This window comes from Paracoccidioides lutzii (assembly GCF_000150705.2).
Source record: "Paracoccidioides lutzii Pb01 unplaced genomic scaffold supercont2.11, whole genome shotgun sequence".
NCBI classification, from domain to species: Eukaryota; Fungi; Ascomycota; class Eurotiomycetes; order Onygenales; family Ajellomycetaceae; genus Paracoccidioides; species Paracoccidioides lutzii.
The window spans coordinates 351,228-483,159 of record NW_015440957.1 but is presented as its reverse complement, the minus strand read 5'-3'; the positions used below and the strand labels follow the sequence as shown (position 1 = coordinate 483,159).

Genomic DNA, 131,932 nt, shown 5'->3' with positions numbered 1-131,932 from the left:
CAACCACAAATCCAAGCCCCTCCTCCTCGTCCTCACACTCAATCATGGAACTCGCCATGGCAATGGTCTTCCAAACCACCCAGGCAACCCCCCTCTACTCTAACGACTGGACCCCCAGATCCGCAGGCACGTACGCAGGCACCTGTATCTTCCTCATCGTCCTCGCCGTTATGTTCCGCGCCTTACTCGCGACCAAATCCATGCTGGAACACCGGTGGGCCGCCGCCGCGATGTCCCGCCGCTACGTCGTGGTCGCTGGCCAGCTTCCGGCGGCGGAACGGATACAGATGGACCCCAATGCGTCGACGGGGACGTTGGTTTCGGCGAATGGGGTCGAGGAGAAGGTTAGGGTTGTGGCGAGTTTGAAGGGGCAGACTGCGCCGTGGAGGTTTAGTGTTGATTTACCCAGGGCGTTGTTGGTTATGGTTACTGCTGGAGTGGGGTATTTGCTGTGAGTTTCCCCTTTCTTCTTCTTCTTCTTCTTCTTTTTTTTTTTTTTTTTCCCTATATCGAAACCTCTCTTTGTTTTGTGTGTATGTTTCTGCGATGGTAGATGTTGGGGACTAACTACGATATTTACAGCATGCTGGCTGTCATGACGATGAATGTTGGCTACTTCATGTCTGTTCTTGCTGGCGTGTTCGTTGGAGATGTCGTGCTGGGTCGATATAACCATTTCAATGAGCATTAGATTAACAAGTAACTAGTTAGATTGCTGATTCATTTTTAATTTGTACTGCGTGAAAGCTCTTGTGATTTTATGCTCACACCATCATATTCTACCAATGATAGCTTTTAATTATTGGTTTAGCAGACTACATCATAGATTAAGTTACATGTTCTGTAGAGATAGTTATCTTATTTCCCCTTTCATTTATGAAAGTAGCGCATCGTTGTTGTACTGTTCCTTCGCCACCATATATATATATATATATATATATATATATATATATATATGACTATAAGTTATCAACGTCCTCACCGTTGCCCGACCAGCCAGCTTAGAGGTATTTTTGCGTTAATGGCCAATGCATCCAGGGATTATCTGTTGGTGTGAGAAAGTTATCTTGGTCTAGGGTTTCGGCGATCGACGATACGCGGAGTTACTGCGTGGTTTTGACGATTTGCACAATCATGGAAGGGATCCATGAAGCTACTAAGAATATTATATTTTGGGCCGCGGAGTCATGTTGTAGGGGAGTAATGTAAACGGGTTGTCCCTTTTATAGAACTAAATAACTCCGAAATGGGGCCTGGGGATACATCTCCTTGCTACCCCCCTTCCCCCACAATACAAGGACATGCCCAGATCTGCGGAGCGGGTTCGATTGGAGAGTTCACAAGTGCCATAATATTTTTCTTTTCTTTTTGCGCAGAATTGAGCAGATTGTTTTAGCGCTTTTAGATTTCGATTTCTCTCTTTCATTCTTTTCTATTCTTCCTTTTTTTTTTTTTTTTTTTTTTTTTTTCACTTCTCGTTTTCTTTATCTGTGGGGTTTATGTTTTTGCTTGATTAAGTTTTGCTTTTGAATGTTTTTCATCTTGACCTTGATGCTTAAGGGGGGAAAGTTTCTGGCCAAATTTCGGGAGAATTTCGACTTTTTATTCTCATCGTCATGCGTACGGAGTACGGATGCCTGCTATTTCTTAGTTCTCATTGCACTTAGGGGCATTTATAATTTGTAGAAGTATCACATCAATCTCCGGATGTTTGTGGATGCGATAATACTAGTGATGCGCGTATTAATTAGCACATAGGCAAACCAGGGGGGTTGGATAGGTTCTGCGCAAGCTAAGGTATAGCATCGACTGTGACTTCAGGAGATCAGCTCCGTCACTGTCAGTACCACCCATGTCGGCTTGCTTCATTAAGCCGGGAAGAGATAACAGCTCGTGTCGGTCCCCACTCGCCGCCCTGTTGAGAGCTGCCAGGGTAGAGTTGATGTTGCTTTCACTATAATATCAAGGAATCCCCCACGCATGTGCTGTGTACTTTGCAACATTACCTTGATCTTGAAATTGTAGTGGCGAATACCTGCATACTTCCTATCCTTTATATTTTTCCCGCTTTTGGGTTGAATATTGTTGTCCTGCGATTCGCTGCGCTTGGACCGTAGAAAGAAACTGTGCTCAGAGACCTATCCTCCCCCCCTGTCGACGCTGTATGTTCAGGATCGTTTGATTCCCGCGTTGGAGTCCGCTCTTAACTGAGACTCATATCTAACAGCTTCTCATATCCACATAGAGAAAACCCACGGCCTCAATTTGAACATACTCAAACGGGACCACCACTTCCGAACTCATTATCACGAAAGCTCGACATAACCACCGCCAACAGCAAACATGCGCTTCCAAACCACCCTTCTACCCCTAACCGGCCTTCTCACCCTCACTTCCGCGCATTTCGATCTCCTGCAACCCCCTTCCCGTGGCAGCAGCCATGATAAAAGCACCCAATACCCATGCTCCGGGCTGCCCCCCTCCAAAAACCGCACCCAAATCGCCCTCTCAGGCCCAGAGATCTCCATCGCCTTGAAAATGGGCCACGACCACAGCGCCGTCCAGGTCCTGCTGGCCCTTGGGTCGGATCCAGGCACGAACTTTAACATCACATTAGTTCCGACGTTCGGACAGATAGGCCTGGGCGATTTCTGTCTCCCCACTGTGAAAATTAGCGAGAAGACACTCGGCAGGAAATTTTCGGAGGGCCTGGAGGCGACGTTGCAGGTTGTGACGAATGGGGATCCATCTGGGGGTTTGTATAACGTGAGTTATTTCCGACCGCGTTATTTGTTTTTTCAACATACAGTTGACCATCGCTTTCCGATCACGAAGCATTCTGGACCGTGCTAATGAGCTTTGTTTTCTTCCCCCTGTCAATAGTGCGCAGACATCGTATTCACCTCAAAAGTCACTGCTTCCGCTCCTTCTAATTCCTGCAAGAACGGAACTGGCGTCAGCGCCACGGCCTTTTCTGGCTCCGCTCGCAGCCGCAACGCGAATGAGTCCACAGCAAATGGACAGCCGCAAAGGAGCGGATCCGGAGATGGCAACCATTCTGGTCAGAAGAAGCCCAAGGGTGCTGCTGCATCTTTGCAAGCTGCTACGTGGGGAGTTTTTGGTGCGGCGATTTTGGGAGCAGCTGCGCTTCTCTAGTTAATTAAATTTTCTCGTGCTAATTTTTCCATTTGTTCCTGTTCTCTTCTATACGTGTTACATTTAGGCGGCCTATGTTATTGCGTCTTTGGAGATCCTAGGTTTAAAGAAAATGCCACGTGTAATGACGTATGGAATCGACTGCATTGTATTTAGGGAGTGGAAAGCGTATTGAATTTCGTTCGATATTAGCGTTGATGTCGAATTGTTCGAATTATTCTTCAAACGTTGTCAAGTTTCAAGAGTCAATTTCATTCCGAGGTCCCTGCGAAGTTTATTATTCGACTCCGCGCGAAAGCGGTGGTGGTTGGCAAAATAACCAACCGACAGATTACAATTTATATCAACGGAACGAATCCAAGCTATATTTATTCAACTTCGGTTGTATCGAATTGATTCTTTCGTCACCCTGTTGCTATAAGGATTTTAACTCCGAAAACAATGGCTGCATCAGGGCCGATCATCGTGCCCGCCCTAACAAGGCACACTGCCACAGTTATTATGGCGCATGGATTGGGTGATAGGTTCGTCTTGGGCTAATGTATCTTTCTTTATCGTGTATAAAAAGTATTTGGTGCATTAGAATTTTATTGGCTAACTTCTTATTTTCTCTTATTTCGTCGATGTACAGCGGTGCTGGCTGGTATGCGATAATTCCCCCGCGGTCGTCCCGCTCTCCGTCCCCGCTATTCCCCTCCCAACTTCCCGTACAGGGTTCCTTTCTTCTTAATCCGTGCAACGCAAGGACATGAAATGTAAAGCTCACAAATTTCGAATGCTATGACCGCATTCATTTGGGAAACGTAAAGGCTCATGCTTGCACAAAATTGGCGCCGGCGGGGCTTGTTCGATGAAGTCTCGTTTATCTTCCCAAATGCGCCAGCGATTCCGATCACGATTGTAAGGAATTCCATGGGGATCGGTGATAATACGGGGAGAGCGGCAGTTGGTCAGGTACCATGGAGAAGCCTTTACTAATATGATGATGCTGCTGCTGTTGGATAGAATTTTGGCATGTCGATGCCAGGCTGGTACGATATCCAGAAACTTGGTCGAGATGTTTGTCTCTTATATGCCCCCCCCCCCCCCCCCCCCCCAAATCCAAATTTCCATTACTAAATAAAAGGGCTGCCGCCTGAAATTACAACCCCGCAGGTCTTCGTAGAAGATTTTGGCAAGAACCAAGACGAGCCGGGAATCCTCAGATCACGCGATTATTTCAATACGCTTATCAAGCAAGAAATCGACAAGGGCATCAAGCCGTCACGCATCGTGATGGGCGGCTTCTCCCAGGGTGGTGCGATGTCACTTTTCACCGGGCTCACGCAGAAGGAGAAGCTGGGCGGCATCTTTGGCCTTTCCTGCTATCTGCCGTTGAGAGATAAGGTCCCTTCGTACATCCCAGAGGGCTTCCCGAACAAAATGACTCCGGTTTTTATGGCACATGGCGATGAAGACCCTACGGTGCTCCTTGACTGGGCTGTAGGGTCTGCGGAGGAGCTGAGGAAGTTAGGGATGACGGTGGATTTTTATAAATATCCGTATGGTTACCCATTTTTCTATGTTCTATTTTGTTACCTTTCCTCCGTATTTCCGTTTTGACTACCCTTCTCTATCATCGCTTCTTTATTGCTGTGCCAATGACGGCTTCTAACTTCTATCCAAGAGGCATGACCCACTCAGCGGATCCCCTCGAGATTCAGGATTTGCAGAGATACCTGGAGAAGGTAATTCCAGCTGAGGGTGACAAGCAAGGTGCGCCTAAATCGTGACTAGGTGCAGTCTCGGATAGGAGCCCACGGGGCCTCCATACATCGTTCCTGGCTTTGGTTATCTTGTTTGTCATAGTCTTGTCTGCCAATCGATATACGAAATCAAGAAGAAAATAAATATAAAGACCATAGATCGTGAATTGGCCACGGTATCACTTTTTAATGCACGTTGACTGTGTGTATATGCACCCGGAGCGCCATCAAATGACCCGGCTGATAGAGCCGGGCTTATTCTTAATCGCTTTAGTTGTGTTTTCACATGGGCTATCTTTTGGAGTCAACACATCTGAAATATTACAGGCCATTTATCTAGTTATTTAGTAGTCTAGTCCACTTTTTTAGGGCTTCAGCACAGCGAATCTTTCTCAGATTTCTATACGTTGTCGTATGGTTAATTAATTCCTCTTTCTGTGATAATCATCGATGCGGGTCGATATTCGGGGTCCAGGGGAATCTCTCCTTCCATTAACTAGCCAATCAGCGCAGTCCTGGCGTGACGTAACTACAGTTGCTGTCTTCCATCAAATGGCCACCACTCAACCCACCAAGGAAACTGCACCAAATCCACAAATACCAATCCCAAGACTATAATAAAAACCATTCTGACAATGTTCCGCTTCGTACGTTTTCCAATCACCTCCCCACGTCGTCTTGGCCTTGCACTAACTAGTTCCGCTGTCAGCATAAAACCCTTGACGTAATAACCCTCTTCCACAAACCCTCCCTCCCTGCCTCCAGCCGCGTCCTCGCCCTTCTCAAACAAGCCAATGCCGCTGCCGCCGCAAACGCAACCATCGACCAAGCATCCGAAACCTCTCCCAGCCAACGCTCTGAGTTCGAGCTGGATGTCACTGAGGAGCCCCCTACTCCGGATCAGCTTAAAAATATCCTAGATTACGTGGGTGCGGATGTGGGAGGGGATGTGGGAAGGGCCAGAGGCGGGGCGGCGATGGCGAAACCGGGGGATCTTGTACAGGGGGCGCAGGATAGGTTGGATGCATTGAGGCGACTGAAAGAGGATGGAGGGAGGTTTGTTAGGCCGGTTGTGAGTTGATTTTTTTTCTTCTTCTTCTTCTTCTTCTTCTTCTTTCTCTCTTCCCCCTTTCTGGTTTCCCCAATATTTTTCAATTTTGTTTTCAGAGAAGGAGGTGATATTTCGCTGTTTGGCTAGGCTAAAATCTCTGAACTATCCTCCTTTCCTAAGATCGTCGATTGGAGTAATGGCACTGCCGTCATTGGGGAAAATAAATCGGAGATTCTAAAACTCGTCCGGGAAATCCCTCCGGATGTCTCACCGCAGTAGTGGCGAAACCTACCGCCACCACTGCAAAGATGGGTGATTTGTGTGGGTCCTGATGGGAGGAATATGAACAGATTGGTATGGCAGCCAAGCGGGAAGAAGGGATATCAGAAGGCTGTGAGTCCATACATATGTACCATATATACGTAGCTGGCTACGATTCTCTGTACTATATGGAGCCAGGAGAAGGGGGGTTGGTGATATTGTAAAAATATACTCATCAAAACAAATGCTTATAACACATGCTGTCTATGTGACTTTCTGTCTGAACACTCTACAACAATATGAAGAATGAACTAGGGGAAAAGCTGAAAACATGAGACAAAAGAATTCATAAAAGAGAGAGAGAAAGTGAGGAGGTTATTTTCTGTGAGTTTCTGAGATGTATGAAATATCTGATATCTTGGATCATCAAAACATGTAGTTTCACTATACACAGCTTTCTACTTAACACTAAAATATCAATTTCTACCCCTTTGTTTACCACTATATCATCTTCAGGAATTTCATACACACTGAAACATCAAAAAAATCACCCCTTCAATCACATTTAAATTCATATATCCCTTTCACTTGCAATGATGATGCCTAACCTTGATAAAATAGTGTGATTAAGCAAAAGTGTGGAACAACATGCATTTGCAATACTTAAGAGAAATCCTCAGCTAATTTTATTTCTTTGTTCCATTCTGATAATCACTATCAAGTTCTGCAACCTCCTAGTCATCTGAAAACTAATTATACCTTGAAAAAGTATACGTAATCGTCCTCTTTCTCTTTTCAACATGCTTAGGGTCTGATGTATTAGGACGGAGGAAGGCTGGCAGAAGGAGAGAGGGGAAGGCAGCAACAGTTAGGAAACGCAGGGGGGAAGAGGGAAGAAAAGGACATGATATAACTTTTGACGCAAACCCACTTAGTTAAAGGATAACTTAAGACCGGACCAAAAGGACGAACTTGAGTATAAAATACTTTCAAAAGCAAACACCGATGCAAGACAACAGAAAAACGCAGAACATGCAGAATGGCAAGAAAGGAAGTGACGATAACCGAAGGAAAGGAAAGGAAAGGAGAGATAGCAAGGCACCAGTGGGAGGAATTATACCCGATAATGGTTTGATATTCGAGAGAGGAAAAAGGAAAGAAATTGAAAGGTCAAAGCGTTCATGGACAGATTTAACACCATCGAAGCATTAAAATACAGGAACAATGGAATTGCGGTGATGTTGGCGGTAAGAGGACCCGTACGCGCGTGGGCGGTGTTAAGATAAAGGACAAGGAGAGAACCATGGAATGACGAGAGAGACAAGAGATGCGGACACATAACACACACACACACCCCAAAAAAAAGAAAGAGAGAGAGAGAGAGAGAGAGAGAGAGAGAGAGAGAGAGAGACTGGGAATATAAAATGGAAAACAAGGGTTAAACTTCTAGAAATAGACGATTTTGACAACGTGGAGGCTCCGGCGATAGATAAGCAAGGAATGAGGGAAATAATGGCTGGCTTGAATCGTCTCTCGCCTTGCTCTCGGCCCGAGGCATTTGCACGCTCACCATCTGTTCCCGCATGGGTTGGGTAATAGCTGGGAGTAACGAGATAAATCGAAACAAGACAAAAAGGAACAATTTATCGAAAAGCTGAGAGGGGATCGTTGACTTATTGCATTAGCTTAAAAAACGAAAACGCATCCATCGATTGAGGGGTTTGCGGGGCCGTGAAAAGGAGAGAAAAGAAAACAAATCAAACGAAGCTGGTGCAACTGTGTTGTCTTGCATTTCATCAGATAGGGGTTATGATGAAAAAGAGTTGGAGAAGGAAGTAAAAGAGCCAGCTCTGCATTGAAAAGAAACCGAGGGTAAAAAGTGGCGATGACAGAATTAGCCTTCTTTTGGGTATTGTGAAGAAACGCGTGGTGTGACGGATAGTGTTTAGATGATGGTTCCAAAGCTCCCATCAGTGGGGATGGGTTTTCTGGGACTGCTTCGCCCGTCATTATCGACAGTTGACTTGCGATGTCTGGTCGAAAATTGTTAACACGAAGTGATCTCAAGCAAAAAGATAGAAAATGGTATAAAACGAACCTGAAAGTGAAGCCAACAAACAATCCCTTCCCCATTTGTTCTTTTCTATCCGCCATTTCCTCAAGAGCCTTCTGTTTATCATAAACTTCCTTGTACTTGGCCATATCAGCCTCACTCCCAAAGTCATCAAAGTAGCCCGCGTCAGTTTCTGAGTCTAATTCGGGAACAAAGGGGGCTCTTTGCTGTCGCAATTGAGAGAAATCAACCTCAGCGAAATACTCGTGCTCCTGGATCTCCTTGATATTTTTGAACCGTTGTTCCTTGGCAGCTACCAGACGAACGATGAGGTCCCATGTGCGTCTTGACAGAAAATAGTTCGGGTCCTCGTACTGTGGTTTGCGCAGAACACTTTGCCATCGTTTGAGATTCTGCCAGGTTTCATCGACAGTTGCTCCAGCAAAAGGTGGATATCCAGCAAGAGCCTCAAAGAGCATGCAGCCCAAACTCCAATAGTCAACGGTGAAATCGTACTCCTCTCCCTTTAGAACTTCGGGTGCCATGTAATCCGGAGATCCAACAATTGATTTCGCGTAATTAACCTCGCGTTGTCGAAGTGAGCGGTAACCCTCCCGCCTCTCTGCCGCGCTGCGCTGCTCCATCGGTCTACCAAAGGGGACATTTGTATTACCAACTTCAGCCAACTTGATACGCATCGATTCGATCTTGCCGGGATTGAGAAAGCCAGCAGCCAATCCGAAATCCGTCAATTTAACATGTCCAGTTGAATCGATTAGGAAGTTCTCCGGCTTCAGGTCACGATGAATGTAGCCCAGGACATGAAGTGCATCGACACATGAGAACATCTCAGCAATATAAAAGCGGGCATGGCGATTATGGAGGACGCCCGTATTGTTTAGCAGTGTGCGGAAGTCGCCTCCAGGAACATACTCCATAGCAAGGTAGATCTGATCTTCGTCTTGGAAAGCGTAGAGAAGTTTCACTAGCCATTCACTCTTAGCCGCTGTGAGGATATCTCTTTCCGTCAAGATATGTCTGATCTCGTCTAATTTGAACAAGAGCTTCTTGCTCATGACCTTCAACGCGCACACTTCACGAGTATCCTTCTTCTGGGCAAGGTAAACTTGGCCATATCCTCCCTGCCCAACCTGTGTGAGGATTTGGAAATCGTTATCACGTAGACGGGTCCGACGTTTGCGCAGATTCGCACGTTCGCGACCAAGATACTTTTCTAAAGCTGCTTCGTATTCCTCAACAGGAGTGGCTGGGGGAGCAGGGTATGCAGCTTTAAACTGTGCGTGGCGTGTCTGTCGATTATGCACGTAACTGAGGATGTCAAAGTAATGGTCGAGAAAGTCTGTTGTGAAGAAAAGGGGGGGATAGTAACTTAGTATTTACATTAACAGTCACCAGAGTATGCAAAGTACGCAGTGGATTTCAACTTACAAAGTTGCGTGACATTCGCAAGCCTTTTCACATTGGGAAGTTGTAATTTTTCTAGTTCCTCGGGTGTCAGGCCGCGGAGGTGAGATTGGCTCTTCTTACTGGCTTCTCTGCTCTGATATGGTTCCTGACGCGACACGGCCGCCTGGTTTGTATTGAGAGCGGGGTCTCTCCCAAACCGCAGAGCGCCAGGGGGTGTATTTTCGTTATTTGACTTCCGGGCCTGGTTCGCATTGTCTCTGCTGTGAATCACACTCTCATTCAGGAGGCTTGAATCCTCGCTGCCGTGTAGTGCGTTTTTGCCAGGAGAAAAAGACGGCCCATTGAATGCTGACTTGGACGGCGACGGTGTGAGTTTCATCGCATGGTCGAATACGCCAGGAAGATCTGTTGCACCGGGAGGCATGCGACTCTTGCTTGGGCTCCCCTGAGGTGTGCTGAAGGGGCTAGTGAAACCGAATTGATTTGGAGTCTGCGGATGATCGCAGAGCTCGTTGCCAGATCGGGTGTGGAGGAGAGGGGTGATGCCCAAGTCATGCTTGCCAGCAGGAGATGGTGGGATATTAACCGCCATCTCAGCTGAAGGAGAGGGGAGTTTGGTTACTCACTGTCTGGGGGGAGGGATGGTATTGTGTGGTATCTGTGTCGCGGTCTTGCTGATAGTGGCGTTGTTGGATGTTTTAGTTATCGTGCGTTACCCCGCGCAGAGCTATCAACGCGAAACACCAGCAGTCGCTCGCAAGAATGCGGTGCAGAGAGAAGATAAAGAAAAGCGAGTTTTGAAATGGATAGCAGGAGAGTCGTGGGAAATAGTCGAATGGCAGCTAGTGAGAAGCTACTAATAAGAAACAGAACGGAGTTTGTGTTTAAAAGGTCCGGCATACGCGACGGTGGTAACTATTTAGTTGAAGGAACTAGTTGGTCATTCCAAGGGTTTGTCAACCGCAGTTAGTTATCTGGGATTGATGACGGACGTTGCTGCAGCAACCAATGGCAAGGCAAAACCGGGATTTCATGCAGCAACATTTAAATCTCCTGCTGGTAACTGGTAACCAATTGGTGGCCCATCGGGACTGTGTCTTGTGTGATCCAGACGCCAGAGTGCCCCATAACGTCTGTTCAGCCTCAGTAGATATCTCGTTCAGCTGTATCATGATTCATCGGTGTGGGGTTGGAATAACTAAATTATTTCATCTCAATTTCCAAGGAACGCGCCCGGGATCAAGCCACGGATCTAACAGCGGAATTCTATGGTAACTACCCGGGTTCAATTGTGACTGTCATGTTCTGGGAATAAATAAAAGATAGAAATTTTTGAGGAAACCCCTGACCCTTTTTATTTCTTTTTATTTCTTTTTTTTTTTTTTTTTTTTCTTTCCGGGTAATATTAGATCCAACTTGCTGCCCCTGAATCCAGACACCTTATCCACGACTCTAACTATCGACCGTCAGTTCCGCGGCTCACTGTGAAACATCTCCATCCGCCTATTTAAGCGCCCCCTTCTTCGCGCTGTCCAGGCTACCTATAAATCACCCTGAAGCCTCCGCAAGAATCAGAGGGAAGATAATATGACATGAGTTCACATAAAACGCCAGACCGTACGATGGGGTTTAAAACGTGATTGTGGAGCCCTTGGGGAAATAAAACACGTCCGCCGTGCATCTCGTCGGAGATGTTGAATTTCCCTTCCAGGATGATCTTCACTACATCATATGCATACGTGTATACGAGCCAAGCTCCCTTCCGAAGCCGGTAGAACCCGCACGTTACGGGATTCTCAGGATTGTTTGATTCACTTGCAATTTCATATATATCAGCGATCCGTGACACGTTTGGGCGGTTGGTGTTTGGTTCTGGTAGCGAAGGAGAGGAGCTAGGTTTGCGAAGATCCTATCTTGAAAATACATAGCGGAGGAAGGCAATGTTGTTTGCAATCAACGGCAGTTTCAGTAGTGCTTGAGTTGTGGATGCGACCGTGGCCAGTATGGAACCGATGCAACGAAATGTGGATGCTAGGCGCCTGATAAGGGTGAAGAAACTCTCAACCCACCGATCCGCATAAGGGATACTTAAAATACTCTACAAACAGTCGAGGAGAGTCAAGTGTTTGTTTTCCCATACGAGCAAAAATCTGCGACGGGACTACTGACTGGTTCAGAGGAGCAAACGGAACCAGAAAGCCTAGGAAGATGATTTAAATGTAAAATATACGCGTGGCATAGAGGCTTGATCAGACCCTATGCAGCCTTTCCTATCCCAGGTTAAACTCCCTGAGGGGTTCCTTGAATTCTTCTGCTGGTTAGCGATTGGAGGTGTGTTTTCTCCTATTCTACATATTCAACAATATCCGCCTAAACAAGCATAGATGCAACATATTGAAGAAGGGTAATGAGGAGATGCGGAGAGATCCCTGTTCCTACACTGGTTGTCGGTGGCTTGGCTCGATGGGACTCTTATGCCCATCATGCTATTCTGTCTGGTTGCTAGATAAGTTGATGTCCTCTGTCCTTGCAGGATTAATCTCGTTGCGGCCGCGTGCAAAGCTGTCGATAGGGCCTTATAGTTAATAGCTTATGAACTGCATTTTTGTTCTTTTCCCCCCACCCGTCCCTCTTATATACCTCTCCAGGAAAACTTTGGGAAGTTCACTTCGGATAATATCTCCACTACATATTGTTGCTTGGTTGTTATCCCGGATTGTTTACTTCTTGCGGTTTCGGGACGGTTTTTCCTGGTTTTGCAACCTATGCCGGCGAAATTATCTTAATAAGGCTTAGCGTCTCAGCCTATGATGAATCTTATCTTATCTTTTCGACCTGGACATGCGGATGACATCATAAGCACCTCCTAACGTAATCCACCATCGAACGGCGGATACCTCTAGAGAATTTGAAGACTTTTTATTGTGAATCGGTGGCATAAAGTTGCGCGTTGAAGTGGACGAGTTAGATAATTGGAATATTTCAAATTGGCTGTTCACTCGGTGGGGAATTACGTTGGTTGACAATCGTCGATAGTTGTAACTACGTGAGTGCGTAAAGCGATACCATTTTTTAAGATAAATGAGAGTTCCTCTGCCGCAGCGAAGATGTAGCCAACGTGGAATGAATGAGCGAGGCCTAAATGAAGGCTAGCATGACCCCCAAGTTGCAACATTTCTTTTCTCCACTCCCTTCCATGCTATAAAACAAAACCTTTTACTACATCAAGGACAGTGGTAGTCGGATATTCCTTACAATTCTCCTCCTTGTGAGATAATCACGAGAAGGGCGTTACAAGAATCGAACCCCGCAGGAGGTACTTGGGGTTTACTTAGACACCAGCCGTCCCTGATCCACACTCAGGGTTCCTCGCGTCGTTATTACCGGTCGGCGCCAACAAATCGGCACAATTTTGCAACCAGGCTGCGTTGTCGGTTAAAGGGACTGAGGATATTACGGGTTTGACCCAAAGCACTACTCTAAAAGCCATCGGCGCATGCTCCAGGAAAAGGTGATACGTGTATTCCAACAATAGATTGGGCATGGAGCCCTTTTTTGGCTGGTAGCAATTGGGAATGAGATTTTCACTCTCTTGACGTCTGAAATGGGGGATAATTCTTAACAAGCGCACAGGTAGCTACTGTGGAAATGAGGGTGATGCTACATGTTCATTCAGTCACTGAAATGAATCTGCTGGACCTTATATTAGCTTCTGGAGCGGCTGGTATCTGCCGCTCCTACGAAAATCTGGAAGAAGTCATCCTTGCCCCGTGGAATGCGCGGCATCTTGTTGATTATCGCTTTTCCTTCGGATGGTATTAACAGCTTGCCCTTCGAGGAGCCCCAATTGAGCTTGTTTTATACTTTCTGCATCAACGATTTGGATCACCCAGGGTATACACATGGACATCTACATCCGCCAGGTCGTGATGAGATTCTGTCAAGCAGTGGGAGCACTCTATGGATATTAAATATGTTAGGAAATTCCTTCAGATTAGCTCTTAGAATGCGTGTATGAGGTGTTCAGAAGTAAATAGTTAACATTTTACTTTGATGGGACAGATTCGGCTCTTAGATATGATGATGATTAAGAACAGCCCAATCACGACTTTCTAAGAATAAAATATTAATTAGATAATAAACCCAATATCATATGCATTCCAGAATACTGAGAAGTATTGGGGAACTAAAGGACGTGGCGAAACAACATGTGGAATGGCAATTTGTTCACATTTATAAAAACTAATATCAACCAACACCGTTAAGGGGTAAAAGTTGCACTAGCACGAAAAATGAAGAGTCAATGTTAAAGAGGAAAAATTAAGAAATCAGATCAATGAACAAACAATAGAAACAAAATCAGAATTCGCGCCAATTTGCCTGCTTTCCGAGCATATCTTGTAATGTATATTCCTTTACCGACCAACGCCTTGTACCCATCAGATGAATTATCCACGCAAGAGAGAGAAACAGAAGAAAAAGCCCTTTATGGCGCTAATTAAGGGACGTTGTAACCAGTGGCACTTGCGCGTCTCATCATAACATAGCAGATAAGTACAACATTCAAGTTGGGTTGGTAAGGAGCTGAAAACGTTAAATATATGCAAATATATAGATAGGATGTGGTCCTCTCCGAGTGTGGTCCAGCTTTAAACTCTGGCAAGCGTGCTTTCTTTTAACAATAAGTACAAGCATACGTGTGAAAATTCCAAAAGACCTCGTCACGTATTTGTAGGGTGACGTTGGGGCAATTACAGTGGTGACAAGAAAGGGTTGAAACAGGAATCAAAAGAGGAGGGGGGTGAAGAAATAGATGCAATATTAGTGATATGGGCCATGAACATTTCCTCTCTAGAGGATCCGTATCCCCGGATTAACATGCCAGATACTTCAGTCTGGTTGGTCAATATGCCGTGTAAACAATGTGTGATAATTATTGAGTCGTGAAATGGTGCGATATATTAAAACTTTGTAGGGTTACAAAAGCGATGATATTAATTACTTTTCGAAGTTTGGTAAAATAATCCGTCGAATAGGAGGTTTGGAGAGGTTTGAAAAGTCGGTGGATCATAGACAATGGCACACTTTTGTGACATTGGGTTTTGGGGTTTAACCAAGAAGAACTGTAGGATGAAATAGTTAGTTGCATGGTTTACAAAATGGAGGAAGTTGCGCATTGGCATGGGTTGGATTGGTATAGGAGATTAGCATCGAAGAATCACCTTCCCATCCCCAATCCTTCATCACTCCAACCCAGTGTAGTCTTCCCCGTACAGTATTTTCGATTCCCAGACTGTCCACCCCCGGAATAAATGACCCTCTTCTGATTGGACTAACCGGTGCTTGCCGTGGAGACGAGATCGAACGCGGCATTTTCACGTCTCCCGGAGATGTTAGAATCTGTCTCTTTGTTGGTCGTTGGTCCGAATGCTCGAATGTCGCAGAATCTTCACTCAGATCATCCTCGTCGTCCACCACAGACCCTATTCCAACTCCATAGATGCTCTTTCGTTTGGTAGTATCCACAAGTTGCACAAAAGCAGCCTCTGTTGACCTCATATTCTGTCGATCGTACTCATCCTTGCGATCCCACACTTCGCGAACAACCTCAAGACAGCGATCGACGTTTCCAATCATTAGTCTTGACTGCATCGCCTCCCAGCGCTCCTTAACCCAATTACGATCCTCCCCATTTTTCATTTCGCAGCTTGCGACAAGCAGAGGGTATATGTGTACAATTGTTGCTCGAGAACTTGGCGGGACGGTAGCTAAAAGTACAAGAACGCGCTTGGCAAGTTGAGCAGCAGACTCCGAGGGGATCTCGGGAACCGCTTGGTGAAGATATAGCAGAGTCGCCCAGCGATATGCTTGCGCGGTCTGGAAGCTATGTTGGACGTTTGAAGTTGGATCCACGGGTGGTTGAAAATACTTCGGAACTTCCCATTCCTCAATGAGCGTTTTAAGCTCCATAGCTTGCGATATAATAGGAATGGAGTTAGTTTTAGACTTGCGAACCTTCTGAACGAGATTCGCAACACGGCTAATTAGTGGAAACAATGTCGTCGCACACCCCATGAGAGGGTCAACTTCGTGGACAGGTGAGTATGGTAAGGAAGGGGTGAAATCGTGTGGTAAGGAAGTTTCCTCGAATTCTCCGTCCTCTAGAGAAATGAGTCTTGCGATGACATCGGTATAAAGCCAAGTATTGTACAAAAACCTCAGGCGCCCTAGGTCATCTGCTTGCATATCCGTACGCTGCTGTTGCTGTATCACAGCCTGGTTCAGTAAAATTCTCGCCCCTCGAAGATGTTGTACGCCAGTGGAAATATGACGATCCCAGGACTCTGCAAATACAAGTGCTAGTGTTGTAGCCAGTGCCTCATCTGTTTTCATAGTTCCAATACCTGTGGCCAGCATACTGATACTCTGTCGCATATGATCCATGCCGTGAACTCTCAAACGAGGGTTCTCTTTGACACAATGAAAAGCAGATAGGCAACAAATTGCGTGAAAGAGTGCAGGGCAGTCTACAGCTAGAGGCCATATCAAAGTTCTCCAGGGGTTTTCAGAAACCCCATCCTTCACTGACAGAATACCACATGTCTGGCGGTCGTATCGGGTAAGGAGCATTGCTGGTGACTCCGGATGTAAGGACGGTCCCTGAGAAATGGTCCTTTTAAATATGTTTTTGAAACAAGGAATTGATGTCGATAGAGTGCTCCAGCTCGAGGTCACGTTTTTCTCCGGGGCAGACTGTCGAACTATTTCCTCCACATCGTCATTCCTGAGGTCAATCAGAGCTGGGGTGAGGGGCACAGACGACGAAAGCCACTGAGGAGTATTCTCGACTCCGGCTACCATATTATTTACCAATATATTCTCAGATAATTTTGGAGATTGGGCTGAAGAAAAATATGATAAGTCGGGCATCATCTCATCGTACTCGTAGTCATCTAAATACTGATCCTGTAAGTCCAGAATCGATGGAAGGAGGTCACGCTGATAGCTATCATACGGAGGAAGAGGCTCTATGCTCTCCAGCGTAGAATATAAACTATGATATTGTGATGTGACATCTTCTTCGGGGTACTGAGAATTATACGGAGTTAAGGAGCTCAGAACTGAGCGAGCTGGTTTACATGTAGGCGTGGAAGGAGAGGGTGGTGGCGCACGTAGGGATACTATTAATATGGAAAGTTAGCACGAATATCCGGGGTGAATCTATCTTATCTCTGGCAGTTACAACCTTTTTTCACTTTGGCAGTGGATTTTGTGGTGAAGGTAGATTCTTCAAATGGCCTCCATTTAAAGTCCTTCTTGTAGCCTCCGCAGCTAACATTCCGTTTATGGCATTGCTGACATGTAGGCTTCGTCTCATCGCATTTGAGTCTCTTGGTTTTGCATGTCATGCACCCTGATCAATCAATCAAACAAGCGTCAGCTGGTTAGGTCGGTTCCTTTGACATTTTACCCTTATCTCCAGCGAAGGTTTTAACTTGAGAGAAATCCATTGAATCATAATGCATACCATTTCGACTTTTAGATTGTCTAGGTTTGCTAACTCCAGTCCTATTGACAGATACCTTCTCGGCTGATGATTTACTGGCTTGCAAATTAGGCACCAACTCGGGTAATACGGTGGGCGGGCTTAGCGATCCTGGTTTAATGGTACATTTTTTTGGTTGTACAGCTTCCGCAGATGTAGCGTCTGGAGTTTGGGCAATTTCCATGCCGAGATAGGAAAACAGTTTCTCCAGAGCACTCTTCTCATCCACATCGAGAGTGAAACAAGACGGTGGGAGCTGGTTGACGGGTATTAGTCAATAAAGCGGGAATCGCGGCGAACAACGAAAATGAAGTGTCAAAAGAAAGCTCGACACAGAGAGAGTATATGACTCCAAGAAACAGTATTCAGCAGGTGCCCTGAAGGACACAACTTTAAATAAAATATAAAAGTTAATAAATAGGGTAAAACACCATACATCAAAGAAGTGCTATTAAGCCCTTTGAAGATGAAGGTGATATTAATACTCAAAATCTGCCCCAACACTCGCACACAATAAAGCGAGGCAAAATGCGGGGACGGCAACCAAACTAGGACAGATCAAAATAAAACTGGGGTTTAAACCGAGACGTTTCTTCCCTCTCTAGTGCCAAATGTCTCCAGAAAAGAATAAAAGCGACAAAACGATACAAAGCAAGAAGACCAAAGCAGTAATAGATGCAGAAAGCGATGGCGACCTGGTTGACTGAGGAAAGATTGCAAAAACACGATGGAAGAGTCATTGAAAATGTTGAATGATCTTCCGAAAACCGATGTTACGGCGTTAACTAACCTACTAACACGCAATACCATACAGACCGATAGAACCGCGAACAAATCATATGAGCACAGGTATCAAGCGGGCTATCATGTGGTCCTAGCCTCTGGCCAACCGCGTTGTAGTGGCGGTAGATCTCCACAATCCGACTTGCTGGAGAACATGGCCACCCAGTCTCCAGCCAATGAGGGGAATATGGATATTTATTACCGTGCTGCACGCACGGTCGTGTCGGTTTGTTGTCCCTCAGAGTCTAGAGCTTCCTGGCATGCACAAAGAGCCCAGCAAAGTATTAGATCAATGGATGGCACAATTCCAGATCCTGGAGTAGTCTTGAACTTTGCTGTTTTGGCGAAGGAATCAACGCTAGATCAGTATTATTAGAATTCCGGTACCTGATCAATGATCGAGGCATGCAGGGTTTGCAATCCATGTCCTCGTGTCGGCTCTTCTCTGCCACCTTGAGCCGCTTATTATCGATCACTCAATGTGCTCTGTATCTCCTGTTCAAAATCCCGAAGTGCCGGTCATCGTTTTTTCATTGTCCCAGGAGTTCAACAGTGTTATTTCTGCGTGGTGGTTGGCCCATCAAGAGTTGAGTAACCGTGGAAGTAAGTGGCAATCTTTAGTTGCTGCTTGTGAAATGATGCGACAGAAATATCACCAACTGATAATATACCAGCCAAGTAGCTAGCTTTACACATATCAATGGTTTGAAATGAGCTCTGGCTTTGGGGAAATACCCTGCTATCCGCCTTGACGTGCTGGAGAAACAAATGTGGGAGAACTCGGAGGTTGCCCAAGTAGTTGGGTTCAGTTAGGTAGACTAGGCCGAGATGGTTTAGCGCGGTGGAGGCTGGGTTCTCCACTTCATCTTCAACATCACAACCATCTAAATATCAATCAATTGACACCCCCCGCCAGACCCTGCCAACCCTTGCCGACATCACATACGCAACACCTCTAATAGAGTCTGACTCCAGTAAACCGACCGCTGTGGATGTTGGCTTCGTGTCTTCTGTAAAGACCCTTTGCCCCCAAACTTCAAACGGCCTACCTCAGCAAGGGATCCATGACACCTGATGTCATGGAACCTGATGATATTATTGTCTACCATGACCTGAGCTTTATTTCCATGATGATTTCTTTACTTGGAAGAAACTAGGAAACTGAAGAGCCAACATCTCGATTTCTGAAGATTTTATCAATTCCATATTTTTTTTTTTTTTTTAAAAAAAAAAAAAAAAAAAAAAACCGATTATGCACACGAAATACTACTACCCATTTCTCATTAACATCAACAGGAGAAGAACACCGGAAAATCAAGGATCGAACAAATTAAACGTCATTCCATTGCTATTATTGTTGCTAATCTGTGTACCATACTTTCAAGATGACGAAGAGAACTGGAATTGGGACTAACAGACGCTTCTGTGGATGCCATCAGGGTGGTGCTTTCTCGTTCCCTTTGCACCCCTTTCCCCATTTGCAGCCATATGTCGCCTGGCGATTGAGGTAGATCCTGTGTGGAGTGCGGCAATATCTACTGGCTTTTCCATGAGCTTCTCAGTGATAGCTACGGTGTCCGCTACAAGCCGATCGATGAGATCTGCCGACATACTTTCACGGACAACTATTCGCAGGATTTCTGTCTTGTCCACTGCTGGAGGGAGTGGGTAATCTATACGTCGTCGCAACACTTGTCAGTGTATGCCCACTTCAATATATAACATAAGTTCATTGCGAAACGCTTGAACCAGAATGCACAAGACTTACTTGGAATGATATACTGCTTCGCACGAAGCAACAAACTGATGCTATCCTGCTTTACATCCGGATATTTTTTTTGAAACACGTCAGAGAGTCTAAACGCGACTACCGGCAGACCGGCGTTATAATCCGCTGATGTTTCACCCTCCACGTTTTTCAACAATTCTTTAAGCTCCTCAGCCGTCTGCCCAAGGTTGAAATTCCCCTTCTTTCGATGAATGTCGCTAACGCACACAAACCATCCTGTTTTCTCAAGAGCCTTGCTCAGCAACCTGGCATTTGCCAAACAATTCTCCATGATTTCACGGTACCCGTTAAAGCCAAGGCGAATGAAGTTGTAATACTGTCCTATCACCTGCATTCCGGGGCGGGAGAAATTCAAGGTAAACGTCTCTTCCGTTCCGCCAAGATAATGAAGCTCAAAAATAAGGTCTTTTGGCAGATACGATCTATCCCGCCAAATAATCCAACCAAGCCCAGCATAGACCAAGCCAAATTTATGGCCAGATGTATTGATCGATTTCACCCGGGGCAGCAAAAAGTCCCTGCTTGTTGTCAGCCTGTGTGTCTTATTTCGATTTTGGGAGAAGTCACCATTTGGAGCCTCCGGCCTGAGCGAAAGCGAATGGTGCAACAAATCCTCCGCTTGCTGCATCGACATGGATAGGCACGTCTTCACCAGTCTTCGCTTGATATTCATCAAGTATATTTGAAATCTCCTCCACGGGTTCGTAATGACCGGTATATGTACTACCTAAAATAACGAAGACTCCGAGAGTATTTTCGTCCACGTTCTTTTTAACCAGTTCAGGATCAAGCCTATACTGGCTTTTCTCAGAGACATCAAGGATTCGCGGCTCAACTTCGAAGTATCTCGCAAATTTAAGGAGTGCAACCTGTGCATTTGCGCCCATGATGATATTGGGTTTCGAGATGTCTTTTCCGGCAGCTCTTCGTTTCTCTTGCCAACGTCTTTTCATTGCCAATCCGCCCAGGTGAATGGCCTCGGAAGAGCCAGTCGTTGCAGAACCGATTGCATTACCCCCAGGCTGAGCATTCCAGAGGTTTGCTAGCATGGAAACGCAGTGTGCATGCATCTCCATCAGTGCCGGATATTCATCAGCATCTGCCAAATTCTTGTTGATATTTTCCGAGAGAAGCTCGTCAGCTTCGCGTTCCATATACGTGCCGACAAAGCTGTTGACATTAACCAGTGGTTTTAATTAGCATAATCTTAGTACGTGGATGAAAAATAAATAAATAAATAAACCTGCCTCTCCACACCGAAAACTGCGCAGGCGAAAAATATGTCACCAACCTAGCCATGTTTAAATTTGGAATCCCATCCAGATCCAAGTGATCCCTCAACATCCTACGCACTGCCTCCGCCGGCGCCCCTTCCTTCGGTATCTTGAATCTGGGTATTTCCTCACGGCTGGCATATCGCGTGGGATACGGGATCATGGATCCGGAGACACTCTCAGTCCAGAGGCGCTCGCTTTTCCTCCTTTCCGGGTCGCTGCGTAGTTCCTCAACCAACTTGTTGGCATCGACCTGCAGGCATAGTTGAAGCCGGTAATCGGTTAGCAGAAATGAAAAATGAAGACGTAAGGGGTATAATTGTAGAGCACCAATTACAGTTGGATAGTAGAAGAGCAAATAGCTATTTGAATGAATTCAGAATAGATTTTAGTAGGGATGTGCGCAACGGATGACGAGGTTAGTCAACTCATATCTGAAATACCACTTACATGACACGCAAGACTCATGTTTTCTGCGGACTGAATGTTTTTTTTTTTTTTTTTTTTTTGGGGTGATCAAACGATGCTATTTTCTCCCAATGGCAGATAACGGCGTGGCGTTTTTCGTGTACTGCAGGTAGTAAAAGGTATAGTTAAACAAATATCGAGCTCTGCTCCAGCCAAGGTGCAACAACGTTGATTACTTTTATCTCCTCGTTTACGTGTCATAAAACTAACCGGTTTCTTTTTCTGAACAAATTTTCAATCCTACAGGTTGTAGGAGCTTTCCGTCCGTTCCGCACTTACAATTCCTGTGATCACAAATTGGTGGTTTTGTTGAACGATGACGTAGGTGCCTCAATGATGGCCAGGGTTTAACAGGTTTTATTGATTGCTCCGTCCTGCTGCACGTGATCTGGATCGCGTTATACAAGTCTCATCATATGGAAACAAGAGAATACAGAACCGGAATCAAGAATCGAAATCAGCTTGATGAGGGCGTCACTCAGTACAAGATAATCAGAGAAAAACAGAGTTGCTTTACCTGTAAGGATAAAGCTTATGATATAGAGAGTCAAACCGTTGGCTCTATTTGGAGGAGACAAAAAAGGCCAGCACCGGAATTTAAGCAGACAACCCATCTTGTTAGTTACCAGGGGATACGAAGTACACCCGCTCGACACGGGTGGAGAAATACACTTGAACACGCTATTTCACCCTTAGATGTCAGCGACATGCCAGCGACCATGCTGAAATGCACATATAATCCTGGAAGCAAGGTACCACAACTCCCCGACTCTGAGATTTAACTCAAGATTGAAGCAATATGATCAGAGATCTAAGTCTGTATCCGTTTCCACCAAGTCAATGAAGCCCTTCCCGTGACACACAGGAGGCTCAAAACCTGATTTGCCGCCCGTGTGAAACGATAACAAAGGCTCAAAGCTAGCTCCCAGACGGGGGAATCTGGGCATCCTGGTACCAGTGTCCGTTCATTCCAGGATTTGTATCCTGTAGGCCGTTTAAAGGGTAGTTGACCACGTGATCTCATAGATCGAATCATGGCTGACTCAATAGTTCCCCTGATCTAGAGAGTCCGTATAAGCCTCCCGTCTCCCGGATGTTAAGAGAGGATCAACTGAACGAAGACACGTCCGCGATATTATTCGTCATCAGCATCCAGCCAGCATCATCAGAACTTCAACAACAGCCATCATCAACGCGATCTGAGTCGCGGTACATACACACAGTTCTACGCAGCATCGAGATTTTCATTCTGCTTTTCATCCCTTTTTCTGCCAACTATAATCTCCTTTTTACCAAAAACATGAAAGTTTCCTCTCTGGCGACGTGTCTTTCAAGGTTGGGTGGAATAGAGAGGAGTAAATTGCCAAATGATATAGATACCGTAGATAATAAGCACTCTCCCAAATGTTTCTTAACTATTATATTCCCAGCAACATTCCATTAATGTTTGCCGGTGCTTGCTCGTTAAAAGTCCTGTGGGAAAAGACTTGAAATGATGCGGGTCTTACCTCTGCTAGCCGTGGTCCAGGAAAGTGACCGCGCGTCTGTTCAACCTCTTTGGACGACATGATTCAGACGTCGTTGTTTGTTTTCTTACCGGAATACCCCCTCTGAGCTTCTTTTCTTCGCTATCTTAGAGATATTTGACCTCCGCGTTTAACTCTAGCAGCTGTAGTTATCAGTCAATCTGCTGCTGCTGCTCTGACTCTTGCGATTTCTCCTTACAACCCCTTACTTTTGCCAGGGGATAAATACGAATACCCCCCTTAAGCCACTTGTAGATCCTCCTTTACCTGGGCGGTAGTTACAGGAGGCAATACTTCGAACCTGGCAACAGTTCTCACTGCCGGAGATAAAATGTGTCTCTGTCACGCCAGGACGACCGCTCCAGCAATCTTAGCTGTAAGCATAAGATTCAGCTCTAGTCTTTTGCTTACGTTGACTAACATGCTCTGCAAGAACCGTGTAGTAATGGTGTATGCTGTGGCTGTAAGTCTTGCGACAACCTCCCTATCATAGGTACGGAATTGATGATTCTAGCTGATGGCTATTGCAGATATGGGCCCAAGTGCCGTGGCAACGGCTGCGTCAGCAATTGCGATGCCGGTGCAGAATGTGGAGAGTTGGTGAAGCCAGCAAACAAGACTTGCCCCCTGAATACAAGGTATATATCTATATACACGAGGTATATATGGAAATTGCATGTTGTCTTACTAACAATAAATTACAAAGGTTGCTCGCAATATGGTTTCTGTTGTAACTGTAGGCATTGCTCACCTACACACCATTTCGAAAATTATTCTGATTGCTTGCAAGGGTATCGCGAAAAGTCACTTTGCTGCACCCCTAACCTCGATGTCCTCGAGACGTTCATGTGGTGGCAGTGAAATAGAATATTTGAGATTATCGGGTCCCATGCTTACAGCTTCGGAACCGATATGAACTTCTAAGAATTAGGGATCTGACCACCCTAGATTTTATCGTAGAAGATACGGGTAATACTATCGTATATTTCGCCCGTAAACTATTCTTCACAACACCATCAGGCACAAATCGTAAAGGGCCTCCTCAATCCATTGCAATTGATTTAATCATACTGAAGAAAAACGGCAACCCCGTTGGGTAATTCCGTGGTCTCTCGTCCACTTGGTCACTCCTGAATACGGGCTCACAGCCTAGAATCACCCAAATATGTTCACATAACTTTAACCTCACCTCTGCAAGTTCACGATTCAAAAAGGGATTTACCCCTAGGCGAGTATCAGTATCTCCTAATTAAAGACCCCTTAAACCTCAACTACCTTCTGTAGAGAACAGTAGAGAATAGTAACCCAAAAATGCTGGCCGGCTCAAATAGAACTACTTCATATTTAACCATTGACTGAAGTAAACTAGAGGCTACATACCATTCATTTCATATCTTGCATGTAGCTGATATCCTTCGTCAGGCTTGCTCGAAGGCATACTCCATGTCAGCACTTGACGAACCCCTGTTTACGCCTACCTTGCTCTGGAAGGTTATCTATACCCTTTAGCCAGCAACCGTAGCAACCGCAACAAACAGGACCGACAACTGCGACAACTGCGAGAGCAAGAGAAACTAGAGCAAAGGGACAGCATATCGCCCAATCCACAAAATCCTTTCAATATTCACAAGTACCATCAGCACCATCAGTACCAACCGCCAGCATGAGCAGCGAAGGGGATACCGACTGCGAGCTCCTCTGGGATGATGAAACCAAACCCCTCGTGTCCATTGATCAGGCTCTCAAAGACGATAAGCTTAAGAGAGATAAAACTTGGGGGTTCGTCGTATACCGTTGCTCCTACAAAGATGAAGATGCCTGGAAGAACATGCTTGACCTAATCCGATGCCATATGGAAGATTACCTGACTGCGGCTGGCGGCGGAGATCTCTGGGCCCAGCACGAGTTGATTGCAATTGACAACAAAGCTCAATTCGATGGCGCCTCGTCGCACGTTGTTCGCGATCACTTCAACCATTGGGTGCAAGAGGAGATGGCTAAGCTCCCCAAGCTCCCAGAATCCGAGCGTGAGGAGGAAGATGTCCTGCGTAAAAATATCATCAGCGAAACTCGATATAATTTCTGTCTTTTCATCGACGATATCTGCCTGGAGTCTGTCGAGCATATGACCGAACCTGTCGTCAAGTTGCTTTGCAGGGGATGGGGTCCGCTGCCAGTCAACAAGAGGGCATATACTGTTCATCCAAATTTTGAAGATGGGAATACTGCAAATGAGAATGAGGATGTCGGCTGGAGGTATATAGAAGTCCTTTCTTGTTTTCAGTTCTATGACAAGCTTCATGAGCCTAGAAGATGGAGAGTGCATTACGCGAGGCCCCCTTATTGGCCTTATCAGAACGTCCATGGCGTCCCAGGCTTCTGGCGCAAAATGGAGGAAGAGGACACTGCCCGTACTACAGAGTAGTCTAAACGAAAGAGGACTGTGATTTCCGATTGCTTTGAGGACCTTTGAACGGCACAAACTGAGCACCATGCAGTTTCAAAATACTTCCGAATCACTCTGCAGGAGTTAATTGGAGATCTAGTTCGAAGGACAGATATTGCCAAGGAACGTTTTGCGATGCTTCTTACCATGAACAAGCGTTATCAATCCAGTTGTTTACCAACATCTCCATGTCGTTTTCCGCGATAAATCGCAAAGGGTTTGGCATTGCGGCGGTTGGATAGGGGTTATAAGATTCATTCTGATGATAGGGCTTCAATTTACGCATTGTCTGTTTATTAGTCTGTGTTATCTGAGTTGGCGTCATTGAAAATGGAGTTTATGCACCTAGGAGGAACGAAGTGATTTTCGAGTTGTCATCGTCGGCACGGATGGATGTTAAGTGTCTATTTTAGAACAAAACGGTAGCAAACCGGGAAATGACTTGAAAACACTTATGACATTCATGGAATAGGATGTTTACCCAATCCTACTGTCAATTGTTGAGTGCCTAGGTAATTCATAGATCCGTTTCTAGTGTGCTGTTGTAAGTATTTGTAAGTATCATAACAGCCACAGAAAGTGCCATATAAAAACGCTCAAGATACTCCAACATCAATCAATATCTTAGATTATTTGTAATTTTCTCATAACCTTCTCTTGTTGTTCTCATTTTGTCAGCGGCGCCCAAAAGGAGGATATTGAATGGCGCACAATGTACGTACTTACATAGCGATACAGGCGAACATATATGTGAAAAGCAGAATACACAAGAAGAATGCTGGAAAATAATCGTAGAGGAGATGAAGGAAATATGGAAATCAGAACGAACTTGCGTGAACAAACATAGCTAGCCAATAGCAGGGGGGAAAAGGTATTGTGAATGATGGCCAATGCGACCAGAGTATGAACAGAAATTAGGGTAACAAGTTGCTGCTTAAAAGGCGCATGACGAGAGACTAGGACTGCAAAAAGAGGGATATCAAACACCTTAAATATGATAGACAGAAGCTGAATTGCAAGCAAACAGACAATGTTATCCCTGCATGATAAAAGGGGAATGTCAATAAACTAACAGATGATGCACGAAAAACCGGGCTATGGGAAACAATATTCGATAAAAATGGGCCTAATGACACCTCAACTCTACCCTGTTTCCCATTGATACCCCTATAAAATTCCAAACAATAAAGAGGTATTTGTCGTTTTGTCTCCGAAAAGAATACAACAATAAAATGTGAACTCAAAATAAATAAAAAAAATAATAAATAATAAAAAATTAAGACCAAAAGGGGGCTAGATTGTAATTATGTGGAGGTTGAGAAAAACTGCTATAGAACATAAACCAAAAGCAACATGAATAAATCACGTATACACCGGATAAAACCCAATAAAAAACTGAAAGTGCAGGATTTCATGAATGCGATTTCAAATCCTGGTTTCCTTTGAAATTATGAGAACGAACATTGGTCTGGTTGCCTGCGCCTCCGTCCTTACGCGACATTACTGGGGAGGTGGCAGTCGTAGAACTGTTTTTATCGGACTGAGAGTCCTTGTCCTTGTCCTTTTCCTTTTCCTTGTCGCAGCCTTTAACAAGAATATGCCGCTACACAAATATTTTGATTAGTAAGGAACGTGATATATGGACGGAAAGTATTTTGGAGTTGATCATGGGGAAACTGCTCCAGGGAATTTATACCTTCAATGCATCCTTTCGCGAAAAACTCTTAGCACAGTGATCGCATGGGAACGGTTTAACCGCCAGATGAATGCGCTTATGCCTTTTCAAGTCGTGGTTGCGCCTAAAACTTTGAGAACACTGGTCACATCGGTAGGGCCTATCGTCGGGCTGGGGATGTTGCATAAGCCCATGCATATGATGGGGATGTCCATTGTACATGCCACTCATAGCAGCTGCATGGCCGCTGTTGAAGGCTGGCAACAGATTTGGCTGCATAGATCCCATAAGCGTCATTTGACTGCCAGGGTTGTGTACATTTGTCATAATTGGCCCGCTCATTGCAGGTAAAGAGTAGGATGGATATGGTCGGGTACTGTATTGGGCTAATTGGTGGGGTCCTTCACTTTGCAGCTGAACTTGGATCGGTGAGATCCTCGATACTGGCCCGTTCGCGCTAGAATGGTGCATAGCTGAACCGCCATTACTCTGATATGGATGGAAAGCGGATTGATGGTGGGTAGTATGTTGCGGTCCACTATAAAGCGGGGTTGATGGAAGTTTCTGTCCATAAGCATCGACATTGTTCTGCGCCGGTAGAGTCGGTGGTACCGTCGCCGCAGTCGCTTGCGCATTCATCAAGATATGCGCCATAGTCTGTTGAGGCTGCTGTGTTGCTGGCGAAGGGCCAGATGATGTCGGTGGGCCAGGAACGCCGGATTGAAAGTAAGTACGATGGTTTATATCGTAAGTAGGTGTTAAGCTTTCTGCTGTGGTCGGGGAGCTCGAAGTATTTCGACCTGCCAATGATGAGGGTGGTGAAAACTCGCTCCTTGAAGGAAAGGACTGGGGCCAGGGCTGGTTGACCATACCAGAACCAAAATTACTTGTGGTTGACCAATAACTTTGCGAATACGAAGGGGCAGCTTGCGCGGATGAGACAGAACTATGGCTCGCGAACGCAGGTAAAGATCCGGCGTCTGATGATGAGATCGATAGTGGGGTTAATAGGTTGCCAACTCTAGACGGTTGTTGTACGTTAGTATTTGAAGGGAGGGAAAATTTTTGTGACTGCGAAACTTGAGGATGGAGAAGCTCGAAACCTGGTAAGTTGTTTGAAGCTGGTCGTCGAGATGTCAGTGGCTGGTGTGAATTCAGAGCATCAAGCGCCGTTCCCATTCCGGGAGGCTGGACTGCGAGGGTCGCCACGTTGACGGAAAGGTTTCGTGACAGGCTTAGCCGCCCTGAGAGTTCGGAACCTGGGATGGGTGCTTGGGAAGCAGTAGTAAGGGGTTCTTGCCCCCGTTGGAGTATGGAATAGATAATTTCTGGCCAATTTCAACAACCACAAACACCAAAGGGTTGGGTAGAAATTCACGTGTTGGTATAGACGGTTGGGTTGATTGTAAAGAGGTGGATAGGATCAATCAGAGCTCGAAAATAGCAGATGGGGTGCTGGTTCGTAACAAGTGACTGAACAAACCGATATCGGTACAAGAAGCGAAGCCTCTGGCGAAAGATATGTGTCGGAAGCTAGTTGCAATGATAACCTTTCAGGACGAACACTCGAGATTGGGCCTGGGCGGGATACAGAAGTGTCGTCAACGCAAACGCATAAGAGATGGCATCAATGAAGGTTCGGAAGAGGGGCTTTAAGTTTCGAGTTGAGTTAATTGCATCCTGAAGTGAGGTTATGGTTAATACAGAACTCGATGCGAGCTAATAGCCAAAATCATTGGATGAAAACTCTCCATTGGATGTAGGTAGAGGTCAAACAAGAAAGCTGATATTATGAAATGTTTCGAAAACAGTAGCGCCGACAGCTCTTTTTGGACGTGAAAAATAATGTAGGAAATTCAGACAAGGAAAAGAAGGAACAAGGGCTATAAATAGGGTAAATTCGTACCAACTCAAAATTCAAATCACGGAAGAAGTTTCGAACCGCGATAGGTATAATCAGTCGTCGATAAATGGAGTAGTTTCGTGTGTGGGGTGTTAATTGCACGGTCAGGCAGGTGTGGTTGGTCTTTTCGCCACAGTAAGCTGAGTTCAACAAAAAAAAAAAAAAATAATACAGCGAGGTCAAGAGTTCTTACCCAAGAAATATCTCCTCCAGGTCGGCGTCGAAAAAATGTCGAGATGAACTTTTCGCTATATCTTGATAAAGGATGTGGAGCGGAGAGACGACGATCACTTGGGGTAGCTCGAGCAGCCCCTGGAACTCCAGGCAGGTTTTCCCTGTCGGGAGGCGCAGGAATAAACTCAGTGATCACTGATCACTGGCCAGAGAAATAATAATACGATTTGATCTGCTCTCGGGTCCTCCGTGAATAGACTGCTCCCGTCTGGAGGTCTCCGGTCGAATTGTTTATTTCCCTTTTCTTCCTGCTATACTCTCGCGTCGCATACGTTGTACAAGCCTGGCGCGTTTGTGGGTGAGGATTGCCAACTTATATTGTTAAGAGGCAGAAAAGGGACAAAAGGACAAAAGAAGGAAGCAAAGTGTCACAGTCAGTGTTCAGTGAAATTTGAAATGAAAGAGAGACACGAAAAAAAAGAGGCGAGAAAAGGGTGCAGAGGTGTTTTTCTACTTTCTCATAATTCTGGGTAAATGCACAGGCCGGAAACCCAGGAGGCAGCAAGCGACGGTACCTGCGGAAGATGGGTACGGTAATCAAACAAATAAAGGTTAAACGTGGAAATAATAATAATAACAAAAGGTAATTGTAAACCTAAGGACGGTATCGTATGGAGGTATGAATGATTGATTCTTGGGACTTCGACTGTGAAAATTGGGCGATCGTCCCTTTGTCAAGCTTGGGATCCAGGACTCTCAATGACCAGCGGTTTTCCAATCAGAAGTCGGATACTCCGGGGACAGAGAAAATGCAAGTGCTGTGCTGAGCTTTCCGGGATAGATCCAGAGCAATCCAGAGTCCAGTCATAGCAATATCCCCCTTCAAACTTCACATTCCTCCACTAATGACCCCTCTCCAAATGACCCGTCATTTAAGGATTTTGGGGTCACGGGAGAGGCTGGATGGGCCTCTCGCCAAACCGAAAGGCTCTGGGAAAAGCACCAACGAAAAGAGACTAACTGGCGACGAACCTTGACAAGCGTCCGGTCCCTTGACTAGTCTCTAAATGGTGGAATTAAGAACATTGGGGAGGCGAAGAAAATGCTCAAAGCAGCGGCGGGGTTAAAAAGAAAAGAAAATAAAATAAAAAAAATAAATAAAAAAAATAAAAAGAAGAAGCGACGATCAGGCTCGCTGGTGGTTGGTCCAAATTCTGACACGAGCCCAGTGGGAACAAAGGGAAAACTGTCCATTTTTCGTCGCTGGCGCACGGTGCGGCTGCAATCTGCAACTCGTCCAAAGTGGTACAAAACTTGGTCCATTTGATTCGAGGACGCTCGTATGGCGAGCAAGAGCAAGTTTCTGTTTGGTGGGAACTGGGGGCTCCGTCTGCAGCATGCGCCAGACAGGGTTGATTGTCAAACTAACGAGTCCGATATGGCTTATGCCAAGAGACCACCCTTGGTCCAGAGTTCAGAACCCTTGATGAATATGATTATTGTTTTTGCTCATCCTATACAATCTCATCAGTGACAGAAGCCCCAGCAATCTGGCAGGCTAAGGCAGGCTATGGCAGGAGAGTATCAAAAGCGGCCAGCAGATGATCCTCTTTTCAACCAGACAGAGACGACTTAGAACATAACGGGACAGAATTTATCAATAGCCTTGAGCCTAAGGTCCCAACTAGTTCTGGATATTGTCAGCGGGGTTTGGCAAAGATTTCAAGCAGTGGGTACGTGGGAGTAATAATACGAGAATGACAGGCGGACCATGAAGCAGGTCGAGCCACATCTGCTCTCTTCAACATTTAAGCTTTGGTAGTTCTTGTACTAATAATCGCTTCTGTCAATCATATTCATGGGCAGACAATTGGTCGCCACATCCCAGGATAATACCATCGCCTTTTACCGTTTAAAAAGCTTCTGTCTCCAAAAATCAGATGTCAAGATATCAATGGGTGAGGCTGAGCGTGCGATGTTTGGAAGTTTGATGCGGCTCGACCTAGGGCTAGGGTTTCCGATTAGGGCTTTGACAATGTCTCTCGCGCGCCAGTCTCTCCTTCAATGCTCGTCCAAGACACAACTATTAGATTTCGCTGTCTTATTTTATTTTTAAGAGTTGTATTTTTAGCTCTTCCTGCAACTGAAGATATTGCGATATGGGCCTAGTCGCCGAAGTTGGGACTTATGCTCACCTGACGTTTTCCTGAAGGCTCCAGCTTGAATATCCCACAATCCGGCCCTCTCAGCTCGTAAGAATCTGATGGATTACAGGCTAACTAAGTGGGCACTTTGTAGGTCAGGACTAAGTCTGCTGGTCCGCTCCCCTTTGGCTGCTTAGTCCTGGGACCACATTCCGAACGTCGAGGGACTAATAATAATCCCTGCTTGCCATGCGATATCTTGCCTCGCCTCCACCCTATCCACACATGTCCATCATGTTTAGTAGCAACGCTGGGTTTGGATAACAAACGTGCCATTCTGCGTCCCCACGACGAAATACAAATCCGCATATGTGCGCCAAACGTGCACGATTATTACTGATTTGGAATGTAGGGATTAACATCTGCGTGTACCGTGGTCACCGAGCAAAGTATGTCTGGAGAGAGCACGCAGAACCCCCCGGGCTTCTTCTGTACTACGTAAACCGGAAATAAGCAAAATTTCGCTCATCAAGTTTTGTATGTATATGTCCGGATCCCATTGAGAGAGGTTTCTCTCGGCTGAACTAGGCATAGTCAAAGTCAGCACAGGAATATATACATTTTATGTAACAGGTGAAAAACTGCCTAGCTAGGTATTTTCCAAGGTTGAGGGCGAGAAGCTTGGTGCATTCCACCCCTTACTAATAGTCTCTTGAGACAGGCTGACAACACTTCAGCTCAGTAATAAATGCCTAAGATTTCAAACCTTGCTCAGATGCCGGTAGCGAACATAATTTTTTCATGCAATAATAGTGACTTTTACGTCGATAAAGACTGATTGATATGCCCCTGATGCTATTGAATCTCGTTTATGATGTTTGCTAGGTTGCCCCACAAACTTCCATCTCTGCCTCATGAAGCAAATATGTCACTGGCTGTCCCCTATTAGTGCTTTGCACCGCTGGTGCTCTGGACGCCACACAGGTCATTTTTTACCAGCATTCTCTTTTTAACTCTGCACTTATTAGTCCCTGTTTTAGGAGTGTAATGTAATATATGATTCCTTTTGGCTGCCAACTCTTCGTTCCTATTGGAACAAAGAATCCCCCACTAGATCTAATCAGGGTGATTAAGTTCCCCACCCTCACAACTAATCATAAAAAAAAAAAAAAAAAAACCGGATGCGTACTCCGTGTGCATACACATCCATCCATTTTAAACTCTTTGAGTATGCAATTCGAAGCACACTGAATGGAAGTCAAAAGTAGCGTGAATAGGGGGTTTCTTTTCAAAAACGAGTTCACAATTGTTTTCCTTTTTCTCATGGGTGCTTTTTGAAACTGACCTTACAGGAGACCATCAATTTGGAGCTCAACTTAAAATGCCAACTTCACATATCGTTGGTAGGCTCCTCATCAATCTTTAACAAAGATCACAGAGATTGACTCGGACAATTATTAAATCGAGAGTGATTGCCAATATTCATTCGCTGTGATCACCGAAAGGCCTCTATCGCGGTTTTCCATCAAGCAGTATTGAAAGTGAGAAAAGTAGAACAAATAGTTACTGCGTATTTCTTTTCCTTCAATTTATGTGCCAAATAGCCCCTCGCCAAAAGGACGAGGCTATTCTTCTCGTTGTAACAATCACGTATCAATTGAGAACGTCGCTGTAATTCAAATGAGCTTGTTTTCTTTTCAAATCATGATTTATTGGTCGGCTCCACTCTCCCGACTTGCTGCAGCCCGTTGGATGACCGCCCGTGTTAACAGCCCAAGATGAACCGCGTAGGGGTTGATTCCATTGGTCATCTCCGCAGAGCCAAGTGATCATTGAGCTGGTGACTGCCAGAATCCAATTAATACTAATCATAATTTACCAAGTTTAGGTATTCAGTTGCTGTTGCTTTCCTCTTCTATGGACATGAAAGCAATCCCCTGTTTTGTCCAATGATGATAATGATAATGTAGAAGATTTCACAACAATCAACTTTCTTCTTGTTCCATTTTATGCCAAGTTGCAGCAATTTAACTATTGCGCAGAACATCAAACTACACTATCATCCTCCAGCCCTCTTTAAAATATCGTCCCCCCACTAAAACTATGATCGCTCCGGCTACTGCAGCAAAAGAAAGTGGCAGAAAAAATATGCAGAAAAGAAAAAGGATGGAAAGAAACATTGCCCATGTACAGTGTCAAGCCCTGTCCAGGCTTTGATTATTTTGATTCTTCTCATTATTATTTATCGCGGAAGCTATTGCCAATACCATAACAGAGTCCGTGCTCGTGGCGGTGTGGAAATCCGATGTCTGGAGAATAATTCAAGGATATCGAGCTTTGAAGTTTCTGGCTGATGAAGATGGCTTCTTCCCGCTCGCCACATGAACGGCAAAGGTTGCGGGTGTGGCCTCCCCCATGAGGCTCCATATTCAACCGCTTCCAAGTGCCAACCCGCCAGTGTGGCTAGTTTTCCTGCCAGATGCAGCTGACGGTCCCAGTGGTCTTGGATGCTTGGTTCAAAAAAGGATGTTCCATCTCATTGGTTTGATTGTGCAATCCCAGCCTAAGAACGCACCAGACCAGCCTGCTGGGTCCAAAAGAGCAAACTCTCACCAGCGATCTAGACTATATGATACCCGCTCATCTCTTCATTCGGTCAGCAAACATCCAGTCATGCTGGCTCTTGAAGCTTCGGTTTGTAAATTCAATGCTGAAGAGGGTTTGTTGTTTCTGCTGCTAGCAGAGCTGAATACACGTCAGTCACATCACACGCGCAGGGAAACGGAGTGGAGGGGTGATAGAAAGCAAGAGGAGAGAGCAAAAGCCAGCAAAGTGCAGATCGTTTCCTTAATGATGCTTGGCATCGAAGATTGAGCCTAAATCTGCATGAGGATACTGATTCAGACTTGCAGATTTACTCGACCTTGTCTCAGCATAATAGAGCCGTTTGGATTTCACTTCTGCTAACTGTGCCAATAATCGGGTTTAACCTATCAGAACAGTTTCATAATACCGTTTCCAGATATCTCCCACATTTCCCATGCAGGCGTTGGTAGTCAAACCTGTCAGCCCGGCCCCCTTTCCCGTGCACCGTGAGATTTAGAGCCTTCAGGCTCGAGCGAACATACAGTGTCGATTCCGACGAGATCAAAGGGGAGTTGACAGAACACACATCTCCTATCACACCTAATCATGGATAGGTTCATCTATCCCGTTGGAATCTTACTTTTGGATTAAGTCCTAAAAACGTATATACTCTCCCCTAGATACCAAGGTTCCCAGTACCCATGCACTGGATGGATATTTCTAAACACTCACCTGACTACCCAAAAGTCTTTTTCCTCCGCTCACATATTGATGATGTTCATCCTAATTCGCTATTCGCTATTCGCAGCTGCAGTAGCCGAAAGGATATGCAGGGGTTTACCGTCCATGCTCAATTTCAACATCAGCTTCTCTTGTGCGAGCCTGCGAGGGGTGTGTACGAAGCGAAGGAAAAATATAACAAGACAGAAGGAAAAGGAAAGGGGCAAAGAGTGAGCGGCAGTGAAGGTGGACCCGTTGACAGTCTGGTTGGTGTCTCGTGTTTTCCTTAGTTGTTATATTCTTCCCTCCTCGCCTCTCGACCTCGCTAAAACAGCCCTGCTATTCGCTCCTTTTCATGCAGAAAAACATCAACCGATCGTTCAAAGCTTAACAGCAAATAAGAGAATGAACCTGTATCACCCTTACGATGTGGGACATGTCCCCTCTCATTATTCGTAAAACTACCAACAGCTGAAATCTTTTCTTTGCTAGTTCTCTCTTCGCCAGCTTTGAAATAAAATAAAAAATAAAATAAAAAAAATAAAAAAAAGTTTGGACACTATCGTATCCCTCTGCTTATTCGAAACAAATCTTAAATTACAATGAGTTGTGAACATGACCCCTGAGACTGGATGATTTTAGCTGTCCTTGATTGTTCAAGTGCACGGATGGATGAAAGCCTTTCGACCCGTTTTGCAAAGATCTCCCTCCTGTTGACAACACTCCAACTACCAAGTTACAACGTACCAACCCGGTCAGATTTCTTGTCCAAGCCATCCCACGTGTTAGATTCCATCATCCTGATTTTAGCCCAGCATTAATTTCCCACCCTTTATTTCCGTTTCGTATGTTCATTGGATAGGGCGGTTTGGTGTAGGTTCCCAACACAACTCCAGCTCCACTCTTTTTCCGTCCTCCCCTGCAAAAAGGGGCTGCGGCTGGCGATGCAATAAGCTTTTCTAAGCCCCGTCGCCACTTTTACCATCCTCTTGTGCCCTTTGGAAGGTGGTGAGTTGCGCTTCTCTGTCAAGTAGTCAACATCCCGTTATCTATCGGTAGCTCAAGATATCATCCACCTCTCTACACCTGCTTTAGCCGTACGACGAAGTGAGATGCTGACGGCTTTTACTGTCTCTTGTTTTTGCTGTCGCTTATTATTCCTCTAACTTGTCGTGTTTCATCAACACCCCTGATGATCTGATCCATATCGCTGGTAAGGTTTAGTACATATTATTATTCTTCGAATCGATCAGGAGCTGACTAGTAGCTTGCGGGGATGTCAGCCACATCTGGATCAATCTCTGAATCGTTGATGCATCGTATGGGATGTACCATGCTATTTATAAATTTATATCGTGGGGGCTTGTTGCGCGCAGGGTTGTGGATTCCTCATTTCTTCTTCCTCCATACCACTTCTCCTTCCCTTCCCACCCTCCGGGAATTTTTTTCAAGGGGCATGTCCGCCTTCCCTCCCCTTCGTGCATGACGGACTGGGCCTGGTCAGGATCATAAATCTCCAGCGCACAGACTCAGCCGTCAACAGTCCAACCAGTCAATACCTTAGAAGTGCCGTTGTCTCACACTCTCTCCGGGTTTGTGATTTCGTCTTTAGCTATTGTAATTTTTCCCCCCTGCTTTTCTTTTCTTTTTTCATTTTTCATTTTTTTTTTTTTTTTTTTTTATTTTTTCCCGCGTGGTGTTTGCCATGTGCTGCAACCAGAGAAATGCCCACGGGCATTATGTCCTTTTCGATCTCGCCTCTCTTTTCCTCTTGTGGATCGAGGGACATGGGATTTCTATTTTGTGACTTCAGCTTTGGATGCCCAGCTTCCAGTGCAAACTGTTTTGAAAAAAAAAAAAAAAAAAAAAAAAAAAAAAATTGGAAGCGAGATGGCCTTCTGATATCTCCTCAAACTTTATATCCTCTGTTGGTGTTCATATTTCAGCTGTTGAATTCCTTGCTCACATCAACTCTGGAAATCATTCCCATTGTTATGATAATCCCGAACTGTAGCTGGTTCTCTCAGCATCTGTCCGATATGGATTTTTAGTTGGATGTTAATAGGGGTACAACTAGTTTCCAGTTCTATGAAAGTTATGAGTATTCAACGGTAATGGCAAACTGCGGCATGAAAAGATACGATTTCATTGCTTCTTACTTTTCTTTGCTAATGCTGCAAATGGTAGATTGATATTTCGTGTATCCAGATGTCTGTGTATGATTCCGGCCTGGATGCAAATCGTCAGCAGAGGTGTAGCTCATCCCTCTATGGAGTACCTGCCATTCTATCGATGATCCATCTCTCCCGCAATGATAATCAAACGGAAACACTCGCATTCAGTGTCATTTAGACGTGACGTAACTCACTTCATCAGTCAGGCAGGCCATGGCCATCATCATGGGAGCACCAGACAGGCACCAACCACGCTTTCTTCGATGGGATGTGCCATGACCCAAATCAAGAGCCTTGTGCCATACTCTATTCCACGTTCGAGGACCGGACGAACAAATGTAGTATTTATATCTGACAACGTAGAAAGCAAGTACAACACTTGTGTAAAAGAAGGTTGTCGTTCGATGTTACCGACCGAACTTCCAAGGACGAAGATGGTCATGGAAAGAGTACTGGGATATGGCTATAGCAGATCGAGATGGTATCGGAGAGGGAGTTATGATAGCAGCCATGCATGAGGTATAGGGATAAGTTGGAAATGGTAACGGATATATCTCACCTTTGGTTCTTGGATAGGGTAAAATAACGGGGTAATGATAGAAAAGTTTTCTGGATATTATGATATATGTACGTATAATTCCAAAAGACCCTTGCCCACCACCAACCATCCATGGATGTTAAATCATGCAATTGTTGCATACAAAACTACCACCAGGTTAGCATCGGCACGGAAAATAAACTGTATCCGAAGAAAGCTCAGGGATACCCACGCCGCAAAAGTCACTAGTAGTCAAGTCATAACAAGTCCATTTCTATCAATCGGCCCCGTTAATTCTATTGTCAAAAATATTAGACCATCAAGAACCTCGACATTTCACGAGGTACCATCCGATGGTACGCCTCTCTAACCAACTCGGTTTCGCAATCGGTTCCGCGAAGAATATGAGGCCATATGAAATAGAACGGCGGCAACAATCCCAGGGATGTAATCTGGAATACAATAAAGTAGTGGATTATTGGAATGCACGTCCTTTGAGATCGAGTAGGAGTATTTCATTAAAGTAACTGGGGGAATTGAGAAAGCAAATCACACCTGTATAAACTAATCGATACAAAAATGAACGTTCTCATATTTCTACTAGGGAAGGCTAATACTGCAATGAAAAAGCCAACCCCAATAAGCCTCAATATAACCAGTACCATGGCTCGCAAAATGGGCGGTTTCACCGTTCTGCAATTCCGGGGCGGGAGGGAAATGGCTCATCGATAATTCCAACTATGAATTCACGGCCACTTGTTGCATGGACCCTAGATGAGGAACCAGTTTTCAGATAATAAGTTCTTTACTCACAATTGTTGTTTAAGGGGGTATAAACCAGGCCATGGGCTGAGCTGCTGAAGTAACCATTCGAAGGACTTTCGCTTCTGAGTACCTTCAGGAAGGGAATTCATCCTTACCCTTTTCCTTCAAAGTCTTGGAGGGAAATTATACTCCACTTCATCCCGGGAATACTGCCAACAACCTCCTATCCAATCCACATTCCGCAAAGAGGGGCTTGAGGATCGATTGTCAAAATATCATCGGATTTATCTGACACTTCTGTAGGATTTGATTTTTCCGACTTCTTGAGCTATTTAGTTTGGACTGAATCAAGCCCCGAGAATCCAGAACTGCACAAAACTAGATGAAATCCTTAGCGTGCGGAACAAACCCCACAGCTCGTCCCAAATACGGGTCCCCAAGCAGGAAATGACACGGCCATCAACGTGAAATTTTAGAAGCTAGCAAGAATGCCTCTTAGGGCCCAAGTTGGTGGGATGAAAACTTCGGAAGCATGCAAGATACATGTCCCGTCGAGAATTATCGTGCTCAGGCAAATGTCCACATTTCAGGACAAAATAATAAAGCATCAACTGTGAGTCCTTCCAACATGAGTCAGCCGGAAAGTTCCGGGATAAGACGAGAGAAAGCAAACAAATCTTACCAAGTTGGGAGAGCTTTTTCACTCTGGGTTGTCAAGCTATTGGGAGGGTAGGGTAGTCCACAAGCGATACTGCGATCCAACCCGGTGCCAATCATGAAACTGTACAGTACATACAAAATCCCATCCACCGGCTATTAATAATATATCGAGAACAGTAGGTTTTGGTGGTGTTGGTGGTGCTGATTGAACGCCAATTGATCTGCTAGTGGTTGAAAGTCCATGAGGTTGAGGAGAAGAACACATATCCCAACAGCTTGGCTGGTGTTAACCCACATCCATCTCCCCCATCCTCTCAAGGAATACAGGGACAAAACCGCTTATAATTTCTTCTCTATTCGTTAACCATCGTTTCGTTTCATCTCCTTGTTCGAGCAGGCTATTTCCTACTTAATCTGTCCAACCCTCTCTCCAGATTCCATAAACGAAAGTATATTAGAACCTTCGGTCGTACACGGATTTTTTTTTTTTTTTTTTTTCTTCTCAAGCCTGACAACCAGCTTTTCATAACAAGCTAATTCTTGCTCTTAGGTATATAGCTTCAAGGAAAGCAGCTCCACTGCTACCAAACGGAATATCCTTCACCAATGCTCCCTGCTTGCAATGAGGACTGGATCAATAAGTTTGCCTGTTTTGCCGCTGGCAGCTCTGGGTTTGTTTAAATAAGTGTTGCCGAGGTTGCGCATTTCAAATAGCCCCTTTTGAAACCGCTCGATTGTCGCAACCGTGAGGGCTGGATTCCGAGAAACGTATTAAATATGGCAATGCATATTTACCATGTATTCCTGGTTGATATCAAATTTAGAACTCGCCTCACTGTTCCTCCGTAACGCCACCAAGTGACGACACGGTTTTGACACGATTTTAAACACACCCACATGCTGTTGGCAAGAGATGGACGGTAAATCGAAAAAAGGGTGATAAAGGGTGATGGTGGGATGCTTCATGTACCTGTGTAAGCTCAAGATCGCGCAGACTGCACCGCATAACATTAATGATAACAGCCCTGCATCTACGGGGACTAACTTTATTTTCATGTGGTTGATTCTTGAGTAAGGCCATATATGTAGCATAGATAGGCCGTTTCATTGTGACGGGTTGGATAGTTCATAAAACTCTAAACAGGGAAAATTTCAGGTTGGGTAACTACGCATTGATTGATGCGCATTTGACATTTGAATGAAGGGTCTAGAGATAGCAGTATGGCGGCGGGAGGCACGGATGTTCTGCTGTGCGTCTGTGTCGCTATCATGACAGTTCAACAGCGTGTCCCTGGGATGGTCGGTTTTGGGGTTCAAGGAGGAAAAATAGTTTAATTTAACATGTTGCTATGACGTAACTAAGTTGCCAAGGTGGCTGCCCGCCCATTGGACTTGGCCGGGAACAAATTCCGACCACGGCACACATGAAGTGCCGAACGATGATAACGCCGACAAACGAGATAGCATCTTTTATCCCGAGAATTGAAAGGAAACTGAGATACTTCATCTTTCAATGAGACCTCAGACATTTCTAAAATTTTCTCTAGGCTGCTCATTCAGACCCCTATCACCGTCACCGAAATACTTTAGTCCGTTGAGAGGATCTCGCTATACGTGCCGTACCGCCGACATGTCGAAATATAGCAAAGCCTGTTGCTGGTAAGCCGTTGCTGTATATTTTCATTGGGTCCTGATATGAAATCCGGCTGATCGTGTTGGCTCTTTGCAGTATCCCACCCGTCATCTCGAAAGGCTACGAAGGGAAAGGTCAATATCACACGATCAATGGCATGAAAACCTGTGCGTTCTCTATCCGGTGAAGTCTATTCCCTACGCGGAACCTGGTCCAAACTCTCCCCCTCTTGGTTGATTTTCATGCATTCTGATAACATCTAGATGTCACCGGGCCTGAAAATGCCACCGAGGCCATCCTAGTCATTTACGGTATTTGAAACTCGAGATGAAATACTTTCTCACTTTGACCTCTTCCCCGATTAACATGTCCAACCCCACTAGACATTTTCGGCTTCTTCCCGCAAACCATCCAGGGTGCCGACATAATGGCCACCTCGGATCCCAACCGCAAATACCGCGTGTTCATGCCCGATTTCTTCGACGGCAGCCCCGCCGACATTGCCTGGTACCCACCAACCACAAACGAGCACAAGAAGAAGCTACACGACTTCTTTCAAACCAAAGCTGTCCCGTCCAACACCCTCTCCCGCATCCCTGGCGTCCTCGAAGAAGCTAACAAGCTGACCGAGGGAGGGATGTTTAGAGCTTGGGCTATCCTTGGATACTGCTGGGGCGGTAAAATCACCACGTTGGCCTCCATTAAGGAGACACCCTTTAAGGCTGCCGTTCAATGTCATCCGGCCATGCTGGATGCCAAAGATGCACTCAACGTCACCATCCCAATGGCGTTGCTTGCGTCTAAGGATGAAGACGCTAACGAAGTCAGCGCTTTTGAGAAAAACCTCAAGGTCCCGCACCATGTTGAAACGTGGAGCACGCAGATACACGGTTGGATGGCGGCGAGATCAGATCTGGAGAATTCCGAGGTTCGCAAGGAGTATGAGAATGGATACAAGACTGTGCTGGGCTTCCTCGGTGAACATATGTAGGTTTGCCCAGTCGCTGAAGGAATAAATATGTTGAAGAGGCTTCCCTCGTTTCGAGGAAGGTTGAGAAGATAAGAAAAACCAAACAAATTTTCAAATACTTTTGAAATATTTAATAAACGGAATCGGAAACCGAGTTGGGAGGCTATCACTATCTAAGAACCCAACAGCTAATCAAACGATCGTTAAAATTAACCTCGCAGAAACGCCTCGACATCCAAGATTTGAAAGTTTTGATAGCCAATCGCCTTGTTCTTCGAATATTGAAACCAAAAAAGCACGCAAATCTCCTCACAACAGAAGTAATGTTGGAATGTTGCGGGGAGATAAACCGTGTACATGCCGGAAAAGGCGTTCATCATTGCAATATTTGGAATTTTCACTCCTTTCTCAGTTTCAATCATGTTCTGTTTTCCTCTCGTTCCTCTTCCTGTTCTTCGTGCGGATTGTGTCCTTCAGTGTTATTTTCTGTTGTTGGCCGTGGTTGTTTTATCTGATGGCAGTTGTAATAACCAAAATTCATCGTATATAATCACGACAAAAAGTAAATGCGCCCAGAAAATACTTAATTCCTCTCTCGTCTTTGGAATAGGTGTAGTCCTTCATGAGAGCGAGTGGATTAAGGACTTGTTGGAATTGATCTTCTTGTGTAGTTAGATGAGCGGCAGACGAGTGGATTTTGGCAAATGTATTGAGTTAAGTTGCATGAATGAAAGGATTCCTAGGTAAGAGATGAGAGGAGAGAGTTCAATAGCAATCATTATTTCAGCAGCTGATAAACGTCACTTACAGCAACATAGAAAAGAAGATCGAATGCATTAATTGCAGGGATAGAGGGAAATGTTAACTTGGTGTTAACATCAAGCCCTTCTGGTAGTTGTTGTAAACGTTGACAAAGGTCATCCAGAACTTCGGCAACTGCTGACCGCTAACGAATTCGAACCATACAAAAACAAAAGAAAGAAAAGAAGAGATGAGGAAATAATAAAACAAATGTATCTATGTGACGAAACCTACCTAGGTATCAATAATAAGAGACCTGTGACAAGAAAGCTCCTTCAACCTTTCTAGAAACAATCCTCAAATCAAGGACTCGGAGCCGTTGAACTTGCGATTTTTAAACCACCGGGCCCCAATTGCAATCCAGTAGGGGCTTTTCCGCTTGGAAATGACATATCACTGGTCAATGACACAAGCCAGTTAGGCGTCCCTTTTCAACTTACTGGACGACGGAAAGACGCATTGTTCCAAGGGGGTGAATACTGTTGCCAAGATCTAGTTCTGGGGCCTGGTGGACGAGGAATGAAGAATGGGTATTTCCCTATCTCCCGTGTACTCGTTAAGAGGCAAATGGTGGGATTCGGCTTGGTTAGAGTTTTCGAATGTAACGTGATAACTGATAACTTAGGCCTCTTTGTTGGTGGGAAAAAGCGAGCCCAACGGCGCAATCCTGAGAAGCAAGGGGGTGGTCGGATAGTTGGAGACAGGCCTATTGGCCAGGATGAAAAGCGGTGACTTTCAATTCGCACTGGTATGGATCTGGATGAATGGATCTGGATATCTAGAAAGCCTCTCGCTAGGAAATGCTTCAACATAATCTCATATCGTAGGAGCAGATCGCCTTTACTGACCTAGAGGAAGTGAATTGTCAATGAAATAAAAAGGAAATGGTTAAGAGTCTCCTCTCATAGTAAAGATCAATGAAATTTACGAATTGAGTGAGCAAGACAGGGAGAGCAAGGAAAGAGAAAAATCAAATCAGCCTCTAACCTGGGGGCATAGCCTGGAAGCAAGTGTATTTTTCTCATCAAGCATAGCAAGTGGCTCATATAAGTGAACACGACAATAAACCATTCTGTCAATAGATTATGCCCAAGTTTCTCCTGGCTACAGTTGCTTTTTCAGAATGCTGGTTTGAGGTGTCCATTGCAATGATATGTCAACGATGATGGTAGAGCACTTGATAAAGCGAAAGTGCTCAATTTCACTTTTCATTCCTTTTATCGGGATCATGTTCGGCCCGCATATCTTTCGAATTGCCCGTTATGCAAATCTCGAAAGAAGGGCAATAATCGAACCATGTTTGGATTTGATACTGGGTCGGTTGGTGTAATCATCCATCAATTTCAAAGGTAAGGAAAGCTCTCGTCCATTGAACACTTGGTGAAAGAATGCTTTGATCTTCAAAAGACTTCTCAAATTCGTAGGGGGTTCCTCTTGAGAAAATGATGTGCTGAATGAACGTTAGTAGTTATTATCTTGTAATGCATAAATCCTTGTTACCAATGCCTGAAAATGAAAAATTGATATCATTATCTTCTCACATTTCTTCTCAAGATTCATTGATGCATCAGTTTTTCCTTTGTTTTCAAAGCAATTAATAATCAGCTGATTCTGGCTGATGAGCATTCACAGTTGATTGATACGTTCCATGATGATTGACGTCTACGTCCCACGATTTTCTGAGCTCTGTCTAGTCAAATCAGAAATGATATAAGAATACAGAGTAGAAAATGCTACTCTAGAAAATGATTAGCATATGTCAACGTACGGAGTAGGATGAACAAGTTGCACTTTTTGATCTTCTAACTCTTCTATTGGCTAACTATCGGTTCATGTTGCCAGAACTGAGAAAGATGGATCCTCTCAAACTACGCAGCAGCGGAGAATGACTATGCAAACCGCTAAAGCAAGGTCATGATCCTTAATTAAACCTTCAGAACGGTGGTCAAGCCACCCCCCCTCCACCCCCCCCTTACAACTCTAGCTTAGTCTCCTTTCTTTTTAGGATATTCTGAGTTTTCGGTCTTAAATCTTTCAAAGTTTCATTATTGCACGGAGAACAGACCAGCGGTCAAACCAGACCAGAAATGAAATGATGCTAATATGGATGTTGAGACGATGAAGACAGACACGATGCTCGTCTCTCTCAAGAATTCAGGTCCTGCGCTGTGCCCACTAATAAAGCTTTTGATAGCCAGAAGAGAAAAAAAAAACAAAAGGAAAAGTCAAAGGGTCGGATTGAAAATTTTATCGTTGTTCTGCAGCTGAGCGAATAAGGGTGGAGCTCTGCTCGTATTCCGAACAGGGTGAGAATAAAAGACAATTAGAAATTTTGACATTTTCAACTTTGTTCACATCTTTCTTTCATACGATTGTCATTATCAGTCTCAGATGGAAATAAATCAGCCAAGTTCTCCATTTTTCCATGCAGATTGAAGGTCATACCTTATTGGCTCATTTGTATGTTTATTAAAGAGAGCGATTACCCAAACTCGGGGGTTGGAGATTGTGGCTTCACGCCAAAGTTTTGCAATCGAGACTAAAGCACTTGGGTGCGACCAGGATGAACAGCACTCCATAGAATGTGTTTCAAATCCCCTAAGAAGATGGGGTGAGATTGAAGCTGCAGTTGCCACGCGTATCCACGCATGAAGACGGGCATTGATGAATCCCCATATTTTGGTCGCTGCAGCCTGTAGCCAGCGGAGGAGCTATCATTTCACAGCAACATGTGGTTTGTCAAAAGCACTGAACTGATTTCCTCCTCTATTGATGGTTTTGCCAGACTTCATGGTGTAGTTTCTCGGCGGCTTCTATCCCTTTGGAGCTTCATTTCAAGTATCAGGCACGTCCTGGTTCAACAAGTTAAAATTGCCGCTGTCTTCGATTTTTGCTCAAGCCTCAAAGTTCTCCTAATAGGGTCTGCACCACAGGTCGTGATGTTTTCTTTTGTGAAGGCAAGTTTCTGAGGCTCCACGCGTTCATGCCCTGTGGCCCTGGGGGAGAGAGACACATCTGTTTCCTGTCAAAGCTGCTAAATTGCCCACCAGAACAACGTCAACATCATATCATGGCTGAAGAAAATTGGCGCGAGTTATGGAGTAGTGATGCTGAGTTATCTGGTCGTAGTTGACAGTGTGTTGTTCATTTGGGATGCTGGCAGTTTCTGGAAGAAAAGGTGCCCTTTACATTGAACTGATTTGCTCAATCTTCTCCTGCAGGTTGCAATGGTGTCGCTTGCATCTGTTAAGTTTAGCTAGATGGTCAATCTTTTCCAGGAGAGGTCGGTGTTCAAGATCTTCCTAGAGTTCGAATCCAGAGCAATTGACGTGCAGTTGATGTCTGTCTCGAGACGTGAAGGAAGTCCTTGAGATCTTAATAATAAGCGTCAATTAGTTACTACAAGAGGCGTTTGATTGGCGCCGTATCTCCTGCAAAATTTGTTTTGCAATTGGCGGGTGACAATACGGAGCAGTTTGATGTCATAGCTTGAAGTTCGCAGAACAGGCAATTAGCACGATGCTCCATAGCAGAGAAAACGATCTTGGCCGTATTCCCATTCACGATTTCACGGTTCCACGATTACATGAGTATTACCCGCCGGCGATTTTTGCAGTTGGCGCCGTGTTTAGACCTGGTACCTGCATTACATACGAACCACGGACAAAACATCACCAGCTTCAACTCGAACATCCAGAGTCTGATAGGACGGCTACGAAGGCTCACGGGTAGCAATTGGTCTGTGTGCACCTCTGCAACAGCAAATTGAGTTTAACTTGTCATATCGGACCCTCAAGCTGGCGCACTGTGGTTTTGTGGACTTCCAAATTTACCAATTTCCAATCGTTGCCAATCAACCTCCAATTTCGCTTGACTGAGAAATAAGTCGGATCCATGCTACTTTTGTCGATTATGGGATGGGGGACTGCTGCTCCGATGTCGAAATCACATCCACATCCACAGCCACCCCTCAAACTGCCACAACCTGCCACATCTGCTGTTTCTTCCCCAATTGTCGCTTGTGTGAAGCTTTGGACCCGAGGGTAAACGTGGCTCTCCCAGGACCAAGCACCAGACTGCTACGTCAAGTCAAGGTCCCAAACAGCACGTTCGCGCTGGTGGATGTGCCCAACCCCTGTCCTGCTCCTTGCTCCACCCAAACGACAACTGATTATTCACACGGAAATTGACTTCTTGAACCGTGAATAGGCTGTCTGACTTGCGCCAGCTGGGGCTAGGGTGCCTAACCTTTCGTAATAATTATTCAGGTTCCTGTGTTTGAACACCTTGTCTGACAGTGTCAAATACGACAACAAACATCAACCCTTTTCTATTGAAAAAGAGAAGAAAAGGATCCCGGTTCTTCCAGGGAGCAAAAGCTGCACATTCTATCCGCAGTGTTACTCGCTGAACTATGTCCATAATTCACAGAGGTCTATCAACCCGCTTTTCGGCCTGAGGTTCTCTATTTATTCTCAGGGTGTGGGCAGGATTTTTCGACGAGTGAAATCTGGCACCTCAGGTGCTGTAGATTCTGGTCTCTCCCCAGTTTCTCCGAACCTATCCAACTCTGCAACTAAATCTGCAACTTGCCCGAACCTTCTGATTTTCGTCAAGTTGGCTGGACCTCCTGTCTCAATACTTCATCGACTTGAGAGGACGAAACATAGGACACACTCAAGAAAAGGAAAAGGAGAGAGAAGAAAAAAGCAAAGAAAAGGCTTGATCTTTAACATCGGTGAGTTCCATATCAGCACTCCTCATTCTCCTTCTATTTTCCTTCCCAACGGATCTTCCCTTTTGCCCTCTAATTCCTCTTCTATTTCTTACGTCCCTGGGTGGCTTCGTGATTTTTACTTTTTTTTTTTTTTTTTTTTTTACTTTCTTTTTGTGGAGAGTTGTTTGAAGCGAGAATAGTTCTCTTTGATGATCTTTCTTTTGTGGCAGGAGAATTGACAATCTTCCTTACTACTGGCCATGGCATAAAGTGGTTGCTAACGTGGTAGCTCCTCTTCAACGCACGAGCAGAAAAAGTCTTGGTCGTTTCACCCCACAATTAGCTTCACCGAACTTGCTCCCTTTTTTCCTTTTGATGCGAGTTTTAATGCTCTCGGTTCGACTGACCTTCCCCTCATTCGTCCAGAGCATCTCTCATGATATATTTTCTTCTTATCTGTTGCTGTTACTGTTGTTGATACCCTTGTCTCTCAGACTGATCCGGAAGGCTTCTTTTACAGCACCTGCCGATACTTCTCCGAGCATCCCATACCTCCTTGGTATCATCCGCAGGGTAAGGAGACTATAGTGCCTCAATATATACGTATATTCCTCACGATTGCGAATTGCTATCACCTGAGGATATTTCTGGGGCACCTTACTGTGGCGTGGAGAGACTCTAGCTTACCTATTGGGGATGGCATTGGATCCTAGTCAACATTTAAATAATTTTCTCTTTCATCGCATGCAGCCATCGCGTCTACAGTCCGTTTATGACCCAAGACCGTTAATTGATGGACTGTAATATCCGTGATACCACTGGACATATCAACCTGGAGAGTTATGTGTAGTGATTGCCAACGATCTACACCTCCAAGAATCAAGTCAAGGGATGACCATGGATCCAACAACAGGATCCGCAGCTGACAAAAAGCGCAATAAACTGGGGTACCACAGGTCATCGGTTGCATGCGGTAAGCAATTTATTTAGCATAAAATATTTGAAGGGTCGATCACTTACAATGCGTTTTTGAGTTCATAAACCCGTTGTTTGCTCCCTTTCCCTGCTGATCTCGATGTTGAGAAACGTTTTTCTAACCGACGAGAGTGTAGTACATTGTAGGAGAAGGAAAATCCGATGTTTGCTAGCATCCGACGATATGCAAGGGCGATGCGAAAACTGTATCCGGTTGAAGAAAGAATGCCATTTTTTCCCAGTGGATCAACAACCTCTTATGGAAACAAAACTATCTCGCGCAGGGTGCAAAACTGGTGCAATATCGACGGAAACATCGATAACTTCGTCCCCACCGTCGCTGGGAAGCGGTGGAATAGTGGATCAAAAGGATTCATACTTTCAATACGCACCATTGCCATTAATTTCGGGCCAAGATATCTCCCAGTTTGAACCAAACCCTTTCGTTGAGACCCTCATGTCGAAATTCAGCCCAGGTTCGTCCATACAAATTGAAGACCTTTGGCAAACCACATGTAACTAACCTTCAATAGATCCTCTAAGCGCAACTGATTTAAGCATTGTTCCGTCAGCAAATCTACCCGTATCGTGGGAAGGCGCTTCGTATTTCGATCACCAGGTGCTCGGAGTAGCAACGAAGTCGCAAATGGCGGCGACCCCAGGGAACCCTGCTTGGAGCCAAGCCTCACCAGGGGCACCTCTTTCTACCGCTTCATCGATTCCCGGGACTCCAATAACTCCCGGAATTCTTCCTTCGACCGGTGACCCAACGGTTTTTGGTATGCAGGATAGTTCAGTTTGGGGCGTAGCCCCGTCAAGATCAATGGATCTTGCCTCCAGGAATCTCACGCAATACCAAGGCCAGTATCAGCAGTCTCTGCTTCCAGAATTTAAACGACGAATGACCGCTCCAGGGGATGGGTATGCCCATCCAATTAACAGTTCAATGCCAGAACTACCATCGTCAGCGATGCCGGTTTCCTACACGGAAACACAATCTCCCGAAGGATATTCCACTTGGGAAACATTTCAAGGCGAGCCGACAGTGCCTCCTACCACCAACCGGCCAACAACAGAGACGACGCCTGACGGGTTAGGCCAATGGTATGCGGGCTCACCCCAGCAATAAGCACGGTTGAAACAAGAGGAACCGGACGCTCTTGGAGGACCACCACACACCATCAAATCAACCCCGCTTGACCGAAATACAATCTGGACCACTGTGAAGGAATTTTGTTCTCGGATTTGAGAAGACGGGGAGTTTCGTCTCACTGCTATACGCCTGTGTCCATTGAGGTCCTTGATGCCTTGAGTATATATGAATAGGGAGGGGAGTGTCACAATGTCTTTCCTCTGGCGCTTGATATCTACATGTATAAGTTACGATATATCTGGTCCACCACACTCGCTTTGTTTATATTTTCTATATCTGGTTTTGGAATTGTTCATGTTAGCTGGCGCAGGAAAGGAAAATATCAAACTGAAAAGAAGGATGGGAAAGGAAACAACATATATACAGACTGGGTCATGATGGATGAATCTGTCTTCTTCAATCCTTACTTCGGTGATCTTTGTCCCGTGATATTATCGGCTGATTTCTTAAGATATTCTACACAATTGGGTTTCACCTCTTCTTCAGGACTTTGCCATTAGCTTCTTCTCTTTTATATTCTTTCACCAGCCGAGCTATTACGTTCGTGCACACTCCCATCACTTTGGGGGAAATTCAACTTTGAGAAAGAAAATTCTTTTGGTGCATTTACATACTTTGAGATTCCTTGGCCTTTTCTTTTTATCTTTCACGTTACTTTCGGTTTGCATGCAGGTCCTTGCATATGTTGCTCTTCTCTCGAACCCCGTACTTGAGTTTTTGAAGGTGATACTCATCGCGTGGCTCATCGCTAGTCTATTCCTCCCTTCTAACTGCGGTCCTGTGTATCTTTGCACCACTATGGAGTAAGTAGATGCGAAGATGCCATCTCTGCTCTCCAGTGATTGCGCACCTTCTACCAGCTATTCTCCCTTTCAGCCAAGTAAATGACCAAAAGTTTTATCTTTGATGTACTTCACTTTCTCGTTGCCATTTTTCGCAAATGTTCCTCGCTAACGTTAGTGATAACTTGCTTTTATTCGCCGTCTTGACATCTTCCTATTTTTCGTGGTACCATATCCACCAATTGGATTGTGTTTTCTCGAGTGTACTACTTTCGTTCCGCCAATGCTCTACATGCTTTCGCTTTGATTTCAATAACGTCACCTCCCAAACATCAAATAAAGTCAGTTTCTAGCGGTCACCATGCGTCTTCTTTTTACTGCAAGGTACATTGATTTTCATGGTACAAGTGTTTGGTTTGTATTAGGGGGCGAAAAGGCCTCCTTCGTACCTTCGTTTCTTCCCCCTTCAGCATTTTAGGACTTATTTTCTTTCCATATCATTTTCCGTTGGGTCATTCTTTGCTTACAGACGGACTGACATCTACCTCAATAGTGCTGTATATGGTTTTAACTAGATGAACCCCTTTTTGATATATATATCTGGAGAACAGATAGGCAGGAGACATAATCATCAACTGAGAATCACGAAAAGGGATAGTTACTGAAAGGTGTATAAAGATAGCTGAAAAGTACACATTATCTTTCTTAACAATTTCAAATAAGATACAAAAATTCTATAGATGATCGGCTCAATATATGCCTTATTTGGATTAAAAATATATTATGTGGTGTACTTTTATCACCATCCATTAGATGATACAGATGCACCAGATCCTCTGCACAACATAAACCAGTTCTAAATTAACATCAGAATCAAAGTAAATCTAGCCAATGCATATATCATCTTTCAAGTATCGCATTTAAACGATGTAGAATCATCTATTCTATTCAACTTGAGGCTAGCACAGCCAATTTGTCTCCTAAGAAAACACGATGCGACAAAGCTTCGTGTAAATAAGATTTCGAGATTTAAGGTTGTGGGTCCGTTGTGTGCCACACGAAAGTTCCCGTGCGGAATTTAGTTTAGCTACACGGACCAACCCCAACCCCCACCCAGGCTACAAACCCTTACACATTGATCTTATATCGGTCAAACGGAAAACCCAGATCTCGATGCCAGTCTTTGCCATTTCGCAAGTCTTCTTTTAAAGATAAATTTCTAACCCATCCTTGATCGCAATCAAGTTTTGATTGAAAAATTACTCGTAGCTGGTTGGATTGCGAGTTAACTTACCCGTAACCTCCGCCGTGGTTTCAGCGCCATCTAGGAAAATCCCCGTCCCCTGCTCCGTTCGATGCACTAGTTAGAGGGCGGACACGCAGGGATGAGCTGATGTTCATCTCCCAGATGGGCGAGGCATCCTTCCTGATACCGGATGTGGGATTTAACTCGAAACGCTCGCTGTCTCATATATTGCGTTTTTATAGTTAGTTTGGCGGCTTCAAGCTTGCTAATGGCTCAACCGCGGTCACAGAATGTAAAAAGGGAAAATGGTTTGAAGAACCCTAAGCAAGGCCAAACTTCTTATCTCCCACGGATACTGCCACCTATTTGCATCCGGGTAACAGACACTGTGAAAAACTTGGGCCGAAGGATTCCATATTTACAGCCTTTCTACCTCTCTACGCTTTCATATACACAAGAAATGGCAGTTGGCTTTGGCAAAACAGCACTGCATAGGAATAGCATTAACGAAATTATATTGCAATATATATATATATATATATATATATATTTGAAACTCCCGCAAGGAGGAAACTGAGAATTTAAGTATGAAAGGTAATGAAGATATAGATATGAGTAAAATGTGCCAAAAAAAAATATGTAAAAAGGAGACAAACAAGAAATAGAAAGTGAGAAGATAAGTGGCGACGAGTAGAACTAACATGTAAGACATATATATATTTCGTATAAATATTCAAGTGGTGAAAAAACATGAGAACATGTTGACACCTAAAAGAATAGGAGCGCTGGAGGGAGAAAACCTCCACCAGGACATTATTTACGAAAAGGGCAACTAAAATAAACAATACAACGAGACAGATAGATAAATAGAGATGCGCACTTCTGTCCGCTGCCCAACCAAAATGAAATGCAAACAGCAACAATTAAAAACCAAAAAGAAGATCCGAAGACAGAAAAGCGGAGGCGAGATGTGGGGTGAGGACGGGAAAAAACATTAGAAGCAGGACCTAGCTCTTTCGCAAACTAACAGCATGCAAAACAGAAATGGCAACAAACACATAGTTGGTTGGGCAAGTCGAAAACAGACGCGATTGTATCAATCAAATCAAATCACATTAAGCCAACCTCGACGAAATAAGACTTGAAAAGAAGGACAGTAGGAAAAACACACTTAATGCCAAAAGAAGACAGTAATTCAAAATCGCTAACGTGAAATCAACAGAAAAGTTAAAAAGTTGCGATGCGCGGTGAAATGCCAGGCGAGGATAGGCGGGAGAAAGGTGATGGATGACGCATTGAGGCAAAATTAGTGCAGCAGTGCGCTAAGTCGGTAATTAGGCTTCAAAGGTTCGTCGAGGGGTGTTGGTTGGGATAAATCGAAGAAGTGGATCGAGAATACCCTTCGCCGAAATTCCGGGATAGAATGGAAAGGAGGCATCGAGTAATCAGGTATTTTGCCAGGCAAGAGCCTAACGAGGGAAAGCAATTCGTTCCACCAGCAGGAGGAGCCATTAAATGACCCGGAATCGTTCTATCCCAGAAAAAAGGAGTGGGAAGTTAGATCGTTGGAGCGGTTGCTGAACAGAGACCCCCCATCTGGGCAAACCACCATCGATAGAAACAACAAGAGGATTTCTGGAAGGAAAATTAATCGCCACCTGCATATAATTTAAACTCTCCCCACCCCACCCTCAAAAAATAAAAATAAAAATAAAAATAAAAATAAAAATAAAAATAAAAATAATAAATGTCTATGTATGATTACGAATAAATTTTCGCGCATCAAAAAAGCCCGGAGAAAGGATAAATACTCCCGAGAAGAGAAACTAACTGAAAGAAGAGGGACCAGCTCCAAACAAACGCCCTTTCGTCTAAAGGAATATCGTTCGCATGATCGAATGACTGCATCAGGTTGGGGAGGCAATTGTTTCTGAAACTAAGTATGACAAATCAGGGGTCGAGTTGATGATGAATAACCTCAATTCGAATTCAATTCTCGTCACAAACTCATGGTTAGCCACTCCCATTCTTGGCTGCCTCCTTGTCTGGCCCCTGCGGCAAGACTATGGTGGGCGGGATTCTCAGCAGCCGGTGGGAGGGTGGTAACTGGCGTGAATGGCTTCGATCTATTCAGCGGCGTAGGTGGTTTATTGCCGTCATTTACTACATCGCGCATTTCGGCTTCCTGGGAACCCTGGGGTCCAGAAGGCGCTTTCTCGAAGCGGCGAGTGCGCTTCGTCATGACTTGAACAGGGGCTCGTACCTGAGCCAGGCTACCAGCTAGGGTAGTTAGGGCAGGCTTTGGTGGAGCAGCGGCGATGGGCACAACGCCACTTTTTGTAAAGCCTGAAAAAACGTTGGACGTATTTCCTGGCGTTGAGGCACTACTTAATCCCGATGCAGAAGACAGAGGATCTGAAGCACCTTGAACTTTACTGGACATCGACGTTATTGAAGTTGATTGCTGGATGAAGTTCTTTCGTGACACTTTCTTGGCGGAACGGCCTGCAGAAACTCCAATCGGTAAGTTGTTACAACTTCCTCTGTTGCGCTTTTTAATAACGTCAGTCTTCAGTGACAGTGGGCGGACCACTCCATGTAACTTTAAGAACAGCCCGCATGCATTACAAAGAGGTTGACCTTCCGGGTTTCTGCGCCATAAGGGAGTGGTTTGTGTGAAACAGTTTGTGCAAGTGGTGGGTGCACCAGATTGTTCGGTTTGTTTTGCACCTCCAGGGGATGAAGGCCTCGACGGAGACGCACTGCTGAATCCTGATCTTGGAGGAGAATTTGGTGTTGTATGTGGCTGATTATTCATGCTCTGATGGAGAAGTTGAGTCGTGTTGGGTGTTGAAATTGTTCGCGGAATCTTTTGCCTTCTTGGATCTTGGTCACGATTACGTATTTCACTAACCGATGCCGCAGAACCATGAGTACGATCCAAGCTTCCACGATCCCAGCCCCCGCTGACACCAGCCATCTCTGCTCCACCAATTGTGATATGTCTTCTATGATGACCCTGGAAATTGTTTGCCACAGAATTAAAATATTCAGGGAAATGCGATTCCCATTGTACGGCGGGATTATTGAGGTCAATAGACGAGTCGTCGATCGGATTATAATCCATCTGCATTGTCATGGATCTGTCGGGAAACGGGTTGCCATCTTCTTCTTCATTATCGGAATCCGCACCGAATGAAAACATATGCTGCTCGTTGTTAGGCAAGTTCAAAGGACGAGACAATGGACCAGAGGAGAAGTGTGTCGGGCCCACGCGCTGCTGAGGGATCGAAAAACCGGGGGACGGAATACTCCCTCGCCCAATGCCGCTGATTGCATTGAATGCGGTTTCATTGGCGGCACGATAGAAGTATCGAGATTGGGAAGACCCAGCGATATTTGAGGGCCCACAAAAATTCCCCGTTGATTGATGTGTCCTCTGATCAACTGTACTATGCTCAAAACACATCATTTGATCAGTATCGAAGCCCGCTTGGGGGGTTGAAGCAACAGATTGATATCCGGAAGGTGGCGGTGAATAAAATTCGGCTGAGTTGAGAGAAGATCCCATTGGTGTGTGAGAATAGACACTCTGGAACGGCCCACCAGTCACAAGAGGAGATTCAGAGGGCGAGAAGGGGTAACTCTGCTGAAAAGGGCCTGCGGAGGTAAGAATCGGGTCGTCGCCGAGATGGAACGTTTCGAGGTTGGAAGGAACAGTTGAGGAAGTGTGATTGCTTAGTGGATAGGCGGAGTGAGGGTGATCAAGGCTGTAATCAGCCATACCGGTATCAAAATCGGATTCGTTGGGAATTGTCAGGTTTACGACAGGAGGCACCTGGGGAGACGATTCGGCTGGCCGTTTTCGTGTCTGATAAACCAATGTCAACAGAAAATATACATGAAAAGCTACCACGATAGCGTCTTGGAAAAAACATAAAGAAAAACCTACGTTTCTTTCGTCAACACTAGTCTTGCGGACTCGTCTTTGGACGTAGCCAAATTCATCGTTTTGTCGATAATGCTGAGGTGGATGTGGAAACGAAGCAGGCATAAAGTTGCCTGGGGGATGGAGGTGCTGATCGTTGCGTGATTTTATTGGGATAGCCGATGCCTCTGCATGGCTTGAGCTAGCCGCCTCAGCGGGCGGGGACGTTGACAAGCCTGAAGGCGAATACATGGACGATGGAACAATAAAATCGTCAAGATTCATTGGATCTGATTCAGCAGCCACACCATAATCATCGACCCACTGTCGAAGTCTAGCGATCCCACTAGGGCCATCGGCAGCAGCCGCAGCAGGCGTTGACATTTGACAATCGTTTCTATTTTTATTCATTTCAGTCAGTGACAGTACCATTTAATAACTGGGATGGAATGAGATATAATAGGTCCAAAGCAACCACCATCAATAGAACTAGAGAAACTTCGATAAAGAAAATGGTTCAACACATACTCCGGGGCTTTCGAATTGTTCGAAGCTCCAGGCTGCTTGGACATTTTGTTTTGTTGCTGCTCTCTCTTCTTTCTCAGGCTCATGGCCATCATGCGCCAAGTCAGGTTCTCCATGCGCTCCTGGTTAGGCAGCTGGGACTTGGTCCGGCTGTATAGCTTCCATATTTGGGTTGCCAAGGGGTCCTGCTTCTGCATTTCATCGGTATTGTCAAGCCCGGTGTGAGAGGCACCATCTCTCCAGTCGGGGAAGACTGATTCGCGCAGTAGATTCCCGCCAACAATGCGGTCGTGGAGTGACGGCTCCAGGGTGGTGTCTTTGGAGAATGAAGCTTCCCACAAATTAGTGAGCTGAGGGGTGTTGCGGGGGTGATACAATTGGCTAGGGCTAAAATCGCCAGCGCCAAACAACGGAGGGGAGGATTGGTCGAAGCTGAGTTTGCCTTGAAGGTGGGCAGGGGTTTTTGCTAACGTCTCGAGAGTGGAGAGAGATGTCGATGGAGAGGCTGTAGTCAATGAAGAAACAGAGGGTGATGAAGTGATATTGGGTCGAAGGTCGAGGCAAGATGCTGCTGAAGCCCCAGTAGTAACAGCGTTAGATGTTGGAACTGAGGTGACGTTGGGAGTGTTGCTGGTTGTGGTAGAGGGATTATTGGGTCTGGACAAGTAAGCAGCTAGATAGGCGGCTGCGTGCCCCCCACGCTTTCGGTATGGATTATTCGTTGACGACGTCGACATGGGCGAAATCCGTGCTTCCATGCAACGGTTTCGCGAGCGTGCCGTCGGTGAGGTCCGATAGGTACATGTACAACCCACGGTGACGACGATGTTTGGCGAGGAATATGGCAACAACGGTGATGATGGGTGTGGCCAAGAGAAGGGGAAGAGAAGAAGAGGCAGAAGAGGAAGAAGAAGAGAAGGCGATGAGGAAGCCGTCAGAGAAAGGCGGAATTCTCCGTTTAAGTCTTCAGTTATATTATTTTTCCCTTTAGCCTACAACCGTTTTGGATCTTCGATGATCCGCAGCTCAGACAAGGTGATGATGTGCAGGCCTATTCTGAGTAAAACTTCTTGCAATTCTTCTAGGTTTGCAGTCTGAAGCAGACCAGATGTTGCTGATTATTTCTGGAATGGTCAATGCTGCGCCAGCCCAAGTCGTTGTGCCCGTGGAATGTGGAGGTTTGATGGTGGATAATTCTTGGATGTGCAGTCCCGTTGTTCCCAGAATGGTTCCAGTACTGCACCGTATTTGGTATGGTATATATCGGTACGGATGTATCATACATATACTGTATATTACATCTTTACTGCGCAAGAAGCGGAGAGGAATATTGTGCAAAGTACATTATCATTCACATCCATATTTTCATAGGTTTGGGAGATTAAAAAGTTGGAGAGATTCAGGGCTGAGAAGACTGATATATTTCTTAATGAGCTCAAACAGGTTAATGCTACTCAAACCTATCCTGAGATTTTTTGAAACTACAGACACTTCCATTCACCTTTCACCTTTGCAATTTGTCTTTGTATATCCATCCATACACCTGGGCTTATATAAAATACCCATGTGGATGCTCAAACTTTAACTCTGACAACCCTCAATCTCGTGCCTTGATACACTTTATGTTACAGCAAAAGTATTTCTCTATTAAATAATATATACATATACAATATACAATACATTTCCTCCGTACACATGTGGTATAGAATACGCCGTAATTCGGGTAGGATAGGAACCAGCGTTGCCGTTCTTCATCCATTGCCGTTTGCATCAAATAGTCAACACCGCAGATAACTGTATTTTTATTTTAAGCGCGCCAGAAGTAAATACCAGGAAAGTATTTCTATCATACTACACTTCGAAATAATACAACTCCCGATCTTCTATCCCTCATTTCATAAATTCCAACAGCTTCCCTCCTGCACGGAGCCTAGCTAATAGTCATAGGAATAGTCAGTCGATGTCTTCGGGTTTTCTTCGGGTGCGAAAGTAAATAGGGTATGTATAGGCATCACCTAGGCGTCATTGAGGTTAAGCTCTGTGTTGTGGCTATCCCAGGTTAAAGCTACCAACAAGCGCCCACCGAACAACCGCCCCATCAACGAACCAGGTTGGTAAAATAGTGTACAGTACGTATGGTACAGTACATGTTCAGTACGTGTACCACTGCTGGGAACCCCAACGTCTCTCAAACCGTCCCTTGCAAAGATTCATCTACCGGCAAAAATGCCGTTATTCATTGGTTGGGGTCTCCTTTCCGCTTGCGCGATTACCAACACTCTGCATCACTGGCGAGTTCAGTGTCAAGGTAACAAGCGAGCTCTCGAAAACAGGGTTATTGATAGAAGCGTAGAGGCCGAGACAGGCCTTAATGCTTCCAACACACGCACGTTCCCGCTCCTAACATCCCAATCTTTTGGTGGCGTACCCCGCCTCTGAACCACTAGGTTCACAATGAGAGTCTCTTTCTTCGCACCAAGCCTTGCAATCCCTGTATGTGGGGGGGCGGAATTCATCCTCTGCAATCCACCCCTCCGCTCAGGCGGCTTTGCAAACATGTGCTTTTCTTGGCAGGTTTCATCGTTGGTTAAGGTTGACTTGCTGGTGTGGATTTGAGATGCACACTTTGGATGAGAGTTTTTGATTCGGCTACGAGGGTGGAGCTCGAAATGTTGGTTCATTCACCGCCTTCAGTGAGACGGTTGAGCCGATATGTGGAAACTCCCACATCGCTTGACGAGTGTAGTTAAGTGTCTTCCGTACAATAAGTTCATATGCCCTACGTGAACACACATGGACAACCCATTCACTCTTAGAATGAGGCTGAAAGATACTTAGGTGAGAACCAACTAATTCACCACCTACTCAGATGCACCGCCTAGTCGCATGATTCTCTACCACTTCATAGATTTGCAGTCAGATATCCCAACAGCTATAGAGAAAAGTTGCCTAATTATGGAGAACTTTAATGGGAGCCTGTATGAATAGTATGTCCTATAATACCACATCCCACTGCACTGTGTCTGCTCACTTTTGTGATTGTTTATTAGACTGTTTAAACCACTTCTCTTTTATAGTAGATCCATCCCCTATTAACAGTCAGATCCTCTCCCTGGCCCATATATATTATATATATTTAATTATGTATAATCATCTGACGTCTCCCAACCAGCTGATCAAAAGCTTGATTAATTAAATTAGATAAGCTTTATATATAAAACTTGAGATATTTTTAATTTTCTCATTTTTAAAGACTTAGCTGTTATAGATCATAAAATGTAACAGTAACAAAATATTCAAAACTATATTATATTTTTTAAAAAATAAAAATATATATTAAAATATTAAAACTTGTTTTAAAAATTATTTTAAACCCTTTTTAATATTTTTATATAAATAAAGAATAATAATTAAAATTTTTTAATTTTTTAATATAATTATTTTAAAAAAAAACAAATAATTTTTAATATTTATGAGAGATATAAAAAAGTTAATATATAAATATAAAAAATTAAATTTTAATAAAGAATTAATTAAATTTAAATTTATTATAATTATTATAATTATTTAAAATTAAAAGTTAATAGTATTAATTAATTATAAAAAGTTAAATATATAATTATTAAATAATATATTTAAATAAATAATAATATAATAATTAATTATTATTAAAGTTAATAACTTTAATTTTATATAAATTTTATATATAAAAATATATATATAATATATTTAAAAATAATAAAATAATTATTTAATTTAAATATATAAAATTTTATAAAATTAATAAAATATATTAATAATATATATAAATAAAAGTAAATTATATATTTTTTTACTATGATAAAATATTATATATATTTATTTATTTATTTAAAGAAAATTAATATTTAAAAAGTTAATAATATTTTAATTTAAATTATATTTATTATTATTTTTATAAAATTTATTAAATTCTATCTTATAATATTAATAAAAAAAAATATACTCAGTTTAAAATAATTTTATAATATCATTTATCAAATTTTTAAATATTTAAAATATTACTAGAAAGTTATAATTTGCAAGGTAATTTATATAAAACAACAGGCAGCGAAGCTAACCATATATAGTTGCTTTTATTTAGAACTCTTGTTTGCCTCTGTAATGTTGCATCAATGTTTTTCAATTGATTCTGAATTCTCTTGTAACCTGAGCATAATTAGAGATCAATTACCCTGTTTAAAACCTCAAAAGCCGACTGGGATAACCTCTTCATTGGGCTCCATGGCGGATGGTTGAAGTTGGGCACTTGGAGATGGAAAAGAGTGAGGTCGTTGGATTAACGTTAGTTAACTGACAATAAGTTACAGTAGTTAGTTAAATGAAGATTTCAACCTTTCTCTGATGAGTGGGCAAGCCATTCCTGCGTTATCTACGGTACGATTTGTATGGACTAGTCAACATCTGTGGGCACTCCGTACCTTAAACTCCGAGTCACCTTCCAGCTCCACCTCTGAAAGTTTTATATTATAGGGACCAAAACAAAAATCCGTGTTTTCCTGCGTTTCGACATCTTATCAATTCCCTTAATCGGGTTAGTATGATAATTGTATCGCATTAAACTATGAGGCTTTTACATTCTGCTCCACCTACCGAATATTTTGATGGATACTACATTCTCCAGGGAAGAATCGTTCCTCCATTTTTTTTCCCCTCGGGCATCCTTTCAACTAGGGACAAAACATCTCGGTGGGAAGTCGTCAAAGGAGGTTCCTGACGGAAAGACAAAAGTTCTGAATAATACTAATGGTAACTGTGGATTGTCAGATGATTGGTGTGCGTGTAAACTTGACAAAAGAGCCACGCAAACTGAAAGAAAATAGACATGAGGTTTTGCCACCACCCTTGCTTTCTGAGCCGCTGCGATGGGGAAATAGTGAATACCGAGGCATTTTGAAGGATGACAGCTTAGTTGGTGAAGGTGAGTGGGGGTTGTATGGAACTACATCTGCAGCGTGCCTGTATAGTTGATAAAGAGGAAGAGCCATCTTTCCCGAAAACCTTCCGCTGCTTCTAGCGTTGTCATGGGAGAAATTCCAGAAGACTATTTGAGCCTCGTCGAATAGCGGCGGACGAATAATGCAGTTGTTAAAGTGTAAAACAAAGTTGGACAACTTAAATGCAGACGGGACGAGAAAAGGCTGTATGACATGTTCTAACGTCCAGCGTATGTGTTGTGTCCTACACATGCGGGGCACAAGGTGGGACAAGGCCAGTTAAGTTAAAGCAAATGGAAATTCTGGAAGTTTTTCTTGAAGCCAATCCCGAATGAAAATCTCTGGTCGTTGATTCCTTCAAGGGCTGCGTGGGTCAATGACAGGCTATGGTATTCTGATCGAAACGGTACCGATCCAGCAAATTGGTAACGAAAAAATACTATTATTTGTAATATGTTTTCCACAGCGTTCGGTAGTCGAAGTCCGCCTGGCGGGATCGAATCGGCAGTGAATATGTTCGAATCGGGAGCTTTGAACAGTTCGGAAAATCGGTTAATAAACGGAAAATATAAAACATAATTTAGTTATCTCTGGCTGCGCGGGACCGTTGAAGATACTGCGTAAAAAGTTAACAAGCCTGGGTCCAGCACGAGTGCTCGCGACAAGAACCCCCATGCGCAAGTAGCCCTGCTTCTATGTAGGTCATGGCGCTGTTATTTATCTCCTCAGTCGTCCCCCATGTATCGAAGATATAGACCTGGTGGGTTGGTAAAAAATCAACCTTGATACGCCCTCATTCAAGGTAGTAAGGTCAGTCAGTAAGTTGATAAGAAAACTGTAGTATGTGTTTTTCATCATAACGATTATTGAAAATGCTATTTCAGCAACCAGCATATTTGAATTGAGAATATTGACATGAGATAATTTCTAAGAAAAGTGAATCTGAACGAGAGCCCATTCTCTTAATAGTGCATAAAACCAGCTTCTCAGAATAGTCTTCAGTGAAATAGATGTTCTCAATAAAGTTATAAAGTAAAACCCTAACAATATTCTAAAACCACAAGTTACAAAGATAATAAACAGAGGGAGATAGTTGTGATTCAAAAATAAATTTGAGAATGATCACGGTAGCAATCACTTCTGTCAAAATATCTTAAGATGATAAGAAAATTCTGCGAGAAATAACTCACGCTAATAACAATTATCTGCCAAATTGTGTATCGACGTGTCGGACTCGCGAAGTTCGCAAGGCGTCAAGATGCATAAAATACCGAATCCCAGCAAAATAGAACAGGTACAATACCGGTAGCCTGTGCCTTGCATCTTGGACCCCACTCGTACGTGTAAATTGTAAGAATGTACGGAGGATTAGTAGGCATAGGAGTGTGTATACGAGACGAGAAATGCGAATACAATAATAATCGACAAACTATATTAGTGACAAACCGCCGGTTGGTGGTTATAACGAATTATGACGCTAGGATCGAACCTTAGGGCTTTGCTGATCACGTGGGGCTACCGGGGTAGATAAAATCTAGCAGGTAAACGTTCGACGTCAAACACTCAACCTGAAGTTCACACCAACGTCGTGCGAGTAGCCAGTGTCGATGCTTGACGTCTAACATGTCCCCCGTGTTGGAGGGTGGGGGGTTATTAAATTTAAACAAGGATCCCCAACTTGGCTTTATGGATCGGAGTTTTGCTGCCCTGAGCACTTAAATGTTCGCCCTTTTGAATCAACGATGAATTAATTATCCGTTCTCCCTGGAATAGTCCACGGCATTAGGTATTCTTTGAATCATGTCTACATAGGGGGTTATAGGTAGTGTTGTCTGCGGTGTGCATTATCTTCTCAGATGAAAAACAGCAGAAATATGTTAGTTAGCATGATCCAAGCTTGATCATCGGAGGTTTGTTACATCTTGCCATCATAATATCTTTGTAAAGGGGCCGAATGTCATATACCAATTCAAGGTGATATGGACCATCGGAACCAATTTCCTTCCCAGCAGGGGCAGGCTTCACTCGTCGAAAAATCCCCCGCCACCTGTCCCCGACTGCACCAAAAACCTGGAGATCCCAAGGGTTGCGCTCTGTCCCTCCTCGACCTACCAAGCGAACTACATATACAGCTCCTGTCCTGGCTTAACTTCCGTGACCTCCAAATGCTTCGTGCTACAAACAGCTATTTTCGCAACCTACCCTCAGAGGTGGAAATCGCCCGTATCCGACGCAGCTACCTCAGTGATCTTGCTCGTGCAGAGATAGAAGAAGTCACCAGGTCTGCAACCCTCACACTATCGCGATTCTCAGCCAGTGAAGCCAACAACGAGACCAAATTCATTTCCCCACAGCGTTTGACATGCTACAGCTGTATCCGGGATCTACCAATTCATGCCTTCTCTAGCACACAAACAACGCGACGGCGAGGGAAGGGACACGCAGATGCCGCTAAGCGCTTCTGTGCCGATTGTGCTCTCCGCCTCCACAAATGGGAGCCAGGGATCACTCTCTCGTTCTCTTGGGGTGAAGCGGTATATTGCCGGCGGTGTCGCGAATTGAAGCCATTGCGTGATAGTGAGACCGAGTGGGCGAGGATTTTTGGTTTGTGTGAAGGTTGTCGAACTCTGCTAGGGATTCCGGATTGGCATCAGCATGGTGAAGGAGAAGGGGCGCAAGGATTTTGGTATGGAGCGAAAGAGCTGCTAGATCGCACTTTTGCGGAAAGAGGTAGGAGAATTGGGGAGAAGGACATAGAGGAAATGTGGGAGGAGCTGAGGACAAAAATTGCTGAGTTGAGATTATCGGAGGAATCATAAGACTAGAGGGGTAGGGATAGGTAAGTTAAGGCAGAGTAATTGCTTATCGGGGCGCAGCATATGACGTGCATCTGAGCCTTTTCTCACAGCCTTCATTAAGTTGACTGCTGATCAACTGTCACGCCGTTCGAGGAACATGATTCAACCTGACGACTCCGACGAAATAAAACACAAACATTGGTTCTTTCTCAAGCCTACCTCACCCGCCCCGCCATTCCTGTCGTTGGGCGAATTCCTCTGACATTACTCTTGGAGTTTTGGCCCTGAGGCAAACGTTCCCAGCGGAATGAAAATGGCGATTTTATTTCTCGTGGTTCTTCACACTCCCACGAAATTATGTCAGTCTGTTTTTGTACAGTGATGGTTCTAGAACAATGAACGGCTATGAAGTTTGTGGACCCATCTAACATTGTCCTCTTTGATACGTGGGAGGATCAAAGCATACCATAAATCTCGGAAGGAAACAACCCTTTTATAAAAGTCGAATCTTCTTCCATTTTCAGTTGCACGCCTGGCTATACGTTATACATACATCAGGAAACAAATCAAACTCCGTATACGATCTCAGTGCCAAAAGGTGGACTCAATCTACCAAAACATCAATCGAAAGAACCGCCCAAACTAGGTTCTGATTTCCCGTCATCCCCATCTGTTTTGACCTTCCCATATCAACATGCTCCCTTTCCCAAATTATAGCACTTTTGCTTCAGACAAATATTTTTCGTGCTATTAGGCACAGCCACTCCGACCCCAAATTCGGTCATTGCCAAAGCTCATCAAGGGTAGGAGTCTCTGGCTCCCTGATAACGAGGTGAGAAATGACATTGCCGTTGGGTCTATGTGTGAGTCAGGAGGAAAGGAGGCGTCTGTTAATCGTCTCTCTGGTACGATGATATTGGCATTGGGATTCGTCATCGATTGTTGTGATGGATCCACCCAGATGTGCAGAATAGGGGGCGGCACACTTCATTCGTATATGCAGTTTCTTATGACGTGAATCTGTTACTGGTAAAAAAAAAAAAAAAAAGCTTCAGGGAAGCCATGTGGTACGCTGTATTGCGTACTTTCGAGAGTGTATATATGAGTCCTATATTCCTAGGCGGCATTGGTCACGGTTGATACGGTGCGTTTCGGTTAATATCTGCCAAGGTAGGGGTGCGGTGAGTCTCGTTAACCAGATAATCGCGCGTTCAATAGGGATTCTGGCGGTGGAGGTGCTAAGCGTGGAATCGTTATGTTTCACTGGTCTCACAGTTGCAATCTTTATTTTCTGTCTCTCCCTGTTCTAGACAGGGTACTGAGAAAAAAACGTCCTTTTCGCAAACAAATCCACCATATCATTACCTCAACTGTAGCCTCATTGGAATCGGCCCCCAGTGGTTGGTTATCAAGCAGTACGAGTTAAACGTGAACTTAACGAAATGAGCACAGCTTGGTCATTAAAATCGTATAACAAACTTATTTCAACCGACCAGGTCGAAACTCTTCATATAGTATTAATATACATGTTTGCCAAATAGCCATACATATACTATCTACAAATACCAATGCACGCATGCACGCACATACTGTACAAACACGAATGGATGCAAATCAAGGGGATTGACCTACGGTTCAACAGCCAGATGCGTTGAAAGGACAGAAAACGAGGCAAGGTAATCGGGGCACGAACGATGACATGGTAGAAGGGCGGACCGTTTAAAAAAACACAAAAAGAAAAGAGAAGAAAGAGAAGAAACGCAGATATACATATAATGCAGAAATTGACACTTTTGACGAATGACTACGCCTATCTTGACATGTGCCCATTACAACAATCTATATATGTGGCCTTCTTTCGCCGCATCATCCTCTATGCCTCACAGCAATCTATCCTGCAACAACTGCCGTGATCCGTAATCTGTAAACGAGAGAAAGCAACCTTGTCAAAACCAGCAAAAGCGATCCGCCGTGGCTCTCAGGTCTCCCGACAGTAGTCATCGCATTGGGCACTTCTCCGCAGCCCTCCCCACGCGAATAACTATAGGGACATCCGCCGCCCTGGCCTCTCGGATACAGCACGCCATACACGTCCGTTTAACGCGGCCTACGACTGCATTTACACCGACCATTGCACACCATGAACGTGCAAAGAGCTCTTTGTCATTGCTACCGCGTGCGTCGATGATATATGTGTGTTTCTGTCGCGATTGTTCACGCTTTGGCCGGCGATCAGTCGCGAGCGATAGGTAGTGTGCCGGAAAGTGGAATGAATGATGTTCTGGAGGGGGGGAGTTTGGTGTCGGAGTTGGTGGGAAGGGGGTTGATGGTAATGTATGGATAGGGATATAGCTGTATGGAAACGAATCTGTGTGAAGTGGGTGGCCAGGGAGTCGGGAGTAGCAACGGGGTTTGCCCTTCTTGGGGATATCATTTTTCTTATGCGATGACCGGCGCTTTTCGTTTTTGAAAGAATTGAGACGGTGGTAGTGCCGGCTGCGCCGAGGCTTGGAGCCGAACGGTGTATTGGGGTGTGCGATGTAGCCAAACGGTGGAAGGCAGGGAAAAGATGATATGAACGAGACATTGTACTTTATATGGAAGGTAATTTTAGATGGTGCTGATGAGGATGGGGCGAGTGTAAATGTTAGATGTGCAGTAGCCTTGCGAGGGCGCGCAAGAACAGAAGGATTATGTGAGCGTTGTATAGACAGAATGGAACTTTCATACGATATATGGGTATCAAGATCTGTGCCGGGGTGAGCTTCATCAAGCGGCAGTGAGAAAGCGGTTGCTGTCAAGTCACCCTCCACTCCAAGGGGAGACGAGTCGAGAAGAACCTCTAGTCCCTGGTTTATCCGGGGATTTACATTATTTTTGATGTTGTTAATCGTCTCGATCTCAAGCCAACCATCGCCGAGGGGAGCCCCTGTCTCATCTAGTGGAATAACCGGCGTACTGATCCAACCCATACAAATGGAAGATTCGCTGAGACTGGCAAGGATCCGACCGACAACACATGCTTTACTCCACCAACTGCGGCCTTTGTATATAAAAGCACCATATAGATTAGCAATGGGCCCAAGCCTTTTCACCGCCTCGGGGTCGTTCTCCAGAAGAGTAGATATCAAAATGTCACATATGGATTCACCTGGCATGACCAATCCAGTTAGCCAAGTACGAGATATCCACCCTCCAAGGTAGAGGTCCGAATCACCAGCAAAAGTGCTGCAGTCATGGAGTTGGATTAGGTTTGACGTGTGGCTTCTGCGGTACATGTCGCATTTTCCCAGTGGCTTAATGTTGTTCGGCAGGGGTTCTGTACGTATTGGAGAAGCAAACATGCTCAGCAAATTCGATCGATCCGTAAAGGCGGCCTCCAATTTCTCCGTCATGATATGCTTCATCTTTTCAAAACCGGGCCACCTGAGGATTTCTGCAAAAACCAGTAGCGCTTCAAGTTGTTGCCATGGGTGTCGCGGAAGCTGAATGCAGTCAGTGATCTGCTTCTCTTTGGACTTCGCTGCTGAGGGCGTGGGCTGGATGTTCTTGGCTTTTTCTTTCACCAACCGATTGGTAGCAGGTTCGAGGTCTGCCTGCGGGAGATAATGGAAAGTAAGGTTCTCGAAAACACGACGACAAAATATCAATCCCCAATCCGATATATCTGACCGTAGACCATTGATAATGTAAATTCCACTTGCGGTAACAGGTATGTCAGTAGATTGGTTAAATATCCGGATTTTTGCTGCTGCATCGGCACGAAACAAAATTTCAGCCGACAGCAAAATCTGAATTAGAAGCCACTTCCGTTCCAGCGTAATATTTGAGCTCTTTGATTTTGGAACATTATTCAGACAATCGCCGTCCTGATGTGGAGGAAATTCCCAGAGGATTTGACCCGCACGGGTCCTCCACTCGGCTAGGCTAAAATCTACCCAGGCACCCTTGATGCCCAGCACTTGGATTAGCGTGCTAATCTGGAACCGAAAGCTATCGGGGTGTTCCGCATCGACGTTGTTTGGGGGCGGATATAAAAATGTGCTGAAGAGATGACGGTGGAGGTCTGAGACTGTCTGCTTGTCAAGCAGGGTAACAGACTGTCCTTGAAGAGTAATTTGGTCCTGCACATCTGAAAGAGTTTGCAGCCTCTCTGTAATGGTCTCCATGGAGCAATCGCGGACACCAATGCGTTTCCAAGCAGCAGGGCCTTCCGCTATCAATTTCAGACGATCGAGATTGGCATTGGGACGATAATCGGAGTAAGGTTCATTTTTTCCATTCGACCCAGTTATCAGGTGCAGGTGCTTATCAAACTGGCGCTGCCGAACGGAACGCTGCATTGGTTTGGGCTCATACAGAATAGGAAGCTCCATGAAATTGCGAAATCCAATACAACCATCCTCTTTCGCCGTAGACGAGAGCATGTTAGGGATCTCGAAAACTCCGACGTCAAAAGACGGTGGTCTACTGCCGGGTTTTGCAGTTAAGGTGTCTGGATATATCTGTATTCCTCCATTCTCCGGAGATACCGGGATATGGGCATGGAGAGTTGACAGTGTGAAGGAAGGGTGTTGCAAAGGTTTTCGATCGGTGAGATTTTGGATTCTCGTGCTCTCATCCCATGGGAAAATCACATGAGGATACCACTGGGGACGTTTCCCTTTCTCCAGCAAAAAGTGCGGCGCTCCAGAAAAGATGTATTTCAGTTCATTTTCGGACAGGGAGTTCGAGGTGTCCGAGACCTCTTCCAGATGGGTTGCAGATTCATACGCCTCCTGGACTTCAGCGGGAACAGCCGGCTTGGGAATATATATACTTGGTCGTCCCGAAACCCTGCGTGGATTGTCCGGACGGGAAGGCGAAGTAGGGGACTCAGAAGTCGGTGGATATCCTTCTTTTTTCTTTTTGTTGACGGTTAGCTCTATTCTCGTTTCCCCTCATAGATCTAGTGGGGTCGAATCACATTGCTTGGATTTTTGTCCTTTGGCGAATTTCCCTCACGCGAGCGATGCTGCCCAACAAAAAACCCTGATATAGAATATTTTCTTCCGGTGGAACCGGACTGAGCCTCTCTAGATGCCTTTCCACTTCCGCTCTTCTTGCCATGCATAAGCGGCATTCTGGAAGCTCAAGTTTAACAGCGATGCGCGCAGAGTTGTCCCTGGCTCTAGATAGTTACTCTGTAGATATGGAGACAACGGAATGATAACAGCAGCGCCAACGAGGGACACTGGAAGAGGACCAGAGCTGTTTGCCATGATCTTGAGGGCAGGATGGAACTCCCAATGCCGAAGCACGCTTCATCCTGGCGCCATTGAACTTATGTAAGCTCACAAATTCCCCTATCTACGAGCGGAGTCCAATAGCTTTTGAAGCCGAATACGGAGGACAAATAGATGACGTATGAAGCACCAACTGAAGCAATACCCGATTTCTCCCCGGTTCGGGGGAGACAACAATACTCTCTTTTATCTCACGGCGAGCTCAACAACGCGAGCCCGGGTAATTGTTGTTTTCCATTACCTGTTCTGGCCGGAGCACTGAAGGTTTGGATGCCTTGGTAGTTTCTTAACCAAACCAACCTCGATGCTTTCCAGCCTCTTTCTCCTGTGTCTCGACGCCTCGGATAGAGCCATATTTGTGATTGACAGGGCAGCGGATGTGCCTGGGGTTTGCTGGGTAGCACCCGTTTCTTAAGTGATAGCATTCTCAAGAGGAAGAAGTGGACAGGAATTCACTCTGTTAGAAAATAGATCAGAAAGCTGCACCGTGAGACATACATTCTTCAGTTAAAAGGGTCTGCGCAAGCAAGGGTTTTTTTGGCATATGTATGCATGCTTGCTTACCATCTGACATTTGGCGGCTCCTTTTCTGTCTTGCCGTCTGCCAGTTTTACTTGTCGCTGGGTACGATGCACACAGAAGTGCCCTTTTCTTCCTCCCATCTGCTTCGATGTATTTCAAAGAGGCAGAGAGAAAGTGTGAATGGAAGGAATGATTTCTACGGTGCGGGCTGGGCGCTTTATGACTAGCTTTGTCCGCCACTGCAGGTCACTGATTTTAGTTCGCGGACGCTCCCATCTTCCACATAAATAAACGACAGCCTGGAACTACGCATCTGATTTTCTGTCATTTATTAGTATGCTATATAGTAATAGCTAATATGTATCATATCCCCACTATTCGCTGGGAGGTGGGGCCGGGATGAGCCGTACAAAGCATGCATATCTGGATATTGAAGCTGTCAAAACTGGGAAATTCGCAATCCGTCCAGTGCATCATCAGCTGCTTGGCTGGGCAAGAGACGTTTTTCTTCCCTGAAATTGTAACAAAAGCTGGCGGCGAAAAGAGACTGGAGATAAGAAGAACTGCGCCATGGTCTCTCTCCACAGGGAGAGGAAAAGTAGCCTACGTACATGTGCACGGGACGGTGTACCCACGCCTGTTATCGCTATCAACGGTGCTGGTACACCCAGGTACCTTAACAATCGCTCGGCAGGTGAATCGATAACTAGCTGACAGCGTAGACAGTCGGTGCGACATCTGAGATGCATCCTGCACCCGCACATGTAGATATCTCTCAAGTTCTAGAAAGAGCTGGGCGGCTTTACCCCTCGGTCTAGCATATTTGCTCTATCGATTCGCAAAGTGGAGGTCAAGATATTATCAATATCAGCAATTGATAATAGCAAGGGACATTCTATTGAAGTAAAAACCGCGCAGAAGTTCTCCTTCCATCCATGGAGGTTCCAAGAAGGAGGAAGATATGTCGAGGCAAGGGGGTGGATGGACGATCAGAGAAGTTCTATTCTGCTTCAGTCGCATAGACGAAACAGACAAAGGTATCTTTTATGAATGGGCTGCAGTGTACTCCGTACTTATCCATCTCTTTTCAATACTAAATAATCTAGTTTATGTTTTCGTGACTACATACAGAGCGTAATTATTTCCTTGAATAAGTTGCCAATGCCGCAGGTGTGGATTCCAGTGCAATTGCGTTGCTCACCCTTTGGCTGGCCAGCAAAACATTCAGGGACCCGTAGTTAATCACTTAAAAGGGATTAAATAAGTTGACACGGATTCCCCCCCCCAAAAAAAAAAAAAAAAAAAATTTGGACAAACCAAAACTCAAAAACCCATATCGGCTGTGAACTCGAGATGAACCATTCGGGATGTTGATCTCGAAACTTGGAAGATTTCGTACCCAATCATCTGCATCTCGCTTAAAAGGCTGGCCCCATCTGTGCTTTTTTGCGTGTGGTGGCAAAGGCGTAGTTTGTTGGCCAATGTTAGTTTCCGGGCGCTCACTGGATGAATTTTGAAGCTTTTACGTTGAAATATAATTAATTTGGTCCCCCGGTCCTCGTGCCTCATCTGAATGATATGGTCACGGTTTCGGTGGAACTGACCCTAAGAAACAGGGAATTATTGCATCGTTGTTAATCGGGGCAAAGGAAAAAAGGAAGAAAGGAAGAAAAGCAAAAAACGACAAGAGTTAAGTTATATAACTAGTTAAGCGGAGGGGGTGGAAATAACTAACCCGCCAAGTGCTCTTGTTTCTTGAAGGTCTAGAAATTTGGAATAAAGGGTCTAGAAATTCTCCGTAATAAGCGCATGTATCTGCATAATAGTGCGGGTTTAAAGAATGTGTTGAGCAAATCAGGGTCGTTCGATTACAAAAAAATGCCGTTATTTTCTTTTCTTTCGCCCGAGTAATCGGCGCATCACAATCAAACATTTTTGGCTTGCGATGCTGCTTATTCTAGAACTCTGGGCTTACAACAACATAAGGACTTTTGAATATTTAGAAAGGAATATTTGAGTTTGATATTTTTTTTTTTTTTTTTTTTTTTTTTTTTTTTTAATTTCCAATAGACGTGAAACTCATGAGGGATGAAATGTGAATTGGTAGTTAAACAAGTCATTAGATGTCCTTTCATTCAATGCATCACCACTCAGTCATCACAGCCATTTTCTTGAGAAAGCTAAAGTGTATTATTCCATTACGTACGCTCCGCAGAGAACAGGTAAAATGGTTGACAGGGTCTTTAGCTCTCATCTCTCAGCTTCTCATTGAACCAGCAACTTGTATGGGATCCCGCAAAATCAATAATCCACATATCGTCTTCTGCGTCCGCAAGGACGGTTGTCTGGTCTTACGTCCCACCAAAAATATTACCAGCCTGGTGAAGTTCGTTATCCTCAGTTTCACCTGCCTGATGTACCACTCCTCAAGGGGATGACGACCTGCGTTAAATACCTCCTTTCTATAGAAATAGCATTTGGCGGACCCGATGAAGGCGAGGAGAATTCTGAGCATTCAGCGTCATCTTACACCAAACGGAGGTAAAACTGAGGAGCCTAGGTACTCAAATCCTATCGCTAAGTCCAGAATGGCAGAGCAGGGTGTCTGACTTTCGCGTTCAAAATTGCTGGGAGCTCCCATGGTAAGATGGCTTTTAAAACAGTTCCTTGTCTGTGTCATTGAGAGATACTTTTGAAGGTCACGCTGGTCGCTTCTGCTCCGCATCCCAGGGGCAATTTGACTCTCGGAGGATGGTAGACGGCGGACATCTGCGTTCACAGCAGCACTCCAGAGTTGTGGATGCGCGGTGAAAGGTCCTTTGTCTCAGGTAGTGGCTGTGTTGCAGCCAAACTTGCCATCGACATCCGAATGATTAACTAAGTGGATTATCGGAGTGTTGTAATATTCCTCCTTTCAACGTGGTTGTTTCGTGAGCTCATTGGGAAGCACGCCTCCGGCCATTCAAGTGACACATCTTTTGCGTCGGGTCCGGTTCATCGGGCTTGAGCTTGAAAGTCGTCATCATCCATGGATAACGAGGTCAACTATTTGATGCGGGAAATTGTCTCTAGAGACTGAGCAGTCATCCAGGTCCAGATTTCCTGCCAGGGCTGGAAGATCGTTTATCGTTAACACATAGCGAACAGGTCAGTTCTGTCTTTATCACCACAAGCAAAGCGGGCGGCGAATCATGCGCCGGAGAGGGCGTTGAGGTTGAGGTTGTGTTCAGTGGTGATTTTCAGCCATCGTTTAACCGTAGAGGGGCTTTGTCGCCCTGAGAGATGATGCATTCTCTCGAGAGGTCGAACCATTTGCTAGCCAGCCACTTTCCGAGTTACTTAACAGAGGTTCTGGGTGGGCGCTTATATTTTAAAAAACAGGGAGATATTTCCCACCCAAATACAATATTAAATTAATTAGTACCAGTTTCTACAGATGATCTCTTAAATGGCCCCACTTTTCCTTTATGGAATTTACCACTAGTTTTATATGTGAAATCCAGTTCACTTCAAAATGTGAGAATCTTTAAATTTAGTCTTCGTCCTGATTATTTCAAAATAGTCTCAAAACGCCTCCCTACCTGCCTACCTCCTCCTGCCTGCCAATCTTCCTATTCATCAACCTGCCCATCAATTTCACAAGGTAGGCAGGTTGGTGGATAGGCTGATTGACAGGCAGGCAGAGTGAAGGCAGACAGGTAGGTGAGGCGGAGGAGTGAATATTAGAATGAATTTCAGCGGAAGAGAAACACTGGCCTGCCCACTGCTGCTGCTTGCTTGAGACTGACTTATTTTGAAATAGACATGTTTTAGTGTGATCAATTTCACAATACACAAACCTAGTGGGAAATTCCAAAAAAAGAAAAGTGGAGCTATTTTAAGGTTTGGGACCGAATTGAGATGATCGGTAGAAACCGAGGACTAAATTGTATTTGGGCGGATATATTTATAACTACGTACATACGTGCATGCACTGCGCATCCGGAGTATGGAGGAGTAACTATGGTTCATTTCTTCAAGCCATTCCACGCACGCACCCAAGAAAGAGAGCCTCGAAAGAATTTACAGGGGGTGATCTGTAACTGCTCTTTCAACTCCGTAAAGGTATGGATTATTAGTTGACTTAGTTGGCTGTATTGGTTACGTGCTAGATTGTCCATTTCGTCTCGCGTTGGAATAGCCAGGGCCAGAAAGCTTGTCAGAGCCAAAAAATAAGCCTATCCACCAACGACGAGTGTCTATTGGTTAGTTACTGGTCGTTTGTCCCGAAGTATGGTCGCCTTGCAGTTGGTCCAATCCAAAGATCCAACGTCTACGAGGGATCGAAGATATGCCAGCCAGGCAGGGCACGAAGCATTAAAAGACCACCACCACCACCACCACCACCAACACTACTACTAATAATACTGCTACCACTCTACTCTGTACCAGTGACTATGCTGATGTGGGACTAGATAAACGACCGCTGTCCACACCATCGCTGTTGACCCCATCCATCAGACAAAGAGCACAGTTCGTCCAACTAGTGAAAAAAAAATAACCAGTGTGGGAATTCCTGGTGGGTTCTCTGCCTTAGCTAATGAACGGAGCAAGCCAAGATGTAAACTATCACCTTCAGGCTTCGGGTGACGAAACGATTTTGAAGGAGTCAGTTGTCTGTCTGGTCGTAATATTCAACAGATAAATAGCCGAAGAAGCTCGTCATCTGTTAACCTGGGAACTTCTGTGCTTTCTCCCTCTCCTCCCTTGATCCGTATACATAACTCCCTCCCTCTTGTCTGCTCATCCTCCCAGGACGTCCATATTCATCTGGGCTGACTGCTCCATCACCCTCCGAAACGAATCGACATATTGCCACACACGGATCGTTTTTGGTAGTAAATATAAAGTGAGTCTACGCTGCTTTGTTTGGCATCATGTGTTTGGTTTTGAGAATCGTTCCATTTCTCTGGACTTTGGTTCAGGCCTTCCCGCCTTATCCATTATGGATCAGGAGAGTTCCAGCTGCGAGAGAAGATTGCGTCCAACTTCGGCCAACTGGGTCTTTGCATGTAAGTGCGTGTACCATTAAGTACCTGACTGGCCCCCCCTAGGCTCCGGGATACCTGGGGTTGACCCGGTGTACCAGAGCCACACCAAAGTTTGTCTCGAAACTTCGGAAGAGTCACGCCGCTCCACACTGCATCGCCTCCTGCTTAAGTCATCCTCCTAGTATATATCCAGCGTATCCCAGCAGCCCAACTCTATGTCTCTTTTATTTTTCTCGGTCTCTGTTATCCTCTCCCTGTACATGTTACTGCTTAACTGCTCGCTCTCCTGTATCGTTGTTTCATTCCCTAACTTGTGTTGTCTGTCTCCTTACCTCTCGTTTCCTCTCCTATAGATATCCTCCCCCTTCGGCCGACAGGGTTACGGGTTCCAACCAACTTCCGTGTCTCCCGAACGAGACCCAAAGGATCTTGAAGAAGCTAGAATTAGTTTTCCAAGAACATTACGTCTGCCGCCCTTATAATCACAATCTGGTCTGTTCGACCAATATCGTTTCTAAACGTTACCAGTTCAAGGGTATATACAAAGCTCCCCGGACCCCCTGCCTGGCCAGTTCAGTACGAATAGCAGTCTATTGAATACTCCAGCTAAATGAAATTCATAGCTACTTCTGCCTCCCAAATTTCAACCTGTCTCCTGCCTTGGTTCTGTCATTATCTCATCCTTTGTCAAGTCATCAAACCACTCCTTAAAAAGCCGCCAACAAACAACCAGCCAAGAACCAAGCTACGTAGAGGCCGTATCATCAACCGATCCATTTGTCCTCTTCTCAACTGAACAGCCTTGTTGCCAAAACCTTCGACTTATCATCACTGCTGCAAATAATACAATAATACAAATGGCACCTCCAAGAAAGCCCCGCTGCCATTTTAAGGACTGTAAAGAACCCGTCCAGCGGATTGTTGGTGATTGCGGATTCTGCAACGGTCACTTCTGCGGCAAACACCGCATGCTGGAATCGCATGCTTGTAGCGGGCTGGAGGACTGCAAGAAGGAGAGTCATGAACGGAATGCGGAGCGGTTGAACGCGGAAAGGACGACGGTTATCAAGGGTGTATAGGCGGTGAAAGTCTGTTTGTAATTCAGGCCTGGGGTAAGATCATGATCGAGTCGTGGCAAACCACCCTCACGATACTATCTGATCCGCTTTCAATATCCCTAGGGTGTGGGATCTTCCCGGCCTAAGGATTTCGGTTGGTTGGACCGTGGAATGCCAAATGGATAAGCGGCTCGACATGTGACGGGGAACATCACAATGAACCTGCTTAGACAACCTGCCATTGAACAATGTGGTTGAGAGAGCTCAACGCGATTTACGATTACTGAAGTCTCGGCAAAGATATGCTTCAAAACGTGCGCAGGCTTCCCTCCCGCACACGCTCTCTCCGTTTCACACCCACCTTTCCACCTCTACCCCTTTCTGAGGTTCCCTTCGACCTCTTAACCTCACGATCTTTCACCCTCTGGCTAGTTTTGTCCGATTCTTCATTTTATTATCATTAATTATTATTACTATTATTATTTTTTGTTTGGCACGCGCGAAACCAACTGCATGGCGTCCGGTAGTTTAACCCTCCCATGTTTCGTCGAAACCCTGGATCTTCGTCCCCTGCTTCTTTTATCATTTTTCTGGTATAATCTCCCCCAAGCAATCTTACTGACTGATACGTTATCATTGACATAGCAATTAATTGTCCTCTTTTGTGTGAATAAGAGATCTATATACCATATTCTTTTGAAGGCAAGCTTGAAAATGCCATATTACCCTATTGGAACATATGTACATAAAATGCTGGTCTACTTAGCAAAGGTTTTTCTTTTTGGAACGTTTTTTATTTTTTATTTTTTATTTTTTTTTCCTGGATTTTTTTATACTAATTTTTTGAAGTACTGAGTAAGGAAGTGGAGTAGTTGATACTTACTTAGAAAAGCTGTCACTTTGGAGGTCCTGCGATTTAAACGCTTCATCTGGAGGTCGTTGCAAATCACACACTTGAATCCGCTCGTTCAATTCTCATTTAAAATATCGTATTAACATAAATCTGAAAGTAATAAAAAGAGAGCCTTTCATTCCCAGTCTATTCTCCAAACTGCCGCGAGGATGGTGCGGGCAAGAACGTCAAAACCTCATCAATCTGTCAACTCCAGAGACATAAACGCTCGTTGCCGTGTACATCTCACATTATCATAAAAACTGTGATAAACCCTCTATTCCCAGCGTCAAATACAGAGTGAAGCTTATAGTACTGTACATCTAATATATGAACTTATATGGAGGAGCCACATTAGAGAGCCAGGGAGACACGGAACGAAGCAGTCCGGGATATGGCTTTTATGCCATGGCAGCACTCAAGAAGCACGTAGAGGACGATGGAGGGGACGTTTGTAGGTCGATGTCATGTCCAAGGTGCAAGATATATGTATATGTATGATATTTGGAGATGAGACGCAATAGCGATATGACCAACAGCATACAGGTACGTTAACCTGGTCCGATTCGGGGCCTGTGGGCAGTCAAAAGGAAATGTTAAGTAGTTGCTTCGCACATATAGGTCAGGCAGTATATTGCCAGTCCGCAAAAGCCTCAGTCTTAGGGAGAATGACAAACGTACATGTCGTGATGCTCGCTCAGATTGCTAAGGTACTTATTCAGCTCCTCCACGCGCTCCTTGTGCGTCTTAAACCCTTCACGCTTGAGACGTTCGTCGAGCTGTACGTGGGAAAGGTAAGAAGTTAGCAGAGCAGATCAGAGGAGGGCGTGGGGAAAGCATATCTATATATATATCTATATATTCAAACAGGCTGAAATGGGAAATTATATACATACCCTCTTCCTCCGCGCCTCCTCGTACTTCCTCTCCGCCTCCGTCTTTCCCACAACGACCCTCTCTGGCCCCTCGCTCACGCCCCGACTCTGACTTCTACTCCGCTCGTCGCCCTCGACCCTTTTCGCACCTAGCATAGCATCATCCTTCTCAATACTCCCGCTCCCATCTACCTCCTCAGCGTCTTTCGCATTTTCCTTCTTTCGTTTCTTCTTTCCCTTTTTACCAATCCGGCCATCCAGTACGGGAGCACCTTTTATCTTGAGCTTCCCGCCGCCGCTAACATATTCGTCTGCGGGAGCCATCGCGTACCTGCACTTTCAAGGTTATCGACGGAGGTGTACGTGTACTAGGGCAGATAGATATTGCTTCATTGCTGCGCAGAAACAATAGCTGGGGCACTGGCTGACTGATTAGTGATTCCAGAACCTTGCGACTTGTAGCAGGTTTTGTTCGGAGAAGTTTGGTTGGACGTTTCTATTCCATTACGTAATCTTGGGCTTTGGTAATGCCACACACGCATTTCAAATGATTTGACTTGAATAGGGGGGTAATTTAAGCAACTTTGAGAATATATTGGTGAATACAATACAGTAAATATACAGTAATGCAACCCCCCCCTTTTTTTGTCCAAGAGGATAGTAATAGTCAACTTGAATTCATCAGATGATTGCAGGTGTAAACATAGTTCCTTTCCCAGCAATCGCTATTATTATCATCAAAATATATACAAACTCTTTCGAGGCACAAAGTGCAGAGCGAACTGAAGACAAATTTTTTGTAGTTTTTCGCCAAAATGTTCCCAAAAGATGATTTTTCAGTCAAATGGAATCGGCCGTAGAGTAGAACCACCCAGTCTCTTCCGCATCTCTTCCCCAGCAGCAACCGCACTAGGACCTTGATACCACAGCAATCTCCCCAGTAATCGCCACCTGTGTCTTTAGAACGGCCATGCGTGTGAGCTTCGCCTTCCCGGTCCCCAGACGCTTGTTCCAACTCATCCTTCCGCTCACCCATCCCAGGCACAGCAGGTATCAGACCACCAAACATGAAATGTTGCATAATAGGCAACTTCCCCAAGACCTCTTTGACGAACATCTTTTTCATGCCAGCCTCGACCTTTTGCCAACTCTTAGCGCCAGAGATATCGTCCAGCATGGGACTGTGCCAGCGCAGCCCCTTGACTGTCTTCACACTATCGACCCATCGAACCTGCTCCAGGTATATCCAGTCACCCCCTTCCTCGTCCAAGACGGCCTTGTTATGAATCCCCAGAGGCGTAATGTAGCGATGGCCGACTAGTTGCGCAGCGCCAAAGAGGAACGGCAAGAAATGATAGTCGTCCAGACCCCAGACGCCATGCGAGCCGGCAGGTTCAAGGTAATAGGTTGTCTGTATGCGGCGCAGGAGATGCATGTATCGAACAAACACTCGCAGTACTAAGATGGGGAAATCCTGCCGCTCGAGTAACTTTAGCTGGTACATGCAAAGCAGCCACATGACGAAATTCAACTCGTGGCCAGAGCCATAATCGAGGCGGCTGCGGGAACCAAGCGAGTGCACAAGATATGTCGACAGCTCGTCCACTGGCCCTGCAGTATCGGTATTTTCATTATCATCGTCATTTTCGTCCAAACCGATTATCCCCTGCTGCCACTGAGGGCTCTGTGCAGCCACATCATCGAAGAGCGAGCGGAAGGCGGGATTGCCAAATCGAGAACCATTCTGGTCGAGGGACGGGTTCCTCTCAACAAGTGTCTCTATATCTGCGAGTACGTCAAGGATTCTGGCGATGGTGGGGGATGAGGGTACATTTTCTATGGATGATACGGGCTTGCACCGGACACTGTCGGACAGATTGAAGATAAACGCGAGAAGCAGAGTGTATGTGGGAGAGGAGAGGAATGCTTCATGGTCCTCTCTGGACAGAACTCGGCGCACTGGATGTGTACAAAGAACAGATTTTCGGTTTGGCGGCTTTGGGAGATCGGGAGTGTCGGGAGGGGGTTCTTGGTTTGGCTGGGAGCCTCGTCGTCGACCTTTGCCTGCTGACATTATGAGTCTTTTCGAGAGATCTATCTTCGTAGTCGTGGGGGGGACCAGCTGCTTTTCAGTCGAGGATGCCATGGCTGCGGTGTACTCCTTTCCGAAGGCTGTTGTTCTCTGCAGGAACTCTCCACCGCCATCACTCGGTGGTTTCTATGAAGCTGAATTGCTGGAAGATGTGATGGGTGACTAAGCGCATCGACTGCTCCCTCATGGCCCGTGCACCGATCCTCATCGGCTCAGACTAAAGCAACACTAAATCCCATTGGGATTAGCGCGCTCACCATCTTTGTTTCTCGAATATCAACCCCAAATATTCGATGATGTTGCAAATGAGAATGCACTTCTTCGTAGGCATAGCTGAGTTGGGGTTATGAGGAGACTCTGTTCTATGGTTTTTACCTCTCGTCACCTCGTCATTCCCAGAATATGTCAATTTTTTTTTTTGGTTCGCCTTTGCCATTAATACAAGCCACAATACAATGACTGTAATGTGCAGCAGAAAATTTGCCACTTTTCAAACAAAACAAGAGGCTAGAGGTTAGAGCTTGAACACACAAGGACACACACACGTCTTTGAGAAAATCCCCTCACTGATACAGAGATTGTAGCTGAATGTATAATGTGGATCACACTCTTCAATTCAGTCTCCCCTTGAAACAATATCATCACTTACTTTGTGACCGTTTCCAGTATTCTGCAAAAGACACTGTAGTAGTACACTGTACGGAGTTAATTGAGATATTCAAATCTTTTTTTCAGAGAGAAGAACATGCACGCCGTAAGGTTGTTTACTCGAAATTCGTCATCTGCGTCTGCATTAGAGCAACGCCAAGCACGGGACCTCACCAATGACAGATGCTGCAGGGTTGGATCATCCGTGCAGAGCACAGCATCAACCAAGGCCAACGATCCTCGGGGTGGGATGGGGCAGAGATGGGGGCAGAAGAGGATCTCGCGTTCAAGCTTGCGGAAACGAATAAACTTAGTTGATAACCGGATCAGCTCCCCTAAGAAGTCAAATAAACAAGAACTCCGTTCGCCCTTCCCCGCTTTAAACAATCCGTTCAACTACCCACTTCTCTGTGCTGCGAACTATCGTATTTCATCGTATCTCGCGGAGTCACATCCACACCTATTAACTACCTTGCCCGGTGCACCAAAACAGTGAGATTATAGAGTAAATATATAAAACATACAGGGGAATAACGGGCTATGATGAAATTCTAGCGCGCCTCCGGAAAGCCCTCGCCCAGATGACATCCACCGTCCCCAAACACCACCGCAACGACACCGCAAACCAGAGGTCTCTAAAGGCCTCCAACTCAGCTTCCAGCACCTCGTCCAGTTCTCCGCATTCTAGCTCACTGGGGCGCCAACAAGCTCACTTCGCTACCGACGCGGTCACTTCCTCTGGTTCCGGTCCTGCTCCTACTCCTGCTCCTGCTCCTGCTCCTGCTCCTGCTCCCACCGAGGATACCCCCATAGCCACAGCGAACCGTGGCCGGACGGAGCGGAACTATCGCGCGACAGAAAATGGAACAGTAGATGATTACGTGGGAGATGCCTCACAGCAACCCACGCAGACACAGCACACGCAAAACCCGCAAAGGAAGCAGCCAACGCAGGCACGCGACCATACAGATGATACACGGGGATCCAACGATGGAGGAGCTGGAGCCCGAGCACGAGGAGCTATAGCACATACATACAAGCGGGTGGTGCAAAAATACAGCAGTCTCGAATTGGATAATAAGGGGAGTGTCGCGAGAGACCATCTAGCACTTGGTTCGTCTTGGCCATTTGTTTCTTCCGCCGCTTCCGGCCGCCAATATGTGGTGGTGCCGATTTATATGTCCCATACCTTATTCCCACTCCCACTTCCCATTTGCACATCCCCGTATACGTCCACTCCTGACATCTACATCGTATCTCCTAACAATTAACGTAACCCTCCAAACAGAACGAACCTTTCTCGCTTGGCTTCGCACCTCCCTCGCCTTCGCCTCCATCGGCATCGCAGTCACCCAACTCTTCCGCCTCAACGGCACAATCACAAATGCAAACGCCCACCTCTTCCCCCCCGTCTCCTCACAGCAACAACAAATTCAAGCATCCACTCTCACCAATCCTCTACTCTCACAGCAATATGTCCCCCTTCCCCCGGCTCCTCAGCCACTCCCCATAGAACTCCTCACAGAGCAGGTCACGCCAAAACCCGCGAACCAACCACAACCCCAACCCCAACCGCAATCGCAATCGCAATCTCAACCGCCATCCCAGAACCCAACAATCCTAACTTCCAACGAACTCCTCACCCAGATAAAAAACGGCAGGCGACTCCGCAGCCTCGGCAAGCCCCTGGGCGCTACATTCCTCTGCATCGCCATCATCGTGCTACTGATAGGGTTCCATCGATATTTCGAGGGTCAGTATTGGGTTATTCGTGGCAAGTTTCCCGCGAGTAGGGGCAGCATTGCGCTTGTGGCGTTTATTGCGGGCTCGTTGATGGTCAGTAGTCTTGTGGTTATTTTGATGATTTCGCAGGAGACGGTGGAGAAGTGATTTCCGTGTTGATGTTGATGAGATTGGAGGCGGGGGAGGGGGAGTGTGAGGGTGGTTTTGGGAAGTGTGAACATTGTGCATGTTTGGTGCATATAATACGTTCTATATGAGAATGGAATGGTGAGGATGTTTTGTTTATTGAAGTTATTCTTAATATATATATATATATATATATATATACGCTTCTTCTCCTGGTTCTTGCATGATGGCGGTTTCGATGGGAGACACTGGAATGACTTGAGTTTTTGGTTCTTGTTCTGAATCTTCCTAGCAGGGGGCTGCAATAAAGAATAATACCCCCCCCCTTTTGCCATTTAATTAAGAGCAAGGACATCAAAATATGTGACTTTTCGTTGATTCTAACTCCTGAGCATCCATTCTACCAAATGTATCGTAGCGATAATACTCACATGTATCTCCAGCAGCCAACGACAGAGTTGATTCCAACAATAGAAGCAAAGATTAAAAGTCCGTATCTTCAAATAATATGCAAAAAGTACTGCTAAAAAGCGTAACCCGTTGAAATGATGAAGTGGTTTGTTGTTATCGTGATGCTCTTGAGTGTAGCTTTGAGTGTGGTTTTCGATTTCATGACCAGTCCGATACCCTGGCCGTCGTCACAAATGTTAACTGCTTCGCTATTTTTCTTGCTCAAAAAGTTATTGTTGCTTTTTCAGTATGTAGTTATAAACCTAGCTAGATGGCCAATCATGAAGTAATTCAATAAATCAAAATATGGCAAGTGAGTTAGTTTCATGAAGGACGTGAGAAAACAACATGTGGAAAATTCACATGTGCATGAAGAAGAGAGCTGAGTTCACAAAACTAGATAGAAAAAATAATCAGTTGGTTCTATTCACTCTTCTCTTCTCTAGAAACTGAGGAAAGGAGATTAGTGGGAACATCTTCAGAGATTTCTGTTTACAAAGTGAATGCGGAAAGGATTCTTCCTTAGCACAAGTGACAACAAATGTAAGATGCAAAAGAGATGAGATTTAGAATTGAGACTTGACAAAATAAACATTTGAGAAAAGCTTATTCATATTGATGCAAGGTACAGCACCTAGGCACCCAGTAGTTCAGAGAAGAAAGAACAAAACAAGAAAAGGAGATGAAAAAGATCAAAGAAATGCTTGCTGTTTGGTTTTCTGTAGGTGTTGTTTTTATAATCAAAGGAAAAGGAGCTAAAAAAAAACAGAAAGGGTGGTTAAAAGGGAGCAACAGGAAAGCAAAAGAGAAAAGCTTCCGTTAAGTCAATAGTCCCATCCGTGATGTCGTTGTTGCCAGATATTTACGCCGCCAATCGAGCACAAAAAAAGTTAGAAAAAGAGATAAAAAGATAATAACGAAATTAGATAAGGAAAATACACCAGAAAGGGAGAAAAGAAATGAATAGAAACGAAGAAGCGAATATAAAAACGAAGAGAACGAAAACAAGGTTGGCAAAAATGATGTGCATAATCAGACAGATGGCTCTAGTAACTGTCAGACCTTTATAATGCTCGTAAAAAAACGATATAAAAGAAAGAAATCATGGAGACATTCTTGGATCCCCGGTTTATAGCGTGCGACCAGTTTATTTTAACAAGGTCGTTTGTTTCGCATTCTTTTCCCCCGCTTTCCCGCCAGCTTCCAAATATCGTTTCTCTTTTGATTTCCAGAAATGCATCAACCGGCTTATCCGATGATGTCCCTTTTTCTTAGTCTTCTCAACTTCATCACGAGGCGCTTTTTCCTCGTAACTCAGCTTGCTCTTCTCGCCGGCACTCCCACTTATAAGCTTGGAGAGACTGACGAGGCTGGATCGTTTGGCGCTGTTTGACCGGCTAGTTCTGCGCGAAGCAGGGATGGAGGTGGAGACTGACGAGGCCCGTTCGCCAGGGGCGCGGGCGTAGAAGCTTGATGATAACTGAGACATGGTACCCGTTGTGGTGGAGGCACTACTTATCAATGACGGGACGTCTTCGACTGAGTCATGGCGGTAGTCATGGCGATAATCGATTATATGGTCCATGCTGTAGCCGGAATGGAATGTATTGCGATCTGTCAGTGTGGAAGATGCTGTCAGGAGACGGGGAGCCTCGAGTGAGGTATTCGTGGAATTTGGAGATGGAAAATTACCGCTGGATACGGGGAGATCAGGTTCTGGAGTTCTGGACATTACGTAAACATATTCTGGTGAGGTGGAGGGACGTTTCTCTGGATAGATTGTGTGCTTTTCAGCAGGGGAAGGCCAATCATCGGTTTCGAAAATCTCGATATCATCAGAACGATAATGGTTCTGTGAATGGCCGGATATCCCAATCGCATCTGTGAATGGGATGATGGGAGATTCCACAGCCCGCGAGGTCCCTGGGCCACTGCTAGCTGTTTGATTGGAAATGTCACCAACCGCAGCTGGGGACTCCTCGGAATCAATCACCTGGATACCCAGCCCAGGTTCCTGTGAGTTACTACTATTGTTCGAATGCACACTAGGAACCGTTACAGACAAATCTCCCCCCCAAAAAAAAGGTTTTGTTTCATCGTTTGAGGCCACAGGTGTAGATGGCTGAGATGGGGGATCATCATTTCCAGCCAAGAATGCGTCTTCCTCCTCCTCATAGAAAACGTCAGGGTTCGTAAGGGTCGAGGTTCCTCCAAATCTTGCAAGCCCAAGTGAACTACGGTCAAATGGAGGCATTTCCGGAGCACTTTCGGCGCGACGATGATATCGCATTTCAGGTCCAATGAATTCACCTCTCCGGCCACCACTATACATTCGTTTTGTGGCAGTTGAAAATCCACATCCAATCTTACGGTCGGATCCCATTTCCGGGGTATTAAAGGGCCCAAGAGCGGCATCTAAATCTATTACAGGACTGAGCATATCTGAATCAGTTCCTTGCTCGTAAAAGCTCCTTGGTTTCCAGGAGGATTCCAGTGAAAATTTGCCTTGAGAAGATTCAATAGATTCTGTCTGTCGCGGGGCATCAGGTAGCGTTGGTGTCCGTAAAACAACCACATTGTCATCGTCAAAATTGATTTCGGCCATCGATCCAATTTCAGAGCTTGTTCGTGTAAGAATTGGAGGCGGAGTAGGAGCTCTCTTGGAATGTGGCTTCTTCGAGTTCGAACGCTTCTTTGCTTTTCGCGTCAGAATACCAGCCCAAGAACGTACCTTTTTCTGTTTCTTGCTTGATTTCCTATCTGGAGAAATTCGTGGTCGATCTGAGCTACATGTAGTTGGCTCAAGTTCAGGAAATGGAGTAAAATCATCCTTTGGCATGGCCTTGCTACTGGATTGGCTGTAAGCTTCAATAATGTTTTTCTTGAGAGGGGGAAGTTCTGGCACATGGTCATAAGATAATGGTTTATTTAATCCAGCGACGGAAGCGGAGGCAGAAAGTGGTCGCTTTTGTGGTGGACTTCCATCTGCCGACTTTGAGTTTTCGGGTTTCTTATCAAATAAAGTTCCAGCAGTTTTAGGACGAGTTGGTGACGCACCGGTCGTTAGGGTGTTAGCAGTGGAGGACAGAGTGCTTCCATTGGCGTACTGACGAATAGTTGGCATGCTGACATCTGACGGGATGGTCGAGAGTGGACGATGTGTACGGGGAGATAATTTTGGCATTTGGGTTGGAGAATGAGAACTCGAATCCGGACTGGATAGCCTGAAACCAGGGGAGATGGGAGGTGAGTGAGTGGTAGGTTTAGAGAACGAACGAGAGGTGGGTCTTGCTGCTTCCTCATTCGACACACATTGTTGTTTGAGATCCGCAGGAGTTACCGGTGCACTCCCGACCACTGGCATTGGAGGAAATGCCTTGGTAACTGCGGATAAATCCATACTTGAAATCGCAGCGGATCGGCGATGGGAGTGCCCACGTCTCCCAGAACCAGGACCACTGAGTCCTGGCCCTGGAGGAGGAAGAGATGGCAGCATTGGAAACACGTTGCCTTCCGACATTGGAGGCCCCAATGTCGGCACACTCTGGCTGCCATTGAATTCACTTGGCCGTCGACGATGGCCAACGGGACGTGAATGTGGCATAGTTGGTAGCGATGGAACAGTAGAAGCAGTGGGATCGGGTGCCTGTGGAAATGAAAACGCAGGAAGCGGAGCAAGGAGAGAATGACGAGAGGTAGCTTTTGAAGGAGGAGGATCGCGTTGGGGGAAAATGAAAGGCGGGTTAGGCATTGGAGCTGTTGTTGACAGTCGCAAGTGGTTCTGGCATTCGTACGAAGACCGTGAAGAGTCCTGAGGCAACGGCTGAGCCTGAACGGTTGAAAGTGATATGGAAGCCATGATGATGTGGTTGATGACGATAAATATTACCACTTGGTGAGGCAGGGATTGTCCAGGCGGGTCGCAATGGTCGCTTTCTTGATTTACTAAAACAACTTCATCCGCTCAGCAGAATGGCTGTAGGAGAAGACAATTGCGAAACTCCTCCCAACCAATACCCGGTGCAACGTAACCCCTACTTGCAGTCAACCCAGCCGTTACTCACTCCAAATATACATCGGACCCCTCTCCAGCGGAGGCGTCTTCGCAGGATAGGAAAACAGATACGGGAAATAACTTGGGATACCGAACAAAACTGTCGACATCCAGCAGTAGTAGTGCGGTGTTTAAAACTGGTCAATTCATTAAAAGGCTGTCGTCATAAGCTGAAGTTGATAGGATCTTGGGGGGGGGAGGGGAAGGGTAAGGAGCGGACGGCCACTACAAAACGGCCAAGGAAAATGATAAGGCTACGAAAGGAGTGTGGAATGGTAGACATAGAGAAACAATAAAGAAATGAAGGAACAGAAGGAAACGGGAGGGGAAAGTAAAAGGAGGAGTTGGGGGATGGAGGGTGAGGGGGGTGAGGGGGGTGAGGGGGTGGAGGGAGTGAAGACAGAGGGAGAGGAGGGGAGAGGGAGAGGAGGAGGAGGAGGATGGGATGATGAGGTTGAAGAGCTGAAGGAGTTGGCGGAGAAGACAGCGAATTGCGAAGGATGAAAGAGTCGGCTGAGCGAAAAGGGAAACGACGCGGCCAAGAGTCCAAGACGACCAACAAAAACAACAGCAGCAGGAGCGCCCGGGCAAGATGGCAGGTGGGGCAAGCTCTAAATTGCAGGGTCAGTAAAGGCTGCTGATTGGCTGGAGGAGCCCCTGCAGCTACGTGAATTAGAGCCACCGGTATTATTACGGGCATATTACCAGGCACAAAGTTTGCAAGTTCGTGGCTTTTCGCAGTGTCCAGGGGCTTGCACACACATCCGAATACCGACTGCCAGGTCTTGGGCATCTCACGACACTCTCAGATTTGCAATTTGACTGTGTGGAAATTGAGAGCTACGGACAACGGTAGTTTGTTATTACTCCCTGGACACAAGCCACCCGAGTTTGTGAGATTTTTTTTTTTTTTGCAATACGACTAGTTGTTTCCTTGGCCTCTTCATCTTGAAATTTCTCCTGCCTGATTATTCGAACTTTCGACGTTGCGAGACGTGCCTGGAACACGACTCTGCACATCATCATCATCATCATCATCATCATCATCAGAGATTCTACGCTCTCCAATTGCTTTGCATCTACGGCTTGAACTGCGTTGACCAAAAATTTTGTTTGTCAAGATACGGGGTAATAAAAATGACAGAATCTCGCAGTCTCCACTCAACTCCACAATTGTCATGGCAGATTAACATGCTCATACCGCGGAAATGCTCCAGTCTTTCAGGTGGATATGATGGAGAAACAACCAGCGATAATCTCTTACAGATTAATTAATTCCTGGGACTGTACCAAGGTAGCCAGAAATTGTCAAATGAAGTAATGGGGCAACTGCTCATCTCTTCCCCAATGTTTGAGCCATCTTAATCATACACAGCGGGTGGGATCGACTTCCGGAATATCAAACCGGTCAATCAGCGAAGCAATATGATTCCTAGGCACCTAGGCACCTCGTCAATAGTTCGATTTGCCAGCTCGTCAAATATCGCTTGTTTCAGCATCTCATCTATTAAAGCCTTCGCTCATCAAACGCCCCCCTTTCTCCTCTTCTCAATGATGGGTAAATTGTTGGTCACCAGCATCCATCATTCAATTCCATGGCCCAATAAACCAATTTTAATTACCTCTGAAAAAAGCAAATTGGCTCATCTAACTTTAATCACATCTAAAAAACCATGAACATCAAACCACAAAACGTCTCTCAACATGAATTCTTTTCTCCGCGCAGACATCATGACATCTCTTTTGAGTCTTTCCTAAAAAGTTACCGAATGGTGCGCTGTTTATCCAGGTTACATGTTGCCACCCCCCCCCCCCCCCCCCCTGACTATGTGCTCTGGCTCTAAACGCTGCCAATAACTATGTACTGCCGCTCGTTTCTCTGAACCTATTTGAGGCATCCATTAGTGACAAGACTTGGTCGTGGCAGGGACTCAGTTTTCTTGGCTGCATACTTTTATACGAAAGAAGATGATCTATAGCACTGGGAGTGGCAGGTTGGCAGCACACCCTCCGTGAGGCACGGAGGCCTCATGATAAAGTTAACTAGCTCTTGAACTGGCGTTTTTTCCCTTTCACCAAAGGAAGTTATTACTCCGTAGAGAGGCAAAGTGTGTATATATCCAATGTCTAATTTTAGTATCCTTAGCATCTAAAGTTATAGGTTAAGCAAATATTTATATCTGTTGTCGATGTTTAACTACGCAACTGTATGTAGTGCATATACATATATGTACTTAGGTACGATGCAGACCTACATATATGTGCAGGGCGCTATGCAATACAGATGTTTGTGAAATGGGCAAATTTGACACAAAGTAGAAGAGAGCTCTCAATGTAAATTTTTGATGAAGAATATCATGTTCGTACGTTCGTTCAGGCTAGCTACGCTCTATGCGGGCTATCTCGATCACGTGCAGCAGGCGGAGCGCAACAACCGGTCAGGGCTGGCTAACATTTGATGCCATATGGGGTCATAAGGGTCATGTTATCTCTTCTCGGGTTTTCATCACATAATAGTTTGTAGAAGCAATTTGCTTAATAGCTCAAACGGTTGTAATTTAGATTGAATTGACAAGTTCTTTAGCTTGCTTTTTACTCATCAATAAAATTACTACTCTTAATTATTCTTAACTATTTTGAACTTCGCACACTATAACTACCCATCTAATGTCAAAAATAATTTATTATAAATATAAAAAGGAAAATTCAGTTACAAACTGATGTTATAGTTCCTGAGTTACAAATTAGTCAGGTCTTGTTTAATTAATAATTTCAGGTTATATTAAAAATTTTAAAATTTACTTTCTTGGCACTTGTATTATTAGTTAACCTTTGATTTGGAAAAAAATAAAAAATAAATTATGTTCATGAAATTTTCAAAGATATTTTATGTTTTTGAACAATTTTTAAGATCTTTATCAGGATTCAAGATAAAATAAAATTACGGAGTATAATTATATTATTAGAAAGAAGTTAATATTAAATATAAAATTCTAATGTTATTCTTTTTATAAACTCAGTTATCTAGAAGATTCATCTCATAGTGAAAAGTATATTCGGCAGTAAAAGAGCCATAGACATTTTGCATTTCTTTCTCCCAAATAATAAGTGAAAAGCATTTTCAATCATCAGTTGAAAACCATGACCTTTCTACCTAATCTCTGAATAAGTGCATTGAAACATCTCATGTTCTTTACCTCGAATCATGGCAGTCATCATATGAATATTCCCCTATCCACACATGCTGAGAGGCGGAATTTTCCAACCGGGTATAATGTGTCTTGGTATATGAGACATGCAATCCAATGAGTCTATATATTTCTGCATTTATCTGCATGTGCTTTTCCTGCGGCTGTACATGCACATTCACCAAATACTGAGGATATCTTTAAAGTTGTTTCAAGCTCTTCATTCCTGCAATATGTAGGGCTTTAATAGCCTGGTCCTCTCCGAAAAAGCAGTTTGTGTCGCAAAATATATATCTTCTCCCTTGAAGAACCATTGAAACAGGTTCTTGAATACTTCGTATATATGCATGTAGATCTACACACTTGTGCAATCTTGCCGTGTCGGAGTTTGAAGACTTCAGACTAAGAAACGCAAAATAATAAACAAAACAATGCAAGGGCAGGCAACGGTGTAAAGAACCATTTTATGTTTAGTCTTAGCCATGGAGACAAGCGGATCGGCTATCGGGAACTCACAGCAAGGAGATGAAACCGAATGGCAGAGGTTTTTGAAACGGTAGTAAGGACACGCTGTGAGACAGACCTCGGCAGGGGCTAATGAGCGGGATTTGTAGATATTTTTGCGAGTTCATGTCAAGATACTAATAGTTTTCTTTATTAAGCTTTTGATTGAGATATACAGATTTGGCTAAATCGTTCACATGACATCTCGCAGCAATAAAGTCACGGCGGAAATGACGATGGAAGGGTTACTCATTTCTCTCCTGAACAGCAAGATGGATTGCAATTATTTAATTTCAGATAGCGTTGGCGATCATGGACATTTCGAGATGAACTAGGACAGAAAATGCTGATGGCTGAGTCTGCGTCCAATAGCCCTTGAGAAACGTCCTTCAAACAAACTAAGCGTAACCCTGGAGGCTGATGGTTCATCAATCCTTGATTCCAGTTTTTCTCAGATCAACGGCTGTGAAATAATAAAAACCCCAATTTATCGGAGCGTGTGGACGATGTGTTGAATAAGTCCTCCCTCCGTACAAATCTCTTTCAACCATTCCATGCTCTCCACCTGTCAAAGTCATTGGTTCTCTTATCAGGGCTTTGTCAGTGGTGCGTTTCTGCCGTCCGGCTGCCTTTGGCTCTGGAGAGTTATCAAGCCACTCATCACTTCAGACAACAGGGGAAATATGCATATGAGTCTATCCATCTGTAGGTTGTTGTAGTACCAGACTGCCAAGTGTTGCCTTAGCGGTGGCTGAAAGCCGAGGAGATATATTTTCCTGGGAACCAGCTGCACAGCATGCTTGATAAAAGCAACCAAGATGGTTTTATGATGGTAATAATACAACATCAGGGGAGGAGAAGGTGACATCCATGGATGAAACTTGTCCTGGTGTATAATAGTAGGGTATGTGTTGTGCAAATCGCCTAACGGGTCAACTCGGCCACTGCAAGCTGCAAACCATGGCTGGATCTTCAGCCTGAAGCCACTGCATGACAACGTGATCGAATTTTGAACATTCCATCCCCGAGATGTGGGTTCCAAGAGGCTGGATGATGGGATTGCATATCCCGAAAGAATATTGTGATCTCAAACCACGGTTCCACCTCGTTGTTCCCTGTGCATTATTTACATACAATGGTCTCGAATTCGGCTCAACTGTCTTACAACTTACCTGATCATCTCTTTCGCCTCGCTCCTTAACGGGACGTTTCTTTTTAATTCCCAACCCCACCTGTTAACTATATGGTGTCAGATGTCAAATTTCATTGTACAGATCCTTTTGGCACTAGTTCCCGAGCCATTGAATTTGATCTCTGCTTTTCACAGAGCAAATTTTTAGGATCATTCCCTTGTTGACTGGCTGTGCGATTGTCAGCGATCCACCATGCTCAATCGTACTCCGTGCAACCTGTTTCTGAAGCCATGCTCCGATCTGTGCCACGTGGACTTTGAATCTCAGTGTCTGTTCCCCTGGTGTGTACTCAAGAAAAGGATTTATTATCCCGGTTGAGTGAGTAAAGCAGAGGTGGTTGAGCACTTCTGCCCGTTGAGTTTTACTGGAGCATACAGCTTCTATAGGCTACTGAAGTCTCTGACTTTAAATGGAGAGATGTGGATCTCCTTCCCACATCTGTGCTGTTGTGTTACTTCACTCCGTGATGATCAAGAGAGAGCTGACACTCAAAGCTGGCATTTAAGTGAGCCCAGGGCGCTGCTTGGCTGGAAACTGCGTGCAGCCGTTCAGGGCACCCACTACTTTGGCTGTTACTAATTACAAACTCGTCCTCTGTTGGCGTCTCACACGAGATTCTGGATTGCATTTATACGTATATGTGACAGGCTACATAATCCTGCTTTTGATGCTGAGAGTAGGAGACATAAACCCTTGTCTCCAATAAAAGCCTGAAGGGGTTCATATTAGCTGCGGAAACATGCCCATGATTGCAGATGCTTGTTAACTGACAGCATTTAATCCAGCAAGGGAAATGCGTTCAACACGTGGAAATAGTCAAGATGCTGGATAGAAAAACATGAAAAGCAATGAATTTAAAAACATGAATTGCAGGAATAAGAGTAACAGAAGAAAGTGAGCTGAGAAGTCACTGCGCCCTCCATATTCGCTTCTTCCACGCTCAACATTTAGCCGGGAGTGCCTTCGTCGTGGTGGCAGTTTTGGCCAGTTTAACCTCCGCCTTGCGTCTGCGAACAGGCCCACCAATATTCTACCAACAACCTTTCTCCACTTTGGGAACTCTTGAGCAATTGCTACGTTTGGGTTTTCACCCTTGTTGAGTCGTTTGATTACGGTGGAGGACTTCATGGGGTCAGGTCCGACATTGTCTGCCCACGAGACAAGGGCACCATACTGATTGGCATTGAGCTTAACAGCAGCCTTAGTTGACAAGGTGATAGCATTCTGGAAGCTATATTTGATAAGCAATTTAAAAAGGAGAAGTTGACTGTTAGTTCCGTGGCCTTTCATGATGTCTGGACAGAGTTGATATAGCAATGGTATGAACACACCTTGAGGTCTTTCTTCACCAAGACCGTCGCGGTCATTTTGGTCAGAGGGAATTTGACCTTTTGAAATCCTTGGTCTTGCAGAGATGGCCATATCCAACAGTTGGAGCCCAATCGGTTCTGGCGCTTATTTGGGGATGAAGCCCTCAAATTCCTTGATTAAGGAGATGGTAGCCGTGTTGACATTTGGGGCCGGTACATTGTTTGGTGTCTAGAGTTGAGGCCCTAGTGTGGAAGGGAGGACAGAGAGAGGTAGCGAAGAGAACGGAGAAGGGCATTGTGAAGAGCACCTGGGTGGCTATCTTTCCCCTTGCATAAGATATTGGACCTGAAAGAAGTGAATGAAAGTTTGAAACTGACAACTAATTCATAGTTATTCCATAGCACGTCTGGGAGATCGATGGCATCTCGAGTCTTTTATCTTCCCTACATTCTCAACTCGCCATCCCTATATCTTCTTAGTTTGCTGAACTGTTAATCTTCAAGGACTCGATCATCCTGATGCTTGCCGCAAGTTTTTTTTCGTTACCATTTTGCGACAGAACTCGCCGTATGCCAGGTACCAATGTCTACATGTTGATTTTCATATTTCCTGTCGTACTCAGGGATTCCACTAAGATAGGCGCGGCAGCTTTGGATTCGCCTCTCCGGACTGCTTTTATTGGGCCCATTGCGGTTTTATCGGATCCAATGGTGTCAATGAGCATTTCCTTCTCGACATTTTTGGCCCGTCTTCGGTATTTCGGCTCACGAGAAATTGAGTGTGAGCATTGTGGGTCAGTACCTTTGCATCTTCAGTCCGGACTCCAGTGGTTAACAACGCCTTCGAAGGGGGTGGAGTAAGAACGCCTTGACTGTTTTTGGCCCGTGTTTGAACTTGTCCCTGCTATGGATATCCACATGTGGCAATGGCCCGGCTTATGCATCCCATTTCCTGTCCTTTAGAATATTTGCTTAGCTCTGAGTGCATTCCTATTGGTCTGCGGCTCTATCAACGTTGGGATATCTTCTTCCTTCACTTTTGAAGCAGAGCGTCGACAAAGCACGGCAGAGCATGGTTTCACTTTTAGCTCTGTAACTGCTGGAATGAAGTGTGTGATTCTTTACACAGACCAGACCCGGCAAGCCTATGAATACCACCGTCTAGATGAGAAAGGAAGAGTAACTGCAGAGGTAAGATTGGGTGATTGTGGGAAGTTACTCCGATGCTCTGAAAGAAGCTTTCTCCTTTTGTACCGAGCAAGTAAGAGCTTAACCCACACGGCAGTTAGCCGGGTAGGTGTGGGGATTTTCACTACTGAGCTAAAAGAATTACAACTGTCAAGTAGAGAGGTGCAGATCAAGGATATCAAGATCGGTTTAGAGTAATCAAAGGCAAGTAATCTCAAATATTGCGTCATTTAAAGGCATGGGTGGGTGTGGCTTCATTCCACCAAGCCCACACATGGTGGAGATGGCCGCTTGAAGGCATATCTTATGTGAAATGATTCATCGGTCTATCGTATATTTTTGTGTGTGACCTTCTTTCTCTGGGTTGATATTCGTGATTCTGGTAGAAATAGTAATTCCAAGCAAGTGACTTCTCGCCCAGGGTGGGCTTAGGCATTACCCCTGATTACTGTTAACTTGCACGAGGCTTGCGCCATCACTAGTTTCCGACTTCCAAATATCCAAATGCCGACTTACTTAGTTAGAGCACTGACTGAGAAAATATGGGATTACTTATTTCCGCTGCACCTCAACTTGTGACATCATAGCCGGCCTCTGTTTTGTCCTTTGCTCGAGTCGATAGGACTTTTTCGTGTGCCTTGGGTGAGAAATGAAGAAAAAATAAAAGATCGTAATGGATGCATTCCTAATAACTCTGATCTTGACATAACATTGCGTGTTTTCCCTTTCGTACACATCCGTTCTTCTTTAGACCTCTGTAGTTTCTTAGCCTTGGAACTCGTGACTTCGAACCCTCATACTCTAACTCGGCTGTTCACAGTCTAGCACTAATTTCCTTCGACAGCGGACGCTCTGGCCTGACTCTCCAACTCCTTCACATGCTCTTCGATCTTTTTATTTTGGAAGGAAAACGAGGCAGGATACAGAATCGGTCGTTGATCGTGTCTGTTAAGAGGTGTAAGCTTTAGCTCACTCCCTGGAATAGATACAATTATGATGCGGACGATGGATGTGAAGAAACCTACCGGTTATCATCACAACTATAGCTCTCGGCGTGATAGCTTGGCGTAAGGATGACCTAATGGTGCCTATGTTAATGGTTTTCATCTGTATTCTTCATCGAAGGAGGAACAAAACAAACCTGCTTATGGCGATTCACAGCCTATTGGATATATTAGCCCAGCATGCCCTGGAAATCAATCTAGGCTAATAGTTTCTTACATAATAATAGAAAAACCTGCGGACTTTCTCGTAGATCTCGCGAGGTGTATGCTGCTCAGGCCACATATGTAGAAGCTTCTCATACATTCCAAACGGCCCACATTTGCTTATTTTGCGCAAACGACCAAATACGGAGAGCTCCGTATAAGTCATCCCCATTTGGTCCTCGTCGGATCTGGGTTATCAACTCAGCAGGTATCAATGAGTCAAGAGGATTGGGGGAACTGCTTACTGGGTGTAACTCTCAGTTATAGGTTCCAACTGAAGCTGTCAGACTTTGAATTTGTCATTGCCTTGAGATGGTGAAGGGAAGAGGATATATACTTCTGCAGTTGGAATGGCATGCACAAAGCTTTCGATGATAGGTAAATCAAAGTTTACTTTCGCCCACAGTAGGAAGTCGATTAAGTCGCGTTTATCAATCGACCCAATTGGATTCAGATCGGCACTCGAACAGTCATATTCTTTTACTACCAGTAAATATTAAATATCTTCAGTTAGGGGGTTGGGTCTTACTGGTAAGATATCCTCTAAGTCTACAAGTAGTTAGAACCTGATTGAGAAAAGGGCATTATCAAGCAGGTGATACGAACTGTTCCGATAGATTTCCTAAAAAATAGTCAATCGGTCAGTGATGTGCATTAAATGTTGCAGGATGTACAGTACCGGATGCAAGAACTAGAAGAGAGCCTCCTCCTGGTCTCTGTCGCACAAGGGGAAGAAGTTGAGCAAACATGTAACCAACAACAAGTCGGGAACGCGCTTGAATGTCTACAAGACTGGTTAGAGAAGACCTATATATGTGGTTGAATTTGATGGCGTACTCTGAAGGGCGAGATTTTCGGATTGTGTACCGCCGTGGACAGAGAAACGGGGGGTAAAATTAGTAACAAAACTGAATAAGTTCGATATTGCTGAGACGACAGAGTCTATGTCAAGGTCAATGTGATAGCTCCCAATACACCTGGCTAGTTCTTTCGCCCTATATCTTGTTTCTTTGCTTGAATTCGTGGTGCCCATATAGCATGTATGAAGGATTCTGCCACAGAGATCTTGGGGGGTTTCTGGCAGCCATTTTGAATCAGGTGGTTCTCCAACGACCCTACGCATATCCGTAATTACATCTTCATTTCCGTGATGGCACGCAGCAACTACCAGACGACACATCGAAAACGTAATTACAGCAACCGATGCACTGTCTAGCCCTCCAGATAGCGGAAGGCTGTGAACTTTAGTTAGTCAAAAGTGGATATATACTACAGATAGTGATATCTTACAAGAAACCAGATTGCCTACTGCGCCTCAGATAATCCCAAAGCCAGCATGCAGGGCCCAAGGCAATTTCTTCCTCCGGAGTATGGAAATTCAATTCGATGTCAGGAGAGGGTTTGATACTTGGGTTAAACGCGTCCGACTTCTTCGACAAAGAGATTTGGGCCTCGATTCGCTGGTAGACGGGTGCTTGACTGGCCTGGACGCTTCGGCTAACTGACGTACGAAAGCTGCGAACTTCTTCGCTGTTATATTTGTCAGTTGGTGGGAGGGAAAATAGCCGTTTGGTCGCTGCACTAACAGGTCAACAACTGCCGTCACGACATCCACATCTTTCAGCGAGAACTGAGAGCTCATTCCAACCACACGCCCGTTGACGAAGATACCTGCTGAGCCGTCAAAATAGAGACGTCCATTTCCATCTTCTCCTCTCTGATTTGCGTACAAATAGATACCACCGCCTCTGGTACAGTGACGGATAAGTTCGATCCGTTGTTTCAGTTTTCTGAGTTCATGGTGCTGAAACTACGTTAGCAAAAATAAGGAAATGGGGCGGTCAAAACTAACGCTTCCACTTGAGTTCGTAAAGATTTCTACCCCATTGAGTCCCATATGAATACCTGGATTACTTGGGGTGAAGAGCTCCTCACATGCTTCTATCCCAATGGTTGAGTCATAGGTACTTATGACCGCGTCACCAATTGGCACAGTTGCCTGGCCAGTAATGTTGCCCACAATTCTTTCAAGATGATACTCCTCTACATGTCTCGGTTTTGCCCAGGGAGTAAACCATCTGTATTCGTAATAATTGGCATCTGCGTATTTTTAGCGTCAGAACAATCTCGGGAACTGTTCACCAGATCTCCTACCTCCGGCGAGCCACATCTTCGGTTTGATCAGAAGTATCTTCCGATTCAATATATGTATTCTCGCATTGTAGCGAATCTGGAAGTTATGAGAATGCCACACAGTTATCTCATACGTTGAAGGGGACACATACATTGCGATGCCGCACCTTATACGCGTCAGACTATGAAAAACGGTTAACGTATAAGGTTCATGACATTGCGGGACATACAGGAGCACCAATATCAATGAGAATATCTTGACAATCGGGATGGTCGACGATGGTCGCAATGCATTGCCACACATGCAAATAGAGATCCCCTTCCAAAAAATGGTCTTGGCACGAGTAGCCAGTTATTTCAAGTTCAGGCCCTACGCGAAGCCTATGATATTGTCAGTAGGGAGTCCCGAAGAGGGCAATAATATATTTCAGACTTAGCCCCTGCGGCTTTTGCGATGCGGATACTCTCGATGATGCGAGTGGTATTTCCTTCGAAATCCAGCACCCACTGGTTGAGGGAACTAGATCCCAGTTAGTATTTCCAATTCCGAGACGAAGGAGATACAGGACCTACCAAGTAGCTACTGTTACGAGAGGAGCCATTTCTATATATGCTGCACTGATCTAGCTCAGGCAGTGCTGAAGAGCGACATTCCGCTTCTCAACTCCTGCAGGGTTGAATGCTTTGGCTTTCCAAGGTCATGTGATTTCACTAGCTCGAAGTCTTTTGTTCGCGAAAGACCCGCAAAGCAACTAATTATCCGGAACGATCAACTGCAAAAATCTTATAGTAACTGCAACTTTGGGCTTCAACGATGGAATAAATTGTGCATTGCTATATAGGAGAAATTTCTGAAGGACAGTATAGAAAAGATGCCTCCAGTAAATCAACAAGGAAAGGATCGACCTAGGCCCAAGGCAAAGAGCAGCGGTAAATCCAAAAGCACGACCAAGAGGACAAACAATATTGAGAGCACCAAAAGCAATGGGAAGGCCATGAGCAAACATGGTGTTGCGCCAGGAAACACCTCCATTTCTATTGCTAAAAATAATGAAACGGTACTAGGAGCGATGCTTCTGCCAATTCCACTCCAGCAGCTGCTTCTGAACGTTTTTCAGTCAGGCCTTCTCTCTGATAAAGCTTCTGCAACAGAGCCCTTGTCACGACCTTTATCAGAACTGGTCCAGATACTGAAGACCCATCTGTATCGGCGGGACTTTTTGTCTGCATTTGCTGATGCAAATGAGGAGTTGCTGAAAGCATACGCCCTGCGGTGGAGTGCCGGAAGAGCTTTAGCCTATGCGGGCATATTTGCATCTGTATGCGAAATGATCATTCAGCATCGTACCACAGTCGCAGGAACTATTAAAACCGGGAGTCATGTTGTTTGCATTGGAGGAGGTGCGGGAGCAGAGATTGTGGGATTGGCGGCAGTGTGGAGATGGCTTCATGATGGGAAGAAATCCAGTGCTGAAGATTCCGTTAGCCTGAATAGCGAAGAGAAAGTTGTTTCAATAAACGATGCCTTGGACGATTTGTCATTACGAAACGAAACACAGCTGGGGAATAATCCAAACGCTCGCCAATCTGAGGATGATCTAGCTAGTGGTAATCGTGACACACCTTCCGCCCAGCGGCCATTCTCAAAGCTGTCGATCACCGCTGTGGATATTGCAGACTGGTCTTCCCTTGTTTGCAGTTTGAATAAATCAATCTTGTCAGAGTCAATACCAGCTTCGAAGGTTTGTCCTGCGCCACTGGTTCCTTTCCAAAGTACAGGGAGCCGAGTCGATTGTGGATTTCGCGTCTTCTTTAAGAAAGAAGACGTATTAAACTTGACGGATCAAGAGCTAAATTCTTTGTTGGTCCCGCCTGGGGTTGATATGAATGGCAAGACTGGCTATAAGAAGTTGGCTACGAAACGAAACACAACTGTCCTAGTTACTCTGATGTTCACGTTAAACGAACTTTTCTCCACCTCGATACCCAAAACAACAGCGTTCTTGCTTCAGTTAACCGATATGCTCCACTTTGGGACGATACTTCTCATTGTTGATAGCCCTGGAAGTTATTCAACTGTTACTCTGGGCGGTAGCATGGATCATTCTACGGAGTCATCAAACCTCGATTCTCCCTGTTCCTCCCAGCAAGAAAGCTCAACCAATCAAGATATCCACAAAGAATATCCAGAAGGGTCAGCAATTACAAAGCAGCAGAGAAACTATCCAATGCGGTTTCTCCTCAACCATGCGCTGCTTTCCGTCGCTGTTGGCAAATGGGAATGTATTGTATCAGACGATTCTAGATGGTTTCGAAGGGACACGTCTAGACTTAGATATCAAGTCGGGGATGGAATTGGCTTGGAGGATATGAGATTCCAAATCCATGCCTACCGACGGCTGATGGACTAATGATAGTTACGGGTTGTGCGCAGGGTTCATTATTTCAAGTACCGAATCGAAATAGACCGAATTACCTGGAAGATGTCGGAAATAGGAACTTATGTCAGTGATGAAGGGCATGAATTTGAATCTCGGAAACTATTCACAACTGCCTCGGAAATGAGAAAGTGACGATGACTAAAATCGGTTGTTTTGAAATGAAACACAACTGCAAAGAAAATAACGCCAAATTCTGTATCGCTCTTTAAAAAGGGAGATAGTCATCATTGACATCGTCATCGCCACCATCATTGCCATCACACTCTCTATCAAGTCATTTCCATCTAGCAGCTAAAGATGTTGGCAACGCGTGCTGTTTGATCCTTTGACACATTTGATCAAGCTCTCAAATACCCTTGCCAGTTGTATGAGAACGTTTCATTCTCCTTTTCCCAATCGTCGATATCCTTCCTCACTCACTTCTTTAATTTGGATGCGGTTTTGGTTGAATACCCCGTCATTATGATAAGCAATGACAAATATTTGGGATCTGACGAACCCATAATCGTGTGTGAAACTTCATCCATATCGATTTGTTTTCTGGATTCGCCAAGGTCGACGAGGTCTTTCTTGCTTGTCGGTGTTTTTTCTTCGCGCTGTTGTAGCATACTTTTAGACTTATCATCTAGCTAGCAATCAACTTCGAAGTGAACGAGGAAATTTAGCCCACCAAATTCATTGCGAATGACGCGTTGGTTTGTCGCCGAGCCTTTGACGCTTTTATCCCAGTCCGTATATATTTCTGGGAACGTGTGTCCATACCCGTACACACCTCGAATGAGTTCTTTGGGTGAACGCTCCTTCTGGACCAAGAAAATAGTGTCCCCGGTCGAACGGCGAAACAATAGAAATCTCACGATATCGATGACGCGAATTGAGAAGATTACCCAGAGTTCCGGTCCAGGTTACGATTTTGATTGCTTTCTCCTCAAGTTTGGGTTATGATCGAATACTGCTCTGATCGTGGCCGTCTTGCAGCGTTTGGCTACGTATTCGCCAGAGTCCCTTTTGAGTTGCAAGCTCATTTGAAACGGTGTCCACTTCGCAGGTACCCTGAAAACAATTCAACATACCGAAGTTAATAGGTAAACGATCAGATTGGGGGAAGTGAAAACCTGGAACTAGAATCGTTGGCACTTCTCTACACAACCAATTATACGAGCCAACTAATTCTCATTTTGTGACACACCTCCCCTCGGGGAGGGTGTCAACGGTTATTGCGGCCACTAATGTGCCAACAGATGGTCCTAGAGGACGCTGCTGTTCGACTGCATACCTTGATACCCCATCTCTCCGAGGTTTACTTCTCCAGGTTCCTCCTTGAGAGGCAATCCTGACAGCCTCATAGGTTTTAGCAGCACCTCTCGCGACTGATGTTATTCCAATTTCTCTTCCGCGTTTGGCCTCCTCCCAGTTGGAGTTTCTCGAAGAGCCTGTCATCTTCGTGTTGAAATCCCAGAGGAGATGCGAATCTACCTGGGTAGGCTCCTATTTGTTTGAATGAGGAAAAGGTGGCCAGCTTTGGAGAGCATCCGAGATGCCCTTCTTATTCCTTTATCATGGGATGAGTGAAACTACCATATTCTCCAAGCACATTGTACCCGAGCACACAAAACGTTAAAGTTTTGTGGGATATCTTTGTCAAAATTGCACTGCGGACCAAAAAACTCATCCTTGCTGCATTTGGGTCCCTATTGTTGCATCGTGAAGGCCTCAAGACATTTTCTTGGAAGTAGGGTTGTCTGGGTGTCTAGCAGCTGAATGCATAGTTAGCACAGTCTCAGCTGTTCATGTCTGACTTTTATTGATCAGCTTTCAAGTTCATTCGCTCTATATGAGTATTTACATTGTCAAGCACAGTCAATCATTGACTGAATCTTACTATATCTTGTTCTCATCAAACTGAGTTTTCATTAACACTGTCTTCTGACAGCCTTCATGTTTGAAAATCCTTGTAAATATTAATACATGACATGCAGATTGACACAAGACTGCAGAGATGATGTTACAGAAACTCTCAATCAACTTGAGAAGACAAAATAACACTATGCGACTTTTGTGAAGTCTCACTCTTTTCCTCTTCCTTCTCATAGTATGATTGTATGCTATGATGATAAAAGATTCGCTCTGTAAACTTATGCTCCTCTCACCCTTCACTTTGTCATTTTGCTGCAACCCCAATATCTGTCGGATAAATATGATAGCAGGATTTGAGAATGTGGGCAATACATTCCAATATTTTTTTTTTTTTTCCTTCAAACGTCCAGCTGTCAAACTCTTGACATATTGCTCGACCATTTCGAAATATGGAGTGTTTCTCGTCGTGCACACTTCCCATCTATGTCTTTGCCCAATGGAGGACTGGATAACTCCTCTCCAGACAGTATGCTTCACAAGGTTTTCTTCGACACCATAACTGGGAAGTGTTATATCACCAATTCTCAGAGCGCCAGGTTCGTTATCAATTCTGTTTGTACCCAGGACAACACATTCACCTGAGAGTCAAAGCTAATGAGCAAACCAAAGGGTCTGTCTGCTGTTCAATCTGCATTACGCATGTACATTTCACTAGATGTTCTTAAAGGCCCTGCTCCAGATCTCCGATGATATTTCCAGGCGTCTGAATTGAAAGGTATATTTGGGGGAGAGTTTTCACGCCAAATCATTTTTGTGGTGGTCGAGCCGCCAATACTTTGAGTGCATTCGCTGATGTTTTCAAACGTGGACGTCTGCAAGAGAAGACCACGCAGACTTTGCCTTGCTGCTTTTGCAGCTGCAGTCATACTTAATTGCGAAATCAACAGACCAGAACAGGAAGTTCGGCTTCTAGATAACCGAACTAAGCACATCGTGGAAGCTATCACTTCTGCAAACCCAGCTGGGGACTCTTGAAGATTCTTCAAGAGTGCAGTATTATCCTGACAATCATAAGGGGCCGGCAAAACAACACTAGCCCGAAAAATGGGTAAGATGTTTTACAACGTGGGAATGTTGGCGACTAGCGAAGTAATTAATGCTCAGCGACGGATTTAATCGGACAATACGTTCGTCAAACCGGTCCTAAAAAATAAACATTACTTGAAAGGGCCTTGGGAAAAGTTTTGTTGAAGAGGCGTATAGATTTTCTCACGGTGATTTCGCGATTGAAGCTGCCAATGAGCTTGTTGACAGCCTGGACAAGCCAAAATTGGCCGGCTGTACGGGTTGCCATTCTCGCAGGCTATGAAGTTGATATGAACTAACTCTTCAGTATTAATTAAGGTCTGTCAAACCGATTTGTGAAGAAATTGCTTTCACCTATGCTGCCGAAGACATTGCTGTCGTTGCTGCAACAAAAGCTGGAAGCCGTGGGAATTGCAGTCCGACCAGAGGCCGACCAGAAGAAGGTCCTGACGCATATATCCCGCTGATTTGCGTTCTCAAGATATCGGTGCGCTTCCATCCTGGGTAGATGGTCGTGATATAGAAACAATATCAAAGCCTGTTAGTAGGTCAACGTTCAAAAGTGCTGAAGCTAACGAAAGCCACCATAGTTTCCCATAAACAACTTGTTAACACGCTGAGAAAGTAGAAGAAAAAAAATTAAAAAAAAAAAAAGGAACGATGCGTGACACTAAAGGATTTCAATAATCCTAATTCTGGACGTGAGGATATGGTAATTCCGGAGATCCTGAAGCAGCCTGCATGAGAAAGCCCTGCTAAAAGCTATCCTGGAAAATCTAGCCAGAAAAGCAACCAACGAGAACCAACGCCTCGTTGGACACAACTGAACACTTAAAGCAAGAAGAGATTGAAGTTCAGCACAAACCGCGGACGATGAGTGTCTGGCCCTGCCTGGATTAAACAAGCTCATGGATATCGCTGTTCCGGTAGTGCACATTTTGTCGACAACGTTGAGTTGGGAATTTCATCCTGGAGAGGAAGAAACTAAACAGATTGCTCCTGTGACTTTCCAGTTGAATGATCTCTGCTAATTTTCCAGGCTACATACATGCTAAATTTAATAGGAGGTTATGAGCGAGTGGGTCTTGTTTTTCTCCGTAGCACGCACACACACACACACACACACACACACACACATATAGAACACAGGGAGGCAGTAGAAATGCTGTTTACTGTGATTGAGAGTGAACCGATTTGCAGTCCCGAAAGGCGGGTCAGGCCGAAGTTGGTCGCTTGTTCGGACAACTAATTAACTGACGAGTAGTTAACAGCCGAGTTCAGGATGACCAACCCAGGGAGGTTGGAAGCCAATCATCAACGCCGTCTCTCGTCCCATTTCTCCAAGGATGGTTAACCACCGTCTGCTACCTTGCCCTTTTCGCTGTCCTACCCTCCTGGATGATATCAAACATATGGAGGGTTTGGATGTTCATCTGACGGATAGCCAACTAGTTAAGTTATACCACAAGACCTGGTCAAGAAATGAATGTGCTTTTCCTTTGCCACCCCTTCTCCCTGTTCTACGGCCTGTTGCTCGTCTTCCACTAATAAACGGTCTGGAGGTTCCAGTGCACTTTTCCAACATACTGTCGAATTGTTTTCGAATATTCCGTTAAATTAATTAAAATTCTTCCGGTTGATCAGTGTTGCATTTTCTCGCGGCGTGCATGTGGAATGATACCTGCCCTCTTCATCTTATTGATGCAGCAAATATCTCCCATAACCCATGACGGAAGGGTATTTCTCGAGCATTCACAATGGACAATAGACTCCCCTCTCCAGGCAAGCCCATATATAGAAATGTGGAATACAGCATTTGGTTCCATTCAAGATAGATCATTCGTCTTGAACATCCGTTCCTTCCCTTAATTTTTGTCCTCCGTGACCCCAATGGTATATGTATATTCAACGTATATATCGTATTTCACGTTGTTGTCAACAGTTGGTTGCTTCTATTCCCGACGATCCCTTTTACAGTACTCTACTCTTCCATTAACGTCCCCTCACCAGCTATGGCCACCCTTTTCGGGATAATATCCATGGCAAGAATTTTGCTGACTATCTTAAACTCGTGTCTGGTACTGACATACCCGCTTCCGACCCTTCCCCCAGCCCTAGTTCCGCGATTTAATGCCCCCGCATCATCCTGCCCCGCTGTAAGAATAATATCCGCGCGTGGAACCTCTGAAGATCCCGGCGAGGGCCGTCTAGCTACTGTTGCCAGTGATATCGCCAAGGGACACGAAAACAGCGAACGGGTCCCGCTTGATTACCCTGCGGGACTTTTTCCGTACTCCCTGTCGCTGCACCAGGGGATCAGGGCACTCAAGTCCCTCCTAAACACGACTGTGTCGGAGTGTCCGGATTCGAAAATTGTGGTTATGGGGTATTCGCAAGGGGCGCATGTTATAGGCAATACTTTGTGTGGCGGAACCATTACGGAAGCGATTGATACGGTGATTGGAGATAAAGGTATGCAATATATGTTACTCCTGTTGGCTCCATTTGTGGAAATGATATTTGTCGTGCTTGGAAGTGCAGAGATGAGAAAGACGGGTAAAAAAGAAGAAAAGGAGGAAGGACTCGTTAAAGAGTATGGTGATAATTGATGATAATTTGCATGCATCTGGTGGCATTTACTCATTTAACCGACATTGCCTTGGACCAATGTCTGTAGTCACTGCCATTATCTTCATGGCCGATCCACGCCATGTACCGGGAAAACCGTACGATGTCGGCACCGCAACCCGGGGTGGCGTAAGTTGCAATTTTCTTTATGGTTAATTAATCTCATATTGGATTGGAACAAACTACAATGAACCTTACGCCACAATCCATAGCCACACTAATTTCATAAAATGATGCCAGCTTTTCGCACGCCCAGACTCTGAGAGCTGCGATTTCTTCGCACCCCGCCTGCGAGCCTACTGCGACTCAGACGACCCGGTCTGTGATAGGGGCTTTGACCGTGAGGTACATCGGGCTGTTGTGAGGAAGTATCAGGCTGATGCTGTTGCATTTGTTAATGGGTTGCTTAGTTGAATATACCCCGTCTTTTGCCGTTTCTGGTAGCGGTTCGTTAGTGGTCAGTTGACGGCGATTTTTAAGGCTAATTAATATATATCTTATAACTTTATACGGTTCCGAGAACTTAACCAATGATATTTACTTGGGTTACATAATATTGTCTGCAAGGTTTTTATGAAACAAATGGTCTATAATTCTATGTTCTATGATTCCGGGAAGTAAAGCAAGAAGAAAGGGAAAAAGAAATCAAACTATCGGTAGTGTTGATACATGAAAATAGTTGGCAAGTAGAATGATATTTTCAGGGGAGAAGAGGGAAAAGGTTCTTGGATTCCCTTTAATTTGATCCGTTTTATACAGGGGTTGTTGGATCGAGTGGGATAATCCGGTCCTGGCATCAATATTGCTAATGAGATGATAAGTTGCTTCCGAATTCATCTCAGTCAGTCTGAAGCCAAACTCCAAAAAAAAAAAAAAATGTAGCTATTTCCCAAGACTCCAACCTCGAAATTAAGCTTCCGCTACCGTATCCTCGACTCATGCTCGATCCCGGCAGTATCTGGAGGATCGCTCGCCGCAAATCGATAATAGTCACTACGATCATCTGGTATCGTAAGCGGTGTCGAGTATCCGCTGGATTTGCGTGACGTGCCTGCAAGACTTGATGCCTCTAAGATCTGTGGTGGATGCTCCATTTTTGTTAGCCAGGACCTTGGCCATTAACCCGCGATTACATTATTTTGGGTACGGAACGGAACGGAACTTGCCATTTGGTTATGGGAGCCTGTCCTGTTGTTTGGCATAGGCCTGGAGACACGCTGCGGCTGAGATTACGGTGCTGAGGCTCCATGAGGATGGATTCGAAGTGCGGAGAGGGAAGTGGAGGTGGGGTTTGGATAGGGACGGAACGGCGGTCAATCAAGCTGGGACAATACTCGGATAAAGCTTGACGATATTCGGGTAGAGGAGATTGCAATTTACTGGAGAAAATCGAGTGATATTCATTAAGCGAGTGAAGCTGAGGAGATCCGGTTGACAAGGAATGATGATGGAAAGGTCCTGGATCGTACTGAGGAGGGGTTGAACGCCAATCAAGTGACACGGGTTGACGATAGTGGTGGAGATGAGGGGATGAAATATGGTTGTATGAAATATGCCGCAATTGGGGAGGTATGGGCTGCTGGTATGGGTTTGGATGAAGTTGAGGTGGAACAGTATTTAATTCGGGGCCAATTGGTTGAAAGCTTTGATATTGAACGGTGGCAGGAGTATACCTATTAATGGGAGAATGGTGATTGGCCATGGCAGTTTCAGACTGGTGATGGGTTACCTGCGTCTCCAGTTCAGCGGAAGGTGACTGTTCCATCATAGAGAGCTGAGCGGCGGACGCAGATGTGCTGGGGGGCTCTTTCGGCCTAGTGTTCGGGCCTTTATATATCGCCCATATCTAATACCAGGCGAATTAGTTCCATTTGACTATTTCTCGTTCTTCCAACCGCGTTAAAACAAACCCCACTTTAGTACTTACAAGCTGACTACGTTTGTTAGATTGACAACTTGGTACGGAGGTAACCTGTCGAACATACCCACGCTTCTGTAGAGCTCGCCGCAGACAATCCTGCTTGACGTCAAGGTCCAGAGCCTCAATTATCTTCTTATACGAGAGGCTCTGGTTTTCCTTGGAGGCTGTTAGAAAGTTTTCAATGTCATCCACCTGCTTCGTGGACAGCTTGCTATTCCGGCCGGGTCGCTTTTTAGGATCGCATGTATTTGATTCACAAGTATATTGAACCGCACGGTGAGAGACATGGAGATACTCTGCTATGGCTCGGTATGTATAGCCCAACCGCCGCATGACGAGGATATCTTTTCGCTCCTCGCGATTGAGGCGACGTCTGTGGATCTGAGACTGAGCCTGGGGAGCTGGATTGGAGGCATTAGGGGATCCCAAACTACTAGCTGTAGGCGAGGTGAAATCCATTACGGAATGAATTGAAGCGGGAGATAAAAAGGTAGAGGGGCGTCGAAACGTGTTGATTATGAACTTGGAGCATGAGGCAGCCAGGAAAACTCCTGGAACTGCGGGTTCAGCCTTGAGGCAGCGCTCTCATCCATGGCAGCTGTAATGCCAAATAAATACCCGATAAAAAGGGGATCATCGAATAGCTCCCGTCCGCCTGGGGAAATCTCCTTCATCACGTGGAACTAGTTACCTTAGGCGCATCTTAGGCGCTTTCTAACGGCGCTTAGGACTGACATGTGTCCAGGTGACCACCCGTTGGGAAAGAAAAGGCGAAGCCTTTGACTTCGCATCCGCAGCGTTGGGTGGGCGTTTGGCCATGGGGATCCAGCTGTTTGCCCGTTCCCGCATTCGAGAGACATCTGAACATGAAGTCGATCGAGAGAACACCCAGATAGGGCTGTATCTATACACGAGGTCGGCGCCGCCAACGTTGTTCCCAGGGCCAGTTTTGTCTTACAACCACCGCTGATTTTTCGTGCTCGGAATCCTTAACTGAGGAAGCGCGTTGAAATCCACGAATAAGCTTGTTTCTATAAGCTTCCAGCGACAAATTTTCTTTTGTGAATTCGGAAGAGATTCTCATCTAGTGGTAAAGGACCCAGTTAACATACAACCTAGCTTCTTGCATATACAGATCCATGGATACGTCGCCCCCCAAAGTCATGGGGGCTGATTCATCGCCCCCTATTTATTAAAAACCTTGGAACATCCAGCAGAGGTTAACATTGACTGCTACATCTAAACATGCATAGATCCAGTCCAGCTACTGTATAACCTTCGGTGGTTATCATTTGCTATATGGTGGCCATTTGGTAGCCATTGGTCCGGCAGGAAATTAGTCCATTGGGGAACAAAGTTTTCTGGGGCACTTGGACGCAATGGGTATATATATATGTACGCGGTTTTCCATGGATGTCAGGCTGCATGGCTGTGGAGTTTCATCCACATAGCCTGTTTATCATATTCTGCATCTATGTGTTTCTACTGGTAAATTTTCGCTTCATTTACCTGCGGTCCTTCGGGTGCCTCCATCCTTTTGGATGGAGGCTGCGCCAAGTGATTGAATTGCAATTATATTGCGCTCCCCATTTCCTGGGGTTTTATTGATAGTCGGCAGTGCTAGATCTTAATTTTGAGTTAAAAACTTTTAAACATTTTGCACCCTAAATTTCTGCTTGCTGATCCAAGATAACTCACAAGTAATACAATTTCTTTGCAGTAACAGATGCATTTTTATTACAAGGAAACCTGCTGAGAGATCAGGTCTGAAGTAGAGGCGAATTGATCACTTATTTTAGAGCGGGTTTTGTCGGTTCTGTCCAGATTTGTCCGGTCTCCGGATCCACCCAGTTTTCAAATATACATGGGGCTTGTTCACAAAATAGACTTTTGTCTTGCTTTCAATCGCCGTTGCGCAAAGTTGTTCGGTGTTCAGCCGATTTTGGTTCCTTGATTCTTGAGTTTTCTTTTGCATTTTAATAATAATTCAGGATCATCTTCATTTGGGTAAATATCTGTTCACGATCCGCTTTCCAGATAAACCAGGGAGAAGAAAGAAAAGAAAAAAAGAAAGACTTTTCCTGGGGAACTGTTCAAAATTCCCTTACAACTCAACGAACAATCGCTGGCTTTCTGGGTCCCCAGCTGCTCGCACAGTCAACCCTCAATATCTTCATAGGGCAGCCTTCTAGGTCGAGCGGCCCTAAAACGGCTGTATGCTGGCTCAGCCGGGATGAAGGAACAAGCTGGCCGTATATCGCTGGCCCAAGATGAAAAGGGGACGAAAAGCGTAAGGGATATGACCTGGTCAAGTCAACAACATGAGTCTGAAGAGGTGGAGGTCCACGCATCATTCCAGTTGACTCAACTGAAGAGGAAACTTAAAAGTAGACACCTTCAGATGATTGCGATTGGTATGCCACTTTTACTCGGCTTCTGAACTCCCAACTAGAGCATTACCACTGATGCTGTCATTCTAGGTGGAACCATTGGCACAGGTCTATTCATCGGAAGTGGCGCTGCAATTTCAAAAGCTGGTCCTGCTGGCGCTCTGATCGCATATGCCTTTGTTGGCTTTATCGTCTTCTCCGTCATAGTTTCGCTTGGGGAAATGGCTACATACATTCCCATACCTGGCGCTTTTACCTCTTATGCTACCCGTTTCATTGACCCTAGCCTTGGTTTTGCTATGGGCTGGATATACTGGTTTTCATGGGCCGTCACTTTTGCACTCGAGCTGACGGCGACGGGTCTCATCATTCAATATTGGAATGATACTATCCCCATCGGAGTTTTCATAGCTGGTTTTTGGATTTTTATTACCGCCATCAACATGCTGCCTGTCAGTTTCTACGGCGAGATCGAGTTTTGGTTTTCCAGCATCAAGGTCATCACGGTCATTGGTTTCATGATATTTGGGATCTGCATCAATGCGGGTGCAGGTCAGCAAGGCTACATTGGCTTTAAATATTGGTACAACCCCGGGGCGTTTGCTCCATATCTCCTCGAAGTTATTGGCAACGACAGAGTCACAACAGCAAAATTTATCGGTTTCTGGGCAACTCTTATCCAAGCCGGGTTTTCATACCAAGGAACCGAATTGGTCGGCATCGCAGCTGGCGAGACTGAAAACCCACGCAAAGTCGTGCCAGCAGCAATAAAGAAAACCTTTTACCGCATTCTATTCCTCTTCGTTCTTACCATATTCTTCATCGGTATTCTAATTCCATACACGAACCAAGATCTCCTCTCAAATGCCTCCAACGCCTCGGCTTCTCCATTCGTCATCGCCGCCAAACTTGCCGGGGTCAAAACACTCCCAGGCCTCATCAACGGCGTCCTTCTCACTGTCGTCCTCTCCGCTGCCAACTCCAACGTTTACTCCGGTAGTAGAATACTTGTGTGTCTAGGCCACGACGGTTGCGCACCCAGATTATTCACTAGGGCCACCCGGAGAGGCGTCCCAATCTTCAGCGTGCTTTTCACTGCCGCTTTTGGCCTGCTCAGCTTCCTCAACCTGTCCAACAGTGGCTCCATTGTCTTCGAATGGTTCATGAACATCAGCAGTATCGCCGGCTTTATTTCATGGACATGCATTAACGGTTGCCACCTTAGCTTCATGCGCGCTCTTCGCGTCCGGAATATTTCCCGCCATACACTTCCCTACAAGGCACCTTGGCAACCATACCTTGCCTATTTTGGCCTCTTTTTTAACGCCTTTATTATCATCACGCAGGGTTTCACTTCCTTCATACCGTGGAACACATCGCGTTTCTTCGTTTCGTATGTTAGTTTGATTCTCTTTGTTGTCATGTACACGGCACACAAAATCGTATTCAGGACGGCCTTCGTCAAGCCGTGTGAAGCGGATTTAGATACTGGTCGGGTAGAACTTGATGCGGAGACGTGGGAAACACCTAAAATTACCACAACCTTTTTGGGACGAGTCCGTCATCGGATGCACGCGATGTTTTGTTGATGAGGGTACGCAGATGTATTTTGTATCTTATCACCGCCGCCCTACTATTTCTGCTATGGCTTTTCCATGAACTTCCAGGTGCATTGAACTCATTTAATGGTGTATTTCTAGCTTTACCAACGCCGATCGGTAAGTACCGGTTGATTGGGTTCTATAACACCATGTGGCATTGAGTATCCTGTGCGGACCGTATGACATATGATACGGAGACACTTGGTTAATTGCCCTGTGTTAGCTGGTTGTGCATAGGTGAATATGTTTATACCAGTGTACACGTATTAGTTTATAGATTTATAAATTAAAATATATAACCTTGTATAAATACGTAGTCCATGCCATGGGACATGCTTCCCAAGCGCCATGCTCAAGTCATTCCAAAAAGTCATCATGAAGCAAATCAATGAAAATGAAAAATATGTATATTAAACAAATATATGCTAGCAGTTGGAAAGACAGACTGTGCTGCTCACCAGCAGCAGCCCAGACTACCAAAGTCTGATCACGAACAGAAGACGTTTTCGTAAACCCACCATTTAACATACCGCTATCTTGCACGGAGAGTTGGCAACATGAATTGTGTAAGCAAGTACATTTGGTCCAAAATTTCGTAGTATAATTTGCAAAAGCGCCCGCCGTTGAAGAGGTGTGAGTGTCAATGAATATACCCGGGTTACAGATAGCCGGACTGCGCAAAGGCACATACCACCCTTGTTTTTATTGTATACACTGCTGAAAAGAGGAGCAAAGATCAATACATTGACACATTATAGGAAAGTGATAGAGAGTAAATGAGAATCTTAACACGCTCATTTGTTTCAAAAAAGCAGCCCAAAGCAACACCACCATCATCCTGGATGCAACACTGTACTCTTTCATTTTTGCTGATTGTGTTTCTTCTTTAGCTCCTCAAACCAAGCAACAGACTGGTGCTCTTTCCACCCTCCTTCCCTTCCCCGCCACCAGGAAGATACGTCACATTAGGATTGCTGGCTAGCGTCTGAGCAATCTCGCGACTGGCATCAATTCTACGGATCTGAATCAAGCCATCACCAGCTTTCGCAACAGCCTTGCTAATAATGTCCGCACTCTCAGCCTCTCCCTCCGCACGGATAACGTTAGCCTGTCGCTCCTGCTCAGCCTTTTCGACAATGAACCTTGCCCGTTCAGCATCCTGTTGGGCGATCTGCTTCTGTTCGACGGCGCGGGTGAATTCGCGGCCGAAAGTCATGTGGGTGATGGAAACGTCTTCAAGAGCAATGTTGAATTCCATGGCACGGCGCATGAGGTCATTGCGGATTCTATTGGAGACGGCTTCACGTTGTGTGATGAGTTCTGCAGCATCGAATTGGGCGACGATGGATTTTAGGACTTCGTTGCCGATGGAGGGGAGGACTCTTTCGTCGTAGTCTTGGCCAAGGGACTGGGAGTTAATGGTTAGTCTTATGTATATATATCTACATATACCGTATACTGGGTGAGCAAAAGATGAGGGAACGTACCTGATAGATCTTTGGCAGTTGCTGAACATCCGGTCGATGGAGGACTCTGAGAGTCAAGCTGACCATCTGCAGGTCCTTACTTCCGGTGGTCGTCGAGATGTTTCTGGGCTTTGTTCTCACATCGTAGATAATGCTCTTCTGTAGCCAAGGAATGAGAAAGTGTGTTCCCTCATTGACGACCTTTTCCTGAACACCCGAGAGCCTGTCGAAGATAACAGCACGGGTTCCTCCCTTGACATCGTATATAGATGCCTGGACAAAAGATGCCCCCAGAGCTAGTGGCACGCCCCATTTGTAGACAGCCGCGAGAGCGTTCGCCATGTTTAAAAAGCAGGGTATGGATGGGGGAATGCGTTGTTCCTGGAGCGGCTGGGTTTGAATTGGATTTTTGAAGCTGGTCGACGTTGGGAGACTGCTTTCCATAGCGCTAGGCTGTATTAGGATTAGCGCTAGGCGATGTTAGAGCCTCAACTCTTTCCACTCAAATTTTGACCGCAACACGACAAACCCCCAGGTTACTTCACCACTATCAGCAATCGCACCGTCTCTGTCGACTGCTGGAGTATATACTTGATTTTCTACGAGTTTCCCTTTTTCCTATCTCTAGCATCATGGGTGGCACACACGCAGATCCCAAGCGTGGAATGTAGGTTATTCTCCCCTATGTCCTATTCCCGAGTTTACCTGTCGGACTATAGACGCTTATAGACGCACCACATACCACCATATCACAAAGCATTGATGCTACAGAATCTAACAATTGGCAGATACATCGGCGGGTTTGGAGGTTTCGGTATGTTTCAACCTCGATTCCTAGAGCGACAACCCGTACTCCACCAGACCCCGCCTCGTTCAACCTTGAACCTCGTTCCAACATGTTTTTATAGCCGGACTAATGGATTCTCTCGCGGCTGTATAAACTACAACAGCATCCCCCATGCTAACTGCTTCCCCTTCCCTTTGATGGGATCAAAATAGGCTGCCCGACCCCCCAGAAGATAGCGACCTATGCCCTGTCCCCTAACCGACAACGCCCTTTAGCTGGCGCTCTCTACAACGCCATATTCAACACGTGGAGAAGAACTCGCAACCAGGCTCTTTACGTTGTTCCCCCCTTCGTTGCAGCATATGCGATATTAAATTGGGCTGTCGAGAGGTTCGTAGACCTGCCAACCCCCGTTTCTCACTGCCGTTTGCGGATGTTCGTTTTTTATGGTGAACGTGGGTCAAATGGTTATTGACATGCATATTCCGATAGGAACGAATACTTGAACTCCAAGCCTGGACGATTGGCTGAAGGCGCTTCGGAAGAGTAAAGGCGATACTTGTGGGATATGTGTGTATCTTAGGGAAGAGGAGTGGGAGGCGTTGTCAGCTGTCATTACGCTGTACAGTACATATAAATATTAGAAAGCAAACAACTACTTTGCAAAAGACATTTCAATAAATGCCATCGATAATATATATATTTGATTTTTTTTATATTACCAGTATCTTCTTAGCGGGGAAGCTGGATAGTATCAATGCCTGTTCCAAATCGCTTCGGGATCGTGCACTTTATCTACATAGGTATCATCATACATAACAATCTGCCCTACTTTGCCGTCCGGTGAATTTCCTTAGTTATTCTACCGAAATCAGGAGGCTACCTTACAAGTAAAATGGCCGATCACTATAAATCTACGGAATAGACAACCTGTGTATCAAAATTGTGCTAGCCGTGGTATCCACCTATGCTCGGCATAACGAGAAAGAAGATAAAAACACTTTCATTTGACCAAGCTGAGATTCGAACTCTGAACCTTTTTTTCTGATCAGAGTTGGGAGGTTCATTTGGACTGAACCGATTGAGCTAGTCCATATTGGGCTTAGACCTATGTGAGCTCAAAAGTTTCCGTGACCACCAAAATTTCCAATATAACTCCAGAAACGTCGAAATCCAGTAGAGAGCAGTCGGAAAATCCTTGCAAATTTGTTAATTATTGCCAATTCTCCCTTTTTTTTTTCCGGCGGCCATTTTTACTTAATCGTTCTAAACCTATTTTCCCCGTCTGTCGTTTTATCACTCTACCTGCCGGTCCCTTTCCAAGCCTCCCGACACAATGGCAAAAGAGAAGTCCGAAATAGAGAGAAAGAAGAAGGACAAAAAGCGGTCCGAGAGTGATGGCGTGCACAAAAAGTCCAAGAAAGACAAGAAGAAGGACACGAGCTTGCTTGCTGAGGCTGTTGAGAAGGATTTGACCAAGAAGGTCCTAGACCAGCTCGAGCAGCCAGCGGCTGTTGCTGCTGAGATCACTTCGAAGAAATCAGCCGCGGAGCGACCTATTGGTGCTCTTGTGCCGTTCGCAAACCCGCTGGCGGAGGATAAGGTTGCGAAGAAGGTGCTCAAGAGCGTTAAGAAGGGTATGTCGGGTTCTCTCTTGAACTTATTTCCGTCGTCGTGTCATTTCAACTTGCAACAAATATTTCCGTACTTTCATCTGGATGGCAAACAAATATTACCTTTCCACACAATTAATTTACTAACAACAGCCCCCGTAATATTTAGCCGCCGTAAACAAGTCACTCAAACGAGGCGTGAAAGAGGTCGTCAAGGCACTGCGGAAATCACCTGTGCCACCCCCCAACGCCGTCATCGACAGTCCAAGCGCCGTCGTTGTGCTCGCAGCCGATATCTCCCCAATGGATGTCATATCACATATACCCGTTCTTTGCGAAGACCACGGAATTCCCTACGTTTATGTCACGTCAAGAGCTGAGCTGGGGAGCGCCGGCGCCACCAAGCGACCGACCAGTGTGGTCATGGTGCTGCCACGGTCGAGTGGGAAGAATAAGAAAGACAGCGATAAGCATGGCGACGATAAGGAGGATAAGGAGTATTATGCGGAGCTTGTTAAAATTGCGCAGAAAGAGGCAAAAAGGGTAAAAATATAAGACCTAAATTCTGTTGCTGGTTGGTCCTTTTAATTGTACATTTTTAGCATTTTTTCCATTTTTCTTTTTTCTTTTTCTTTCTTTTCTTTTTTTTGCTTCCTTTCGCCTTCATTCTCTTGCCTTGGTTTGTATACCTTTCTTGTCTTTCTTCTATTTTAATTGTGTTACCTTCTGGATGGGTGTGTCTCTTTTCCTTGTTTTTATTCTGTCTAATTACCCGTGCGTGAAAGTATGTTTTTCTTATATTGGATAGTATCATGTCATGAGCAGCTAGACATGTGACACGAGGTGCGGGGCATTCGGTCCTGTATTTTCCTTTTCTTTTCTTTTACTCAATCAAGGTTTTGCATATCCTCTTGTACGACCTTCATAAATCGGTGTATAAAAAGGACGACGGAATTATATATTTTTTCGGCCTTGAGCAGTTGTTACGCTCCCTCGGCTGCACGTGATCTAGATTGCCTGTGCATAGCATAGCTAGCGTCACCGAAAGAAGATATGCCCGTACGCAGTATTCGTCGTCAGAATACGAGTGAGTGGTATCCTACTTCATTAGATCGCATGTGCTTCCAATACGGTGAACGCAGAAATGCAGTTGCACCTCGTTTTGCCATGTTTCGTCCTTGTAGACACATGCTTCGTGTCCTGATACATATATGGGGCATTGCTCTCAAATTGAATCTTTCCTCGCAATCGCTTTTTTGCCCCCATCTTTGTTCTGGCTTCTGATTACGGTAGCGGGCCGGAACGGATGTATCGGGGATTATTGATAAAGGCAACCTATATTTAGCTAGCTACCTACGGAGATAGTGTTTATGTATATAAAGAAAACAAGTATGCCTTATGCCTTACCTAGGTAAATTCCTTCTATAGTTCGTTAAATTTTTCCCTGTTGAGAGAAGCTCAAACTCGAGAGGGGGCGGCGGTGATGTCATGTTTACGAAAATCATCCATCTCACAACACCCGGAGACTCTTTGCACCAGCCATTCCCACCACGACGAGTTGCATGTTAGAAGTGCTAAGTGAGACAGAATCTACAGAATCTCAGGGTTTTTTTTTTTTTTAGAAGGAGAAATATCATGTATACAAATATGATTAAGAAATCCCACTCAATTTAATGTGGTTACAGAAGGATTAAGTCGCCAATAAAGTACCGCACACATCCCCTTGGTCGTATCTTGGAATCCATTTACCGTGCTGTTGCATCCTTCGACAAAGTCCCTTATCTCCTCCTTTCTCCCCTACCTACGTTTCACTAGGGTGGTCTCCAGACACCGTACCTGAACCGCTACCGGTTGTTTGCATGTTTGCGGACCTCAAGTCAGAAGCCCCTGGGGGTTGTTCTGGTAGAGGAAGATTGGCTTTCCGCTGGTCGATTTCTGCAGCTTTGTCGGTTTGGGAGTCGATAATGGACTGGGTCAAAGCGGGTTAGTTTATGGGCAAAGAAAATGCGAACGAGAATAAAATATAGATACCTTCATCGCAGACACGTTTGAATCCTTTGGAATGGTCCCTCCATGCCGACCAGCAGTTTATGATTCCGCTTGGCGGGTGTCTTCTTTCGTAGTGTGGAATGTTTCGTCGGTGCCGGACATGATGAGTGTCGTCGGGTAATTATAAGGATGTCTTGTTTGGAGGAATTATGTGGGGCCAAAGTGGAGAAACAATTGGGGTACTGGTTCAATCGATTTCGGTTGACCAAGTATGCTATTTCTGAGATAACGCACGGTATCTGTTAACCAAAGAGAGAGAGAGAGCTTTATATACTACTCCTGGCTCCCGGGGGAGGAATGATGCCGGGTTCAGAGCAAATGACGTCGATGCTACGCGGTTTCTTCACTTGCTCCAAGTAGTGATTACTGCTGCAAGATTCGAAAAGAAAACATTAACATGGCCGTTCAGATGATTGCTAGGTGGTGGCCACATAATAAAACTAATAAAACTTGACCTGAGCTCCACTTGCCCTCATTAGCCGCATCTTGATCAAACGATTGTTTCATCAAAGGGGAGAGCTGGACATAATCTGTTGCTCAAATGTCCATGAGCTGTAAACTCATGTAACTACTTGTGACGATTGAACCTGAATCATGCGTGAACGCGATGGTTTGAATATCAAGCACTTCTGCAGCAACACTATTCAGGGCAGTTCAAGCTGAGGTGGACTTTTGGGAGGTCTAAGTCACATTACATGCATGGCTTGTGTCTGTTCGTTTCATATAGCCAAATGACGGATCGCGAGAAATCAAAGTATGTACAATATTGTCTTTCTGTGTAGAAGCAAGTAGAATGATGTTGGGGTGATGTAACGACAAAACTGTAAATTACGGTTAGCGCCGCTAATTTTCAGCCGAAGCCGAAACTTGTGTATGGACTCGATCAAAAATACACGAAGGCTGTAAAGCCCTGCGATGCTCTTTGCGCAAAAATTTCCCACAGCTCGACCAAAATAAATATTTTACCTGGGATGCTCGCGCTGTCTTTTTGAACACTCATTTGCCTTGTCACAACGCTTTATCCTATGCCTGGCGATCCATTAATCGGGCTGGTAGGGAAACCCTCGTCCGGAAAGTCAACTACTCTGAATAGGTGAATATGGATGATAACACTTATATCAAACCAACAATGGAATATGTTTGGAATCAACATATCTGACACAACAATTACAACAGCTTGACTGATGCTTCTTCTAAAGTTGGTATGTTTCACAATATTGTTGCCTTTTTCCTACAAACCAATGCTTAATGAAACATTTCTGTAGGAAATTTCCCGTATGTCCTCGACCCCATACCCTCAACCCCTTTCTTTTCGAGTACCCCTTTTTGATACCCGGTCCTCTACGCTTTAATCTTTCATAACTGAAATACAAGGATAGATTCACAACTATTGACCCTCAGCGCGCCATCGGTTACCTTCAAGTAGACTGCGCCTGCAAACGCTATAATCTCTCGGATATATGCAAACCAAATTACGGTGGTTGCCATGAGGGTCGCCGATCTGTCCCGATTGAACTGCTCGATGTTGCCGGACTTGTTCCAGGAGCCCATGAAGGCAAAGGCCTCGGGAATAAATTTTTGGATGACTTGCGCCATGCAGATGCGTTGATACATGTGGTAGATGTTAGTGGGACAACGGATGCAGAAGGTTGGTTAAATCAATCCACAAAACATTGCGCAATGTGCGCAAATGCAAATAATATCATCAAATTGTGTGGATTTGGATGGACTGAAATGAAAGGGTTCCGACGCCAGGGAAGGCAACCAGAGGGTACGACCCATCACAAGATATTGTGTGGTTGAAATCAGAGATAGTCAACTGGATTCTCGGGAATCTGATGGAAAAATGGTACCGCAAATTCTTCCCGTGGATTTTTGGAAGCAGGAACTTACAGGTTGGCAGGGGCTCCATTAAGCGACGGCATACTGCAACAAGTACGGCATTCCCTGTCTGGCATTCGAAATATCTACCTCTGACAGAGAATTAGAGGCAACGGCTGCCGAAACGCTTCAAAACCAGTTCTCCGGTTACGGAAGCACGTCGAAGCTTGTCATGCGATTTCTTGATCAGTTAGACATAAAAGAGCCCCTTCAAGAGTGGTCGGACGAAACGGTAGAGCGTGTTGTCGTCGCTTTTATAGACAAAAAATTCCCTACTGTTCTCGCACTAAATAAAATCGATCATCCAGATGCCGACAAGGTAAATGAGGGTAGATCTTACAAAACCTTCTGACGCTCTGGCTGACTTCGGAAACTCGCAGAATATAAATAAAATTGCCAAAATGTATGATCCACAGTCAATCGTGCTGTGCTCTGCCATATCAGAAGTCTTCCTCCGAAAGCTAGTCAAGCAAGGCTATATCAAATATATTGAAGGGAGTGATTGCATAGATACAAGAGAGGATCTTATAGAGTTGGGCGATCCCGATGGCGGTGGACTCAAAGAAATGGGCGATAAATTAAAGAAGTGTGCTAGTAACCTCTACCTCGTCCTCTCGGTCTAATATTTTACCCTATGATACTGATTTTTAATAGTCGAGTGGACAATCTCAAGGATTTAGTCCTCTATCGGTTCGGCTCTACAGGCGTCGTCCAAGCTCTCTCGCGGGCTGCAGAGTTGCTTGGCTTGGTACCCGTTTTCCCAGTCCGCAACATTCATACATTTGCATCCGGAACTGGTGTACGGAATGGGGTTTTCAAGGATTGCGTGCTTGTCAACAAGTGAGACCCACGACTGGAATGCCTGCAGTTTCTGGAGAACATTATCGATTGCTAACCTTATGTAGGAATAGCACTGTTGGCGATGTAGCCCGGAAAGTAATGGGCGATATACCAATAGCTTATATCGAAGGGGCAGGAGGTACAAGAGTTTCAGAAGATGAAATAGTTTCTGTTGGAAATTACGATGTGAGTAGTGTGCATGTTGAGGATTATCATTGCTTCTCATTTCCCAACTAATTTCATTTGCGAAATCTCTAGATTTTATCTTTTAAACCTGGCCGATGATATCCTTATGATAGAGTTATACCGGGGTAAATAATACTTCTGTTATTCCCCCCCCTTCTCTCCTGGTCAACCCGCAAAAAAATAATAAATAAATAAATAAAAAAAAAAAAAAAAAAAAAAAAAAAAAAAAAAAGAGGCCCCAAAACGCCTCGCATGAGTAATGAATTGCTAGAGCAAGGGCTTTTCCGCAATTAGAATCCCCAAAAGCCCCCAGATCCCCACAGATGCTTTGTATAGCAAATAACTAGGTAACATTCTTCTCAAGCACCTTTCTGTAATTGAGAATAATGTTAGCCGTGTATTATTAAAAAGAGAAATGAGAAGGATACAGAAATCCCAAGCCGAGCAAAACTATCTTGCCCCTTTCATCAGTCATTCCAATAATTGGATCTGGAGCCTCAGGAAACTCCTCCTTCATCTTCTTGGTCGAGTTCTCGTGATTTTGCTCCGTTGTGTGGCCTGACTCTTGGATTTGTCGGATCCATTCTGAGCCTCCTCTTTTTCCTTCAAACCACTGGTTGAGCCCTTTGTCAAAGGATTTGTCGTATCGCCGCGTTTGCTCTGCTCCAAACTGGTATCTTTTCCTGCCGAGCCGGTCCATGCGTAACGTATTCCTGGACAGAGCAGCTTGGTCTGTAGCGAACGATGCGATAATCCTTACCACAGGGAGAAATTTTTGCTGTTTGAACATAGCCGCCATCATATCGTGAAACTTATTTGTCGATAAGAAAAGGATGATAAGCAAATCTGATTCGGTGGAAGACAAGCCCGGAAGTTCACAGTTTGATTTCTACAGTAAATCGTTAATTACTGTTACTGAGACTATGACGTCAGGGGGCGCCTCAGCAAGGATTGTCTCGGATTACCGCCTAATTCGGTTTCCCTGGGACCTTCATTAAATAACTATCAACAACGGCATCAAACATCGCAAAGCATAAGAACGTCAATTTCCGTGAGAATCACAATCCTCCTCCTTGTATAGAGTCCAAATAGCAAATAGCAACGTATTTGCAGTTTGTCTCCATAGCCATATATCAACATGAGACGAGAAACGCTTCCCATCGATGCTGTCGCGGCTTGGACCAGGCTCAACAACATTGAATTCCACGGTGTCGAAGTGAAACGGTTGGAAACGGGAGATGGGGTCGATAAAGGCGCTGCCGTCGTTGCGACCGAAACCATGTCAACTCAGGAGTTAAACGCGGAGGCGCAAGCTCAGCCCAAGATTTTGATGACTGTTCCGCGTGACCTGATCCTCTCACTAGAATCAGTGGAAAATTACGCAAAGTCAGATAGACATTTGAAGGAGGTATTAGATGCCGTAGGTGATTATGCCAGGGTGAGTTTCTCCACTTATTGGGGGCCTATCCTCGTGCTATCGGCAGCGGATTATTTTCTTTGCCCTTTGTCACCCAGAGAATGATTTGTAATTAGTATACGGCAGTTTCTGATATTTGTAGACAGCGCGAGGGGCTATATTGATATTCCTCCTTGTCCACATTTCATATTCAGACTCGGAACTGTCATCAAAGGAGCATATCAGAATGTCCAGCGCATGGACAGAATATGTAAAATTTCTTCCAGAACCACTACCACTTCCAACCTTTTATACCATCGAGGAGCGCGAACTTCTACATGGCACCTCGCTGGAACTGGCGCTTGATGCGAAAATTGCCACTCTAGAGAAAGAATTTAATGATCTCCGTGAAGCTACCATGGATATCAAATGGTGCAACCGATATTGGTGGCATGAGGAGACTGGCCGGCTTACGTTTGAGGATTGGAAGTTGGTCGATGCTCTATATAGGTCGCGCTCGCTAGAGTTTCCTGGTATTGGTCACGTCATGGTGCCATGTTTGGATATGACGAACCACGCCTCCAACGATCTGACCAACGCATTATACGAGGTTGACGGAGGGGGGAATGCCGTGTTACAATTACGCTGGGGTCGGAGTTTGGGGAAGGGGGACGAAATAACCATCACGTACGCTGATCCCAGAGAATCACCTTATCCCCCCCCCCCAACACCCAGGTAGAAAGACCTAGAATTAATTGGACTAACTTCGCCTACACGTGGGTCGATCACATAGGTACGGTGATGAAAAGGGTGCGGCGGAGATGATTTTCTCCTACGGATTCCTCGAAAACGGGCTCGCAAAGGCTCGTCAACTCTTCCTTGACCTCGACATCCCATGTGATGACCCGCTGCTACCACCAAAGAAGGCTGTCTGTGACGATGCCCCTGGATTCCTCCTATTTTCCACAGACTCAGGAGCCACGGATTGGGAAAGTCGGTTTGTTTGGTGGTGCTGTGTCAACGAAGAGGACGGCCTAGAGTTTCGCGTTCTACAATCTAACCAGGGCCAACGCGAGCTCAGGGTTTCTTGGAAAGGAACTGACATTGGCCCTTCTGAGCCTTTAGTTGAGCAGTTGAAGAAGGATCCCATGTGGGAGTTGTTTCAGCTACGAGCAGTTGTCATACTGCAGGACCGCATTACGAATCAACTTGCGCGTCTACGCACAAGCGATGAATATGTGCGGCGATGGCTTGAGTATGTGGATGAAACGATCATTCGCCGTTCGGTTTGGGATACTGTGATTCAACTCCGGGAACTAGAGGGAGAGCTTCTTGAAGCTGGGCTTCATGACATAGAAATCAAGGTACCAAGTTCCTCACATTGTTTTGCCGTTCTGCCACCTCGCTATTGTCCCTATTCCCTCTACCTAGGACCCTAGGTGTGGAACGTTGTATGATGTGCATTTGATCCTTTTGTCCTGGACTAACAGACAAACTCGCCGGAAAACGGCGGCTTGGCATATCTTTGGACAGAAACTACAACTTTTGAATAGGGAATCTGTGAGGGCTTATTTAGAAACGCAAAACCCGGGTGCAGGCATTACGGAAGATTTCTCCTAATTCTTGTTTTCTTTTTATTGACTGCTTGTTATTCACGGAATATGGAATCAACCAAGAAATTAAGCAGAATACAAAAATATGAAAATGGTGGCCGATTTACGTGCCACTTGGCCTCGCATCTGGCTTCCCAAATTTCGAGGGGATCCTGCTCGTCTGATTAAGGTGATGGCAAATATATATCGGTATCGATACGAAATCACAAAGTTTTGATATGTAAGTTATAGAGTAGAGTTTTATTTAAATTTTAAATTCTGTTTGTTAATTGTAGTATATAAACTGTAATATAGTTAAACTGGGTTATTTTAATCTTAATCTTTTAAAGATATAGTTATATATTTTAAGAAATAAGAAATTATAAAAATGAAATATTTCTTATTAGTTTTTATAAGCTTACTTTATTAATAATTATAACTGAGTACTAGTTAGTTTTATATTTAATAATAATAGCTTTAAAATAATAAAGATGACGACTCTTCATCTGGCTTCGGAATGGCAGGCATCTCATGATTCAATTTTCTCGCCGCACAAGCTCTCTCTTGATCTCAATTCCTGCTCTTCTCAGTTTCTCGATTCTGTCCGCGTTCAAAATTCATCCTCATGAAATATACCATTTCCCGCCCCGATGAACTGTCCATTTCATGCAAACTTCAAGCCTTGGGTTTGCCCTCACCACACACCACTCTCGTCGCATAAATCCCTCCATTCACGCCCTCCGGCAGCCAGCTGTTCCCTTCTCCCTAAATCCCGTCATGGTTCTCCCCACAGCGCTCTGCCATTGTCCAAACATCACCTACCTACAAGACCAACCGGCTGAAGTTTGCGTACCTTTCGGCGCCAACATCCGGCCATGTAAGCTACCCCAATCTCAAGCACGAGAGGTATCAATACCACCGCTGGATCTGTCACACCGGCAATAGCGGTTGTGATAGAATATATGCTGTACATGATGTTGAAACTAAGATAGAAGGGGGCGCCACAACTGCTGCTGTTTCTAATCTAACGTCAATCATGCCACCTCATGCCGTCTGACCCTCGCGCAAAGAACAATATTCGCGACTTCTCCCTGAAACTCTGATTATGAACCGAAAGTTCAACTCGAGAACTCTCATTTCAAATGTATAATGCCATCTGCATATCGCTACATGATATGCCATGCTTCAAGTGAGATAGTTTCATCGGCAGAAGCCGTTCCTATTCTGTCAAATTGCACTAAATATTGAGTAGCACATGATAGGAAGGGTTTTAATGTACGATTCTCATCAACGTGACTAACAAGTAATAGCTGGCCTGTTTTTCCTTTAGCCGTTGTCGCTTTGATTGCAGCTTGACTGTCTGTGAAAATGACTGCCTTTCCCTTGTACTTGAGGCTCATTTTCAACCCATTCGGATCCCCTGCAGTTTGCCATGATATGTGCCTCCATGTACTTTCCTAAAAATAATTGGCATACGTCCTGGTTGTAGGACCTCTCAGTTCTTAGTACGCCAGGATGCACAGATCCTGTCAGCCTTCTGGTGTGCTTCGGAGATAGCTTCTGCATCACACTCATCATAAAGTCTAAGAGACCTGAATGCCGTATATCGGAGCAATATATAACCATGGAGGGGAATGGCTGCATAGCATAGACTGGGTTTTGTGGTGTAGCCTGAAAACCGTCAGTAGACAAGACAATGAAACTCAGCCCTGTCACTTGACGGCATATTGAGGGTTCTAGCTCCATCTTGCTGAATCCGAAATAGGATCCCTTCATAAAACGGCATTTGTGGGGACCTCTGTGATGTCCAACAAATGGGATGTATGCATATGCAGTTCCAAGTGAATCCTTGCTTACAGTGCGGGAATCTTTCCCGTTTCAAGGTCTTGATTGAATGGTGAAGGACAACGGGACTTTCTCTCCACCCGACGGTTAGTGGAATGGCTCTTTTTCATACTCTCTTCCTCCAAGGGCCGCCGCCCAAAGCTCCGGGCAGCAGGCTGTCCAATCAAAAAAATACCAGTCCGAGAAGTTGCTTTCCTTAGCACCCCAGCGGCCTCGACGAGAAACACTCTAGAGCCGGGGTTTGAAGCGCCATCAGCATGGGGATTTCACCTCCCAAAAATGATTCCCGCGCCGCACAAGCCAGGGGTCAAGGCGGCAGTCAAGACAATTTCAAATGCATATGTTTGAGCAAGCCCCATATGACGTTGAACGTGCCGTTGTGCCACTTGGAATCCACTAATGCAGCGATGGGAACGCCTCACACAAGCATCTATGAACCATGCTATCCCGGCAGATAAGCGGCTCCTGCATCAGTATCTTTTTTCTTAATTTTCTCCTCAAGCAATGTCTCCATTAGCTATTCAATCATGTCCTTTAATTGAATCCCTACGAAAGTCCCCGTCAGCAGAGCCATGAAAGCAGGACAAGAAAAATAACGTTGTCTCGCTACGCAAACCTCAGACTGGGCCAGGCCTGAGTCTGTCACATAGCAGCAAGGCCCAGAGTTCAAGCAAACTGTCGAAGCCTCCAGAGACTTGGTATCCCCGGGAACTAAAGACGGTTGTCAAAGATCTGGCATAGCTCTTTCTATCTATCGAAACCTTACAACAGATAAAATATATAGGGAAACTCAACATACCAACAATAATCCGCGTGATCACAACACTGGCGTTTGCTTCGATGATAAGGGAGAAGAAAAGAGAGTGCATTTTCCGGTTAAGAGAGAATCGGTTGGCGGGAGGAAATCGCGTACGTTTGAGCATACAGGAGGAGGAAACCCACTGGATCCTTGAGCAATGGAGGGAAAGTGGAGTGGACAATGTTGAATCGTTGCGTTAGCTCATTTTAAATAAAATCCACCCTGTTCGTTCAGTAATTGAGTTGGTGGAACCATCTATCTTCCAGGAGTTGGTCGGCGGTCTGATTAAAGAGGAAATCCGAGTTCTTAAGTAGTCGTATTGTGGCTCTTGACCGGTGGTAAAGACAGGACGTATAGAAAAGGGGGGGGAAGGAGGAGGGGATATGCATATACTACTGAAGCCACTTCCCAGTGGCCGATGCGTGCAGCATCGTCTGTTATTTAAAAGCCCTTGCGCAACTCATTCAATGAGGCGCGGGTTTCCAAGAACACATCAGCCTCATTCAAGAGAAGTATGGAATTGAGATGTTCGGCTGCTTTGAATATATGCATAAGACTAGCCTCAAAATTTGCCAGCATCTGCACGACGTGTTGCATTTGCAAAGAGCGCGCCTTTAGCAGTGTTGGCTGCCCATTCGACTTTGTTAGCAGGGCATAAAACCACCCTCTCAGACCACTTTAAGCTCATTAATACCACCTCTAATACTTGACCGACGCGCATGTCATCCAATATTGGAGAAATGTGCAAGACAGAACAAATTAAACTGACAAAGGCTCATTTTCGTTTTCGTAACCAAAGCATACCATCTGCCGCGCGAGAAATAGTATCCCGCAAGATCACGCACTGTCTGTCTAAGAGTCATCACTCTTCGGTTCGCTTCCAGAATCAGATAAACTGGCCTGTACCCTGCCCTGCTTTGATCACTCATTCCTCCACCTTTTGCAACCGCATCGACGGGCGACTGCCTGTGCTCCAGAAGGAATGATTGAATTGCAGCCGGCTGAACACTCCTTCTGGTATCTTGAAGCAAATGCAGTCACAAGTTGTCCAATCATTTCAATGCCTTCTTTCAACTGAATAAAGATCACACTGAACAAATGGAAGATCATGCATTTGTCATCAAACTGAAACTTGACACATCTGTTGACACGGCCAGGTCGAATGAGTGTCCGATCTAGATGATCGGGGTGATTGGTTGTCATAATTAGCGCCCGACTCTTCTGCAATGCTACACCATCTATGACATTAAGAGGACCAGACAGGGATAGCGCTACCCAGGTTTGTCGCTCTTCGGAGGGCATGTCACAACGTCACCAGTAATTTCCATTTTGTTTACAATCCGTGTTGTGCCGACAGCATCAATGTCTTCCAAAGGAACGACGGAGCGTGAAGGAAGCTTGGCAAACAGACTGCGCAGGCGTTCATCGTCGAGAGATGAAAGATTGGGGTACATAAATATCCAGCCCAAACTGCCCTGCGAGGGCAAAGCTTAAACTGGATTTACCGGTTCCAGGAGGCCCATATGAAGCATTCCATTTCTCCAGGGAATAATGCCACATGCGGAATACCAGGCCATTGTCTTTTCATCAAAGAAAATTCGTAATATCATCCAATATGGTTTACTTTTCCTTTTCAACCATGATTACCGTGGAAATTGGTCTAGTTAATGTTCTTGGCCTTTGTCTTCTCCCTTTCCCCATTTTCATTTTCAAAGACAGAAAGTCTCTCCAGAGTTGCCTTCAAATACACTCTTCTGCAGTTATGAAAAAAGTTTCTTAGAACTTTCGAGGACCCGAAGAGGCAGGAAACAGAAATTTTCTTGACGCTGACCAGAACTGGGTTCTTTTTCCGTGCATCGAAACCGGAGTATATGATCTATATAGCGAAAGAAAAACGATCTGTTCCAAGGCGCACAAAGTGCAAAGATTTCTGCTTGTGTATGTTTGAGTAATCATTGCTCACCCAGTGCTAACGCTGACGAGGAGAGAGCGAGTTTTGTAGGCGAACGACTGAATCGATACTCAGCTGACAAGCATATCATATACTTCATCATAGTGGGAGACACGGACGGTTGAAGCTGTGGATGATCAGAAGGACAACTTTTCATGGGAATAGCCACTAACTGAAATATTTCTCCACCACATCCGTTAAATAACGGCAAGCATATTTAGCCAAGAAGACCAACACCTTCACAGAGATAGAAAATGCTGGTATGGCCGTTAAGCATTGCCCCGCTAGGATCTGCTGTGCGAAGGCGGAAGCACCAGTGATTCCGGGAAAAAAGAAGCCTAGAATGGAGGGTTTGATTGAGGGAACAGAAAACATTGCGTAGGAGCCAGTACTGTTGAATGTGTCAATTGTAAAACTGTGAAGTTGTGGGGAGAAATGCTATTTGTGTTGCCTTAAGATAAATATAATGAAAGCAGCAATATTTAGAGCTACTGATTCGGTGGCAAAAGAACCTCTTCAGGGATCTTGCCTTCATATATAATGACTGGAGAACCGCCTCCCCGCATTGCACTATGGTAACTACGGGATATGCACTGCAGTTCACCCGGATCCAGTAGGATTCGCAAATTACATCCTAATTCCAGATCGCTCAGGTATGTGCTGCGCAAGTTTCAGTGCATGAACAATTCGCCGTTGATAACCACCAACACTGAACGTGTCAAGTCTGAAAAGGTAGAGATTGTAGCAAGGTATTTATTTAACTAGTTGGTTGACCAGCTTCTGGAAAATCAACTTCAAGCCCCGTAGTTTAACTATTATTTGCCTTTTTATGGCAGCCAACCAAAACCGACAATCAATTGATTTTTGGGCCGGGAAAGATTTAGAATACCCCAGTCAGCGCGTTAGGCGCATGATGGTGTTGAATTCTGAGACACAGAAGTCTTTGAAGACATAATTAAATGTGGTGACGGAGGAAGAAACGGGTTGGACGAATGAGATGGTGAATAAAACCCCCAGCTTCATGCAATCCGTCTTCCACAAACTCAACGCGATTTCCATTGCTCCGGACGGGTAAGATGATCAACTAGAGAGGTGTGCCGCTTTTGTGAGACATGGCGCGCAGACGTAGCCGCCACATCAGGCATGCAAACAAACCCCTTTGGGTGCAAAGATGCAACAAGCGATCTACTGCCGAAAAATTTCCAGAAGATTTAACAAAGCCATGGGGTCTGTGACTCGGTTTAAATTTCAACCAAAACCTCGTAACCAGAATAGAGACACAATTAAACGACGGTACATTGTCTTCAGCCAAACCAGATCACTTCTATGACGCACGCCCTGAACAGCTCAATCATCAGATTCGTGAAGATCTTAGCCGCCATATTGCCCTGTGAACCCAGGATGATCTCCCGATCTCTAGTTGTGGCTATACGACAAGCGTGCTGCGATGGTGCACTGGGTGCTCGTGGCATGCATTTTTTACAATCCTGCTTGCAAGATGGACCGACCTTCAACAACAATGCTTACACTCTTACTTCAATATATGATGGCGTCAACTAAAGCTATTTACTAGTTACCCATATCAGCAAGTCTGATGATCCAGATAATCGCTCAGGATATATTATGACACAGCATAAGGGCTGGTCAATGATGAGTGATCTTGAAACGTTTCGACAAGGCCCGTCAGCATACCGAAAAGATCGCCGTTGGGCAAAGGAAAAAAGGGATTTTTGTTTTTATCAGAGTGGCGAATGAAAGGCTCTCTGAGGCTCACTCTCAACATTCGTCTACCTCCTGGCACCAAACAACTTCTGATCTAACACTCATCCTGGATGACTCTGATGAGTCAACCGAGCCTGATGAGTATCAGGATGCCCAATGGAGCTCTGCGGCTCCAATTGAACATGGAGAAGAAGAGCCTGGGGAAAATCCCATCTTGGGGTGCTGAAAATTCGCGCCCCTGAGTCCCCTTGGCACAGCCGGCGACGCGGCCAGCCAACCATCTGGCGATAAAACTCTTATGCTCCCAAACTGAAGCCAAATCGCATAGATACAGTTGATCAATCCTGCTTTCCGTATTTTTCTCATGGAAATTAGCGTGCTCACGGCGAAAAGCACTCCGTACATGATCGGCCAGCTGTTCCAGGTTGAGCTTGAATCCACTTTCACGCAGAACAGGCTCCTTCTGGAACAGCTGCTCAGGCAGAATTACTTCCAGCTTATGACCAGGCTTCTCTGGCAATCCTCTCCGTCCAGCGAGTCAGTGGTCCAGGGCAGGGGGAATCAGGGTCGTAGGTGATGGGGGTGGCGAGGGCAGGGCCAGACAGCCTGCTTGCCATCGCTGTTAAGGCTGCAGCGGAGAGCAAGCGGTGGTGCGCAGTGTGCAGGCGGGCATCCTCTTCTAGGTGTTTGTTCACCAGTTCATTTCTGTAAATATCTCAATATTAGACTATTATTCTTCATTTTTCTTTTGCAGCTTGCTAATGAACTGTGAGCCATAACTTCTCTAATGGTACTTTGCACTCCTGATGAGTTTATTGAGTGTAAAAATTTCCATATTGCAGAGGACTAATCTAACTGCTACTAAATCTATATCTATTTAATAACAGCTGGCTGGAGCTGCAACACTTATTGACGTGGTATTGCAGTTGCTAGAAGGCTGATATTCACACTATTTGTCACATGATTGATTGGTTGATAGTTATATCAGGCCAGTCGTAGTAAGTAGTGAGCACTCTTTAAAGCATGAAAAGTGAGCAAGGTTGAGTGAAGCATGCTCGTAATTATAATATAAATATTGTTTTCAAAATTTATATTATTTTTATATAAGTTTTTTATACTAAATTACTATTTATTAATTTTATATTAAGTAAAAGATTCAACATACAGTCATCCAAAATTCTCAACAAAGATAAATGAAGAGTGAGAAAGAAAAAAAAAAAAATTCTTATGAAAATCCCGTTGTAAAGTGTGGGTTTCCCATAACTGCTACATTAAGTGAGGTAGCTATGGCTGGCTATTTTACTTGAACATCTGCTATCATCATAACAGATTGCTGAAGCTTTTAAAGCCTGGCATTCAATCCGATAATGTATTAGTTAACGGACTAATGCTCTCTTTGCACAGGGTCGGCTCCATGTTCTTCCGCGCCGAACCCCCTCATCTCACGTGTTTTCTTTCTCCTTTCTCTTTCTTCTTCAAAGGTGACTTGTTGTATTTAGGAACTACTATAACGCTCCGAGTTGATAGTTGGCCCATTGCAAGGTCAATTTCAAGCTCCTAAGGTATCCATTTATACTTATTTAGGTACATATGTATCTCAGGACCTAGGTAGCTCTGTCAACAACATGACTTCTAGAATTTGAAATAATAGACCTTGAAGCAAACAGATATATATATATATATATATATATATATATATATAACTGTTTTGCGTGAACTCATATTACTTAGAGCCATTTTACAAAACTGGCTTTTATTTCCTTTTCTTAATTCTTTTAATTCAACTTGTTATGTACAAGCTATTTGATCGCTGATCGAGCTACAGCTTTAATTATTATTCTGCGACCTGACGTCCGTTGTTGCTTTTGATATGAGATCTAGAAAGCAAACAAATCGCGCGATCGATAAGATAGATCTCTGCAAACGGTCAAATCATTTTGCTTTGACATCAGCCTTAGAGTGTATGGTCACATCGATAACAAAAATCTCTGGATCATTCGCAAGGCATACCTCAGCGCTCCCACTCTTTTCAAACAACCTTGCCTACCCATTCCGTTACAATACCCCATATAGTTTATATACAAAGTTGTTACCTCGACATGCCTCATTTGGGTTGTCATCAGTGTTAGCCAATCAAAACAATCGAATTATTTCTAAAAACATCAAAGGGATCGTCGCAGTCTGACTCCGAAGGTTTCCATGGGTTTGGTTCCCCGACAAGCCTCCCGCAGCCACAAACCCGCCCTCCCTAGCCCTCACACTGGGCCAAAATGAATAAGGGAAGTTAGAACCTTACGGAGAAATTTTCAACATTTAAACTCTCTGGTTCTCATGATTATTGTGGGCCAGAACCAAAAAACACAACGACTCTCATTGGCTTCCCACAGACAGACCCGATGGCAAAAAAAGATTGAGCAAAGCATGGGTAATTAGCGAAGTTTTCCCGATGTTTTCTGGAGAGAACAAGTTACCCACGAAACGACCAACTGCCGAAAAAATGCCGATGGAATGAAACTTTAATGCCTTTGTCTCAAAATGCCCCTCCACAGCAGCCAGAAGAACTGTACATAAAATTGGACTGACAAGTTTACGTTGGTCGATATATTGGTCCTGTGTGGGGAAGGGTATGATGAACTCATTTAAGAGTCGTTAACTAATAATAGGTAGCCTTCGATGAAGTTGGCGGATGTCTTGACACATACCTAGGTACTTTACAGAGACGCATATTCTAGGCCCATAGAATGACAGTAGAATTTCCTATTACGTTCGTTAGGTTAGGGAAACACACCTGCCCAATTCGAGATGTGTATAGCTGGATCTGAGAAACGTGCCTGGACATAGTTAACGCGTCAAAAGGTCGATCATGGAACCGATATTTACCAGATACAGCACCTCCACAGAACAAGCTTCTAAAAGTCACTTCTCCTATGACGCACTCCCCGGGAAATTGGATCTCCGCCTGCAGTCGTCATGTCAAGTTGGTGCTTGGTGGTTTTCAAAACAAAAAAGGAGG

General features: G+C 45.0%; 42 protein-coding genes across 42 annotated transcripts; 24 read left to right on the top strand and 18 right to left on the bottom strand.

Moving 5' to 3' along the window:
- Positions 1-44: 44 nt before the first annotated feature.
- On the top strand, positions 45-691 carry PAAG_04492 (hypothetical protein; the record flags this gene model as incomplete). Its single annotated transcript, XM_002793536.2, has 2 exons — positions 45-451; positions 583-691. The coding sequence occupies 2 exons, from the start codon at positions 45-47 to the stop codon at positions 689-691; spliced, it is 516 nt and encodes a 171-aa protein (XP_002793582.2).
- A 1,652-nt stretch (positions 692-2,343) lies between these two features.
- On the top strand, positions 2,344-3,156 carry PAAG_04490 (expression library immunization antigen 1; the record flags this gene model as incomplete). The annotated part of the gene is made up of 2 exons (XM_015845286.1): positions 2,344-2,766; positions 2,884-3,156. 2 exons carry the CDS (start codon positions 2,344-2,346, stop codon positions 3,154-3,156), a joined length of 696 nt encoding a protein of 231 aa, XP_015699512.1.
- Positions 3,157-3,597: 441 nt separating this feature from the next.
- Positions 3,598-4,928, top strand: PAAG_04489 (acyl-protein thioesterase; the record flags this gene model as incomplete). The annotated part of the gene is made up of 6 exons (XM_002793533.2): positions 3,598-3,680; positions 3,788-3,799; positions 3,966-4,056; positions 4,162-4,215; positions 4,312-4,697; positions 4,823-4,928. The coding sequence occupies 6 exons, from the start codon at positions 3,598-3,600 to the stop codon at positions 4,926-4,928; spliced, it is 732 nt and encodes a 243-aa protein (XP_002793579.1).
- Positions 4,929-5,536: 608 nt separating this feature from the next.
- PAAG_04488 (hypothetical protein) lies at positions 5,537-6,231 on the top strand (the record flags this gene model as incomplete). The annotated part of the gene is made up of 3 exons (XM_015845285.1): positions 5,537-5,548; positions 5,599-5,973; positions 6,133-6,231. 3 exons carry the CDS (start codon positions 5,537-5,539, stop codon positions 6,229-6,231), a joined length of 486 nt encoding a protein of 161 aa, XP_015699511.1.
- A 1,927-nt stretch (positions 6,232-8,158) lies between these two features.
- PAAG_04487 (serine/threonine-protein kinase sid2) lies at positions 8,159-10,286 on the bottom strand (the record flags this gene model as incomplete). Its single annotated transcript, XM_002793531.1, has 3 exons — positions 8,159-8,246; positions 8,312-9,626; positions 9,716-10,286. 3 exons carry the CDS (start codon positions 10,284-10,286, stop codon positions 8,159-8,161), a joined length of 1,974 nt encoding a protein of 657 aa, XP_002793577.1.
- Positions 10,287-14,833: 4,547 nt separating this feature from the next.
- Positions 14,834-17,424, bottom strand: PAAG_04485 (hypothetical protein; the record flags this gene model as incomplete). The annotated part of the gene is made up of 3 exons (XM_015845284.1): positions 14,834-16,875; positions 16,941-17,108; positions 17,223-17,424. 3 exons carry the CDS (start codon positions 17,422-17,424, stop codon positions 14,834-14,836), a joined length of 2,412 nt encoding a protein of 803 aa, XP_015699510.1.
- A 543-nt stretch (positions 17,425-17,967) lies between these two features.
- Positions 17,968-18,399, top strand: PAAG_04484 (hypothetical protein; the record flags this gene model as incomplete). The annotated part of the gene is made up of 1 exon (XM_002793528.2): positions 17,968-18,399. One exon carries the CDS (start codon positions 17,968-17,970, stop codon positions 18,397-18,399), a length of 432 nt encoding a protein of 143 aa, XP_002793574.2.
- A 1,034-nt stretch (positions 18,400-19,433) lies between these two features.
- Positions 19,434-21,554, bottom strand: PAAG_04483 (glutamate decarboxylase; the record flags this gene model as incomplete). Its single annotated transcript, XM_002793527.1, has 5 exons — positions 19,434-19,696; positions 19,792-20,330; positions 20,380-20,982; positions 21,104-21,339; positions 21,537-21,554. 5 exons carry the CDS (start codon positions 21,552-21,554, stop codon positions 19,434-19,436), a joined length of 1,659 nt encoding a protein of 552 aa, XP_002793573.1.
- A 1,971-nt stretch (positions 21,555-23,525) lies between these two features.
- PAAG_11880 (hypothetical protein) lies at positions 23,526-24,180 on the top strand (the record flags this gene model as incomplete). The annotated part of the gene is made up of 4 exons (XM_015847451.1): positions 23,526-23,543; positions 23,611-23,718; positions 23,787-23,922; positions 24,029-24,180. 4 exons carry the CDS (start codon positions 23,526-23,528, stop codon positions 24,178-24,180), a joined length of 414 nt encoding a protein of 137 aa, XP_015702939.1.
- A 563-nt stretch (positions 24,181-24,743) lies between these two features.
- Positions 24,744-25,505, top strand: PAAG_04482 (hypothetical protein; the record flags this gene model as incomplete). Its single annotated transcript, XM_002793526.1, has 1 exon — positions 24,744-25,505. The coding sequence occupies one exon, from the start codon at positions 24,744-24,746 to the stop codon at positions 25,503-25,505; it is 762 nt and encodes a 253-aa protein (XP_002793572.1).
- A 1,432-nt stretch (positions 25,506-26,937) lies between these two features.
- PAAG_04481 (hypothetical protein) lies at positions 26,938-28,380 on the bottom strand (the record flags this gene model as incomplete). The annotated part of the gene is made up of 2 exons (XM_015845283.1): positions 26,938-27,129; positions 27,223-28,380. 2 exons carry the CDS (start codon positions 28,378-28,380, stop codon positions 26,938-26,940), a joined length of 1,350 nt encoding a protein of 449 aa, XP_015699509.1.
- Positions 28,381-33,837: 5,457 nt separating this feature from the next.
- PAAG_04479 (hypothetical protein) lies at positions 33,838-34,296 on the top strand (the record flags this gene model as incomplete). Its single annotated transcript, XM_002793523.2, has 1 exon — positions 33,838-34,296. One exon carries the CDS (start codon positions 33,838-33,840, stop codon positions 34,294-34,296), a length of 459 nt encoding a protein of 152 aa, XP_002793569.2.
- A 3,497-nt stretch (positions 34,297-37,793) lies between these two features.
- On the top strand, positions 37,794-38,237 carry PAAG_11879 (hypothetical protein; the record flags this gene model as incomplete). Its single annotated transcript, XM_015847450.1, has 2 exons — positions 37,794-37,944; positions 38,071-38,237. 2 exons carry the CDS (start codon positions 37,794-37,796, stop codon positions 38,235-38,237), a joined length of 318 nt encoding a protein of 105 aa, XP_015702938.1.
- Positions 38,238-40,495: 2,258 nt separating this feature from the next.
- Positions 40,496-41,489, top strand: PAAG_04478 (dienelactone hydrolase family protein; the record flags this gene model as incomplete). The annotated part of the gene is made up of 4 exons (XM_002793522.2): positions 40,496-40,524; positions 40,595-40,665; positions 40,762-40,809; positions 40,882-41,489. The coding sequence occupies 4 exons, from the start codon at positions 40,496-40,498 to the stop codon at positions 41,487-41,489; spliced, it is 756 nt and encodes a 251-aa protein (XP_002793568.2).
- Positions 41,490-47,883: 6,394 nt separating this feature from the next.
- PAAG_04477 (hypothetical protein) lies at positions 47,884-49,090 on the top strand (the record flags this gene model as incomplete). The annotated part of the gene is made up of 3 exons (XM_002793521.1): positions 47,884-47,959; positions 48,099-48,437; positions 48,495-49,090. The coding sequence occupies 3 exons, from the start codon at positions 47,884-47,886 to the stop codon at positions 49,088-49,090; spliced, it is 1,011 nt and encodes a 336-aa protein (XP_002793567.1).
- A 4,051-nt stretch (positions 49,091-53,141) lies between these two features.
- PAAG_04476 (nitrogen regulatory protein areA) lies at positions 53,142-56,332 on the bottom strand (the record flags this gene model as incomplete). Its single annotated transcript, XM_002793520.1, has 3 exons — positions 53,142-55,013; positions 55,095-55,467; positions 55,599-56,332. The coding sequence occupies 3 exons, from the start codon at positions 56,330-56,332 to the stop codon at positions 53,142-53,144; spliced, it is 2,979 nt and encodes a 992-aa protein (XP_002793566.1).
- A 6,218-nt stretch (positions 56,333-62,550) lies between these two features.
- Positions 62,551-63,390, top strand: PAAG_04474 (hypothetical protein; the record flags this gene model as incomplete). Its single annotated transcript, XM_002793518.2, has 1 exon — positions 62,551-63,390. The coding sequence occupies one exon, from the start codon at positions 62,551-62,553 to the stop codon at positions 63,388-63,390; it is 840 nt and encodes a 279-aa protein (XP_002793564.1).
- Positions 63,391-65,366: 1,976 nt separating this feature from the next.
- Positions 65,367-68,491, bottom strand: PAAG_04472 (hypothetical protein; the record flags this gene model as incomplete). The annotated part of the gene is made up of 2 exons (XM_015845282.1): positions 65,367-68,273; positions 68,336-68,491. 2 exons carry the CDS (start codon positions 68,489-68,491, stop codon positions 65,367-65,369), a joined length of 3,063 nt encoding a protein of 1,020 aa, XP_015699508.1.
- Positions 68,492-75,063: 6,572 nt separating this feature from the next.
- Positions 75,064-75,285, top strand: PAAG_04470 (hypothetical protein; the record flags this gene model as incomplete). Its single annotated transcript, XM_015845281.1, has 1 exon — positions 75,064-75,285. The coding sequence occupies one exon, from the start codon at positions 75,064-75,066 to the stop codon at positions 75,283-75,285; it is 222 nt and encodes a 73-aa protein (XP_015699507.1).
- Positions 75,286-76,815: 1,530 nt separating this feature from the next.
- PAAG_04469 (hypothetical protein) lies at positions 76,816-77,355 on the bottom strand (the record flags this gene model as incomplete). Its single annotated transcript, XM_002793513.2, has 2 exons — positions 76,816-76,935; positions 77,053-77,355. 2 exons carry the CDS (start codon positions 77,353-77,355, stop codon positions 76,816-76,818), a joined length of 423 nt encoding a protein of 140 aa, XP_002793559.2.
- Positions 77,356-77,712: 357 nt separating this feature from the next.
- PAAG_04468 (serine/threonine-protein phosphatase 2A activator 2) lies at positions 77,713-79,177 on the bottom strand (the record flags this gene model as incomplete). The annotated part of the gene is made up of 2 exons (XM_015845280.1): positions 77,713-77,756; positions 77,815-79,177. The coding sequence occupies 2 exons, from the start codon at positions 79,175-79,177 to the stop codon at positions 77,713-77,715; spliced, it is 1,407 nt and encodes a 468-aa protein (XP_015699506.1).
- Positions 79,178-80,352: 1,175 nt separating this feature from the next.
- On the top strand, positions 80,353-81,661 carry PAAG_04467 (hypothetical protein; the record flags this gene model as incomplete). Its single annotated transcript, XM_002793511.2, has 2 exons — positions 80,353-80,884; positions 81,060-81,661. The coding sequence occupies 2 exons, from the start codon at positions 80,353-80,355 to the stop codon at positions 81,659-81,661; spliced, it is 1,134 nt and encodes a 377-aa protein (XP_002793557.1).
- A 1,576-nt stretch (positions 81,662-83,237) lies between these two features.
- On the bottom strand, positions 83,238-85,949 carry PAAG_04466 (hypothetical protein; the record flags this gene model as incomplete). Its single annotated transcript, XM_002793510.2, has 1 exon — positions 83,238-85,949. One exon carries the CDS (start codon positions 85,947-85,949, stop codon positions 83,238-83,240), a length of 2,712 nt encoding a protein of 903 aa, XP_002793556.2.
- Positions 85,950-86,444: 495 nt separating this feature from the next.
- Positions 86,445-86,648, top strand: PAAG_11878 (hypothetical protein; the record flags this gene model as incomplete). The annotated part of the gene is made up of 1 exon (XM_015847449.1): positions 86,445-86,648. The coding sequence occupies one exon, from the start codon at positions 86,445-86,447 to the stop codon at positions 86,646-86,648; it is 204 nt and encodes a 67-aa protein (XP_015702937.1).
- A 4,120-nt stretch (positions 86,649-90,768) lies between these two features.
- Positions 90,769-91,138, bottom strand: PAAG_11877 (hypothetical protein; the record flags this gene model as incomplete). The annotated part of the gene is made up of 3 exons (XM_015847448.1): positions 90,769-90,951; positions 91,009-91,068; positions 91,109-91,138. The coding sequence occupies 3 exons, from the start codon at positions 91,136-91,138 to the stop codon at positions 90,769-90,771; spliced, it is 273 nt and encodes a 90-aa protein (XP_015702936.1).
- Positions 91,139-91,677: 539 nt separating this feature from the next.
- On the bottom strand, positions 91,678-92,396 carry PAAG_11876 (hypothetical protein; the record flags this gene model as incomplete). The annotated part of the gene is made up of 3 exons (XM_002793509.2): positions 91,678-91,739; positions 91,941-92,253; positions 92,361-92,396. The coding sequence occupies 3 exons, from the start codon at positions 92,394-92,396 to the stop codon at positions 91,678-91,680; spliced, it is 411 nt and encodes a 136-aa protein (XP_002793555.2).
- A 1,958-nt stretch (positions 92,397-94,354) lies between these two features.
- Positions 94,355-97,470, bottom strand: PAAG_04464 (glutamine-dependent NAD(+) synthetase; the record flags this gene model as incomplete). Its single annotated transcript, XM_015845279.1, has 16 exons — positions 94,355-94,472; positions 94,553-94,605; positions 94,669-94,689; positions 94,749-94,923; positions 94,981-95,009; positions 95,073-95,212; positions 95,415-95,519; positions 95,573-95,970; positions 96,026-96,265; positions 96,322-96,539; positions 96,588-96,835; positions 96,890-96,965; positions 97,021-97,050; positions 97,099-97,249; positions 97,302-97,388; positions 97,442-97,470. 16 exons carry the CDS (start codon positions 97,468-97,470, stop codon positions 94,355-94,357), a joined length of 2,118 nt encoding a protein of 705 aa, XP_015699505.1.
- A 270-nt stretch (positions 97,471-97,740) lies between these two features.
- On the top strand, positions 97,741-99,279 carry PAAG_04463 (hypothetical protein; the record flags this gene model as incomplete). Its single annotated transcript, XM_002793507.2, has 1 exon — positions 97,741-99,279. One exon carries the CDS (start codon positions 97,741-97,743, stop codon positions 99,277-99,279), a length of 1,539 nt encoding a protein of 512 aa, XP_002793553.2.
- A 446-nt stretch (positions 99,280-99,725) lies between these two features.
- Positions 99,726-100,749, bottom strand: PAAG_04462 (hypothetical protein; the record flags this gene model as incomplete). Its single annotated transcript, XM_002793506.2, has 4 exons — positions 99,726-99,905; positions 99,963-100,112; positions 100,263-100,362; positions 100,499-100,749. 4 exons carry the CDS (start codon positions 100,747-100,749, stop codon positions 99,726-99,728), a joined length of 681 nt encoding a protein of 226 aa, XP_002793552.2.
- Positions 100,750-102,270: 1,521 nt separating this feature from the next.
- PAAG_11875 (hypothetical protein) lies at positions 102,271-102,719 on the top strand (the record flags this gene model as incomplete). The annotated part of the gene is made up of 3 exons (XM_015847447.1): positions 102,271-102,315; positions 102,395-102,506; positions 102,571-102,719. 3 exons carry the CDS (start codon positions 102,271-102,273, stop codon positions 102,717-102,719), a joined length of 306 nt encoding a protein of 101 aa, XP_015702935.1.
- A 1,545-nt stretch (positions 102,720-104,264) lies between these two features.
- On the top strand, positions 104,265-105,294 carry PAAG_04461 (hypothetical protein; the record flags this gene model as incomplete). The annotated part of the gene is made up of 3 exons (XM_015845278.1): positions 104,265-104,724; positions 104,930-105,009; positions 105,121-105,294. 3 exons carry the CDS (start codon positions 104,265-104,267, stop codon positions 105,292-105,294), a joined length of 714 nt encoding a protein of 237 aa, XP_015699504.1.
- A 506-nt stretch (positions 105,295-105,800) lies between these two features.
- Positions 105,801-107,260, bottom strand: PAAG_11874 (hypothetical protein; the record flags this gene model as incomplete). The annotated part of the gene is made up of 3 exons (XM_002793504.2): positions 105,801-105,956; positions 106,028-106,726; positions 106,808-107,260. 3 exons carry the CDS (start codon positions 107,258-107,260, stop codon positions 105,801-105,803), a joined length of 1,308 nt encoding a protein of 435 aa, XP_002793550.2.
- Positions 107,261-107,316: 56 nt separating this feature from the next.
- On the bottom strand, positions 107,317-107,620 carry PAAG_11873 (hypothetical protein; the record flags this gene model as incomplete). The annotated part of the gene is made up of 2 exons (XM_015847446.1): positions 107,317-107,469; positions 107,537-107,620. 2 exons carry the CDS (start codon positions 107,618-107,620, stop codon positions 107,317-107,319), a joined length of 237 nt encoding a protein of 78 aa, XP_015702934.1.
- Positions 107,621-109,034: 1,414 nt separating this feature from the next.
- Positions 109,035-110,780, top strand: PAAG_04459 (arginine permease; the record flags this gene model as incomplete). Its single annotated transcript, XM_002793503.2, has 2 exons — positions 109,035-109,215; positions 109,282-110,780. 2 exons carry the CDS (start codon positions 109,035-109,037, stop codon positions 110,778-110,780), a joined length of 1,680 nt encoding a protein of 559 aa, XP_002793549.1.
- Positions 110,781-111,678: 898 nt separating this feature from the next.
- On the bottom strand, positions 111,679-112,600 carry PAAG_04458 (prohibitin-1; the record flags this gene model as incomplete). The annotated part of the gene is made up of 2 exons (XM_002793502.2): positions 111,679-112,200; positions 112,280-112,600. 2 exons carry the CDS (start codon positions 112,598-112,600, stop codon positions 111,679-111,681), a joined length of 843 nt encoding a protein of 280 aa, XP_002793548.1.
- A 290-nt stretch (positions 112,601-112,890) lies between these two features.
- On the top strand, positions 112,891-113,595 carry PAAG_04457 (ubiquinol-cytochrome c reductase complex ubiquinone-binding protein; the record flags this gene model as incomplete). Its single annotated transcript, XM_002793501.2, has 4 exons — positions 112,891-112,925; positions 113,047-113,072; positions 113,258-113,435; positions 113,538-113,595. The coding sequence occupies 4 exons, from the start codon at positions 112,891-112,893 to the stop codon at positions 113,593-113,595; spliced, it is 297 nt and encodes a 98-aa protein (XP_002793547.1).
- A 786-nt stretch (positions 113,596-114,381) lies between these two features.
- Positions 114,382-115,213, top strand: PAAG_04456 (ribosome biogenesis protein Nhp2; the record flags this gene model as incomplete). Its single annotated transcript, XM_002793500.2, has 2 exons — positions 114,382-114,682; positions 114,828-115,213. 2 exons carry the CDS (start codon positions 114,382-114,384, stop codon positions 115,211-115,213), a joined length of 687 nt encoding a protein of 228 aa, XP_002793546.1.
- A 1,246-nt stretch (positions 115,214-116,459) lies between these two features.
- On the bottom strand, positions 116,460-116,695 carry PAAG_04455 (hypothetical protein; the record flags this gene model as incomplete). The annotated part of the gene is made up of 2 exons (XM_015845277.1): positions 116,460-116,627; positions 116,690-116,695. The coding sequence occupies 2 exons, from the start codon at positions 116,693-116,695 to the stop codon at positions 116,460-116,462; spliced, it is 174 nt and encodes a 57-aa protein (XP_015699503.1).
- A 1,037-nt stretch (positions 116,696-117,732) lies between these two features.
- On the top strand, positions 117,733-119,713 carry PAAG_04454 (GTP-binding protein; the record flags this gene model as incomplete). Its single annotated transcript, XM_015845276.1, has 11 exons — positions 117,733-117,800; positions 117,884-117,909; positions 117,973-117,982; positions 118,087-118,355; positions 118,463-118,556; positions 118,611-118,642; positions 118,696-118,907; positions 118,969-119,174; positions 119,243-119,428; positions 119,494-119,614; positions 119,687-119,713. The coding sequence occupies 11 exons, from the start codon at positions 117,733-117,735 to the stop codon at positions 119,711-119,713; spliced, it is 1,251 nt and encodes a 416-aa protein (XP_015699502.1).
- Positions 119,714-119,957: 244 nt separating this feature from the next.
- Positions 119,958-120,413, bottom strand: PAAG_04453 (hypothetical protein; the record flags this gene model as incomplete). The annotated part of the gene is made up of 2 exons (XM_002793497.2): positions 119,958-119,985; positions 120,043-120,413. 2 exons carry the CDS (start codon positions 120,411-120,413, stop codon positions 119,958-119,960), a joined length of 399 nt encoding a protein of 132 aa, XP_002793543.2.
- Positions 120,414-120,752: 339 nt separating this feature from the next.
- Positions 120,753-122,630, top strand: PAAG_04452 (SET domain-containing protein; the record flags this gene model as incomplete). The annotated part of the gene is made up of 4 exons (XM_002793496.1): positions 120,753-121,052; positions 121,174-121,697; positions 121,804-122,374; positions 122,442-122,630. The coding sequence occupies 4 exons, from the start codon at positions 120,753-120,755 to the stop codon at positions 122,628-122,630; spliced, it is 1,584 nt and encodes a 527-aa protein (XP_002793542.1).
- Positions 122,631-129,283: 6,653 nt separating this feature from the next.
- PAAG_04450 (hypothetical protein) lies at positions 129,284-129,602 on the top strand (the record flags this gene model as incomplete). Its single annotated transcript, XM_002793494.2, has 2 exons — positions 129,284-129,488; positions 129,547-129,602. 2 exons carry the CDS (start codon positions 129,284-129,286, stop codon positions 129,600-129,602), a joined length of 261 nt encoding a protein of 86 aa, XP_002793540.2.
- Positions 129,603-131,932: the final 2,330 nt, after the last annotated feature.